Here is a 125,388-nt window from a genome sequence, read left to right on the forward strand (position 1 = left end):
TACGCACTTGGCCAGCGCGGTGGACTATGGCCTGATCCTTCTCACTCTGAGAGGAGACCCATGCCCAGCAGTGGGATAGTAATGGGTTGATGATGATGATGATGTTATAATTTGAACAGTACAATAGTGCTAAGGCACTGCTGTAACAAAGCAGAAAGACGTGAGGCGGTGGTGCCATCAACGTCGAATCACTGCGGGTACTATCGAGTTTATGATCATGTAGCCAGAGGAAGGGACTCTAATGGAAGTGGAACTTTTAAATGGCTTCTTGTGAAACCTTTGCTGATTTCAAGTCTATTATACTACACATGGTGATGAGGGTCTGATGCTGGAGCCAGAGAATCAATAAAGAGTTGTTTAGTTTTTCTAACTAAGTACAATATAATATATTTTTATGAAATTGTTATATTGGGCCGTTGCATACGTTTATTTCGAATTCTATTTTAAGATCTTCGCTCAACGATCCAGCTCCATTACGAAGGTGAGGTAGAAATATTTGTGGCATGTGGTTTGTACAGACTTGCTATTGTACGACTTGATCGTTTTTATTTTTCTATACTAATATTATAAAGAGGACAACTTTGTTTGTTTAATTGTAATGAATAGGCTCAAAAACTACTGGAATGATTTTAAAAATTCTTTCACCATTCGAAAGCTATCCACGAGTAACATAGGCTATATTCTATATGAAATATATTTGATAAATAGATTTTGAGGCGGTAAAAAGTTTGCCGGGTCAGCTAGTTTATAATATAGCAGTATGCAGCAGTCCACCTGATGGTAAGTTGTTACTCCGCCCATGGACGTCCATAATCAACCCCAGACTGGATTAGATATTCAAACTTGAAGTCGGTCACAGATGCGCCGCTATCGGACTAAGCTGAAACGCCTCGGAAATGTATGTCTCCCTTATCACACCCTTCAAACCACAGCAAGAACACAGCAGCGCTTAAAATGCAAAGTTTATAAGTTAATTGGTGTTGTCGACCGTATTAAACTTTGCTATTTTTGTGAGAGGATAATGGTGGATTTTTTGTGGCATCGCGTTATCTTAGTCACTTTCTATGACATTTATAGGAGAAGGTGGTAAAAGTCGCTATAGTTCGCCTTCGCAAGCACCAACGTCTCATCTATTTCTGCCTCATAACAGTACTGTTACGCTTTGAAGGGTGAGGTAAGGGAGACATACTTATCCTCAGCGTTCCAACCTTGGCCTGGCCATACAAAGCGCATTAGCGTTAATAGAAAATCCTGACGGCGCTGTCTTATATTGTACTGAGTTCCTAGTAAGCGGTCATACAGAGCGCGTAATTGTTCCCATACAATGACGCTTGTACGCATTTCTGTAAAAAATATATATTCCGCGCCAAATTTCTAGTCCGCTCTGAAGTCGCTGCGTATAATTAAAAGCGTATATTTTGTAGAAACGTAAGGGCATACTAACGCAGCTATGTACCGCGCGAGAGCGGGCAGCGGGCGGGTGCCAGGAGGGGTCCCGTGCTGTCTTCGTCCCACTAATATCTGCAACACAATTCCGCGTTCTTTCCACATCAGGATTTTATTTTGGCGCTAACGCCTAGCGCGGCGTTAAATACGCATTCTGTTTGGCCGGACCTTTAGGGTAGCAACGCATTTGTTACCGACCTTAGGAATACTTACCTTTTTTTTGTTTACGAGGGGGAAACCTTCAAAAGGTACCCAGTGTTGTGGGAGCGACACGGGGTTATGTGGGATTCTTACCGCACTAAAACCCCCTCGGTGGCCGTCCTCAGCGTTGCCAAGAGGACTCCGGGATCTCCTACGGAACGCAACCGGAGTCCTCTGAACGCGTTGCCCCTTCGGGCTCCTCCTAGGTGAGCTTCAGGCTTCACTACACCATCTGGTGTTTATGACGGTACGCGACCACACATACCGCTGTCCTTCCCGGAGTTGCTTGCTGGACGTTTCGATCTTCCACTCTTGCCGCCCGCAACCCCGGTAACCCCCTTTTAGTCGCCTCTTACGACAGGCCGGGGATACCGTAGCCCTATTCTAGTCCCGGGACTACAAGGAATACTTACCTACTGACCATAAAGGGGCGGCAGCTACTTATCATAATGTGCATGCTAGTGCGCTACTTCAGTATAATGAAAAATAGGATGTGATTTTAGGTTTACATAGATTGTATTATTTTAAAAATATTATTCTCTCTCTAAGCATTTAAGCTTAAACCAAAATAAGTAACATGAAACAATAAACAAGACCATAAACAATTACAGGAATAAATCGGATTTCTGTTAGCTGCAGGCGACGGGTTACCCACGACCTGTCTGTTTCACTGGCAGGCAGGTGTGTTTCGTTCTAACTTTCATTTGGAGCTTGAAGGCTGTTATTATAAGCACCAGAAGGGAATAATGTGTGTTTCGTGTCTTTGAGTATACAAATAAAACTTTCTGGATTTGTTATTTATTCAACGCAAGTTACAAAGGGAAGCTGTAGCTGTTTAGTAGTCCACAAACGTAACCAAAAAAAGATAACCAGTTTTGAGAATTGAAATAGTTGCGTAAAAAAGTTTTGCCACGTCTCCGTGCTAAAATGTCCCTAAAATATTTGAAATAATTATTTATTTATTATGTAAATTACGCAGTATTAGTTATTTATTCGCAAATTTTCTCTAAAAATGTTTATATTTGTCAAGAATTAAAAAAAAGAACTTGCAAATAATCCGTTTGTGGCTTCATTCAATTTCAAGGCGGCGAAGTATTTTTACTAATCTACGTCCACAAATAAGTAATTATTATATTGCCCCTTTGCTGACTCGGTACATAGATTTCCGAAAAGATACAATTTCAGAAATAATTAAATGAACATAGATGATAATAATTGCATAATAATAACATGATAATATTCACCTATTACCATTTTTTTGGTTCGAGGATTATACAAAAATCGATTTATGTATACAGTTTTAAAAATTGAAAAGATATAAATAATCTTTTCGATCTAAATTGAATATCATGTACCTATTTATAATGATATTTATTATGTATGCGTTTTACTAGTGTGGATCTTTCCCGTGATAGCAATGAGTTAGCAAAACTAACGGCCTCCTCGTTGTAATCATTAAAAGCTATTTGATATTTATGATGTTCTAAATATAATAATCCATAGTCTGTACTGATCATCTCCAAAACCGTCAATCATGATTCCATTGCAATATCTCATCTGCAATTCTACTCAACTCGAATAGTGTTTCAATGGTGTATTTTTAGCGACTACGTCGGAGGCGGCATCATATTTCAGAATTTCAACTATTTCGAGTGTGATAAATTGTTGGGCCACTTCTTTTGACGTTCGCTTGTTTATTGCCAGATTGCCGTTTCTATGCAATCTGTGGATGTAGAGCATTGTTTCCCGCTGTCATTCAACTGTCAAAGATTATGGCTTGATAATAAACATTAAAAATGTATTTTAAGCAATGATGAACGTTTTTCAGATTGTCAAATTGTCTGGTCAATTGGCGAGTTCAATTGTCAATTTACAACTGATGATTAATAACAACTGATTGGAGTTACCAAATTGGTAACTCCAATCTGTTAATACTAAGTATCTGTTTGAAGGTGGTAGAACCCTTTGTGGTTCGACTCCGGCGACACCACCGCCACACCTATTTCTGCCTAATAACAGCAGTGTTAGGCGCTGCTGTGATCCGGTTTGAAGGGTGTGGTAAGGGAGACAGACTTTTCCGAGGCGTTCCAGCTTCCGACCTCTGGTAGGAATATCTAATCCTATCTGGGGTCGATTACACTTACCATCAGGTGGACTGCATGCTCGTCTGCTACTCTTATATTATAAAAAAAATTGCCCTTGGTAGATTGATGTTTGTCTACAGTAATTAGTATTAATAAAATATGATTCTGATCATAATAAAAAAAATACACCTATCACACATAGATGAGATATCTCACCGCTTTGTAATTGAAGGAAGCCATTAAATGACTTAAACGGCTGACAATTCCGTCAGCCGTTTAATGGTTGTCAAAGCGTAATTTACGCAGAACAATGCCGACATGCGCAGTTAAGACACGAAATCGAAGAAAAAGTGCGGAGAAATACCGTTTCATTCGTAAATGATCTAAAAACTACATCTTTTTAATATTTTTCAGACACAAAAATAGATGACAGTGAGAATTTCAATTTTCAAAACTGGTTACATTTTATTGTTAGGAGTGAGTAATGTTTAGTAATCTATGATTCACACAATAACATTTGAAACTTTTCAAATATCAAAGCATTGCGATTAGTTCGTCAATCGATAAAATTTATTGATGATGTCAAATGCGAAAATAACTCATTAAATTGCCCGAACAGCTGCTATGTTCCGTGATGACAATAAAGTCAATAATTCCAATTGATTCATTTGATCAATGAAGATTTCAATAACTACATTTTTTTTAATTTTACCAGAGTAAGTAGTAATAAAATACAGCAGTATGACGTCATACGACTCTATTATCGTGTCATTATAAAAAGTTGTATTGTATAGGATTTATTTACAATGGATTTAAATACAAAATTATTATTGATAAATAATTAAGTTGGTCAATTATTTAAATTATATAAAATTAGTACGTTATGTAATAATATATTCAATAGATGGCAATGGCAATTTATAAAAAAAACTTAGAGCATAAATAGTTTGATTGATTTGATTGAAATTAGGAACAGGCAAGCCAACTTCGTATTATAGAAAAATAATTGTCAATAATCCAATATTGTAGAAAATAAACAAATAAATAGCAAAAATATTATTGAAACATGTTATTGATTCATAGATAAAGAATTCATAGATTTACTTCATTTTTGTTTAACATTGATCACAAACATTTAATTTCAAAAAGTTATGAACTAAATATTCATTAAAATTTTATTAAATTATTCCTCAATTAACTCATGTATTGTGATGACTCAACTATATTACTAATAAGATGCAACTAGAGAAGCAACTGCTTATAAGTTACTAGCTGACCCGGCAAACTTTGTACCGCCTCAAAATCTATTTATCAAATATATTTCATATAAAATATAGCCTATGTTACTCGTGGATGGCTCGTTAGCTTTCGAATGGAGAAATAATTTTTAAAATCGGTCCAGTAGTTTTTGAGCCTATTCATTACAATCAAAGAAACAAACAAAGTTTTCCTCTTTATAATATTAAGTAGTATAGATTAAATTTAAAATTTCCCTCTCAATACACTTAGAGAAGTAGGTAACTTTATAAAATCCAACTTAAATATATCTGACGTCATCTCTAAACGATAAACGGGCAACACGAAAACCCTCCATTAAATTTGCGCGCGCTGTCACCGCCATATTTTATTTGACATACCAAATTTAAAGTATTAAACCCAAGCCGTAAATCAATTAAAGAGCGCTTAAATGAATGTTAGATAAACGATTCGTACTTTTATTTTGTGTCGGCTACCTCGAAGTTATTTATGGGATATTTTATTTATACCCATTGACTCTTCAATGAATTGACTTGGGAATAAACTTCTTTTAGGGATCTGTACAAACTGAAAAGAAAAAATGCAGCGAGTAGTTTATGATGTTTGGATTCTGTATTATTTATTTCTTGAATTTTTAAACAGATACATATATATTTCTTTTTGGGTTTGCATTTATGTGTATTTTTGTTTGGAAAGTTCCGGAAAAATAGGACCCTATTTCTAAAACTCCGATGTATGACCAAAGCTACACTATGGATTAAAAAGAAGTAAAAATGTGTATCATCAAAGGGTTTATCTATGTCATTATAATAATTTAAACCCTTTGATGATAAACCAATGCACGCATTTCTATAGCTGCAGTGCCGAACATATTAAAAAAATGTATACCCAAGTCATAGATTAGTAAAGATACTTCACCGCCTTGAAATTGAATGAAGCCACAAACGGCTTATTAGTAAGTTCTTTTTTGAATCCTTGACAAATAAAAACATTTTTAGAGAAAATTTACGAATAAATAATTAATACTGCGCAATTTACATAATAAATAAATAATTATTTCAAAAATTTTAGGGACATTTTAGGATGGAGACGTGGCAAAACTTTTTTACGCAACTATTTCAATTCTCAAAACTGGGTACATTTTCTTGTTAGGAGTGAGTAATCTTTACTAATCTATGACCTAAGTAGTGTCTTACTTAAATATTTAATGGTCGTACGGAACCTTTTAGGTGTGATTTCGACTCATTAGCCGTTTTTTTTATTAAGAGCGATGTTTGGTTCATTCGTATAAATAAAACCGATGAGGGGTAACTGACATTCTTATAAACACGTTCGAGTTGTTGATCGTCTTGTTGACATTATGAATGGATTTTAAATTGTAACAATGATGTGTAACGTTTCTATGAAGAATGTTACATAGGAATAGTCCGCGCCAAACTGCTAGTCCGCTCTGAAGTTGCGATCAGGTGTAGTCATACAATTTGCTATGGCAACGCGATTTATTTCTATATTCAGAGCGATTTGCAGTTTTACGCGGACTAATAATACACATACTACAATATGCACGATAGTATGCTCAAAATGTTCTTAACTACAGAAACAGAACCTTCTTTTAGCATTGTAAATACCTACAAACATCAAAGATTTTTTTTGAGGTAAAAGTTCTTTACGCGTACTTGACTTGGGGTCTGGGGAGTAAGCTGGTGGTGGTGAGAACGTTACGAAAAGTGTGATCAGAGGTGAATGGAAGTTAAGAGGGAGATTTAAGTTAGTGAAGACTGAAGATAGATCGATAGTTTTACTTCACTCGTGTGGTCTTAAGCACACTCGTATTTTTTTTTATTTTATAGAAGTAACAAACTAGTACCTGATGGTAAATGATCATTTCCACCCATAGATATCAATAATTCACCTCAGAATGGATTTGAGATTTATTTCACATCGACCTCAGATGCTACCCTTGAGGACTAAGTTGGAACGCCTCATAATTATGTAATTTTCCTACCACAATTTTCAAACAAAAACATAGGAGTTCTTGTTTGTTATTTATGAAGCAAATGACGATGATTCCAGTAGAGTAAAATCAAAGAACTAACTACATGTAATACAAAGAAATTTGAAAGAAAGAAAGAAACATTTATTCGGATAATTGCAACACAAACGAAATACTATAATAGAGAGACAAACAAAAAAAATAACATAAAACAAAAGAAAAAATAAAAATATATAAAACAAAAGAAAAAAAATAAAAATAATATAAAACAAAAGAAAAAAATAAAATAAAACAACAACAAAAGGACAATAAAATGTACAATCAATTATTACAATAATATGTGTGTCCCAGGAAAAGGGACAAACTCAGCATGTGCCACGTGCAGGTAACTGTGTCATGGCTCTGATTTTCAGTTTGTCCCTCATTTGAACGTAAAAAATCAAAATCATAGAGAACTAAAAAAACCTAAACATAATTAATCATAACACTCTTTAGTTTGTTATTTTGATGTATGGAAACGAACCCAGCACTTCATAAAACCGTTACAGTGGTAAAACCTCACAATGTACCAATTAGCAATATTTAGGTGCACTGAATACAAGCGTGATCTAACCACCGAGGAATTTCAATCACTCATCTAATTTATGAAATTCATCAGACCGCCATATCAATGTTTATGCTCATACATCAATGGAGAATGTCGGTTTTTACCGCGAAGAGAGCTTTCAACACTTGCCCTTAAATTTATTTATGTGATGGAAAATTCGGTTGTGTGTTGAGGAAAACCGTAGAAAAAATGTTTTTAGTAGAATCAGCGAATTTATATATGGGTCAGAGATGTTTAACTAATCAGTACAAATGACTTTCGTCTATTAGCAACAGTATTCGTGATAAGAGACCTAATTAAAGTTGGTCGATGATGTGGTTCTAATTAAGAAAAGTTCTGATGTTGCTTTACTTATTTAAATAACATTGAACTAGGAAACAAATTCTCAGTCCATTTGATTGTATATGGTAGAGCAGTGTACCTTTTTTTGTAATATAGGAGTAGCAGACGAGCATGCAGTCCACCTGATGGTAAGTGGCTACTGCCGCCCAGGGACATCTGTAATCAACCCTAGATAGGATTAGATATTTCTACCTGAGGTCGGCCGCTACCCTTGAGGACTACGCTGGAACGCCTCGAAAAGTATGTCTCCCTTACCACACCCTTCAAAACGGAACACAGCAGCGCCTAACACTGCTGTTATTAGACAGAAATAGGTGTGGCGGTGGTGCCGCCGGAGTTGAACCACAAAGGGTTCTACCACCTTCGAGCGTTACTTATTGTTTTTTTAAACAATGAAGTAGCCAATGTATTCTCAGGCCATTTGATCGTAAGTGATAGGCCAAGTTGAGAAGAATTGGGATTGTACCCGAAGCCGAATACCAATCGCTGAATATCGCTCAATGTTGGTATCCTGAGGACTACGATGATCTGATGTGAAGTCAAGTTATTTGCCATCTGTTTCGCATCCACAAAGTTGTTGCCATGTGGTACACAAGTGAAATCCCACGTGGAGGAACGGTCACCAAACCTGTCTGACGCGCAAAGGATTCCGGGTTCGATCCCCGGCCAGACAGATCTGAACTATGAATTTAGATATCTGTTTTGGATCTGGGTGTTTGAGTATTTGCCTTTGTGTGTGTTTAGGGTACCCACGGCACAGGAAATATTAATAGACTACGAGTGTAGAAAGTGTTTAAAGTATTCGCATCTGATTTTTGTGCTAAGTTTATCTCAATATGAGTTTTAGAAAAGCAAATAGTATCGTTTAGTCTATTTTTCGCCAGCTCTGCCACAAATCACCTCGAGATATGTAAACACTTCAGGTTAGATTGAACGTACTCGAGCTGAAATCCATTATCTTCGATATTTAACATAGTCTTCATTACTATTAATGCGCATAGAAACAGCGGGATGGAGTTCTGGTTGTGAGTTTTTTGTAATATATTAGCGGACCCGGCAAACGTTGTGCCATATAAATAAAAATGTTAAGGATGAACAACCCTTATCACTTATATTATACTAGCTGACCCGGCAAACGTTGTGTTGCCATATAAATAAAAAAATGTTAAAGTGTGAACAACCCTTATCACTTAGGGATATGAAATATAGACTGTAGCCGATTCTCAGACTTACTGAATATGCATATAAATTTGGTGAAAATCGGTGAAGCCGTTTCGGAGGAGTACGGTAACTAACATTGTGACACGAAAACTTTAAAAAACTGGGTTCAAAACACAACAATCAATTCTAACCCCAACCTTTAAACAGGGTCTCAAGGACCATTACTGGTTTACGAAAGCGAATAACCTTCGGCTGCCACAACATAAGTAAACTTTATGATGCGTTTATGACCCCTCAAATTAGTTTTGAAGTCCAAAGAAAATTAAAGTGGTATAAAATTCGGAGCAAAGCAATTAATCCTCCAAGGTTTCGAAACATAAAACACCCTGCCCTGAATACCTGTACACTCATCGTGGTCCTTTTTATAAATAAACGTATATGCACGCGGATTTACTCGTGTTTTGCCGTTACATATCTTCTATACTAATATTATAAAGAGGAAAACTTTGTTTGTTTGTTTGTTTGATTGTAATGAATAGACTCAAAAACTACTGGACCGATTTTAAAAATTCTTTCACCATTCGAAAGCTATATTATCCACGAGTAACATAGGCTATATTTTATATGAAACATATTTGATAAATAGATTTTGAGGCGGTACAAAGTTTGCCGGGTCAGCTAGTTGTGTATAAAATAATATTGATAATAATAACTCTTTACAAAATGTAGTCTTTTAAAAATGTTTTGTAACCTATGTGAAGGCTAATAATTCGCATTTCGCCGTGGAATGTGGCGTATTCCTTCTCATTCTGAGAGAAGACCCGTGCCTAGCAGCACAGCAATGGGCCGAATATAATGATCTTGATGATGGCTATAAACTAGTAGACATTGTCGGAACCTGTTTCATTTTTCTATTTAAGAACCCCCTTAGCGTAAGCGAGAAAAAATCTTTTAAGGACTTTTTCACCGACTAATTTCAAACCAAAGTTGCATCACTGTTTTGGAATTAACAGAGTTTTAGCGCCCATATAACGTCCATTGTGTGATGTAGGACTCTTATCATCATCATCAACCCATTACTGTCCCACTGCTGGGCACGGGTCTCCTCTCATAATGAAAACGATTAGGCCATTGTGTGTATACCACATTGTGTGTATAAGCAGTGATAGCTTAGGGGTTAAGAAACTCAGCCTCTCGATCGAGGAGTCTGAGGTGCAAATCCCAGGCACGCACCTCTGATTTTTCAAAGTTATGTGTGTATTACAAATTAATTATCACTTGCTAAACGGTGAAGGAAAACATCGTGAGGAAACCTGCATACCTGAGAGATTTAAAAAAAAATCTTAACAGTACGAGTATGTGAAGTCTACCAATGGCCAACTTGGCCAACTATAGATGTTCAAAATTGTTTTCCAAAGCAGCTGTAATTGTCACAGTAGTTTGCGTTTGTTACCCAAAAATCTCACAATAAACAGACGTGAATAATTTTACAATATTAGATATACTCGTACATGACGCAAGTAAGGAATCGAGGTCGTGAAGATATTTTCATAATACGGACAATTCGTTCAATTGCACACTTAATTTTAATCTGTTTATTTTCAGTTGTAACGAGAATTATTGAATGACGTAAAGACTTAAAATGGAAACTGTTGACTTAAGTCAAAATATTTATCTGTTGTCCTAATGTTTGTGCAGTTCCGGCAGTGTGAATAGTTTCACAAAAGACCTTTGTGACCTTCCATCATTCCTTCCATCATCATCATTAACCCATTATTGTCCCACTACGGGGCACGAGTCTCCTCTCAGAATGAGAAGGATTAGGCCATAGTCCACCGCGCTGGTCCTATTGGTAGACTTCACATACTTCGGAGACTAAATCTTTTAGGTATGCAGGTTTCCTCACGATGTTTTCCTTCACCGTTTTCGCAAGTGATAATTAATTTCTAATACGCCTCATCAGAGGTGCCTGGGATCTGAACCTCGGACTCCTCGATCGAAAGGCTGAGTTTCTTAACCTAGTGGTTATATAAAAAAAGCGGTGACACTTTCACTAAGATATTTATTGTATCTGAAAGGTCAGCCCCTAACCTACGTTTCCCATAAGTTTGTCGTGGCTACAGGACACCCTGTATATAAATATTTGGGTGTGTGTAAGTTGACAACTGACCATTGTGAAGTTTATTGAAGTGTCAGAGTTGGTATTAACAGGGGTTCTTAAAATATTTGTCCAGGGGCTCCTAATTTATATAATTAATATATTTTATCTTATGCGGAGGGTAATATATTTCGAGTAAGTATTTATTTATTTAATTTTTTAAACTAAGGGTAACAAGGGAGGACTTAATCTGCCAGACAACCCTGGGCGATACCGACAACATGTGGTAGGCATTTACACAAAAGTAAAATAAACTGAAAAAGTTTGTACATAATATATGTTTTATTCTTTGACCTGCACCTGACTTTGCACCTTAAAGTCAAAACGGCTTGACGGATTTTAACATATAAGATGTCGTTGGATTCGTCTAAATTGTGGAATAGACTATAATTTTATGCACTTACTTATTTTTATATTAGGTAATATGTTGGTACAGTAGATGTAGTATCTAAACTTAATAATTAATCCTTATCCTTACTAATATTATAAATCCGAAAGTAACTCTGTCTGTCTGTCTGGTTGTCTCTTCTTCACGCCTAAACCATTGAATCGATTTTAATGAAATTTTGTACAAAGATAGTCTGAGACCCGAGAAAGGACATAGGATAGTTTTTATCCCGGGAAATCTCACGGGAACTAGGGATGGCGATCTAATATCGATTAATCGGAGAATCAATCTTTTGGACCAAAAAATCGATTATTTTAATCGATATTAGTAAGGATTGAATTGTAAATTATGCATTTGATCAAGTGATGTTCCTGAGCAAAGTTGTTGTCCATGAGCCCACGAAGGTTTCAGAGTTGGTACGACCAATTTTCGCCAGATGGCGCCACTGTCATTGCAATGAAGGTACGAATGTTCACTTTTATATGTTAGTATATCATATTATTTTCTTTTAAACGCGGGCGAAGCTGCGAAGGGCTTTATTGCCACGCGACTCGTTTCTATATTCGTAGCGGACTAGCTGTTTGGCGCGGACCACAACAACGTACCATTCATTCAGGTAAAACCACTGATCAATATGGAACTAGCTATATATGTCTATGGGCGGCAGTGACCACTAACCATCAGGTGGACTGCATGTTCGTTTGCTGCGTCAATCTCATAAAAAAAAGTTATTCTAAGTAAATTAAAACATTTATTAGCGGCCCGTTGCATAATAACTCCTGACAAGTAATTATTCTCATATGACCGTTGAAATTTATAGTCAGTTAACTGTCACTAAACTAATACTCGGTACTCCAGTTAAGTTTAACGTTACAGTTTAAACAAAAGGGGTAATGTAATACTGAGGTACCTACGTTATGAACGTGTTACAGATAAAAACTTTTACCGACTTTGAAAAAGACAACGACGACCCGAGTGGCGGAGCGGTCACCATACCGGTCTGATGCGCAGAGGGTCCCGGGTTCAATCCCCGGCCAGACAGAAATCTAAATGATGAATTTAGGTTTCTGTTTCTGGGTCTGGGTGCTTGTGTATTTGTCTTTGTGTGTGTCCATGGCACCCACGATACAGGGAATCCTAGTGTGGGGCTGTGAGTGTAGAAAGCGTTTACAAAGTACTATTAAGCTGTATGTTCTTATTTCCCACAGATTAGAGAACATACTCTGCCACGATGCTTAGAAGGTGGTAGAACCCTATGGTTCGACTCCACGGCACCACCGTCACCCCTATTTTTGCCTACTAACTAACCGGTTAATTTTTTTTTTGAAAGAGGTAAAAATTGAAAAGTGCCGCCCTCGACCATTTATATTTATTTTTATCAAACTATGTCTACGCGAATAATAATGTTCGTGTGTGGTGTAGGTCAAAGTTAAGTGAATTTGTCCTTTCGTTTGTAGTGTGAATTTTGCCGCCCTCTGAATTTGCCGCCTCGGGCATAGGCGGCATGAATAGATCCGGGCCTGCTAATAAAAGCAGTGTTAAGCACTGTGTTCCGGTTTAAGGTGTAAGGCAGACATACTTATCCTTTTTTTGACGAGGGGGAAACCATCAAAAGGTACCCAACGACGTGGGAGCGAATCCGGGTTATGTGGGATTTTTACCACACTAAAACCCCCCCGGTGGCCGTCCTCAGCGCTTGGTGGAATACTCCGGGATCTCCGACGGAACACAACCGGAGCCCTCCAAGCGCGATGCCCCGATCGGGCTCTACCCTGGGGGAGCAGATTTTTCTCCTCCCACACTATGTAGTGGGGTCGCTTACGGGACGGTTTGAGCTCCCACTCTTACCGCCCGCAACCCCGAAAGCCCCTTTTAGTCGCCTCTTACAACAGGCAGGGGATACCGTAGCCCTATTCTGGTCCCAGAACTACAGGGCCAGAAATACTTATCCTAGGTGCTCTTCAAGAGTTGCAGTCCGTATGCGGCTGACATCGGGCAGACTTTAATGTTATCTGAGGTTGATTACAAGTGTCCATAGGCGGTGGTAACCACTTATCATCAGATGGACTGCATGCGCGTTTCCTGCTCTGTATTATAAAAAAAATATGAAAAAATGTTGTTTGAGTCTAAACTTTTAAGTATGTTGTTATCTATTAGATGATGCATAAAAATACAGGAGCTTATTTTATCTGTATTGCTTTTCCCTTCATCTGTATTGTCTGTGGCCTCATATACGTTAACAGCTGATACATTATCACTGTTATTAGCAGATTATCGCTGTTGCGACCTTAAACTTTATCTACACTAGACGACTATTATAATATACACTTATTAAATATATTTGCAATTTTTTGAACGACTTTGTAATGGTAAATCATACAAAATTATACCAAATTGAATTGAAAAAAAACTTTTCAGCCAATTTTTTTTGCACACGTTGGCCATAATAAAAAAGAAAAAAACAAATCACACGTTGGCACATTTGACACTTCATATAAATACTAAACCACAATTTGAATTTCGAATTCGCATAATGCGATCGAAATTTATATTCGAATAAAGACGAGCTTCGAATAAATTCATTCGAATCTTGAATGCGATTCATTTAGTTTTATTCTAAAATAAGTTGTGAAACAGACCGGCCGAGGCGTGTCAGGTTATTCAGCCAAATTATATTTAAATGGCGTTGCACCAGACACGTATCACTTATTGAGGACAATGTTGACAATCATTGCTTCTGGATGGAGATTGAATTAAATTAGGAACTGATTGTGTGTCATCATAAAAGTCAAAACAATAAAACTTTTATAGCCGTATCATTATTTTCGTTTGAAGATGTCATCAGTAAATTACAGGATACTAATCTTATAGTTTTAGACCCTTACCATTACCATTTTGAAAAATGTAAGGTTTTTTTTAAATATTATATAAGAGTAGCAGTAGTATAAACGAGCATGCAGTCCGCCTGATGGTATGGTGGCTACTGCGCCCCATGGACATCTGTAGTCAACTCCAGATAGGATTAGATATTCTTACTTGAGGTCGGCCATAGATGCGCCGCTACCCCTGAGAACTAAGCTGGAACGCCTCCGCTACGTGTCCCTTACCACACCCTTCTAACCAGAACAAAGCAGCTCTTAACACTGTTGTTATTAGGTAGAAATAAGTCACTTACCATCAGGTGGACTGCATGCTCGTCTGCTACTCCTATATTATAAAAAAAAATTACCAACTCCACTATTTAAGTTTAATACGAGAGATAGCTTACATAACCATATTGGAAAACTAATTCTTCTAAGAAATTTCTACGAATAAGCGACATAAAAATATATTCTGAGAACAGATTGTTTATGAAGAACTATTTGCTTTGTTTAGGAATAGCACTGATTGACAACAATTAGAGTTCATGTCCCAATTAGGCAATTGAAGCTAGCTTCTATTAAAACTTTGGCAATCGTTAGCTGTGACAGTTGAGCATATCATGTGTGACACAGAATTTTGAAGCTCACGCCACTTTCTTCGTGGAACCACAAAATAAAATAGGACAGAAGTCAATCTAATGTATGTACCTCATTTCTGATACCTACGCTCGGTGACCGCGCTAGGGTTCACACTTTAACAGATGCACTCATACTCCAAACCCACACTAGCCCACATAGTAAAAAACTTATTCTACAATATTAAAACAAAATAATAAACATACATAGTTTTACAATACAAATAGTTTACACAACAAAAACAAGATACTCAAAGTTTACATTTTACAATGTTCACAATAGAGAATCCCTGATAACTTCTAAACTGATTACCCTAATTACACAATTACTTCTGTTTTTTTTAACTTTTTGATGTAGCTATTAAAAATTTTGGAATACAAGTTAACGGACTTTGGGTCGGTTGACATTTTTTAGGGTTTGGCATACATTAGTAAAGATACTTCGCCGCCTTGAAATTGAGTGAAGCCACAAACGTTATTTCAAATATTTTAGGGACATTTTAGCACGGAGACGTGGCAAATCTTTTTTACGCAACTATTTCAATTTTCAAATCTGGGTACATTTTCTTGTTAGGAGTGAGTAATCTTTACTAATCTATGGGGTTTGGGTAAAACGGAACCGTATTACTAAGTCTCCGCTGTCTGTCCGTTTGTTATAGGCTCTATTTATTGAACCGTAATAGATAGACACTGGAATTTTTCGCATTATATTTATAATGGTTGCCGCTATAACAATAAATATAAGAAACTAGCTAATCCGGCAAATGTTGTGTTGCCATATAAATAAAAGAATGTTATGGATGAACAACCCTTATCACTTAGGGGTATGAAAAATAGATAGTAGCCGATTCTCAGACCTACTGAATATGCATATAAAATTTGGCGAAAATCGCTAAAGCCGTTCCATAGGACTACGGTAGCTAACATTGTGACACGAGATTTTTATACATAAGATAAAAAGCTAGAAAACAAATGAAGATCGCCATTTAAGAAACCGCTATTTATCAATTTTAACTTTATGTATGGAACCGTAGTAGGTAGGCAATTCAAATTTTTACATTGCATTCTATGGCTGCTATGATAACAAACACTAAAAATAAAAATAAAACATGATTACACACATGTTTTTTTTTGATTTTTTTATATTATGTAGTGTTAATGGCTTCCATCAATTACAAGGCGGTGAGATATCTATACTTATCTTATTCATGCAAGTACGTATAAATTGCGAACGGCTAATACAATTGGTTTTCAGAGCCAAAAATTGCATCAATTTGCTTGTTTTTGAACATTAAAGAGGTCGTGTACTAAATAACAGCACGATTTAACAACGCAAATATATTCGTGACTAATTATTTACAAGACATCTTCATACGCACCACAAAACCACAATTAGTTTAGTCGAGGAAAAATACCTGTGACTTATAATTAGAGAATTCTCGTCACATCGTCATGTATCTGAAATAACTCTTTTTGTGTAATCGAGGTAAAAATATTGCATAAGTTTAGATGGAAATTCTTCTGTACATAGGTACTTAACGGAAAGACTGTGATTTTATTTTGATTTGATTTGATTTTGATTTTATTTTTATTACCACTTCCGCCACTTATTGTTAGACTTATCCTATGGTTTCTCAAAAGTCACATAGATACACTCACATTGTCCCTGTAGTCCCAGGACTAGAATAGGGCTACGGTATCACCTGCCTGTCATAAGAGGCGACTAAAAGGGAGCTTCCCGGATTGCGGGCGGCAAGAGTGGGAGCTCGAACCGTCCGGCAAGCAACCCCGGGAATGACGGCGGTGTGTGTGGCCGCATACCGTCACAAACATCAGGTGTACGCGTAAACTGCTCCCCTCAGGGCAAAGCCCGATAGGTTCAGTGCGCTCGGATGACTCCGATTGTTTTCTACCGGAGATCCCGGAGTTCTTCACCAAGGGTTGAGGTCGGCCAGCGGGGGCGTTTTAGTGCGGTAAAAATCCCACATAACCCAGCGTCGCTCCCACGTCGTCGGGTACCTTTTGAAGGTTTTCCCCTCGTCAACAAAAAAAAAGGTATTCAGACTAGTTAGATCTCAACTGTAGCTTAGGTAGCAACGCATTTGTTACCGAGGACAGACAGGTTTTCAATTACGAGTATAGTAGAGATGGCAATGGGCGGCAATGACCACTTGCCGGTCTACCTGTCTACCGGTTTACTGTTATATATTATTTCTCCCTACTTCAATTGAATAAAAATAACTTTTGTTAATTGATGCGTTGCTATCAGGTAATTAAATCAGTCTGCAATATGTGTCACATTAATTATGATATTGATATTAAATCGGTTCTCTCGTTGCGGCTAGCGTACAGAGCAGACGTGTTATAGATTAAATAAAAATTAAATTGAAAGTTACCAAGCAATACTAGACCTTTCGCAATCTGCATATAATAATTTATGCAAAATCAGCATTCAGTGAGTTAATACGAAAATAATCCAAGCAATAAGTGCAGTTGACGCGGTGACAGCTCTTCACCCCCTCGGGTAAAAAAGACGGGCTCTTTACTTATTGCAATCATCGCTCTCAAGTGCACACGCAGTACGTACGTAAGTAGCGATACCTCAATACGCGCCACGGATCTACAATGAGCTCAGTACGCTCACCAAATGGAGGCGGCATTAATACAAGACTTGGAGGTTCCCGACCAAACCTGTCCGAAAAACAACAAAGTGACACGGGGGCTAATATTACCTTTCGTAACAAACAAAAAACAACCGATGACACAGAAACCATTAAAAATGAACTGTCTGAAATACGTAAACAGATGTCCGAAATGATGGCGATTTTAACGTCGACTAGGAACGATCAAACCGATAGCATTAATAAGCTTTGTCAAGATGTTACTTCCATTAAAAACGAAGTAAGTAATATAAGTCACACAATCGAAAACATCATTATGGAAAACAATAGCCTCAAATCCAAATTGGCAAGCATGTCAACTATTACCGAAAACACAAAAAAGAAGGTTGAATTACTGGAGGCTGATTTTAATAACCTCAAATGTACATCCCCAGGGGCTTCTTCTTGGGATGCGCCCATCACTTATGAAGAACTTCTCAGTGAATTTCAGGACCGCAATATGCGAAAAAATAATATTATAGTTGTTGGACTTCCTGAATCAAAAACAAAGTCTGTCATGGAGCGCTATGAGGAGGAGAAAATAAAGATAATGAAAATTCTAAAATCCATCTATAGCGACTGTCCTCAACCTGGAAAAATTATCCGACTTGGAAAATTCGCTGCTGATCGTACACGTGCAATCAAGGTGTGCTTTGCTTCAGAAGAGATCGCTAAAGCAATACTACGCAATAAAAACTGCCTTAAAAATGATTACATCAAAATATTTTCGGACCAGACCCCGCAACAACGAAAACATATGCAAAATTTAATTAGAGAACTTGATAAGCGCACTGCAGATGGAGAACCTAATCTTATTATTAAATATGTAAAAGGGATACCCAAAATAATTACTTCATCTGAAAAAAAGGCTCCATCTGTTACAAACACAAAAAACTAATTTCATCTCAAAAAAAAGTAGTATATGAAATCGCCGCAAATTATACTGATATAGCATTTGATAAAAAATCTTTACGCTGTTTTTATGCAAATTCACGCAGCATTGTAAAGCCTGGAAAATTCGATGAGTTAAGGACTATAATTGCATCTTTTAAAACTATCATACATATTATCATACTATCAGAGACCTGGATAAAAAATGAAGATGAAGCCAAGATACTCCAAATTCCGTGTTATACACACTACTACAACTATAGACGAAATAAAAGAGGTGGTGGAGTATCAATGTTTGTCCACAATAACATGAAACACAGCCTTATTGAAGAACATTGCCTTGATGATACCCATTACCTTTGGATACATGTTCATAAATTTTCATTAGACCTTGGTGTAATATATAAACCTAATACAGCAAATATGAACAATTTCCTGGAAGTATATTCACAACAGTTACAAAGCAAAAGACGAGCTGTGGTGTTTGGCGATTTCAACCTAGACCTTCTTGATCCAGACAAAGCCACTCGAAACTATAAGGACACTCTAAAAGAGTACGATTTTAAAATTCTAAACAAAATAGATCAACAATTCTGTACTAGAGAATCTGAAACAACTAAAACTATACTTGATCATGTGTGCTCAAACCTTAAAGACAATAACTTTAATTTTGTAATGATAGAATCTGCTATGTCTGATCACAAACAGATATTTTTGGAAATAAAACGATATTGCACGCCCCTAACAAAAAAAGTGGAATATACTGCCATAGATTATAAAAAATTGTATAATAGTTTCGAAAATATGACTCAAGAAAAAGAACAACCGCTGTATGAGAGACTCGAAAAAAAGCTACAGTGTTGTTTATCTCAGAGTAAAATAATAAAAACTAAAATGTTAAACCCTCCAAGGCAAGACTGGATCAAGCGAGATATAATAAAAGACATTGACAATCGAAATATACTGTGGCAGAAATATAAATCAAACACTTCAGATATTACTTTAAAAAAGAATTATGAGATTGCAAAATTCAAAGTATTAAAAGAGATACAAGAAACGAAAAGTTCATATTACATCAACAAATTTAAAAACAATATGACAAAACCACGAAAGTTGTGGAACTTGATAAATGATCTTTCAAACAATAGAATCAAAAACAAGGTTGGACCAGATAAACTGGAAATTAATACAAGATGCATCACCGACAATAAGGATATCTGCGAATATTTCAATATCTATTTCTCTACAATTGGTTCAGCCTTAGCTAATATGATCCCAGATGAATATAAAAGAAGTCAAAACAAAATTTATTCAGAAGTAAATGATATACATAAACTGAATTTTATCGCACCAGCTACTGTGAAAGAAGTCGCAAGAATTATCGATAATCTAGATCCTAACACTGGTTCCGGCATTGATGGTATCAGTACTAAATCTATCAAATGTCTTAAAAATATTATCGTTCATGAACTCACAGCATGTATTAACGTTTGTTTCGATCAAGGTATATTCCCTGACAGCTTAAAAATTGCTAAAGTTATTCCCATTTTTAAGTCAGGAAGCAAATCGGATCCTTGTAATTACCGTCCAATTTCTGTTTTACCGGTTATATCTAAAATTTTTGAAAAAGTTTTATACAATCGTCTGGAATCGTACTTAAAATCAAAACATTTTTTATATCACAAACAATATGGTTTCCGACCGCAAGCGAATACTTTATCGGCTACAATTGACCTCATAACAAAAATAAAAAATAAAATTGATCAAAAACAAATAGCTATAGGTATATTTATAGACCTGAAAAAGGCATTTGATACGATTAGTCCTCACATATTGCTAGAGAAACTTCGACATATAGGTATTACTGGAAAAGCTCTTGAAATCTTTAAATCGTATCTACAAAACCGTAAACAAATTGTGAAAATTGACAACCATCAAAGCAGTCCAAAATCCATCACCTATGGGGTCCCACAAGGCTCAGTATTGGGGCCTCTTCTATTTTTAATTTACATCAATAATATATGTCAATTAGGGCTCAAAGGAGACATTTCACTTTATGCAGATGATACAAGCATTTTTTATTTTGGACATTCAGTTGAAGCTATGATACCTCACGTTCAAAGCGATCTTAATTTGTTAAATACCTGGTTCCAAACTAATTTGCTTACAATTAATGTCGCAAAAACTAATTTCGTAATACTCTCCGCAAAAAATAAGAGAATCACTACTAATATAGAAATAAAAATTAATAATCAATTAATTCACAGAAAAACAAAAGAAAAATATCTCGGTCTTACAATAGATAATTATCTTTGTTGGAAGCCACATATTGAGAAAATAAGGTCTAAATTAATATCACTGTCAGGTCCCTTACATAACATTTCAAGGTGTTTACCTCAAAAAGTGCGATACATAATTTACAACTCTTTAGTCAAACCACACATTGATTATTTAATCGAAGTGTGGGGTACTGCAGCCAAATCCAACCTTGATCCTTTACAAAGAGCACAAAACAGAGTAATAAAGGCACTATTTAATTATAAATTTTTAACACCAACTGATAAAATATACCATGACACAAAAATTATGAACATTAGTCAAACATATATATACTATACTTGTATATTAGTGCGTAAAATTTTAAATAAAGACATACATACAAGTCTATCATTTACGAAAAAACAACAAACACAACGAATTAAACTACGGAATGCTAACTACTTAGTAACACGTCCTCCGAGAACAAATTATGGTAAAAAGAATATCGAATTTGAGGGTGTTAATTTATACAATAAACTACCAACTAACATAAAAAATGCTAAAACTATGTATCGTTTTAAAAAGTTATTAAAGTCACATATATTAGAAACATAAATTTAATTTACGAACAACAAAAACACATAAAATAACATGAATACAAAATAAATAATTTATAGAATATTATTTACATTTTAATTTACATATATATTTTTTTTTTGTTTTTTTTCTTAGATTTTTTAAGCATTAAATTATGTTAGTGCAATAATTACTTAGTTTACTACTGACTACCATTAATGCCGCATCCAAAGATGTTTTGTTTTATAGCTCCATGTAACATAACTTAAAACCACGAATACGGAGGGTATATCAATATTACTTGATAAACGTTAACCCAGTTTTATAATAATTTCATTTATTTTGTGTCATCTAAGTAACTAGATGGTAAACTTCTAACATAACATAACTTTTTGTACCTACGCCCGATATTATAATGTTTTTAAGTTATGATTTCTCAGTAAGTGAATTATAAATTCTTTATGAGAAATAAAGTTCTTCTTAAATCGCAAAAAATAATCAATACACCAGTGTAATATTTTTTTGTTTTTTTTTTTTTTTTTTTTTTTTTAATATAGGAGTAGCAGTCGAGCATGCAGTCCACCTGATGGTAGCTGCCACCCATGGGCGTCTGTAATCAACCCCAGGTAGGACTAAATATTCTTACCTGAGGTCGGCCGCAGGTGCGCCGCTGCTCCTGAGGACTTAGCCTGGAATGCATTGGAAAAGTATGTCTCCCTTACCATACCCTTCAGACCAGAACACACCAGCTTTTGACACTGCTGTTATGAGGTAGAATTATGGCGGTGGTGCCGCCGGAGTCGAACCACAAACAGTTCTACCACCTTTAAATCTGATCTTTTTTCTAAACATTCCTTTGTTTTTTAGATTTTTATGTTCTTAGGTTATGTGTGGAGTCCATTCATAAACGTTACGACACGGTGACGACTATTTGCAAACAATTTCAAATCCACTCCGTTTTATACTCGACAACACAGATGAAAATGGGTTTATGCCGCTATGCTTTCGGTTAATAGCTACCTCATAACAAAGATTTTATAGGGGATTTCAAAAATTTTATTCTAGCCGTTTTACCCTGTAGTTCCGGGACTAGAATAGGCCTACGGTATACCCTGCCTGTCGTAAGAGACTAAAAGGGGACTTTCGGGGTTGCGGGCGGCAAGAGTGGGTGCTCGAACCGTCCAGGAAGCGACCCCGGGAAGGACGGCGGTATGTGTGGTCGCATACCGTCGTAAACACAACATGTTGTGGGAGGAACGAAATCTGCTCCCCCAGGGTAGAGCCTGATTGGGGTATCGCGCTTGGAGTGCTCCGGTTGTGTTCCGTCGCAGATCCCGGAGTTCTCCAACAAGCGTTGAGGACGGCCACCGGGGGGGTTTTAGGGCGGTAAAAATTCCACATAACCCGGCGTTGCTCCTATGTAGTCGGATACTTTTTGAAGGTTTCCGCCTCGAAAAAAAGGGAGTGACGTTAGTCATTTAAATAGGTTCATATCATACATTGCTTTAACAGCAAAGGAAGAAAGCCTATCTAAAGATTGCTCCATAATCTTTGAGAAGGTGTTTGTTATAAGATCGAAGAAGCACATAAGCATGCAGTGCATCGTAACTAACTTTATACTATAGAACAGAAGTTCTTTTCGAAGCCGATCACGGATGCCTTGCGACTCCTGAAGACCAAGCTGATCGCTTCATATTTAATACTAGCTGACCCGGCAAACTTTGTACCGCCTCAAAATCTATTTATCCAATATATTTCATATAAAAAATAGCCTATGTTACTCGTGGATAATGTAACTTTCTAATGGTAAAAGAATTTTAAAATCGACCCAGTAGTTTTTGAGCCTATTAATTACAAACAAACATACAAACAAAGATTTCCTCTTTATAATATTAGTGTAGATATGCAAGTTAGCCGGCTTTGTAAAGGAGTGTAAAATCTACCAATCTGCCCTTAGTGTTAAGTTAAATATATTTTAAATCCACCAATCTGCTCGCATTTTTAAGTTATAGCCTACACATCATCATTCCGAGAGATCACGTGGGACGGCAGTTCTGTCCTTGTAAGAAAGAACGCAGTAATCAACATTTTGGGACAATTCAGTTTTTTTTTGCAGAAATGGCATCAGAAGACTATAATAGGAAGAAAAAAACTGCTTTTTAATTTGAAGTCGGTCAAATCGTAACGATATTTGCACTAGATTAGAATTTAGATAGGAATCCTTAATAGTAGGTAATTTATCACGATATTTTTCTGTAAATGAGGAACTAGGAACAGAATAGAGCACTTAGACGATTACCATCATGAATCCACTTTGATTATATTATAATGCTTTTGTTGACTGAATTGAGTCTAGACCTCTACACCAACAATGACTTCATTATTGTAAAGCAAGTATAATATAAATTGATGTTTTGTGTCTAAAATTGCCAAGGATTGGCGTTACGGTCCATTACGTCCAGTTAAGTATCGAATCAATTATGTTTGCGCGTGGCCGACGTAACGGATGATCAGTAAGACAACCTGCGTTTTAAGTTTCTATATCTATTTTATAACTAGCTGACCCGGCAAACGTTGTGTTGCCATATAAATAAAAAAATGTTAAGGGTGAACAACCCTTATCACATACGGGTTTGAAAAATAATAAATTGAATATTTGAAACTGCGATGGTAGTGAAGTCTGCCGAATCCAATGTGAAACATTCCAAAATCAACAACTACTTACGAATTAAAAATTAATTAAAAAAACCTTTTCCCACGGACTCAATTGTGAATCTAAACCATTCTCAAGTCCCCTTGAACACACACAACAAATTTCATCAAAATCAGTCCAGTCGTTTAGGAAGAGTTCAGTGACATACACACGCACATAAGTAATATAGTATATATATAAAGATAAGCATAGTTCGTTTGTTTGTAAGCGATACACTATGAGACTATTTAACCGATTTTAATGATTGTTTCACCATTAGATAGATACATTTCCTGTAACATTGGATTAACAAATGAGCATATAGTTCAATTTATGATAAATGTTGTTAGAACAGGAGTTTTAATGAAAGTCGAGCACAGATGATCGCGTCAGTAAGTCAGTCGTAATCCACACTTCCATCGAAAGGCCAGAACTGCTTCCTCTCCTTTGAAATCTATACACCTTTCAATCGTGTACATTATTGAGTAAAGGTACAGATAGAACATTTAATTTTCAGTAATAACAAGTTTTCATGATATTGATATTTTTTTTGAGGTTAGAAACGCTATCGAGCGGTTTTTTACGAGTGCATTAATCCTTACGGAAGAAGATTTATCTTTTGATCATCAAGGATATTTTTAGGAGGACGAATTTCAGCTTTAACTTTTTTTATTATATAGGAGTAGTAGACGAGCATGCAGTCCACCTTTTTTTATAATATAGGAGTACCAGACGAGCATGCAGTCCACCTGATGGTAAGTAGCTACTGCCGCCCATGGACATCTGTAATCAACCCCAGATAGGATTAGATATTCCTACCTGAGGTCGGCCACAGATGCGCCGCTACCCCTGAGGACCAAGCTGGAACGCCTCGGAAAAAGTATGTCTCCCTTACCACACACTTAAAAACGGAACAGCGCAGCGCCTAACACTGCTATTATTAGGTAGAAATAGGTGGCGGTGGTGCCGCCGGAGTCGAACCGCAAAGGGTTCTACCACCTTCAAAATATTATTCATATTTTCTGAATAACGTACTATACGTCCAAACGTGTAGGAAAGTTAAACTTATCGTGCCATCTACGGAAAAGGACAGAGCAAAGTCTGCCGAGCGATGTGGCACATAAAATCATTAGATCATGGTTTTATTGCTTAGATTATGTTTTTGTTCGAATTATTGATATGGTTTCACGCGTAGGTTTGTTTTGTTTATATCGTTTTTTGTCAGCCTATAATAGTCAGTCAGAATCTTGTATGAAGCGTTAACTTTTTGCAATTGGACGTAGTTATGCAAAATAGATCCAACCACAAAAACTAGGTTTTAAGAAAATAGGTCTTTTAGTAAAATTTAAATTGCTTTATCACTGATATCTGTATATTTCAAAAGAAAAAATGTACCATGCAACTTGAATATTTTTTGCATATACGAAAGTTGATGTGGAGATGCCATTTGTGATATTAACTAAAAAACTATTTTTGTGGTTTGGATCCATTTTGCATAACTACGTCCAATTGTTCTTTTGGTGTTAGGCAATCAGAGAGCATAGATTAGTAAAGATTACTCACTCCTAACTAGAAAAAGTTTTGCCACGTCTCCGTGTTAAAATGTCCCTAAAATATTTGAAATAATTATTTATTTATTATGTAAATTACGCAGTATTAGTTATTTATTCGTAAATTTACTCTAAAAATGTTTTTATTTGTGAAGAATTCAAAAAAAGAACTTACTAAAATAAGCCGTTTGTGTCTTCATTCAATTTCAAGGCAGCGAAGCATCTTTACTAATCTATGTCAGAGAGAGAGAGAGTATTTTCAAGACGTTATGTTAACTTATATTAGTGGTTTATGGTCTGAAATTCTGGAGATCTAATGCACTTTCTTCGATATGTGGGTATTAGAATTCGATTAATACTAGCTTTAACTGTGACGGAAATAATGGTGAGGAAACCTACACGAATAAGTTATAAAAAAATAGGTGTGTAAAATTTACAATTTTCCACGTAAAACTTAATATATTATAAGAAATAATTAAATCATTTTATTCCACGACAATTTTAAGACAGTGAAGTTAAAATAATGCAATATTTTGCTCTACATGAGATGTAGAAATATTCACACAATCTGGGCGTGATGTGAAGATTTTGAAACATATCCACAAATAACTAGAAAAGACTAGAAATATATTTCTATAGTCATACTTCATTCATATGTTTCATCCATTCATAGACGTGTAGGCTTAAGTGCTTGTTTCACTTATGGATTGATCAATTCCACTAAAACATGGTTTGTCATGTCATATTCTAGGTGTATTGCGGGAGGCTACGTAATCCGCTCCTGAATCATGCTTTAAAAATTGAGACGTTACACACCGTTCAATAATACAAATGTTATACAAGGTTTGATATAAAACATGTGCGTATGTTTTGCCGCCATATTAAATCAGGTGTTCGTTGGCGCCAAGCGCAGTTTGATTGCGACGAGCGCGCGAAACCGACGCCGTTCGAAATACGAATTTGCCGCGCGAAGTGACAGTTCGAGATATATTTGAAATTTATATTCTTTAATTTACGAAATAAGTTTGAAGTGAATAATGGGCACATAATTTTTTTAATGCCCATAGACAATTAATTGTATAACTTGACTGAATTTAAAGTTTTTATTATAATTTGTATTTTTAATTTTGGTTTATTCAATAGACTGTGTTGTAGTGGTTAGTGACAAAAGCTGTCATGACGAATACGTAAGTAAAACTTAATTTGCATATTCTTAAGCCTTTTGTTAAAAGAAATGTAAATTTTCTGACTAAGAAACTGTTCCCTGTCGTCTCTCGACGTGTTTTGGTTTCATAATTTTCTGTAATTAAGACTGAAAGGCCAAGCTGTAAAAACGAATTTTTCTATATTACTTTTAAATAATTACGGCTTAAAATGATTGTTTTCCTTTGAAATATTAACCCTGACAACAAATTAGTACTTAATCGTATGTGCTATGTAAACGTAATTATACAACTAAAATAAATATAAATAAATTACATTTTAAATTAAAAATAATATATGTTCAGCAGTTTTATCAAGGTATTTAAAATTTAAACTGAAAATTAATTACGTTTTTTAATAAAATAAACACCTCCGCAATATTTTAACTTGACATATTATATTTAAATATCCAAACATGACATCACTATACGAAGGTCACATTTAATTTATATATTATTATAATTTTTAATCTATGAAATAAAATAAAAATCGAATTTCGAAGCTCTACGTTTTGTGGCGATTGTTTAAAAATGTTAAACAGATTAAAAATATTGCCGATTAAAACAAAAATATTCGTTGATATTAATTAAAAACCATATCACCGATAAATTAAACGATATCCTATCAGTATTGTAATACATCAAAAACTAAATCATTAACCCTTATTAGATACAATATATTACACGTGTATTCATAAATAATTGTGACACCTATAGTCATCTATACTTTGCAACAATGCTCTTGGCAAAAACTCTGATGCTGAACGCTCAACAGCTTGACATTGCGTTCCTTGACCACTTGTTGCACTAACGACGAACTATGCGATATATCGCTTGATATTAAAATAAAGGAATACAGTGATAGCCTAGTGGTTAGGAAACACGGCTTCTCGATCCAGGATCCGAGGTTCAAATCCCATGCACGCACCTCTGATTTTTCAAAGTTATGTGCGTATTAGAAATTAATTATAACTTGCTTATTGCTTAAACGGTGAAGGAAAACGTTGTGAAATAACCTGCATATCCGAGATATAAAAAAATCCTTCTCATTCCGAGAGAAGACCCATGCCCAGTAGTGGGACAATAATGGGTCGATGATGATGATAGTAAAGAAATGCAGTATAATTGCTGTGGTTACGTTAAAAAATTGCTTCAAAATAACGGAATTTACCTTTACAGACGGTGCTCTAACAGAAATACTTTTTAATAGCGACTCATATTCAAATATACCTAACTCTACGTAATCATATAATTTTATATATTTTGTAATACATATATGATGACTGCATAAGTACTAGCTTGCTGATATAAAATAATCGTAATCACTACCAGTGGTAGATACGGTATGTTCTGTTTCGCGATTTGCAGTAATTCCCCTTTCTTTTTTGCTAAGAGAAAGAAAGTTGTAAATTGTAAAATAATTTCATACTCAATTGTCTCAATTGGAACTGTCAATTACAAGCTCGACTTGGCGGAGGCACTGCCGTGCCTCCAGAAAAAATAATTGTCGCTATTGTTAGAACCACTCTCATATTTTTTAAATGTTCTTAAAAGTTTTTTAGTTAATTGTCTTGGTACAACAGTAGAAACAAATTAAATTCATTAATGCCTAATTAATTCGTCATGTATTTCCTTCAATATTTCCAAAATAAAATTTCCTTAGAGGACAAATATTTACCGTTTTTCGCTAATCGTTCACTGTGTGACAATTCGGTCAGCACGAAGTAAGCCGAAGGGGCAACAACTAACAACGAACATAATATACTATGAACTATTTCTTAAGGGTATTCATTCATGTCATTATCCCAATGTCCCTGCTAGACATAGGTTTTCAGTTACGAGAAAAGTTTTAGAAGGTGGTAGAACCCTCTGTGGCTCGACTCCGGCGTCACCACCGCCACACCTATTTCTGCCTAATAACAACAGTGTTAAGCGCTACTGTGTTTTGGTTTGGAAGGTATGGTAAGAGATATATGGTTTTCTAAGGCATTCCAGCTTAGTTTTTAGTGGCACCTCTGGGAGTTCTGGGACCGACATCTGGTAGGAATCTAAGCTTGTCTGAGGTTGATTACAGATTTTCACAAGAAATTCCACATATTCTAGTAGATAAAAAAAGGCAAAATTCACAAAGATACAGATTATAACAAAATCAATGCTTGATATCTACCGGAAATCAAATTTAGAATCTGCATAACAGGCCGCGATAACTATCATATACTCGCTAAATGAAGCGGTATGTTGTTAATATTTATTCTTTTATATTAGCATTTATAAGTCTATGATTTTTTTATAAGATTGATGTAGTAAATGAATTTCCAGTCCATTTGATAGTACGTGGTTAAGCTATTCGTGTCAGACTATAAATAGAACGGGAGTAAGATATATCTGAATTTAGTATTGCCACTCCTGAAAACTAACGTCTGTAATTAATAATTGATCTATTTATTTTTTTCCTCCCGAAAATCTAACTTTGACAATGTTCAGTATGGATCCAGTGGGCCTACTACTATCTTTTAAAATCCATCATAGTTCAGGAAAGTTTTATTTCAATATTGCATCGAAATTAATTATTTATTAATCGAATTATGGTACGAAATTTCAATGTATGATTAAATTAATATTGTTTTTAGAGATGGTAGTAACCCCACAGGGACCGCACCGAGCGCCGTCATACGAGGGGCGCCGAAAACACCCGAGCGTCACCGTTTAGTAAAAAGGCTAGGCTGTTAATTGAATAGTAGGAACCAATCTATCCAATATTTTCAAGATGGAGATTGAGATTTGGTAATTTCTTTATACTACTCATTGGTCTTTCTTATGCAAAAATTAGATTGATGATTATTAGCAACGGGCGAAAGATCGCCTCATAAGTCAGCCGCTATGTTCTATGCTTACGTAATTTTCGTATCAAAAATCTCCTAAACAAAGATTATGTATAAAAATGCCAACACGTTCTAAAATGAGTGCCAAAATCAGATTTGTCATCCAATACAAACAACATACCGACGGTTGAAGGTTATCTAGATACTTCAAATTCTCAGGTTATAGATCTTAGGATAGGAAGCACGGCGCCGTCTAGATAAGTTGATAACATTTAAATTTACAGCCTGAAGTGTCTGAAAATGGTTGATATGTTATCAGGTTATGACTTTCCTTGTAATAAAGATTTGGTAATCGGAAATATTTTCGATATTTTTAAGAGGAAGTATTTTAGAAAACATAATGCAAATCCCTAGTATATGTATAAAATATTATTATAATTTATCGAGTGAAGATAAGATATGTGTACCTACTTTGGATGAATCTGCAGACTTGGTGCGTAAGAGAAAACAGACCATTTTAAAGGGAATCTTAATAAAATGACTAATAAATGTTTGGAACCGAATTTTCTAAGACTTAGGCACAATTTCATGGGCAATCGGTGGTCCACAGCCTACGGAACATTTAAAAATAGCTCGTGTAATAATAACATAATATTTTAAAACATAAGTTTTTTTTTAAAGTTCTCAAAGGTATGTGAAGTCTACCAATACGCACTTGGCCAGCGCGGTGGACTATGGCCTAATCCTTCTCATTCTGAGAGTAGACCCGTGCCCAGCAGTGGGACATTAATGGGTTGATGATGATGATGATGATGATGAAAGATTTTTTGAATTATACAAGTAGTGATAGTAGTTGAAACTCGGCCAGTCATACAGGTTGCCTGAGGTTCGAATACCTTCTTTTTGGTTGGCAAAAATCCAACTTGATCCTCAGTATTAATATCAATTTATGTTTTAACCTAATAAATCCGTCAATATTGAGGATATCCAGCTTGTCGGTACAACGGATCTAATGAGAAGACTCAAACGGTTTAAACCCTTTGAGTTAGTGACATGACACAGTGTAGAGTTAGTGAAATAGTGATAAGTGAACATTATAGAACACAGGAACAATGTGTCTACTCCTTTACTTGATAAGACACAGAAGTGCAGTGACAGAGGACGCACCTTCATTATACGATTATTTATATACAGTTTAAGTTAGCGTAGAATTACTCATTAATCTTAAATTAGATTGTAATTAATCTAAAGTACTTTATTACTCACGTGGTACTTTATATATACAAAAAATCTGATAAATCCTACTAGATAGGTCATCATCATCAGCCCATTATTGTCCCACTGCTGGGCACAGGCCTCCTCTCAGAATGAGAAATACCTTTTGAGATATTTTTTTTTATAAATCTCTCAGGTATGAAGGTTTCCTCACGATGTTTTCCTTCACCGTTTTAGCAAGTGATAATTAATTTCTAATACGCACATAATTTCGAAAAATCAGAGGTGCGTGCCTGGGATTTGAACCTCGGATCCCTCGATCGAGAGGCCGTGTTTTTTAACCACTAGGCTATCATTGCCTTCACTAGATAGGTATATCACAAGAAGAATGTACAATTATACATATCGTTAAACAAACCATAAACATAACCAGACGCAACGGTAACAATAAAATGAAAGCGGTTTAAACGATAACAGTTATAAATGATGATGATTTATTACTGGCCGTTACTGCTGAATGGCAGTCGAATGCTTTATTACAATAAATATTAATCATATGAATATTGGTAATAGACTTAGGAATTGGGTCTTCATGTAGGTAGTAGGAAGTAGCTCTATAGTCTATGGTTATAGACTAATGATTTTAGACAAAGGTTTTATTCCCAGCATCAGATTTTGTTATAGTGTGCGCGATTACAATTTAATTAGCAGTTTTAACGATGAAGGAAATTACCGTACCTATTTTTTTGATCCCTGAGGACCTGGGGATGACGTTACACCTTTTTAAGCGGAACACAGCAACACTTAACTCAGTTGTTATTAGGTAGAAATAGGTGTGGCGATGGTACCTTTGGAGTCGAACCACAAAATGTTCTACCACCATCATGTATTTCGTTATGAGATAATTGTAAAGTAATAGAACCTGCTTAATTAATGCCTATGACAACATCGATTACAATAAAGTTGTGTATTGTATATTAAATTCTGCAATTAAATTGTAAACGACATTTTTATGAAAATAATGAGACGTCATCATAGCGTGATCTAACGATATTTTTTGCGGAGGGTATTTTTTATCGAGTGTTCGTAATATGAGTGTTGAAAAATTCCTCATGCTGTTTTGGTTTCAGGGTGTGCCAAAGAATGAGATATGGGTACATTTTTTTATAATATAGAAGTAGCAGACGAGCATGCAGTCCACCTGGTGGTAAGTACTGCTGAACATGGACATCTGTAAACCCCAGATAGGATTAGATATTCCTACCTGAGGTCGGCCACAGATGCGCCGCTACTCAGGAGTAGCGGCGCATCTGTGGCCGACCTCGACTAAGCTGGAATGCCTCGGAAAAGTATGTTTCCGAGGCACACCCGTCAAACCAGATAGCAGCGTTTAACGCTACTGAAGCAGAAATAGGTGTGGCGGTGGTGCTGCCGGAGTCGAACCACAAAGGGTTCTACCATCTTTTTTTTTTGTTGACGAGGGGGAAACCTTCGAAAGGTACCCGACGCCATGGGAGTGACGCCGGGTTATGTGGGATTTTTGAGCGGGTTCTACTACCTAAACATTACATACAAAGATTATCCTCTGCAATCAAGAAATAATTGAGGTATTTGCAAAAACCAAAAAAATAAGAGCCGTTAATACATGTATGTAGGTACGTTTGCAAACAATTTGCTAATATTAAATCACGTTTGTTTACAAAGATCGGTGGGTAGGATATTGCCTATCAGTAGCATTACCATGAGTTGGCATAGAAACGCCACTATAGAAATGGTAAATAGAAAACTATTGTCATTTTGCTAGTGAATAACATAACTACTATCGTTACGGTATTTCTTGACAACGTCTGTCAAATTAATGACTCATGGGACCGAATTTGTATGGCAATAGATCATAATGACATTCGCTAGCGATTTGATTTCGATAGGTTTTTTACGTATCGAGTTACGTCACTACGGATTTTAGTTCTACGAGTAACCACCAGAGGCGCTGTACAATTTTTCATACATTTATTTTACGCAGTCGCTAGCGAGTAATACTTTTGTAAACTCATGGTAGTCCTACAGGTGTTTGCTGACGTGATAAGCTATCAGTTATTCGTTTATAACGGATTTCTGAAGGACTGTAGGGCTTTGATGAGAAAAGTATTGGATTTTAAATATGCGAGTATTACGATAAGCTAATGCAAACAATTTATGAATCGATTTATATAACGACTCTATGAGTATGTAGGTTTGTATATGTTACTAGCTGACCCGGCAAACGTGTGGCCATATAAATAAAAAAATGTTAAGGGTGAACAACCCTTATCACTTAGGATGAAAAATAGATAGTAGCCGATTCTTAGACCTACTGAATATGGATATAAAATTTGGTGAAAATCGGTAAAGCCGTTTCGGAGGAATACGGTAACTAACATTGTGACATGAGAATTTAATATATAAGATATCACACCCTTAATCCCCGTGGTTCCGACTCCTGAGGCACCAATTCATACCTAATTCTGCCTAATAACAGCCGTGTTAAGCGTTACTGCGCTCTGTTTTTGAAATTATATAAACCTCGTTTGTACCATGAAGGATAAACTTCTAAGGATGATAAATTTATATCTATAAATTGACGAGGCGTCCCATTTTAGTTTTCAAGGGTAGCACCAAACCTGTGTCCCACCTCAGTACCCTTGAATTTTTACGTTTTGACAATTATGACTGTTTTGGTATTTGTTTACGTATTTGCCTATACAAATTCAAAGCGCCCCTAGCGGATTGTATCAGAACTATAGTGCCAGTAACGTAACATTAAATGTCTAAATTGACAAAATGGCGCTTTATGTTTTGTCTCTCTTTTTGCGAACATGTGAGGCAGACAAAAATACTTAGCACTTATTGTTACGTTTACTCAGTCTACTGAAGCAAACGGAACAGAATAATGGATTGAGTAAACGTAATGTAAAATACGTAAAATGCTGGGATGTTTTGAAAACTCATGTTAAGGGGACTTTTTCTTATCTGGGGTTGATTATAGATATCATTTTTATAGATTCATCTACTACTTCTGTATGATAAAAAATGCATAAGTAATTTAAAACTACTTCGTCAAAGTATTTATAAATCACTAATCTTCCTTCAAGTTAATTCGTATTAACATTGCTTTATATACTTATCATAATAACATTGTCATTCATTTAAGAAGGTTCCAAGGCCATATTATGGCCATGACATTATGATATTTTGTATAACGGTTGATATTTTTAGAACTCTTTTTATATAGCATTGATTTAGTTAGAGATTTAAACTAGCTTTTAATTTTTTTATATTATCTGCTTGTATAAGCTAATTTTGGATACAGGAAACGACTGGACCGATTAGAACTAAACTGTGGGTTTTACATAGAATAACCTAAATAGATATAATTCGTTCAAACTTAGTCTTACGAGGTTTATTCATGTGTGGTTAAGATGCATTTCTGCCTTATTTGGGGATAGGATACAATTGTGCAAATATTCATGTGCGTCAATGACCACTTAAGGACTTTAGGTGGACTGTATTTTTATCAATATCGAAAAAGGAAGAGGCTGTACCTATGTTTTTAAGACGCTTTGTTTATTAACTGCCTTACACTAGGATTCTCTGTGCCGTGGGTGCCAAAGACACACAAAGACGAATACCAGAAAATACATCTTAATTAATTATTCCTATATTTGCTTGGCCGGGGATCGAACCCTGAAACCGCTGACCGGTATGGTGACCGCTTCGCTGCGCGGGTTGTTGCGCCTATCTCTTGGGTTAATAACGACATTTAAATAAATACTAACGAATACTCCTACATTAGTAGTCTTTCATTAAAATTATTTGCCATGGAAACTCATAAATTTATGTTTTCGTTGTCGGGCTGAGAATCGAACCCGGAGCCCTCTGTGTGTCAGACCATTATAGTGATCTTTCTGTCGCAATAGTAGAAAATTAATACTTTAATTTTTATTTACTTTGTTTCCAAGCGGATATAAAACTTTTTCTTACAATATTTTATACCTACGTAACAAAATCGGATTATGAAGTTTTACTTCCGAAAAGAGGTCAGCGTATTAAATAAAAGAAACATTATTTTTATTGCAACACTTTCATTTAACGAGAATAATAAAGTAATTTATTGATATGCATTCAATGTTCGAGGTGGCCCAATAATTGCGTTGCACTTTTGTTTATTTTTTAAATGCACCAACTGACATGTGCCGCATTCACACTACGCGTTTTACTTGAACGAATACTTGTACTTAGTGGTTGCACTCTGTGGTTATGTTCTCGTTGCATTTTCAAATAGGCAGTTGGTTTCTTAGTTTGGATTATTTCCTTTCGGCTACCTGCTTTGAAATATTTTACATGCAAATAATAGACATATGACTCGATTTTGGTCACACTAATACTGTTACAGTTACTAATACTACCGTACCTGGTTTAAAGGATAAGGGTAAATAGTTACTTATATTATTACAACTTGTTCTTCACTTTGAACATACAGGTGTTTGGCAACACCAGTAAACATACTGATTGTATCTTGATTTGAAACTTGTTTTAGATAAAAATACAAAATTTTATATGTGAAATGCTAGTCTTAAAAAGTTTATTTCGACTGCAATTTGTAAGTAACGACTTATAAATTCTATTATGTAAATATTGTAGATCAAAAGCCCAGTGAAATTTTATTATTGTTATATCCCAAAACTCTATTTAAATCAAACATGCGAGTTGAAATCAAGTTACTTGCGCGTGTGAAAGAAGCATCAAGTCAAGCGTGCATCGGGCCCGGGAAAGTGAACCGAGAGGCACAGATACACAAAGTGTCACAGATAATATAAGATAAAGTCATTTATTCCGTGAAAGCAGAACGAACATGTAAATCTGCGCTGGAATTTCAACGCTGTTTAATTAATTCTGGCGCCGGCTTATCTACGTATAAAATTACGTATGTACGAGTAAATATAATTGATGCTTCAAATGACAGATTGTTTTAATCCGGAATTATTTTTTGTCTGGTAGGTATGTCATTTGAGTGGTCACTTTTACAGGCCATTGATACGTTTATCAAAAATAAATAAAATAGGAGTTCTAATGAAAATTGATTATATGTTGTTAATAGAAAGAAGATGGTAAAAACTGTACAACGCCTCTCCTAAATACACATATTTATTTTCTCATTTCCTTTGAAGATTAGAACAGTAGGTAGTGATATCTTACTGGTAGGTAAAAATAGTAGCCGACACTACTTTAAAAAATCGAATGATTTCAATTCCATTAATCGACTGATGGTGAAACATAACCATAATATGTAGGTATTTCACCCAAATACCTTTCGCTTTTCGGATCACAAGCTAAAATTAGATGAAATGCGCTCGCCATTACGATAATTTTAATCGAATACCGATGTATATCAAATAAATGAGTTCATAAAATGCCAATCGCTCCGCCATACCAAATATTTCAATGCGTTCCAAATTCGAATCTTTTTAACGGTCAAGAGGCGTCCCGAAATTCAGCGCCATTTTGATTCCTCACCTTGGCTCCATTTTTTAATGTTATTTCTTCGAACACAAAACTATGATTGTTTTATTATGACGTAGATTAGATTTATTGATCTGTTTTGTAGTGTAAAAATAGTTGGTTATTAAAACTAGGTTCGTAACTTTGTTTGATATGCTACATGTTAAAACTATTTATTCTGTAGTAATAATAACTATCTATTCGTTTTAAAAAAGTACGAAATTACTGCTTTTTCTTATGACAATGGTTTATTTCTTTTTATTCTCTTCTTTTTAGTATCGTAGTTATTAAACTTGAGGCCATTTCGTGAGATCTTATATTTCTTTTCACAGATTTTCCATTACTTAACTCTCCTGATCCTTTTATTTTCTTAATCTAAAACATATCAATTTGAATTTCCGCGATCTTGTACCTATCACTTTATATGCTCTTATGATTTGTAAAATGGTCATAAGACAAACCGGCACAAAGAAAAAGTATCGAAATTTAAAATCGTATTTTACAAACTCTACAATATTGAGACTTCTGCGACACAAAACGCAAAGGGACCTTGACCTGTTATAATCTATACATCTATACATATAAATAAAATTGAAGGGTCTGTTTTTAATATTGAAATAACCGCTTTTTACTACATGCATATGAATATACATATGGTACATACACCAAAATAACATTTTTTACAATTTGTGTCTGTCTGTCTGTCTGTTTGTTCTGGCTAATCTTTGAAATGGCTGGATCGATTTTGACGGGACTTTTATTGGCAGGTAGCTGAGGTAATAAGGAGTAACTTAGGCTACTTAGGTATATTTTAGAACTAGCTGTTAAAAAGAAATAACGAGGGTGAAACCGCGGGGCACAGCTAGTAAAAAATAAAACCAAAGAGCTACTCCTTAGTTCTGCGGTTGACAAACAAATAAATATGCAAAACCACGCACATACCTCGCATATGCAAACAAAACAGCACGCACAATCGCTAATCCTTGACCAGAATCATAGAATGTATCATATCATTAAAATTTTCGCCATTTATGATTCTGGTCAGACTGTCTATGGCAGTTTGACAATCAAACAAGACCACAGTTAATAGAAATAAGTATCATCTGTATCTATTCCTTTTACTTTAACGATGCAGTTATGATTTGTCGACATTGTAAAGCTTTGCAGTTATTGCAGGAGATTGCCAAGCATACCTACTTGTTAAGAGATAATATTGATTTACATAAATTAAATTGAATAATAATAGACAAATACTCGTAGTAACTTTTTATCGCCATTTTCCTGCTGGGTGAAGAGTCTCCCCCATAAAGTCTCCCCCATTTGTCGAAAATAATAAATATATAACGATATTAAGTAATCATTTAAGACATAAATTACTTACAATAGATTCGTCTCGAATAAAATTAATATAGTTTAGCAGAAGCGCAAAAAATATGTACAAATCTGGAGATCGTAAAACCGCTATAAAGTTGTCTGAGCGTAGACATTTGATTAGAATAATTTAAGTTGACAATATTCGTAATTTATTATAATTCCAATGATGTTAATATTGTTCCTCTGTTTTCGTAATATATACTGGTTCTGTACAAAATTATGTTTGTTTGTATAAAAAATATAATACTGGGATTTTCAAGTTTTTTGGATTGGTTTCAGTGTATGCACGTAAATAGTAAAAATGTAACTTACTATCTGACCCGGTAAATGTTGTGTTGCCATATAAATAAAAAATGTTAAGGGTGAACAACCCTTATCACTTAGGGGTATGAAAAATAGATAGCAGCCGATTCTCTGACCCACTGAATATGCACATAAAATTTGGTGAAAATTGGTAAAGCGTTTCGGAGGAGTATGGTAACTGACATTGTGACACGAGAATTTTATATATAACATTATTTATAAATAAATTTGATGATCAAGTTAAGTAAAATAGTTCATAGATTTATATAAGGGATAAAGGGTTTACCACTAGTAACCGAACCTCCCATGATAAAGGGTCTTCCCCATAATGAGATAAAGGTTTAAAGTCAAGTAAAATAGATATTTTTATGTTAAACGGTTTTATAAAAAAATAATAATAATGATGTAGATAATGTAGGTACTAAAAGCTAAAAAATAATTCGGAACGTCCTAGCTAGCAGTAATCACACCACTCTCCTCAGGAATCTACGGTATTGTTCTGATAAACAAAATAATAAAGTCGTTAGATTTTGCGTAACAAGATTTTACCGTTTAAAAAAGAAAAACACTATTAAACAACACCTCATATTTATGACTGGACAGTGTAACGGAACGTGTAAACCTTAAAAGGCCATAAACCTTAGCATTACTCGAGCAGATTAAAAAAAAAACAATTCGCGCGCGAACTAGCATTAATTTGTGTACCACTGAGGTCGACGCACTTAATTTCTATTCTGATGGTTTTTGTCCGCAACTTTTTTAGTCCGCTAAGTGAAGTGTTTAAGATGTATTTATGCTGACACTGGCGCCGGAAGATTATCTGATTATTGACATAATAATAAACGACCAACGAATTTTATTTGTGGAATATGGCGAAGATTTTATTTGTCTAAATGCCGTTTCGGAAAAGGGTGGAGTATTTTTCGAAAAATCTAATAAAATCCTAGTCAACCTTTGTATTCTAGAATAATAGTGAATTGTCTACACGTCTATATAGATGCATAAGTTAGTCATAGATTAGTAAAGATACTTCACCGCCTTGAAATTAAATGGAGCCACAAACGGCTTATTATTAATTTCTTTTTTTGAATTCTTGACAAATAAAAACATTTTTAGAGATAATTTACGCATAAATAACGAATACTGCGTAATTTACATAGTAATTAAATAATTATTTCAAATATTTTAGGGACATTTTAGCACGGAGACGTGGCAAGACGTTTTAGTTAGTTAATAGTCGCCTAGCAGTTTTACAGTCGCGTTAACTGCTTAATCGCTAACGACCGATATTAATAAACAATCTATCATTTTTGCCTGCCAAAGCTCGACTTTTGACAATTCCTGCTCACCAAAAATGTAAAGTTTACAATCTTTGGTGGTTTCGAATTGTATAGATTGTTTATTACTAACCGGCGTAGAGCTATGATCTATGCAAACTATAGCAGATAAGTGTCGCTCAGCCTCAGCATTGATTAGAGATGTCCATGAACGACATGAAAAGCCCCCTGATGGTAAGAGGTCACTCTTACCATCAGGGGTTTTTAAAACAATATTATTTTAATCATAATTTTACTTTTACTGCAGGATATTTAAGTTTTTAAGCAAAATGAAAATTTCAGTTGGCTTTATTCAATGGATAAGCGAAACATTATTAAGGGTTTAAGTTTGTTCAACTGTGTATGACGAAATATTTTACTGTTTTAAGGAGGAAATAAAACTTTCCTGAACTATGATGGTTTTTAAAAGATGGTGGTAGGCTCCCCGGACTGTATCCTCGTTTACTACTTCTATTTTTATTACTTTAAAAATTTAATCTAGTGTAAAATTATAATAGTGAAGGGGTGAATTGTAAAAGCTTATTATGTATAACACGCGTTATAATAAATCAGTATCAATTTATTTCCTTATCTATGTATGCAATCTACGTAGAGTAATGGCAGTGTATCAGGTCCGGACTGAGGCTTGTGATCAATTACACATATTTATTTATTTTTTATTGTAGTTTATTATGAAATTAAAGTTGCAAATTATAATGAAGATATTTTTATATGGTTGTCGTGAACGCTTAGTATTGTTTTTTTTATAAAATAAAAAAAAAAAGCGTAAAAATAAAAAAAGAAGTTCTATCAAACTTTTAATGTTGGTACATAAACAATAGAATATAATATAATACATTTATGGCAAATAGATACACATCAAAATATAATTTTCATGCGTAATATTTTAAGAAAATAGTAGTTATTTTAAAATTAAAGACAGCCACTTTAAATTCACACACATGAGACAAAATATTGATTAAACTAATTTGAAAGTTTCTTTTTAATGCGTTTTTGGCATGCCTATCAACACTGCCTATCGGACAACGGGCTTATCAGTCATAATAAAAGAGGCTACCCTATACCTCCTTAATCATGACCAACTATTGATTAACTAGCTATCTATACTATCTAATATGTCATATAAATGAAACAAAAAAAAAACAAGATCATATATCTAGTCCAGCCCTGCAGTAACGATAAATACTTGTAATTATCTGTGAGCTTTTATTAATAATCTGTTATAGAACTCGTGTTCCGTATTAATAACCTGTGACAACGCCGTGAAGCCATGAAGCATACAACTTATGACACACAGAACTTACCCTATCAATATGCTAATTCTCCCGTTAGAAATTAATAGAGTCGTATTTTAGTCTGTAATGTTCGTTTTGACCTAGCTTAAGTCTGTGACTATGTTTACAAGATCTACGATAATGTTAATAATCTTGGCATAATTATGAATATCATGAAGTAGTCAGCTTGAAGTATTGTAAGGTAGAGCCGGTATGGTCCGACCGGGGAGGTATCTTAATTTATAATTATTTTTTTGTTAGATTATGGTACAAAAGATGCTAACATTATTTACAATGTTCTCTTATTCTACTTTGACATGCAATTCGGCATGCAAATTTACAGGAAATTATATTTGCTAGAATATATTTTATCCTTAAAACAATAACACAATTTACGAATACTAAATTCATTTAAAAACTAAATTTTAGTCACTTAAAAATAACCATCTTAGTCATTTCTAGCGTGAAGCAGATTTTTCTTATGGTGGGTGTAAATATTGGCTGACTTATATATGAGGCTACCATTTTAGTCCTCAGTACCCTTACCATGAGTTTTCAAAACATCCCGCAATTTTACGTTACGTTTACTCAATCCATTATTCTATTCCGTTTGCTTAGTAGACTGAGTTAACGTAACAATAAGTAAGTGCTCAAGTCTTTTTAACTGCCTTACCATGTTCGCAAAAAAGAGACACAAAACATAAAGCGCCATTTTGTCAATTTAGATATTTAATGATACGTTACTGACACTATAGTTCTGATACAATCCGCTAGGGGCGTTGATTGGAATTTGTATGGGCAAATACGTAAATAAATACCAAAACAGACATATATATCAAAACGTAAAAACTCACATTACGGTACAGGAGTGGCGATGCATCTGTGATCCACTTCAGATAGACCTTGTGCTATATGGTTGGTCACAAGACCACGGCGAGAGGATCCTTGTAATGAAATATTGACATCAAAGAAATTAACTAATATTTATTCATTATAAAAACTCGACTGCTAAAAAATATTTAATTGCAAAAGAAAGTATTGTAGCCTATGTCACTACTGTAATTAAGACTCCCACGACACCCTCTATGTTAAAATCAGTCGAGCCGTTTGGGTTTCAGGGGTTGCCAAAGAATGAGAGAATACATACGTTCGAAAAACATTACCGCGTATCTTAGTACCCATGGCGTTATAAAATGTACCAACCTCGTATCAATTCCGCAATAATATTAGTCCAGAAGCATACACTTTAATTTGTTTCTCCTAACACGCAAAAAGAAGTCTGAACTTCAAAAGATCCATAAGATTGTTTATTTACTCTAATAGAAACACGGTTAAGATTTTTGATACTACTTTGTGGTTTTTTGTATGTTTTTCCTTCATAAGCCGTTCGTTTATATTCCTGAATGGGTTGTTTGTGACCTATATAAGATGGAACGTGAACTAAATTCGCAATTCGGTATTTGCAATTTGCATTTCGGCGAATTTTTGAAAATATAAGTTATGATTCAATTAGGTTGTGTCGATTGAGTTACTGTATTATAAAGTTCGATGCGATGAAAGATAGAGACAATGTTTCACGCAATTTTTGAGGAAGTCGTGGAAAGTACCTGAAATACAAGATTGCAAAAATAAGGCACCCTCATATACTTTAGGTACCTTTAGGGTCAAATTGAGACAGCAACTACGCGTTTAAATATTATAATTAGATATAATATAGGAGTAGCGACCGAGCATGCAATCCACCTGATGGTAAGTGGCTACTGCCGCCCATGCACATCTGTAATCAACCCCAGATAGAATTAGATATTCCTACCTGTGGTCGGCTACCGATGCGCTGCTACCCCTGAGGACTAAGATGGAACGCCTCGGAAAAGTCTGTCTCCCTTACCACACCCTTCAAAACGGAACGCAGCAGCGCTTTACACTGCTGTTATTAGGTAAAAATAGGTGTGGTGGTGGTGCCGCCGGAGTCGAAACACGAAGGATATTTATTCTTTAAATTACTTACAGCAATCGAAATGCCTTCGAATATTATTTCTTTAGTAGACTGTAGTTACTTTTTAATGAGTTCCGATTTTTCGATTCTTGTTTCACAATAAATGTTTTCAAGCTGAAAAAACAGTCTAGAATCCTCAGGCAAATTCCCATTGTCATACGACATAGCAATGGTATGTCAAGGCCATCACAATACGTAATTAACGCCTCTCGTCTTACCGCTATCAACATTATCAAGTCGGCTCTATTACGTATGGATTAACAAAGAAATGTCTTATGCCAATATTTTGTCTGCGAAATAAGGCTTAGACGGATGCTTTGTCGTTGAAAGCACAACTTTAATTTTAGTTAAGAATGTGTAGAATCGCGTATAGCTTGTATAGATAGTTAATGAAAATTAAGCAATGTTGAGGGCGGCCAGGAGTTGGATGGGTGACCGTCGGTGGCTTTAATTTTATGTGAGGACTCGGAAACTATTGGTCCCGGTCGGTTAAAGCTGTAATCTTTTCCTAATGTAATTATAGAACAACTATGTAATCATAACTATGTAATCAGTTGTCCTATAATTATGCTACTCGGCACGGGTCTCATCTCAGAATGAGAAGGATTAGGCCATAGTCCACCGCGCTGACCAAGTGCGTATTGGTAGACTCCACATACGAGTACCTTGAGAGTTTTTGTTTAACATCTCTCCTGTATGCAGTTAGATTTTTCAGTTGCTGTCGCTTAAATAAAAAATATATAAACAGTTAGCTTCATCTTCAAAAATCAAAATGGCGTCTTAAAATTTGTTTTTTTCCGTGCAACAGAATTATATCTATTTAACTATTTACAATAGAATTTTTGGTTTTCAAAATGACCCATTATGATAACACTTGATTTTGTATCTCAGTTTTTTCATAATTTTAAATAATAACGAAGACTTACAATGGTAAAAACCGGGCAGCTACAGCCGCCATTATTCCTTTTGTAAACGTAAAAACAAACTGTTCCTTCATTTTTCATTTCGAGGCCACAACTGTGTAAATTTACCATCAGACATGGTATTTAACGTCCCGTCAAAATATTCAAATAAAGACCACCTATTGTTATTAAATGTTATACACGAAAGTTTTCATGTATATATTTGTGCCGCTACGACGCTTTCCATATATCGTCGCTTAAGTTTTTTTTTTTTATAATATAGGAGTAGCAGACGAGCATGCAGTCCACCTGATGGTAAGTGGGTACTACCACCCATGGACATTTGTAATCAACCCCAGATAGGTTTAGATATTCCTACCTGAGGTCGGCCACAGATGCGCCGCTACCCCTGAGGACTAAGCTGGAACGCCTCGGAAAAGTATGTCTTCCTTACCACCCTTCAAACCGGAACACAGCAGCGCCTAACAGTACTGTTATTTTTAGAAATAGGTGTGGCGGTGGTGCCGCCGGAGTCTAACCACAAAGCGTTCTACCACCTTCACCTTAGTTCTAACACTAAGCGAAACTTAATATAAATAATTAATAATATAAAACTATTTCTTGATCCAATTTAAAACTTTTATAATTCCCGCGCAAAATAAAACTCAAACGTCTAGACCGTTCTTTTTCTTTTTTATGCTGAGTCATACAATCGTACCTGTCAGTGGTTATATAAATAATATGGATCCATCCATACATATAAGGGTTCTTTTTCATTTTGGGATAAAAAACCATATATTACCTCTAAAAACAACGTGACATTACATGTGCATAGAAGATATCTTTAAATAAAATTTTGCATACGTAAATCGCCAACCGAAAGAATGTGTGTTTCAACACACATGGTCTGTCATCTCATTGTTTGAAAGAATAATGTAGGTATGCAAATTAAGATGTTTTCTTAGTACTAGTCTACCATACACTTAGACAATTAGATCCGGGAATAGCTGACATTTTAAATTTTGTTTTGTCTGGCGCAATATCGAATCATTACTGTTCCACTGCTGGGCACGGGTCTTCTCTCAGAATGAGAAGGATTAGGCCATAGGCCATAGTCCACCGCACTGGCCATATGCGTATTGGTAGATGTCACGCACCTTTGAAAACATTTTTAAATCGCTTAAAGTATGTACGTTTTCTTAGAAAGTTTTTCTTCACCGTTAAAGTAAGTGATAATTAATTTCTAATACGTATATAACTTTGAAAACGTGTGCTTTGGATCGAACCTCTGACCTCCCTCTCGAAAGACCGATTTCCAAACCACAAGCCTATCATAACGCCGTTTGTCCACCGCCACCGTCACCAAACTGATACCGATAATTAATGACGGCGCCGAAGTAGCGTACATACATTTACTACAGCCGCTTGGCCACCGCACGTCCGTCACCCGAGCACCGTCATCCTAGCCGCCGATATTTTGAATAATCGACGTGACCGCTAGATCGCCACCGAGATTTTGACGGGCCGATGTGCCGGCAATATGAAACACGTTGGAACTTGTCCATACACTGCCGTCACACGTGTGACAGCTGGAACAAAATAAACCGTCGATATCGGTCGCGGGACAAACTATCGCCGTCACGTTATATTAAACTCGGCCCTAAATAATCTCGTTCTCGGTATCGGCTCGGTGACGGTGGCGGTGGACAAACGGCCTAACCTCTCTGTCACTTAAATTACCTAAAACGTATATTGTCTCGTGTTACTTAAATTATATAAAATACTGCATCAAAGCCAAATTAAAAATTCTTAACAAATACATTAAATTATGTAAACTATCTCGCCCATCTTATCAGATTACCGTTATCAGGGCACCTTGGCTTATCAATTGTTTGTTTTTTAATTAAAAAGTTTAATCCAATGACTAAAGTAATACATTATCGAAATCTTGCATCTTAGTTACTAAGATCCTTGTAACTGATTATTTATGTATGCACATTGCACTGGTTATCATATAACTAGTAATTTTTGGAATCATCGTGATGACCTTCGACTTATGTAATTTTTTTACAATATTAGAGTAGCAAACGTGCATGATGGTGGCTACTATTGCCCATGGATATCTGTAATCAACCCCAGATAGGATTTGATCCCTACCTGAGTTCGGCCTCAGATGCACCGCTACCCCAGAGGATTAAGCTGGAACGCCTCGGTAAAGTATGTCTTTCTTACCACACCCTTCAAATCAGAACACAGCAGTGTTTAAAACTGCTGTTATGAGGCAGAATAAGAGAATAAGAAGAGAATAAGAAGAATAAGAGAAGAAGGTGTGGCGATGGTGCCGATACGTTGGTACGATATTAGATGTAAGCAATGTCTGTCTGGGGTTGATTACAGATTTTCATAGGCGGCAAAAAATTATAAGCGCGATGTTGGATGGGTAACCGCTAGTAGCTAAATAGCGCATTCGTGTTCCATTACACCCATTCCCAACAGTGGGACCTAACTAGGTCACCTAACCAGTTATTTCTGGACAAAGCTCACCCAGTTTCTAAAACGGACAATTGATTACAAAACAATTAATATTAGGTTTAAATGTTGATGGCGCTGGTGTTGCCATACTCTGACCGGAAGTTGCTGCGATAGGCATACCGCGAAATTGGCAACACTGGTCGTAGGCGGCAGCTACTTAGCAATGCAGTTATTTACGTAGGTTTTGCACAACCTGTTTTGCAAGAGTGACCGTGTGATTGAAGAAATAGGTTAATCATAAATTGACTTTTTTATTGTAGGGGTAGCAAACGAGCATGCCCTACCTGATGGTAAGTGGTTACTGTCGCCTATATACTCCTGTCATAAGATCATCCCCAGATTAAGATATTAGCACTAACTGTGATCGGCCAAAGACGCGCCGCTACCCTTGAGGACTAAGCTTTCGCCACAACTTTCGAGCTAGAACACACCAGCTCGTCGTCAACCAATTACTGTACCACTGCTGGGCACGGGTCTTCTATCAGAATGAGAAGGATTAGACCATAGTCCACCGTGCTGGCCTAATGCGTATTGGTAGACTTCACATACTTTTGTTTTTTTTTTTATAAATCTCTCAAGTGTGCAAGTGTGCAAGTTTCCTCACGATGTTTCCCTTCACCATTAAAGCAAGTGATAATTAATTCTTATCAGGCACATAACTTTGAAAAAGCAGAGGTTGGCTGCTGCCAGCTGAGAGCCTGGAATTTGAAACCCAGTCATCTCGATCGAGAGGCCAATTTGCATCCACTATGCTATCAGCTACTTCTATATAATAAAAAAACATACTAGGCAGACATGATACATAGAAATAAATGCAATTTCTATTACTAATCAGAAAGACGCCATGAGTGCACGGTAAGTGTTGTGTAGACATATCGGATGTCTATAACCCAAATACTGACTAAGATATTTCAGTCTAGGTATTGAGTTTCGTTAATAGCTCTAAATTCTGGCGGCATTGGTCTAAGATGAAACTAATGGGTATCTAGGTCATATCACTTTGCAGAATTTTTATTATTCTCTTTAGTGTTTTTTGATTTTACAAATATTTTGGTGTTAGTTCATGGTCCACAATAATGTATTTTTTCGTTGTGTTGATAGTATAAGTCAATTTTATTCAATCATAGTAATGGGAAACTTTATCAAAGCTTATAAATAAAAAAGACTGGTTAAGCGTTGCTGTCTTCTGGTTTGAAGAGCTTGGTAAAGGAGAAACACTTTTCCGTGCTTTATAAAAATATCGTTAACTATCGAATAAATAAGACTCGCGTGGCTGGGATTCGAACTTTGAAACACCCGATTGATTTAACAAAATAGACAATTTTAACAAAATAGTCAAAAGCATACGATTCAAGCATTTATTTCGAATAATCATTTATTCCGAACAAGATAGAGGTTGACTTATTATTCATTGTGTGTTAATGTGGAACCTTGAAGACAACAGGGAAGTCAGGAATCTGATCGAATTGATAAAGAATCGAAAACAAAAGATAAAGAATCAAAAAACAAAAGATCTGCCCAATAAATCACTCAAGTTCAAATACCATGTCTCCGTCACAAATTTACGACGTCGGCACCGGATTTTTTGACTATTCAATAATGACCTTAAACTCAAGAGGTATAGATGAAAATTGTGTGATGTTTGGTGAATGAATGTCCACGTTATATTTAAGTTAGATCGGGTAGCAAAGTTTAACAAGATATACGATAGACAAAGCCCTTTGTTTTGGTTTCAAATGTCTATTTGAGATGTATTGATTTATCGACAGACACGTTTTGGATACGAGCTATAGAATGTAGGTTAGGAAGATAAAATTCGAAACTGTTTGTTTTAGGAATTATATCGCTTAGTGGTATGGATTTTATCATTTCAATCGCTGAGGGTCTGAGAATATAAACGGGAAGTAAGCGGTCCATACACCTAGCACGAAATGTTACTCAAGGAATCATTGAATCATTGCATAAAATCGAGAAAACCAATCCTTTGTCCACTTTTTTTTAGTATTTAATAGTGGGCAGAAATCTTAAGGCATTTAAGCAAAGGAAAACATCGATGGTAAATCTGCCTAATATTTTCTGCCTAATTTTGTGAAGTTTACCTATCTTCTTTCATTCTCATCTTTGACTAGCATGGTAAACTAACTTAACCTAACCTAACCTAACCCTTATATAGAGTAGGGCAATTTACATTATCAGACGTGAAAACGTGAGCATCGCATCCTTATGTATAAAGATGGGAACTGTCACATGTGCACTATTATTACGAATGTATGTCATTGAAATATTACGAATAATAGAAATAAATTATGTAGGACACATATGGCTTCAAAGGACCGCTGATTAATTTAGTTCTCACACTATGGCATTAATGGAAAATAAATCACAAGGCCGAAGCGGAACGTAGAAGAATATGTTGCCATTAAATTTACTTGAGATTCCAAGAATTTAAAAGTTAAGCTCGGTTTATATAAGATTGGAAAAATGACTCGTAATAAAAATAAATTAAGTTGTAAGCAGTAGTAAGCCTTTTTTTTAATGGGAAACCTTCAAAACGTACCCGGTGCCGTGGGAGCGACACAGGAGTGGTGTGCACGACGGTATGCGACCACACATACCGCTGTCCATCCCAGGGTCGCTGGCCGGGCGTTTCCAGCTCCGACTTTTCCGTCTGTAACCCCGGCAGCCCCCTTTTAGTCGCCTCTTACGACAGGCAGGAGACACCGTAACCTATTCTGGTCCCGGAACTACAGAGACAAAACAGTATTACGCCTAGTGGTTGAAATTTGGCCTCTCGATCGAGGTGGCGAGGTTCAAATCCCAGACACGCTCTGATTTGTTTAAGTTATTTGCGTATTACAAATTAATTACCACTTGCTTGGACATTTCCTTGTTCGACTCCGGACGCACTAGTCACCTACATCATAAGCTTTATAACAGCAATGTTGGGTGCATCTTATCGTTTGAGAGGCGCGTTAATCTTAATATACTCTTTGTAGAGACACTCTCTATGAACAAAGCGTTCTGACTTAGTCCTCAAAAGATACAACTCGACTTAGCGTTCAGGGGGGATTTCACCTACTTACGATTCATGACGTACACCTCTCTACTATGAAGACTTCATGCTTGTTTCTACTTGAATTCAATTGAAAATTTGATATTTTCTAGCCCCTTAAAAATTATCAAATGTGAACCAAGTTTTAACCAGCCTTACTGGCGGCACCACTAAAGGGAACCGTAGATATTTTATCACAACTATATATTAAATAATTCACTAATAAGCCGTGGTTATCTTATTTTTAAGCTAATTAAAAAATAAGATAAGTTTTGTTTACGTTACTTAAGAAAATGGCAAAACAACACCTAATGAATGAATGAACATTTTTTTAAATAAGTAACGGCAAGTAATGATAAGAGAAGTTTTTATGGTTCTATATGCAAATGGTATAACCGTAACCGTTACTTCTTTATTAAATGTAGGAATGAATTATGTCAATGAAGGAAAAAATATAATGATGAAATCAAATAAAGTTAGGCTGAAAGGCAAGAAGACAAGAACGTAAAAAACTACGAGTATATAAAAAAATATACGCGACGAACAGATAACCTCTCTTCCTTTGGAAGTCGGTTAAAAATGTATACAATTTACCATTGCGACGCGACTCGTATCTATATTCGGAGCGGACAAGCAGTTTGGCGCGTACATTATAAAGATTTGGAACATTTATATATTCAATGAAGGGCTATAAGTGTTGTAATTTTTAAAACAATATGTTACATTTTAGGTGACGATCTTAATTCCCACGAATAATAAAGCTTCTGTGATCGGCTTTAGGTAGAACCTATTCTATAAGGAGTTGATTATGTCCATCGGCGAATGGGCACTTACTATCTGGTGGAGTATTAGAGCTTGTACACAAAATTGCGATGCGTCGTCGCATCGTAAAAAATTGCGAACTCCCTCAACGCATCGCAAGAACTTGCGAATTGATTCGCATTGCGCATTCCTGCGATGTTTCGTCACAGTTGTTGTTGTTGTTGGTCACCCTGGGAGACGCTATGCCGCACGATATCGCATCGCAGCAATTCGTATCGCAATTATCTGCGTTGCTAATTCGCATCGCGTCGCATCGCAGTTTTGTGTACGAGCCCTTAGGTCGTTCGCTACTCCAATCTCACAGGAATGTAGAAAAAATATAGGGGTAGCACGGCTTACAATTAAGTAGCTGAGGAAAAAAGTTTCTTAACAATCTTAACGTAACTTTTTTTTTTTTTTTTTTTTTTATAATATAAGAGTAGCAGACGAGCATGCAGTCCACCTGATGGTAAGTGGCTACTGCCGCCCATGGACATCTGTAATCAACCCCAGATAGGATTAGATATTCCTACCTGAGGTCGGCCACAGATGCGCCGCTATCCCTGAGGACTAAGCTGGAACGCCTCGAAAAAGTCTGTCACCCTTACCACACCCTTCAAACCGGAACACAGCAGCGCCTAACACTGCTGTTATTAGGTAGAAATAGGTGTGGCGGTGGTGCCGCCGGAGTCGAACCACGAAGGGTTCTACCACCTTCAACTATTGACACCATGCCTTCACTCTTTCTTGAGATCGTTTTAAGGTTAAAGTAAAGCCCTCTGTGACTGGATTCTGGAGGTACCTTTGCCTAAAATAAACGTTATATAACAACAGTTTAAGGGTTGTTGTTGTTGTTCGGGGTGTGGTAAGGGAGAGATACTTAGATCTTCTATCTCAGTCCTCGGGAGTAGGACCGCTGTAGCTGACCTCATAGGATACCAATCCTATCTGGGGCAGATTAAATAATATTATGTCCATTGGCAGCTGCGACTTATCATCAAATGGACTATGTTCATTTCCTACTTCAGTTTATTTTTTTTATAATATAGGTATACCAGACGAGCATGCAGTCCACCTGATGATAAGTGGCTACTGCCGCCCATCGACATTTGTAGTCAACCCCAGATATGATTAGATATTCCTACCTGAATTCGGCCACAGGACTAAGCTGGAACGCCTCGGAAAAGTATGTCTACCTCACCACACCCTTCACACCAGAACACAACTGCGATCAACACTACTGATAATAGAAATAGGTGTGGCGGTGGTGCCACCGGAGTCAAACCACAAAGGATTCTATCACCTTCAAAATAAAAAAGTACATTAGTAATAAAAAAATAATTAATCTTATAAGTAGTATTTAGTATCACAATGTTTCATAAAACAGTAATGCTAGAAAATGCAAAAATATTAATCCATTCTCTGTTATCAGCTGACGGGTCATTGTACTCAGATAGGATGTGATAAGTGATGGAGGCGGCATTTAGAACTAAAACCATGCTAGAGTTGTCATTTACTAACGCTGGTAATTAATAATCTATCTATAAATTTTGCCTATCAAAGATCGAAATTATACTATTTACTAGAAGAAATTGACGAATATTGATCTTCGATGTGCAAAACAGTGGATAGATCGATTACTGACAACAAGTGTAAGTAGCTAAAGGTAGCGTCGTTTCGTTAGGCTTATATTCCCGTAGAATTTGATATGAAAAGTATATAAAACATTTTTATATATAAACAATAAATGCAATGTTGTGTAAAAAATTAAAGTCAATCTATGTATTTCTGTTTGAGTTTTGCGGATACAAAAATAGTAAAAATACATACTTTGAGAAAAGAATGGTACGGCCATGCCGCTTTTCTTTTGGCTTGACTTGGCGGACGCACTGCCGTGCCTCCAGAACACAATGAGTGGGTGTCTGTAGTATGGGAGATATACTTATGCGAGGCGTTCCAACTTTTTTTTAATGTTTAACCTAACGATTAGGCAGACGTGCTACCTGAAGGAAAGTAGCTGGCTTTGTATGAGATCTCTTTTTTGAAGAGCCCCATGTCATAGCGCTCCGGGAATACCTCAGGAGGAAGCTCTTTCCACACCATACACGTTCGTGACAAGAATTTCCGTGCAAATCGAACTTAGTCCTGAGGGGTAGCAACGCATCTCTGTTCGACCTCACGTAAGAATCTAATCTGGGGTTGATTACAGATGTCCTTGGGTAGCAGTAGCCACTAACCATCAGGCAGACTGTATGCTTGTTTGCAACTCCTGCATTATAAAAACTATAAACAGTTTTTTTGCACCAATACAAGTTAATATTACCATAATGAGCTCATTTAAACTTGTATCTATCGATGATCAGGTGGTGCCCTCCTTAAATACACTTTAATTAATGTAAATCGAAAAATTATTCTCATTTCACGTATAATTTTAGGAAGTTTTTAGAGTTATCTTTATGGGTCATAACAGTTTTTGACATGTTTATGTGCAAAAGCTACAAGTTAAAAAATATTTACATATTGCTTTTGAACGAAGTAGTATTTAAGATGCTATCTTGCATTTTCACCACGCTTTTATTAGCTTAGGTTGTATGTATGTATGTATGGAACGGAATCTTTGAGCTCAATTTTTACCCACTTTCAACGGTCCGATTAATTTAAATTTTGAAATATTATCAATAACCGATGACAATACACGATTAATTTTAAAAATTTTCGTAGGCGGCAAGTGGGTATTCGCGTCGCCCCACTGGCGACCCCGGGAAGGACGATGTGTGTGTATACTATCATAAACACACGAGTGTGATGAGATTAAATGCTTAGCGCTCGGACGACTTCGGTTGTGTTCCATTGGATATCCCAGAGTCCTTTGTATAGCATTCGATGGGGGTTGCTTCCACGGCCGAGTACCTACTCTTTATAAGTTTCCCTCTAGCCAGCAAAAAAGGGGTTTCGTAAACCCTTTATACCTCTATTTAAACATTGTTTGTACCAACCCGCGTTCAGCTTAAATCGATTTAAATCTTTCTCTGCTCAACTATTATTTATAGCTCTACGTTGCTTCATGCTATAACCCGTCGCGATAACGTTGTAACTAACTCGTTTGTTTTTAATTAAACACCAATCTCTCACTGTTCTACTGTTATATTGCAGTAAAACGTTTAATTGACACTTTGATATTAATAAAACGTTCTAATGTAGAAACGATAATAACGTTCAGTTTCTAAAATTCGGATAAAAACATTAATGCCATCAACCGTATTGTCGTAAGATTTATTTGATTATATAGGAGTAGCAGACGAGCATGCAGTCCAACTGATAGTAAGTAGCTACTCCCGCCCATGGGCGTAATCAACCTCAGATAGAATTAGATTCCTACCTGAGATCGGTCACAGATGCGCCACTACCTCCGAGGACTAAGCTAGAACGCTTTAGTACAGTATATATTTCTTACCTATCCCGATCTATGGACGGCAGTAGTCACATACCATCAGGTGGACTGCTTACACGTTTGCTAATTCTATATTGTAATAAAAATACTCATAAATTTTATCATTATCAAAATTTATTTCAGTTAGATATAGAAGTAGAAGTACTTCTAGTTACTTCTTATATCTGCTTAATGTCTTCTAACTTCTTCTTTTCTTTCAGAATGCGCGCGCTCATTTGCTTTGCGTTCTTGGCTGTGGTATCAGCGTACTGGCGTCCCGACCTTCCTCCAGGACCCTACTGCGGGAAGACCAGGCAATGCTGCACGGATAGACAGGATGACTGCTCACATCAGATATTAGGTACGTTAAATAGTAGGTACTCAGGTTTGGAAGAAGTAAACGACAGTGGATGCTCTTGTTTAAAACTCAAAGTAGTGTCCAATGTCTTTTTGCTCTTTTCTGTGTTTTCACGTCTCATTGCTTAGCACAAGTACGTTCTATTACAGACAAGTTATCGTAGTGTATCGAACTTAAGTAACAACCATTTCTCCCTAAAACATCTGCATGGAGTCTTAAGTTCTGTTTTGGAATGGTATAGTGTCCGTATCTCGATCAAACATGTGCGCTAAGAGACTATTATTCGTGTATTTCAACGTTATCCTTTGGTATGGAAATGTCGTCTTGATCATTTCGAACTATCTATCGGTCAACAAGAGTTCGATTATCCATTGACAAATGCAATCAGATGGACTGCATGCTTGTTTGCTAATCGAAACTACTATTATCTATTCCACACTTCGGTATAATAACACTTACACCGTCTTTTACTTGGCCTTTTGTAACCACTAGATTTACAACAAACTTGAAATAACAAAATAAATATATAGATCTATTTCAAAAAAATCTCCAAAAATTGTATCCATACCAAACTTCAATGTCTTCATTTGTAGATACCCTGTGCTACTGCGACCAGTTCTGCAACAGGACGAGGGCGCACGACGACTGCTGTCCCGACTACCCGTCAGTCTGCCTCAACATCCCCACGCCCATCATACAGAAGACCTGCACCCACAACGGCAGGGAGTACATCCCGGGCAAGAAGTACTACGACAACTGTAATGCTTGGTGAGTTTTTAGTGTTATTTGAACTAGGCCTCACTTTGAGTGAATCCAAAGTTTCTTTGTTTTTTTTTGTACCAATAAAAATGTGGTAATTGGCGGACTTGATATAGTAGCATTTTCTACTCAACTTTAAGGATGTGCAGAAAATGTATAGGTGCAAAATATACAACATTTATAGTAAGAGGTAATTAAAGTAAGAAAAAATGAAAGGATAGAAAGAGAAAAAAGAACTTATGTGCGGTATTAGAACTTATCACTTGCTTTAACGATGATCAAAACAGGAAACAAGCCACGAGCCTAAAGGTTCTTTAAAAAAGTGTGCAAAGTTTACCAGTTCTCACGTAGCCAGCGTGCTAGATTATTGTCTAAGCCCTTACTTTGAAAGGAGACCTATGCCCAGCACTGAAATAATAATCTTGACGAGATTTTTTGAAGTAATTTATACATATTTTTGCGTGGAGCCAATGCTAAAATAAGTTCGGAGGTTTTTTTTGGTTCGCACCATGCAGCGGAAATCACATCAAACGTCATATCCGCTATTAAACTACATAACACAACCTAACTGGCTGTAAAAAATGCATTCAGAGTTACTTGTTTTAAGATATATTTTCAAAACATGACAAAAAATTATGCCTTTTTATAATATTGATCAAACAAGAATGCAGTCAAGCTGGTAAGAGGCTACTGCCGCCCATGAACATCTGTAATCAACTTCAGATAAGATTAGCATTCTACCTGAGTTGTGCCACGGATGCTACTCCTGAGGTCTAAGTTGGAACGCCTCGCCTCTCCTTTACCACACCCATCAGACTGGAACACAGCAGAACTTAACACTGCTGTTATTAAGCAGAAATAAATACGGCGGTTGTGCCAATGGAACTGTAACTCGTATTAGATTCGAAAATGATTGCACATTTCTATAAAAAACCTAATTAGCCTACTTTAGCGGGTCAGAAGGATTAGTTAAACGTTATTTTAACAAGCCCTTGTTGCGTCGTTGTATAATTATAAATGGTGTCTCTGACCCAAATGCTAAATCATTAGAATCTCCGAATGTGTATCAAGGATTTCTTTCTAACTGCTGCTAATTGATGAAATCAAATTGTAGCTTCGTTTTAAACGCAGAAGAGAAACTGATTGTGATACTTTCATCATTGAGTGGCAATAAAGGTGATAGAAGTCTTTGTGGTTCGACTATGGCGGCACCACCGTCACACTTATTTCTACCTAATAATAGCATTAATGCTGCTGTGTTCAGGTTTGAAGGGTGTGGCAAGGGAGACATACTTTTCCGAGGCGTTCGAGCTTAGTACTCAGGGGTAGCAGCGAATAATCTCTCTTTCCTTTAAAATTCGTTTCTTTACCTGGAATCCTTGACAAAATTTATTCAAATCGGCAGAAAAGCTTTTGTAGACGTACCTACTTATTATTCTACGATTCAAATCCAATAAAAAAACTTTTCAAGGGTGAAAAACAAAAATTTTCCTGACACAAAGATATTCAAAATTTTAAAGAGTTACTCATTGTCAATTCCGAAAAGCATAGTCGTTAGGTATAAAAGTATGTAATAAAAAAGACGTATGTGTTACGTGCTTTGATATTGAAAAACGGATATCAGTCATCGATATATGTATATCGATATCGGTTATCGGTGTCCGATATTGATCAATGACGAAAAACATCATTTTAAATTGATTATAGGTTATGTAATGAATATTATTATCCTGATAAACCTTCGTAATACAAACAACTTTGGATACGTTAATTCGATCAGTTTGAAAAACAAAATTAAAAACAATCAACCAACGTCTATGTCAGTACAAAGTATGAAGTAATTGAAATAAATGTTGGTTTAGTACATATTTCTGAAGTCTGCGCTCATATTGGACACGCTGTTTACGCCGTTATCAAACGAAATATATCATCGAAATATATCATTAATTATATGTAAAAATAATGGCATTTAAAAAAAAATTAAAAAGAGAATAATTATTTTTAAATTAAAAAAGACAAACCCACTGAGTTTCTTACCGGATCTTCTCAGTAGAGGTCGCGTTCCGATCCGGTAGTAGTTTAAGAAAATATTGTAACTGACAATTTGTAAGTGCTGCCGTTGGCCTATACAAAATAAATATATTTCATTTCATTTCATTTCATCAAAATCGGTTCATAAACGACGAAGTTATCCCCGAACATGTACAAACATGAAGAAAAAAAAATATAAATACGGTCGAATTGAGAAACCTCCTCCTTTTTTGAATTCGGTTAAAAATGTGTTTTGGGTGGAATGTCGACCCATTTACACATGAGACGACCACTTTAATCCTCAGGATCGGTAACGCATCTATGATTGTCTTTAGGTAGACTCTGGTCTATATAGAGTTTGACACAGATGTCCACTGGTGGCAGTATCCATTTACCATCAGATTCAATATTTTTATTTATTTATTTATTTAAATTTTTTTGTAAACCTAGTGGTTACAAAGGGCGAACTTAATGCCTAGTGGCATTCTCCACCAGTTAATCCTTGTTGAACAACCCTTTTATGACAAAAATGCGTAAAGCTTTCGGTGCTTGTGTATATTTTAATTAACTGAACTATAAAGTAATAAATATAGTTCAAAAAACTAAAAAACACGCTTTTATGATAAAATCAACTAAAAAGTCGAAAATAATTTTCAATCTAGGAATCAATTAAGGAACAGTAAATTGTATAATTGTAAAAAAAGCGTGGAGTGCCCACTTATCAATTTTCGAAAAGCACCCCACACTATTTCCAGATTTTTAGATTGAAAATTATTTTCTACTTTTTAGTTGATTTTATCATAAAAGCATGTTTTTTAGTTTTTTGAACTATATTTTTTTTATTAATTTTTATTTGTTGTTATAGCGACCATCATTATGCATCGTCTGTAAAAAAATTAAGTGTCTATCTATTACGGTTTAAGAGATAAAGCCCTGTGACTCACGGACAGGCAGCGGAGGGTTTCCTTTTATCCTTTGAGTACGGAATCCTAAAAATCATTCTAAAAGATGGCATTATAGATATGTTTCAGTACATTTGAGTTATAGGGAAATAACATTATTATTTTTCATAGCTAAAAATCAATCTAGTAACTTTGCCTGTACGCTCCATAAGGCGCTTTCTCTCGCCTCGAAAATCGTTAATCCTGAGGATGTTGATAAGGACAATGGTACAAAATTATTAAAATCGTGTATTGTCATCGGTTTTTGATAATTTTTCAAAATTTTGAATTAAACTGAACGTTTAAAGTGGATAGAAATTGGGTTCAAAGATTCCGTTACTGTTACGTACATACATACATACAAACATACAACCCAAGCTAATAAAAGCGTGTTAAAAAGGGCGGTTCGGTGCTTTTAAGGCATTTATCCTTCAGACGTGGCTTGTCAGAGGAATTTGTCACTAAACTCTTTTTTGATCTATCTTTCTCTTATTCTCATTCAATGATCATTCTCATTCAGATTATCAGGATACAATTAAGTAAACGGTGTTAGATATAGAACTTTTGCCTTTAATTTTTGCTTTTAAAAATCTTACAACTATACTTATCGGATATCATCAGCACGCTACTGTTACCGGATCGGATAGTGTACAAACACGAAATCCAACAATAGGTTTTAACGTTTGCACCGTATGAATTATTTAAAAGGCATTTGTAAACATATTGGGCAATAGAAGAACTCTGGTCGCGAGGAAACAAGGATATCGGCTGTTATTCGGTTTTTGACCTTGTTTCAAACGTTTTTCATTCAAAGAACGTAATTTTGTTTATCATTTGCTGTTTTTAGATAGTTTTCGAATTTAAACAAGTAGGTTTATTTTTAAGTAGAAAGACATACTCAATGCTGGCTAAGCTTTAATAATGAGTTTTTTGGATCAAAAAATACGTTTTCTACATTATTATAGTGTAGGTAATATTTTATAATTTAGGAGTAGCAGACAAGGATGCAGTTCATCTGATGGTAAGTGGCTATTGCCACCTATGGGCTTCTGTAATCAACCTCTGACTTGATGCGCCACAGATGCGCCGCTACCTCTGAGGACTAAGTTGGAACGCCTCGGAAAAGTATGTCTCCACTACGCTATATGGCTACTGTGTATGTATGAAACATAGATAGCATAGATCTATACGAACTATAGAACAAAATAACATAGATCTATACGATAAGACTAGACTCATACCAGAGAGATTGGCAACAGAAGCGTTGTTATCCAGAAGACTAAATTGAAACGTTTCGGCTAAGTAACTTACCACACTTATGTGTGGCGGTGGTGTCGGTTGAACCTTCTGTAACACAACAAATCTTGTAATTAAATTGTATTATCTGGAGGCATGTCGAGCCAAAAATTATTTATTTTAATAAGTTTTTGTACACAAAATAAATCATACAATACAGAAGTCATAATTTACTTATAATATGTTAATATATACTATAGTTACTTATAATATCTAATATTAACATTTAATTACCGAATTTCTTCCAGCAACCCTGGGACAGGAATGTGCATGCGAAAGGCAAAATTAGTGTGCAAAAAAAGCAATAATATTAATAAAAATAATAAATATATATACATACATACATACATACATAGTATTATGAGTACTTCCACTTCAAAACTAAGTTCAAACTTGGAATATTTTTATAACCTCGATGATAATTCAATTACATGATAATCTTCCGCGTAAACAAGTTGACTGCACTCCCAGAACTCCGTGATAGCCGAAATGGTTACATTGACCTGTTTTTGTTATACTGAGCACACTTTCTCCTATCAGATGGAAGAGGCCTTAGGTCATAATTGACCATGTCCCTGTAGTTTCGGGACCATAATAGAGATACGGTACCCCCTGCCTATCGTAAGAGGCGACTAAAAGGGGGCAAGAGCTTGCCTGGGGTTGCGGGTGGCAAGAGTGAGAGCTCGTACTGCCCAGTAAGCGACCCCGGGAAGGACGGCGGTATGTATAACCGCATACCGTCGTACACACCAAACAGTGTGGTCAGATGGTTTCCCCAAGATGGTTGTCAAAAAAGACCATAATGAACCAAGTGCAGAATGATAGACTCTACAAACCATTGAAAACTTTTTTTAAAGATCTGTTAGATAGGTTTCTTTACGATGTTTTGTTTATCGTTCAAGTTATGGCTAATTAATCTGATACAGGTATTTTAAGCAAGCTTTTACCCGCGGCTCGCTTAGGCCTGCGGTTTTTATCTATCCCTCGGGAACGGTACTTTTTTCGAGATCTTTTCTGAACCCCTAGCAGGTACTCGTATTAAGCCTCGAGGTGACGCGCGCGGTGTTCCCGCGTGCACCTTGAAGATGAGCGGATGGAGTAGCTGCAGCTCCATCCCGAACCGAGACGGGCCCGGACGTGGGCAAACGCCGTCGGGATCGCGGACGAGTGCTATTAGCGTACCCGTGGTCCCGACAAAAGGCGTCCAGAGGAACACCGTGGGGATTTAGCCGGTAGGATTCCGGAATATCCTCTCCTGTTCCTACGGTCCTACGATTTTAACTCCGGACTTCTTCGTGGACCTTGCAAGAGGCCAAATTCCAAAAACATGTTCAATTGGTAACAATATACGCAGGCGAACTAACCTTCACTGTGAGAAATCAAAGTTCACTAGGATTCCCCAGACTTTACTCTGGACCTTGCAAGAGGCCAAATTCCAAACACATGTGCAATTGGTAACAATATACGCAGATGAACTAACCTTCACTGTGAGAAATCAAAGTTCACTAGGATTCTCCAGACTTTACTCTGGACCTTGCAAGAGGCCAAATTCCAAACACATGTGCAATTGGTAACAATATACGGAGATGAACGGACCTTCACTGTGAGAAATCAAAGTTCACTAGGATTCTCCAGACTTTTACTCTGGACCTTGCAAGGGGTCAAATTCCAAACACATGTGCAATTGGTAACAATTCAACCAACAATTCCATCACATGTGCAATTGGTAACAATTGATCAACATACCCAACAAACAACAAACGGTCACGGACGAAGCAATTTAAATCTCCGGCCGAAATTTAAGACAAATTGCTTCTGATCTTTAACAAATTGCTTGTCAACTTAAATGTCTCTATTAAACTGGAGCCATTACATTGCACGTGTCTCGAAAGGGTTTGGGTTTAATCTTTGATAAGTAAAATAGAAAGATACTTCACTTTGAAATTGGATAAACCCACAAAACGCTGATTTGTCAGTTACTTTTTTCTTTCTCGACAAATAAAAAACTTGTACGTATAACTAAATTTAATTTTCATCAATAACCCATCATTGTCCCACTGCTGGGCACGGGTCTCCTCTCAGAATGATAAGGATTAGGCTATAGTCCACCGCGCTGGCCATGTGTGTATTGGTAAACTTCACATACCTTTGAGATTTTTTTAATATAAATCAGGTGTGCAAGGTTTCCCCACGATGTTTCCTTCACCGTTTAAGCAAGTGATGATTAATTTGTAATACGACGAGTATGTGACGCGTAACTTTGAAAAATCAATGGCTGGGATTTGAACCTCGGATCCTTCGTTCGAGAGGCCGAGTTTCTTAACTAACTAACAAGAAAATAAAGTAACAAATATTTACGTAACAATTTAAACTCTCAAAACTGTTTACACTTTCTTGTTAGGAGTGATCTATTTATTTTACTCATCTAAGGGTTTAATAAGTAGTTTGCGAAGCTGAGACCAATTAATAATGTATGGTTTAGCTTAGCAATAGTCTACTCTCTATAGGAATCGCTGGGTAATTGAGGTTAATTGTTAAACCTTAGGCATGTATTTGTCTCCGTCGGGATCGCGGACGAGTGCTATTAGCGTATCCGTGGTCCCGACAAAAGGCGTCCAGAGGAACATCCTCTCCGCTACCCCCGCAGCCGAGAGGAAGGTTTCCCCACGAAAAAAAAAGGCATGTATTTGTCTGCCCTATAACAAGACTGTAAGGAATTGTTACGTTCTAGTTTCTAGAGTATCGCCGCATCTGTGGCCGACCTCAGGGAGCAATATCTAATCCTATTTGGGGTTGATTACAGATGTCTATGGGCGGCAGTAGCCACTTACCATCAAGTGGTCTGCATGCTCGTCTGCTACTCCTATATTATAAAAAAAATGTTTGGATGCGTATGTCTCTGACCGTGTGGTAAGCGGTACACAGAAACAATTGTCAGTGTTATTAGGCAGAAATAGCAGTGGCGGAGGCGGTGTTGCCACCGGAGTCGAACCACAAAGAGTTCTAGCACCACAACTGTGTTCTGGGTATTTCAAGCGCACACACATAAGAGGAATCTTCAAATGATTTAATATGATAGGACAAATATCATATCCTTTACCACGCAGTTCATCTAATTATCCCGTTTGACAGATTTCAATCCACTTGTTCTGTCAAAATTCGATACAAGTGACCCAAATCTTGACATTTATACAAACCACCTGTAAAACAGTACCGTTCTAGTCGTGTCGTGGTCGTGAAAGGCGCAGTCGTGAGACATCGTTATATTTAGCGTCGCCAGGTGCGTTCGGCAAATGTCATGAGTAATCGTAATGTTATTTAATTGTCTTTAAATACGGCTCAATTGATTCGTTGGTTAATTTGTTGTAAACGTAATATAAAGTTGGTGAACTGTTGTTACCTAGTAAACAGTGACTTTCGATCGAGAAGGATCGAATCCCAGGCTCGCACCGCGGAACAATGGCCTAATCCTTCTCATTCTGAGAGGAGACTCTTGCCCAGCAGTGGGACAGTGGGATTGACGACGACAGTACCATTTACTATAAAGCGAAAATATCTTTTGCCATTAAAATTCAATAAAAAAAGTGTCCAGCTGAATTTTTCCCACAGTACTATGTCAAGTTTGAACACACCTTTATATTTTCAAATATAATAGTGATGTCACATCAAATTCCATATCGATAAAATGACGCATGTCCTTCCGCCCGTATAAGGTTATTATGATTAGTCATACGCGATTATTGTGCGATTACAATAAATAAATATAATGTATAGTTTTTGTAACATGTGATGTCGTTTATGACATTTATGTGGTAATCATTTATGTTGACTATTATTTAATTTGAACGCAACCTTTTGTGCATTTTGCCGACGGACAAAATAAACTATGTAGTGTTGTACGTGTGGTATAATAGGTTTGCGACAAAAAAGTTAATCGTACCTACAACGAAAATATGCACTGTATAAATTTTACTCCTTGAAATGAGGCGGCCAAAAAAATATTTTGATGGCAAGATCAAACATGGGATTACGCTCTTTCTAGAAAAGTCTTGGGGACGGAAAATAAAAACTTAAAATCTTGCCAGAGGCGCAAAATTCAACCCGATGGATGGTAGGTAATCGGGTCAGTTACAAAGTTAACTCTATCTAATCGATCGTCTGAGACCAATCATAAATGCAATTTTGTTTCTCATAATAAATTGTAACGTCTTACATTAGTATCTATTTTATCATTTCCTTACAAGAATTTTTTTTATAATATAGAAGTAGCGGATGAGCAGGCAGTCCACCTGATAGTAAGTGGCTACTGCCGTTCATGGACATTTGTGATCAACCCCAGATAGGATTAGATATTCCTACATAAGGTCAGCCACAAATGCGCCGCTACCCCTGAGGACTAAGCTGGAACGCCTCGAAAAAGTATGTCTCCCTTACCACACCCTTCAAACTAGAACACAGCATCGCTTAACGCTGCTGTTATTAGGCAGAAATAGGTGTGGCGGTGGTGTCGATGGAGTCGAACCACAAAGGGTTCTACCATCTTCAAACTGTATCGGCTATACGCCACTATATACGACTATGTATGGTATTTGGTGTATTGTATTTTGTTTTCAAAATACTTATAGACATCCACGTGCATTGATTCATTGAATATCTGGAAATCGATTGCCTTTCAAACATCCGCTACAAAATACCATTCCGATACTCAAATACCATAACATTACAAAACAACGAACCTTGTTCAGCATCAATTACACATACTCCAAAGAATGAACAACATAAATAAATGTTTCAATTTATAATTTTAGACATTACGTGATGTTAATAAAGACTAATCGTATTCTTGTGTTTAAGTATATTGTTTTGGTGTAATCCATACCTGCTTAATTCTCGAAACTGTTGATTAATAGCATTCAAATTCGTCTTGTAAATTAGATGTTCACGTTTTTTGTATCAAGTGGTGTGCATTTATTTTTTTGCATCATCCGTTGTTTTTTATACGACTTTAAGTACTCTTTCGTTGAAACTGTTGATGCTTTTGGGATAAAAATAATATTTATTGGTGAATTATTCTAGTTTTTCGTTAAATATACTCATGATCAGTTTATCATTTGTCTTAGTAGACTGGATTTTTCAATATTAATAAACATCAAAACTTAATAACATTGTGTCATTTTAATAAAATATGTTCAATTAGGATATTTCGAAATATTTAAATATTATTATCAACGTTAATATTACGCAACTACTTTGTACTACTTTGCAATATCGTAATTAGCCTGAATTCATTTGAAAATAGTCCATCCATCCGAAAAAATAATGGATTTATGTAATTCAAAGTAAGTAATTGAATATTCTGTGCATTTAAGCGAGACAAATAAACACAGATCTGAAAAGTTTCCTTTTACACTATTGGCAGTTTTTTCAAAGAAGATCTTGAATTACATGTTTGGCGCCACGTACGAAGGTCAATTGACGGTAGTTAGCGCTCGACCACGGCCGTTACTGTTGACGTAATCCACGTAACTTGCTGTTACCGAATTTCAAAGAGTAACAAAGAGCTCATAAATTTTAATGTCAGTTTGTTGTACTGTTTTTTTATGAAATGGTGGACCTGGACCAGGTTCCAAGAAATCACACAACACGGTTATTATAGAGGACATAGGGATTATCTTATATATAAAATTCTCGTGTCACAACGTTGGTTACCGTACTCCTTCGAAACAACTTTACCGATTTTCACCAAATTTTATATGCATATTCAGTAGGTCTGAGAATCGGCTACTATCTATTTTTCATACCCCTAAGTGATAAGGGTCGTTCACCCTTAACATTTTTTTATTCATATGGCAACACAACGTTTGCCGGGTCAGCTAGTAATTTTATAATTACTAAATGTTTTCATTGGTCCAATGTACTTAGCTGCTAACTCCAGGCTTTACAATATCTAATAAAATATTTAAATTATCTACAATCCTTAAGTATATTTCATTATTTACTGTGAATTTCCATTTCTTTTCTGATGATAACATCTAAATTTACTTACAACAATATACGCGTATATTATTATTAGGATTTTTTAAACCGTCTTTCGACATTAGACGGCAGTTACAATTAGATCAACTGTTAAGTTTTTAAACGAATTGACCTAAATGAGAATAGAGTTAGCAGAAGTTTTGAAATGGGATTTAATAGAGTAATTCGAAAAAATATAAATATCAGTAAAATCGTTATTAATAAAAAAAACATAAATCGCAGTTAAATAAGATATTACGGTTCAGACATATTTAAAATTACTTTATTTACTTATTTATGATTTACTAATTTTGTATATTTCATCATATAAATATTATAATATCATACGAAACATTAACGTTCGAACATTTTTTTTTATAATATAAGAGTAGCAGACGAGCATGCAGTCCACCTGATGGTAAGTGGCTACTGCCGCCCATGGACATCTGTAATCAACCCCAGATAGGATTAGATATTCCTACCTGAGGTCGGCCACGGATGCGCCGCTACCCCTGAGGACTAAGCTGGAACGCCTCGGAAAAGTCTGTCTCCCTTACCACACCCTTCAAACCGGAACACAGCAGCGCCTAGCACTGCTGTTATTAGGTAGAAATAGGTGTGGCGGTGGTGCCGCCGGAGTCGAACCATAAAGGGTTCTACCACCAAATGTAAATTACAAAGTGTATTTTTTTATTGTCACTCTATTTTGCAATATTTACAAACTGCCAAAATGTCAAAATCGCGAGTGTTCATATCATTGACAACCCTATCAAATCGTCATTAAATGACGCCTTCGGGCAATGACACAATCTCGCGAAAATCCGACGTTAGAATGTCGACAAAATGTCACGAGCCGTGATGTCACGGGGCATCACTACGCTATAAACGATCTGTTGAAATCAATGTGATATGGTACTTTAAATTCTTAAAAGGTAGACGATATTGAATCTCACAGAAGAAATGTTTAAACTTGTCGTTAAACAAACGCTATGTAAAAACATACTATATGCTAAGTGATTATTTGACTGATAAAACGGTGTGGTCTGAAGTAGCCCCAGCTTCACGTGTACCATTAGATTAAGTGCTATTGTATAAAACATTTATTTTTTAAAAAAAGATATGTGTTATGGAGTTTCTTTCGCCGCTTCTTCTCCATAACGAAACACTTTGTGAAGTGGTGGTAGTTGTGTTGACATTCAACAAGTGGTCTGTAAAGAACGTATTTTGAATAAAAAATGTTGACTTCATTTCATTTAGTACTTTGTGAAATAATGTAATTTATTTGGAAATTGGCATTTTCGTATCTATATTATTATTCTATTAGTATTCAGCGCTAAAATGTACAACAATGAAAGTAAGTGTAGCAGAGTACTTACACCTTTAAGTGGCCCACTGATGGACAAAGGTTTCGTCCTACAACTTGGGTAGTTCTGGATTTCTTCTTCACGATTCTCTAATGCAGGTGTATTAGTAGACGAACGAAGATATTTTCAAACCGCCCAAGACCCCGACAAGATTTAACGACACCTCCTTATTAATTGTCAACTTTCGGGACCAACGAAATAACGTGGCCTCCAAAGCATGGTAGCGCACACGTGTAGCCACCAGTGGTCACCCATCCAAGTACCGACCGCGCTACATGCTTAAATTTGTAGATTCGTTACAACTATACATGACGCAGTATGCGCGAAGTGGTGTGTCGTTGAAATATGAAGGTGGTAGAACCCCGGCGGCACCACCGCCACACCTATTTCTGCTTAATAACATCAGTGTTAAGCGCAGCTGTGTTCCATTTTGAAGGGTGTGGTAAGGGAGACATACTTTTCCGAGGCGTTCCAGCTTAGTCCTCAGGGGTAGCAGCGCATCTGTGGCCGACCTCAGGTAGGTATATCTAATCCTATCTGGGGTTGATTACAGATGTCCATGGGCGGCAGTAGCTTACCATCAGGTGGACTGCATGCTCGTCTGCTACTCCTATATTATATAAAAAAAAAATATTCAATTTTAAATTGTTGTTCTATTATCGCAATATATTTCATTCATAAATATGAATCAGACCGACGCTAAATGTAAATGTTTACTTCGTTCTAAATATAATTTATTACACATAAGTATCTATTAAGATTTTATAGCAACCGTCATTTACATGTTAATAATATATTTAAGGCAGCAGTGATAGCCTAGTGGTTAAGAAACGCGGCCTCTCGATCGAGGGGTCCGAGGTTCAAATCCCAGGCACGCACCTCTGATTTTCAAATTTATGTGCGTATTAGAAATTAATTATCACTTGCTTAAACGGTGAAGGAAAACATCGTGAGGAAACCTGCATACCTGAGAGATTTATAAAAAATCTAAAAGGTATGTGAAGTCTACCAATACGCACTTGGCCAGCGCGGTGGACTATGGCCTAATCCTTCTCATTCTGAGAGGAGACCCGTGCCCAGCAGTGGGACAGTAATGGGTTGATGATGATGATGAATATATTTAAGCTAAATATTGCGCATTCGGAAATAATTAGATCGTCACAAATCATTATGTTATCTGAATATGTCATTGATGTTTTTCTTAACAAATTCCTCCACTATAAGCTTAGATGAGTAAAATACATAGATTGATCACTCCTAACAAAAAATGTAAATATTAAGAATTGAAATTGTTGCGTAAACAAAGTGTTGCCACGTCTCCGTTCTAAAATGTCCCTAAAATGTTTAAAATATTTATTTATACGTAGTATCAGTTATGTATAGGTTCGTAAATTTACTCTAAAAATGTTTTTTTATTTGTCAAGAATAAAAAAAATAAATCATAAAATCAAATTTTTGTGGCTTCATTTAATTTCAAAGTATGAAGTATCTTTCTTTTTTACTTATCAAATACTATAAGTGATAATTGAAATACAACGAAACTTAGGTGCTAATTTACATTTAGATTCGAACCCGGATCTTCCATATCGCGTTCTATTCATACCACTACGCTTACTGCTACACGTGTACCACAAACTGTTACACTGTAAAGCACGTGTTTCATATCAATATGAAAACATTTACAGGGATGGATAGTCTTTAAAAATTTCGGGACATTAATTTCAGGCCGTGGGTTGAAATTTTTTTTAATATAGCGGGCCGGATCTGAGGTCCGGCCGGGCCACCTTCGGCCCGCGGACCAACGGTTGTCTATTTATAATTTTGTCCATAGTTCACCATACTAGCTAATTGCAGATGAGTAGATTGAAGGTAGAAAGAAGATCCCTTTGGGGTTCGACTCCGAAGGCATTCTTGCCGCAGATGTTGCTGCCTGAGAATAGCAGTCCGCTACTATGTGGTAAAAAGACATACCAATTTAATCCTCAGGGGTAGCAATCCATCTCTGGTAACCTCAGGTAGGAATCTTATCTTAACTGGGGTTGACAACAGATGTATGAACGTGTGCTACTGCCGCCCAAGGGACTGGCAGAAGCAGTTTACCATCGGGTGGATTCTATTTCTATTTAAAAATAATTATATTACTTACCTTTGTAGTAAAACTTCACGCCTGACAATGTTTTCCATCACCGTTAAAGTAAAGCAAATATCTTAAATGTTTAATACACTACGCTATTCTGATGTAACATAGTAATAATGTTAAATGACATTACGCAATGGACATAAAACAGTGTCATAAAATCCGTGTGACCTAAAAATAACTGAGATAAATATATGAAGTTCATTATTCTTGGCAGTGTACAGAGCATTGCAATGACAGAGCTATTTATAAAATGGAGTTTTATATGGAATTCGAAAGAGTCTTAAGCAAGTTACAACCTAATCTAGATTTTTTTTTATAATGTAGGAATAGCAAGCAAGCGGTCTGCCTGATAGGTGGTTACTACCGTCTATGGACATCTGTGATCAACTTCAAATACTTCAAAGGGGATGATACATTGTTGCCTCAAAAAAAGTAATTTGGAAGTTTCCTTCAAATCAAATCTACAACTACTGGTTATAAAAACGATACTATAATTCTGCTTTTAGCCATTACCATTAGACATTACCATTAGAGAATTAGCATTCCAGCTTAGTCCTCAAGGGTAGCGGCGCATCTATGGCCGACTTTAGGTAGGAATGTAATCTTGTGTGGAGTTGATTACAGATATCCATGGGCGGCAAAAGCCACTTACCATCAGATGGAGTGCATGACTCATCCGCTACTAATATATTATAAAAAAATCAAGAGTCATTGAAAGTTCTGTTATCATAACTCTATAACATTTGCATGCAATTTAACGTATGCGAGTCAGGTCAGTCCAAATTTATGTTCATAAGCTTATCGTAAACATAAATATCGCAAAGAAACGTGTATGTCATTGATAATGATCTCTGAGTATAACGTTACTTCCACACGAGTTACGTCACCATCGTTTCCGAGACCCTTCTTATGATAAGCTAACGAGCTTGTGGACCCGAATATTAGTATCATTTTTAAACATGAATATATCTGCGCAATCCTAATAATTTTAATAGTTTTTACCACATGACACCCTAATAACAGCAGTGTTAGGCGCTGCTGTGTACCGTTTTGAAGGGTGTGGTAAGGGAGACAAACTTTTCCGAGGCGTTCCAGCTTAGTCCTCAAGGGTAGCGGCGCATCTGTGGACGACCTATGGGTAGGAATATCTAATCCTATCTGGGGTTGATTACAGATGTCCATGGGTGGCAGTAGCCACTTACCAACATGGAGTGCATGCTCGTCTGCTACTCCTATATTATAAAAAAAGCCTCCGCTGTTTGTCCGTGTGTCTGTCTGTCTGTCACAGGGCTCTATCTTTGGAACCGTAATAGATAGACACTTTAAATTTTTTACGGTGTATGAATAACGGTGCCTGCTATAACAACAAATACTAAATATAAAACATCTTCGCCATACAAGAAACCGCTATTTTTCTAAGTTTTCAGCCTATCTATTGAAAAGTGTCACAATGATAATGATACCAAATACGTACTTAAAAACTGTATTCATAAAAAAACCGTAATAATAAAAAAAAATCAAAAATAAAGATTAAGTAACAGTAACATAAATTCATAGTTAATTGTATGTTCTGTATAAAACTAATCTATGAGCGTACGATTCTAAAAATTGCCAAGTTAAATGCGATTCGATTTGTTTATTTGCATTCCTCGCGGTCACATAGCGGAGTTAATTTTTAATGTCAACGGTCTAGCGCTATAAGATTCGGTATTTTAAGTAGATTTCAATGTTTATGAGTAGTTTTGATGGGTGTAAATTAATTTGTTACTAAGGATTTGTTTTGAAAAGATGGTCTAGTGCGGCTGCCCTGTCTAAGTTTTGCCTAAAGTCAGACACAAATGCGTTACTAGTGTTTCTGCCAACGGAACAAAAAATGTATACTATCTACCCTTGAAGACTAAGTTGAAAAGCCTCGGATAAATCTTTATTACCCTGATGACCTGCGTGGCGAAGCGATCATAGGTCTGACGGGCAAAATGTTCCGGGTTCGATTTCCGACCAGACAGAAATCTGAATGATGATATTGGATATCTATTTTGGGTCTAGGTGTTTGTGTGTGGATGGCGCCTACGACACAGGGAATCCTGGTGTGGGGCTGTGAGTGTAGAAGTAGTCTTATTACACCCTTCAAACCGGAACACAGCATCGCTTAACACTGCTGTTATTAGGCAGAAATAGGTGTGGCGGTGGTGCCGCCGGAGACCACAAAGGTCTATCTTTAATGTAATTTCATTTTTTTTAAATATGTGTTACATCATTTCCAGTCACAGACTACAAAATATTATGTTAAAAGTAATTTCTTAATTTATATTTTTAAAAATATGTGTTACATCATTTCCAACGTCACAGACAGACAGAATATTTATTGTGACCTTAAGTTGGGAGTTATAATTATTATTACTAGAAAACGTGGCAATATATTAGCATAGATTAACATTCAGGCTCATATTTTAGTCGTGAGATCAGATTCCTAGACGGCTATGCTTTTTGAAATCGAGTTATTATGTACGTGTATCTGTAACTCTATATTATGAGTATTTTAATATTGTTTGTCTGTTTGATCGAATGTTACACACTCACTGACCATATACCTTACCCTTTGAGAGACTTTCTCTCCACAAGACGTCACTTTATAAGATGGTAGAACCTTTTGTGGCTCGACTCCGGAAGCACTACCGCCACACTGATTATTAGCAGTGTTGCGCTGCTGTATGCTGGTTTGAAGAGTATGGCACGGAGGCATACGTATTTGAGATGTTCCTGCTTAGTTCCCGACATAGCAACGCATTTATGCCGACTTCAGGTAGTAGTTCTAATTTTATCTGTACAGGTCACTCTCCATCAGATGCATGGAGTCATTTGCTATATCAATATTACATGAAACTGAAGAAGGTCTAGACGCCTATTAAGCATCTGTGGCCACTAATGGTCACCGATCCAACTTCTAACCTTACCCGATGTTAGACTTTGTAGATCAAGTACGATCAAATGCCAAAGGGTTTTGTTGCTTCGTAGTTTTCACTTCGTAGCTTTCACTAAGAAATAAATACGTGTGACGGTAATACCACAGTTAAAACAAGAAGCGCCTCTCCCCTCTAAAATATATAAACGGAAATCGTTGTCATATTGACAATAAAGCGAATAGTTCTAGGAAGATAATTATTCCGTTACATTAATTATAATTGATTGGTTGTGAAGCACAGGCCATGGACAATTTTATCAATGAATCATCTTGATTATGGATTATGACCTGATCGAATCGATGGCGTAATTCCGGATTCCTGAAGTTAGTCCCGCCATTTCATTAACTTTAATAATTCAGAATTGTATGGTGGGACAATTTTTTATAATATAGGAGTAGCAGACTAGTATCGTACTCCTGAGTTCTAAGCTGGAATGCCTCGGAAAAGTATTCTAGAACCCTTTGTGGTTCGACTCCGGGGTCACCACCGCCACACCTAATTCTACCTAATAACAGCAGTGTTAGGCGCTGCTGTGTTCCGTTTTGAAGGGTGTGGTACGGGAGACATACTTTTCCGAGGCGTTGCAGCTTAGTCCTCAGGGGTAGCGGCGCATCTGTCGCCGACCTAAGGTAGGAATATCTAATCCTATCTGGGGTTGATTACAGGTGTCCATGGGCGGCAGTAGCCACTTACCATCAGGTGGACTGCATGCTAGTCTGCTACTCCTATATTATATAAAAAAAACATCCTTCAAACCAGAACATAGCAGCGCCTAACATTGCTGTTATTAGGCAGAAATAGGTGTGGCGGTGGTGCCGACGGAATTGAACCGCAGAGGGTAATACTATCTTCTAAATGTTAGAATCTTTTGTAGTTGGACTCCGTAGGCACCTTCGCCACGCCTATGTCACATAATACCATCATTGTTTTTAGGAAGACATAGGCAATGAACTGAGATGTTCCAACTTAGTCATCAGGGGTAGCATCTGGCCGACCCATGGTATAACTTTTATCTGGAGTTGATTACCCCAGTCCATGGGCGGCAGTAGCCACTTACTTTACGTTCGTCTGCTGTTCCTAAATTATAAAAACATACATATAAGAACAAGAACAAGAAACTCCAACATCTTTTGTCACCGTATGTTAATCCGATTGTAAAAAATAACAACAAAAAATTACAACGTCTTAGTTTACATTGTTCGCGATAATTTGTTCATTCATTTACTTAGAGGTTTTGGCCACAAAAACGGGTTCAGTGACCCTGAGGTCCAAAGTCCGGACTTAGTGCACTAGGCAACGGACCTGAGCTTTTTGTAGTGTATGCTATTTTTAGCGTTCTACACTTGTAAGTGTGGTGTGGTTTTTTATAATACATTAACTGTAGTGGCTAGCAAGCATGCCGTCTTCATGTCAAGTGAAGTGAAGTGGTTACTGCTTGACATCTGTCAACCCCAGATAAGATTAAATTCATACATCTTCTATGTATCTACCTCTGTGGTTCGATGCCGGCGGCACCGCCACACCTATTTCTGCCTAATAACAGCAGTGTTAAGCGCGGCTGTGTTCTGGTTTGAATGGTGTGGTAAGGGAGACATACTCTTTTGAAGCATTCCATTATTAATAATCAATTTATCCAATGTTTGACCCCAACAATTAAGATTTAGCTTCACACAAACACTCCTTTAAAATCCAAAAATATATTGAGTCACATGCGACATTTGCACACTAAGGACGATTAATTGTAACATTTGAAATTTGAATTGACTACAACACATTTAAAGATGCATCATAAAAGGTTAGAATCTAAGCTATCTACTTTAACTTCAGGGGGGTTACTACCATCTCTTAAAACAATATTATTTTAATCATACATTGAAATTTCGTAGCAAGACCTGTTTTAAGGAGGTCGTGGTATAAAACAAAATAATGTTGATGCAATATTGAAATCAAACTTTCTGCTGACTGTTTAAAATCATGTTAATTATAGACTCTAATTGAATAATACCCACGTTTAGTTCTTGACTGTATCCATATTATTACAATTACGGAGTCTATAATTAAAATTCTCATGGGTTCTATTTCGAAGGTCTGCGAACTAGGAAGCGTGGAAGGGACACTTCGGGCAATTATAAATGGAATTTGATTAATTATAACTATATAAGGTTCTACACGTTCCTTTGTTGTAAATATGTTGTTGATGTTAGACACGTAATAGTTGAATGGTTATTTACATTTGAGTATATTAGACGTAGACCAGAGTTTCTCAAAGTTATAGTTCCACATTCCAAATTTTGAAAAAAAAACGGTAAATCTCTTTAAATTGCTTTTTAGGGTTCCGTACACAAAGAAACGGAATCTTGTGTATGACAAAGCCTCTGCTGTCTATCACAGGGCTCTATCTCATGAGCCCTAACAGATAGACACTTGAAATTGTTGCACAGTATGTACAAGGGTGGCCGCTATAACAAAAAATACTAAAAATATCAAAATTTTGAAGGTACGAAACCCTCCGAGTGTGACTTGCACTTTGCCAATTTTAATATTTATAATAAAGAAGTAGCCAAGAAGCACGCACTCCACCTGACAAGTAACGACTGTCGCCCTAGACATTTGCAATTAATCCCAGATAAGATAAAAATCCTACCTGTGTTCGGCCACAGACGCGCCGCTACCCCTGAGGACTAAGTTTGGAAACCTCGGATGATTATGTCTCCTTTACCACATCCTACAGCCACTGTTGGCTACGGACAGTTAAATATTTTATGTATTTTACAAAAAATATATAACCCAATTTAGTCATATCCTCGTGTTTGGTAATATATGATAATAAGAAATGCTTTCGATTGGAACCTCGGACGCCCCGATTTAGAACGCAGATTTTAAACCACTAGGCTATTACTACATCAAAACAATGATCAGCTTAATCCGTAGCTGAATTAATTGGTCTAGATTTAATCCTAGGTCACACCAATTTAAACGGTAATATAAATGCTCATGATCACTTGACATTGACTAAACTTAGTTTAGTTCTATCATCACCGCTATATTTGGTTTAGCAAATAGTTTTAATAGCAATAACGCGAACAATTAATATCTTTAGTTGTCCCATAGACGGCGTAAAGCGAGAAGCGATAAAAAAAATAAAAAATAAACATCACTGGTAACTATTTCCTGCCAAAAATTCGCCCTTTTGTTTTTTTTTCTAACACCTATCTAAGGACACTCAGGTCATTGAGACGAATATAATAACACCGTAATTGTCGAAATTTATCCAGCCGTTTGTAAGATCAAATAAAGAAAGACAAACATACAAGATACGAGCGAAAAACATAACCCTTTTAGATTTTTTTAGATTTTAGGCACTTAATTTTTTGAATAAATTTCATTTGGATATTTTAAGTTTGTGTTAACGATACCAAAAATATGAGAATAAAAATGGCGCGGCGCTTTCACTCTCATAACATAAAAATAAAAAAATAATATAATTAATATTAATATTAATTATTTATTTATTTTAATATTAATTATATTTCATAATAATTGTATCATATTCGAATTAAATAAAATTCCAAAAAAAAAAAAAATATGTATAAATAAAAAAATCTTTAAATAAAAACACTAAAAACAATTACTTCAGAATTACAATAAATGTTAAGCCATATCGTTTATATCTCATCGTTTGCAATGAGACCTTAATCCGGGTGGTCTAGGGCCAGGAAGGTCTAGCAGCTGCCATTCAAAATATCAGCTTGCGTTATCCTCGCATAAATCATCATTGGAGTTAATTATAAGTGACTTGTATTTACAAATTAATTAACTACAAGTATACTCGTACCATCTGTTTCTTTAATGCAAAACGCTTTGTTACGCTTTCACGGCCAAACTGCTATATCGATTATGGTGAAATTTAACATGGAGATAAAGTATCAGGAAGAACACGAGTAGAGATGAAATGAGCTTACTTTATTTTGTGACCTTTATTTCTGAACGAATATGAAAATCGAATGTTTATTCGCATACTCTTGTTTTATTTTCATTTTCAAAATTTCTTTTCATGGCTTCTTCCTTCCAGTCCTACTCTCTAAGGTGTGACTTTCCTCCCTAAGCACTCTATTCCCCTCTATCACCATATCTACTATTTTTTCCTTCCTTCCGTCCTTCCTCACTTGTCCTTCTTCCCTCTTTTCTCATTTCCATTCTGCTATCTGACCTTAATCCCGTTCCTTTCATTCACCCTCCCTCCCGTCTTCCCTTTCTCTGTTCCTCCCTTCCTCACTTCGTTCCTTCCTTCCTTTATTCCTCACGTTCTCCCTTATTTCTTTCCTTCCTACCTTTTATATAATATAGGAGTAGCAGACTGATAGTAAGTGGCTACTGCCGCCCATGGACATCTATAATTAACCCCAGATAGGATTAGATATACCTACCTGAGGTCGGCCACAGATGCGTCGCTACCTCTGAGGACTAAGCTGGAACTACTCGGAAAAGTCTGTTTCCTTTACCACACCCTTCAAAACAGAACATAGCAACGCCTAACACTGCTGTTATTAGGCAGAAATAGGTGTGGCGGTGGTGCCGCCGGAGTCGAACCACAAAGGGTTCTACCACCTTCTTTCTGTTTGTGTTTCTCCGCCTCTATATACTATTATTAAACCATAATTTCCTTCCAGCAAATGCTCGTTGGACTACAAAGGCGAGCCGACCTGGGAATGCGAGCACGACATCTGCCTGATGAGTGGCGATGTGGTCTACGGCGTCAACCAGTACGGCTCCAGCTGGAGGGCATACAACTACTCCGAGTTCTATGGGAAGAAGCTTCGTGACGCCCTCGTTTATAAATTGGGTAAGTTATAACAGATTTTGTTGTGTTACCGTTTTGTTAAAGGCTTCTTTCCACCACCATAAGTTAGTTAGCTATTTAGTGATAATTACCAGATTGCAGAAGGTAATGTTTTTCAAGCGTATGTCTTATATTTTCGCATGCCCTACAGTGTGGACGGATGTATTTTAAGAGGTGTCGTTGGGTTTGTCTTAATTTGTCCCTTAAAGAGTAGTTCTTAGGAGTCCTTAGGAGGATACTGTAGGGTATCCCCCGCCTGTAGTAAGAGGCGACTAAAAGGGGCTTCCGGGGTTGCGGGTGGCAAGAGTGGAAGCTCGAACCGCCCGGCCAGCGACCCCGGGAGGGACGGCGGCATGTGTGGGCGCATACCCCATGCCGCTTCCCACGGCATAGGGTCCCTTGTGAAGGTTTCCCCGTCGTAAACAAAAAAAGGATTCGTCTAAATTGTGGGAGTGACTTTAGGCCGTATTTTTAAGCAGTCACGTTTTCGTTTTTATAATCATTGCTAGTTAATTTTAACATTATAGAACACAAGAACAATGTGTCTACTCCTTTATGTGATAAGACAAAGAAGTGCAGTGTCAAAGGACGCCGCCTTCATTATATGATTATTTAGCAGTTTAAGTTAGCGTAAAATTACTCATTAGTCTTATAGTAGGCTAGATTGTAATTAATATAAAGTACCTTATTACTCATTCGGTACTTTATACATGCAAAAAAAAATAATAATTGCTAGTTAATTTAGTAGTGGTATCAGTAGGGTTTGATAGAGAAGGTACAACCTTCACTATTTCGAGCTAGCAGTTCTTCGGTTTGTTGAAAGCGTGTTCATATCGGCTGACTTACATATGAGGCGACCCGCATAGCGGGGCGGCCACCATACTGGTCTGACGCGCAAAGGGTCCCGGGTTCGATCCCCGGCCAGACAGATATCTGAATGATGAATTTAGATTTCTGTTCCTGGGTCTGGGTGTTTGTGTATTTGTCTATGTGTATGTCCATGGCACCCACAACACAGGGAATCCTAGTGTGGGGCTGTGAGTGTAGAAAGCGTTGAGTGTAGAAAGTTGGTACTCTATCTTAGTTCTCAGGAGTGGCAGGGCGTCTATGATCGGCTTCAGGTAGAACTTATTATATGATGAGTTACTACGGATGGAAGTTTTTTTATAATATAGCAGTAGCAGACGAGCATACAGTCCACCAGATGGTAAGTGGCTACTGCCGCCCATGGACATCTGTAATCAACCTCAGATAGGATTAGATATTCCTACCTGAGGTCGGTCACAGATGCGCCGCTACCCTGAGGACTAAGCTGGAACGCCTCGGAAAAGTCTGTCTCCCTTACCACACCCTTCAAACCGGAACACAGCAACGCCTTACACTGCTGTTATTAGGTAGAAATAGGTGTGGCGGTGGTGCCGCCGGAGTCGAATCACAAAGGGTTCTACCACCTTCAACGGAAATGTGTGCCAACTTACTAAGCATTCGGTGGATTTCAAGTATATTTACTAGATATTCTATAGAAAAACCTTCAGTACTTCTACATCATTCGGAAGTATATTTAATGGGGCTCTGTCTGTATGTAGATATTAGTTGACAAATTCTGTGATAACATATTATCATGATTATCACAAGTTTATAATTAATAGTTACAAGCTAATTAAGAGATATCATCTAATCTTAAGTGTCCTGTATTAATTGTTATTGCATTTCATGGCGCTATAGAAACTGCTCTAGAATTAAAGCCTACTTCAGATCGACCTTACGAAGTGCCACCGACTACATAAAGAAATAGACTGTCATAGAATCTAGAATTTTAATTTATTTGGTTTAATAATGACAGAATAATGGCATTAATTATTTATATTGGTTTCCACTTGCATTGGCGTAGTTCTAGCTTAGTTAGAAGAGGAAATGAGTCGGTGAAAAAAATTTCCTCCTATTTAAAAATGTCTTGCTTAGGCTAAGGGTTAGGAGCCCCTGTACCATGGGGGTTATAGCCTCATGCCAGGGCGGCTAAATTTTAAATCTCAGATATCGGCCTTACAACCTCTAAACCAGTACAGTGATATTTAACACTGCTGTTATAAGTTAGAAATGGTTGTGGCAGTGATGTTTTTATGTCCTGGATTCTATCACCGAACGGTGGAAAATATTAAGAAGTATATTTGTTTACTATTTCGATTAGAAGTGCATTTATGTCTTATCACTTTCAAAGATCGGAAGTTTCATTATTAGTCTATTTGCTTACTTTTTTGATGACAAGGGCTTATGAAATTATGACGAACACATTAAGAAGTTATTGTCATACAGCACTTAAAGATACGGTAATAAACAAAGTAACAATGACCATGCAGTTAAGTGTATTCATATACATTGTAATTAGGTATTTCGTGATTTGCAAATAATTTCAAGATCTATATTCCTATTAAGGGTTTTAGTCATAGGATACCACGATATCTAAGTGCAGTTGGACTTCACGTAAAACTTGTTAAAGAACTCTCATCATTCAACCCTTTACTGTCCCACTGCTGAGCACGGGTCTCCTCTCAGAATGAGAAGGGCTAAACCATAGTCCATCGCGCTGGCCAAGTGCGAATTGGTAGACTTGACATACCTTTGAAAACTTTTTTTTAATAATTCTCAGGTTACTCTCAGGTGTGTAGATTTCTTGACGATGTTCTCACTCATTCCTAAAAAAGTAATAATAACTAGCAACTCCTTAAAATCAGCGGCAGCAATTTAAAATCTTGGATTTCAGACTGCCTGAATTTAAGCTGACCTTAAAAGGAATATGTTATCACTTCATGTTAAGTTTCATTTTATTAAAACGTGATATTTTTTATTTTATTTTCAAATTATACGAATTAACACAGAGATTTACACCGAGAGGACAATCTGTAAAAAAATAATTTTAAATAAGTCAATTTTATTTGACTGGCATAGTCGGCATTTATATTTTAAAGGTGCAAACGATATCCAAAAAGATCACAACAACAACGTGATCATTATTGTCAATAGTCTGTTCATAAGTTTCGTTTAAGATAATCTAGATCACGGGTAGCCAACCCATCTATCGAGATGGGCCGGTCCATTGCGGCATTACGGCTAGTGGATCGTGGCAAGGAAGACAAAAATTCGGTGACTTATTACTTCTTCGACAATCACCGTTGATACCGAATTTTAGCTAAAAAGAATTTAAATTCGGTGACCTCTTTTTTCGACAATGTCTAAAAATATCAAATTTTAGTTCAAAAGTATTTTGACTTGACGGCGATTTTATTTTCAGAACGCAAATTCTTAGGGAGGCAGCGAAGTAAATGTGTACCTAATTGGTAGATCGCACATATACTGTGTGCGATCATTATTATTACGTCAATTATTATTATTAAATCTATCTATTATTCGGCTAACAAATAATAAAATTCAACATTTTCTGCCTGCACTTGTCTTTAAAATAAAGGTTGAAATTCAACAATTTCTGTTTACCACAAATCTTAAATTTTTGATCTTTCATAGCGAACAAGCCCTAAGAACTAGATTGATTAAAATTTGATCTTTGACACGCAAAACGTTGGATAGATTGATTATTAATAACGGGAGTAGTAAATAGAATTTAATTGAACTTTATTTATTGTTATTGACCTATTGTACTAAATGCTTTACACAATAAAATAAATAAATAAATAGTATTTAACGGTAACAATAAAGTTGGCCACCCCTGATCTAGATTGTGGATCACTAGAATAGCCGACTGGTGCATCAATGAAAGTACCTTTCTAGCCTTTCTCCGACCACTTTCGCCCTCAGTCAGTTGTATGCACTAGATGTGTTGTTTTTCGTTTTTATTATTAGCTTTACTGGTGTATTTGTGATTGCTGAGGATCAAATTTTTCGAGCACATGCTTGTATGTCTAATTCTGGTATGTCCTGCAAGCTGTAATGAATTTGAACACATATGTTTAATAGACCTCATAGAGGTGTAGTTTCATTCGTCTCAATTGTAGGAGTGATGTCATGGTATATATTATTAAGTAATCGGGTTTTTGTTTTTATAATAATTCTCTGGTTATAACACTGGCAGGTTGATTAATGTAAAAAAGTGATAAAGTAAATATTTGGGGTTGTATTCCTAGACTGAATTAAAAAAAAATAAAAAAAAAATTACGTATATCGACAAAGCTTAAAATTAAAAGCCCATAAATGCAAAAAAGTACAAAAAATCTTTATCAAAGTTGGTTAAGCCAACAGGAGGACATTGTCTATACTATTAAAAAAAATAAAAAATAAATTACGTATATCGACAAAGCTTAAAATTAAAAGCCCATAAATGCAAAAAAAGTACAAAAAAATCTTTATTAAAGTTTGTTAAGACAACAGGAGGACATTTTTTATGATATTGGAGTAGGAGACGAGAATGGAGTCCACCTGATGGTAAGTGGCTACTGCCTCCCAACGACATCTGTAATCAACCTTAGATAGGATTAGATTCCTACCTGTGGGTGGCCACAGATGCGCCGCTACACTTGAGGACTAAGCTGGAACGTTTCGGAAAAGTACGTCTCCCTTACCACACCCTTCAAAGCAGAACACAACAGTGCTTAACACTGCTGTTATTAGGTAGAAATACGTGTGGCGGTGGTGCCACGAAGTCGGACCATAAGACTTATTACAGCTGTAACATATTATTCATGTATAGGTAACTTTGATCAACAATACCAACTTCTTGTATTCTTTATCGAAAATGGGTATTGAAATGAGTGGTGGGTTAGGGAAAATATGAATGTACTTACTCATTTAGAATATCGTGGATTTTACAATTTCTTACAAATAAAATGTAAATAATAATCGTTAATCAGAAATAATAAGACATTTAATTGTATCAGGCGTTACTTTGCGAATAATTAGGAAAAATAAATAAGGAGAAATAGTAAGGAAGGAAATATTTTACACAAATAATAAAGTAGGTGAGTGGTAAACCTAAATTTTGAAGTTTACCAAAATGTCTTACGGCTTACAAAGTCATAATGTTTTATGATGAAGTATTAGCCTACTTCCAGCCTCTGGTCCATAGAATGTGGTATAGATTTTATCTTAGAATTTGTGTTTATAATAAGATGCCTTCAGTTCCGTTTTTTTAAATAATTATGACATAAGATTTTTTAAAGGATTAAAATAGCAACTACCTTGAAGTCCTGATGGTAAGTGGTTACTGCCGCACTTGGACATATGTAATCAACTCCATATATAACTACACTGTCGACTAAGGCTGAAGTCTGCCAATTTAATCCCCCGGCAATGCCATGTCAAAAATTAAGTAAAAGTACTGTTTCAAAAGTTTTTTTTTTATAATATAAGAGTAGCAGACGAGCATGCAGTCATCTGATGGTAAGTGGCTACTGCCGCCCATAGACATTTGTAATCAACCCCAGATAGGATTAGATATTCCTACCTGAGGTCGGCACCAGATGCGCCGCTACCCCTGAGGACTAAGCTGGAACGCCTCGGAAAAGTCTGTCTCTCTTACCACACCCTTCAAACCGGAACCCAGCAGCGCCTGACACTGATTTTATTATTTAGAAATAGGTGTGGCGGTGGTGCCGCCGAAGTCGAACCACAAAGGGTTCTACCACCTTCAAGTTATTAGTTTATTTTTGTTATTTTGTGTCTATAAATCCAATTTAAGTACGTACCTAAGTACATAGTTTAGCAGCCATATGTTCAATCACATTTAACCTAATCCATTCCACAGGCACCCTCCCCCTGAGTCCAGAGACGAAGCGCATGGGCGCGATCCGCTACGACAAGGACATCCCGTACCCCGCAAACTTCGACGCTCGGCAACGCTGGCCACGGTTCATCTCGCACGTCGTGGACCAGGGCTGGTGTGGATCCGACTGGGCGGTCGCCATCGCTGGCGTGGCGTCAGACAGGTAAGATTTTTTATTTTATTCATTGACTAGCTGACCCGGCAAACTTTGTACCGCCTCAAAATACATTTATCAAATATATTTCATATAAAATATAGCCTATGTTACTCGTGGATAATGTAGTTTTCGAATGGTGAAAGAATTTTTAAAATCGGTCCAGTAGTTTTTGAGCCCATTCATTATAATCAAACAAACAAACAAAGTTTTCCTCTTTATAATATAGTGTAGATTAACCTAACGATTAAGCAGACGTGCTACCTGATGGAAATTATCCAACGCCGCCTATGAACATTTGCAACACCAGAGGAGTCGCCAATGCATCGCCAGCTTTAGATGAGAGATTTTTTTGCACCTTTTTTGAAGAGCCCGATGTCAGATATTTTGGAAATAGTACATATTCTCTTATTTATCATATTATATATTGTATGTGTGCTTATTAGAAATTATTACCACTTGCTTTTATGGTGAAGGAAAACATAGTAAGGAAACCTGCACACCAGAGGTTAAAAAAATCCTAAAGACACGGATCTCCTCTCAGAGGGAGAAGATTAAGGCTATGGTCCACCGCGCTGGCCAATTGCGTACTGGTAGACTTCGCATACTTTAAGGAACTTTTTTGTACCTTAAGCAAATGACAATTAATTTCTAATACGCACATAAATTGGAAAAATGACAGCCTGGTATTCGAACCTGGAACCCGTGATTGAGACGCCGACTAGCTTCCAGCTCAGAAAAAAAACGAGACCTAGACCTTCTCATTCTTAAAGGAGACTCGAAGACAGTAATAGTCTGATGACTGAATGAATACATTATCTCTATAATCGAGGCTGTCTAAGTCATTCATATCAATGTTACATGCACATTTATTGGACCAAACATAATTCAGCTTTGTTCGGAGATCATTAAGACATAATTAATAGATACATCCGTGCTCTGAGCTAGGTCTGACAGGCGAAATAAGAAATAAACTGCAAATTACGTCATTAGATACTTATGCAACAAAATCTGTCTGCATAGCCTTACTTGGAAAGGAATATTTATTTTAGGATTGTTGCTAATGAGCTTCCAGATTTTTATTAGGTACATTTTAATTTTCCGAAAGCTATTCGAACTTTTACGTAACCCTACTTTTTGGTAAATAATAGCTTATACTATTCTTTTCTACGCTACACATTAAAATTATATGAATTACTAGCGGACCCGGCAAACGTTGTGTTGCTATATAAATAAAAAAAATGTTAAGGGAGAACAACCTTTATCACTTAGGGGTATGAAAAATAGATAGTAGCCGATTCTCAGACCGATGAATATGCATATAAAATTTGGTGAAAATCGGTGAAGCCGTTTCGGAGGAGTACGGTAACTAACATTGTGACACGAGAATTTATATATGTATAACGTGTAAAATTTGGAAAGTACGAGCGGCGGTCTAAATTCCAAAACTTACTACTTCCTAAATTATTACTAAGTTGATTTGCTCTCCTACAATAAAATTTTCTCGCAATTCCCAAAAAGAATTTTCTCCAGTACCTATTTAAGAAATGTTGTGTAAACCAAAGCAAAAGTTACAAAATTAACAGAACATTCTTCAAAACACAAAGGTCCTTAACTGCGTTACATCCTGACCTTTAAACGAAGGTAGAGCCCTACTGTGTTAGTTACGGCCCTACGGATAAGACACAAGGCTCTTTGTGCAAGTTAAGAGTGCTTGAGGCTAAAAATAAGTTTCTAGAGCCCTTCAGTCCGTTTGAGTGGCAGCTTCGCGTGGAGCATGATATTAGCGGGATCCGGCTACGCTTTGCGAGTCAGGCTGGTATTATTTGGAAAGATTTTTGAAGCTAAGTACAACTTCTTTAGGCATGTGGGACACTTTTGGATTAGGGCAAAAGCAACGATCTCACATGATCCTCACGCTCAGATATGTAAATTATATACACATAGAAGTAAAAACTGTATAGATGGATTATTTACAGGGGGCGATAGTCATTTGATAGATATAATTGCTTTTCTTTAAACTACGAAAGACGCTTGGAACTTTCCAATAAAAAGGAAAGAAATATACAAGTAAGTGCAAACATATTTCAATCTAAAGAAATACAAGTTTATGTAAAAATTCAAGCTACTTTTCATCGACAATTTTTAACATTTTTCGTACACAAAATATGAAATGAGTGAAATTTTACCATATAATAATATAGAAATTTGTTCCCCTAGAGGTTTCTATTCCGGTTGCATCCATTTAAGACTTATTCCTTAGGTATAAGATCAAATTCTCAATGCTTTTAGTTTTGACGATCAATTTAGCGTAGCGTAAGACCAGTATGGTCAAAGCTCCCACGTATTAAGTTGTCCGATCTTACTTACTTAAGCGTGGATAAGTGTATCTGATTGCCTTAGAAGTAGAGGCACAAAAGATATTTATAGAGTCGGATATTAGGTATAGAGATTTTTAAGCGTTCAGACTAAATGGCTGTTCGAAAATATCTTTAGTAGATAGTTGTCATAATTTCTAGGCAAAACATAATTTTGTTTTAAATATGTGATTATGGGCGCTTTTTTTATTATGTAAGTTTTTAGGTCCGCACTCGCGTCCCACCTGCTCGTGTGTTACTATATTGTTGCTATCGTTTCAATGATGCACACACGTTGTTCAGATAATGCACTGAGTAATTCATATGGGTTGGACAGTGGACACGCGTCATATACATGTATTCTGTGATTGTAATATCCTTAACAAAACCAGTGAAACCACGCCGGATTACCACCCTAGAAAATACTACAAGAACATTACTATAATATACATTTTTTTCTTTCAGATTTGCGATCCAGTCTAACGGAGCTGAAAATATGGTGCTGAGTCCTCAGATTTTGTTATCGTGCAACGAACGCGGTCAACAAGGCTGCAAGGGAGGCCACATCGACGTGGCCTGGAATTTCGCCAGAAATTATGGGTATAAACATATAAATATTGCTTTCATTGTACTAAGATATGATGTGTATTATAGGTACAACAAGAAATACAAATCTTGATATCTGGATCCATGCCTGGACGGGAATGGGGTAAGTCCTTGGGTGTCATGGGTGCACACGAAAAGCATCAAAATTCAAAATGAAAATTAGATTTTTTGGACTTACGGAGTATAACTGGCTTATTTTTAGAAAATAACATTTGAAACAGGGCGTTTATTGGATTTTAAGTTTCAAGTGGAATGGACCTGTAAATGTATTCATATTTCGGAAAATTTTGGTCATATGCGTAATTAAAGTTTCACCAAATTACTCATATTATTATTATCCATCCAACTTCAAAGTTATTTGAAACAAAAAATCGTAATTAAATTTAAATAGGAAACATCTATAACCAGGTATTTGTTTTACGGTATCGATCCCTATATCACCAATAATCTTCCCACAGCTTAGTCGACGAAGACTGCTTCCCCTACAAGGCGTCGAGGACCCGCTGTCCCTTCAGGCCTAAGGGCAACCTCATCAGCGACGGCTGCACGCCACCCATCAAGCAACGCACCTCCCGGTACAAGGTCGGACCACCCGGAAAACTGAATAAGGAAGAGGACATCATGTATGACATTATGGAGTCAGGACCTGTGCATGGTAAGCAATTAAATCTAAAGGTGATATACCCTTTGTGGTTCGATCCGGCGGCACCACCTATTTCTGTCTCATAACAGCATGTCCATGGGCGGCAGTAGCCTCTTATCATCAGGTGGACTGCATGCTCTGCATTGAAGGTTGTAGAAACTTTTGTGGTTCGATTCCGGCGGCATCACCGCCACACCTATTTCTGCCTAATAACAGCAGGGTTAAGCGCTGCTGTGTTCCGTTTTAGGGTGTGGTAAGAGAGACATACTTTTCCGAGGCGTTCCAGCTTACTCCTCAGGGGTAGCGGCGCATCTGTGGCGGACCTCAGGTAGGAATATCTAATCCTACCTGGGGTTGATTACACATGTCCATGGGCGGCAGTAGCCACTTACCATCAGGTGGACTGCATGCTCGTCTGCTACTCCTATATTATAAAAAAGAAAAAAAAATGCTCATCTGTTACTCCTATATTTAAAAAATCTATCACCTATAACAATTAATGGCGAAAGGTCTGCTTAGAGGCGTTTATAAGCATACAGTTTTTTTTTGGAAATGCCGCTACTTGCTTGTTATGACTGCTTCTATACCCATGTACATGGACGTTCTTGCCGTGAACGTGTAAGATGTGGAATGAGCTTCCTCCTGAGATATTCCCGGAGCGTTATGACATGGGGCTCTTCAAAAAAGGTCCAAAAAGAGCTCTCATACAAAGCCGGCGATGCATTGGCGACTCCTCTGGTGTTGCAAATGTCCATACACGGCGTTGACTACTTCCCATCAGGTAGCAAGTCTGCCTAATCGTTAGGTTAAACAATAAAAAAAAAACAATAAATATCAAAAAATTGTCACACCTATTAAGTTTTGTTTAGATAGGACATCACAATATTATCTACACTAATATTATAAAGAGAAAAACTTTGTTTGTTTGGTTGGTTGTAATTTGTAATGAATAGGCTCAAAAACTACTGGATCGATTAAAAAAATCTTTCACCATTCGAAATCTACATTATTTACGAGTAACATAGGCTATATTTTATATTAAATATATTTGATAAATAGTCAGCTAGTTTGCAATAAAGTAAGACTTAGGTACCTAGATGCATAGATGTATTACTTATGTCATTATCTACATGTCAAGATTCATCTATCAGACCGAAAAAAATTCTAAGTATTTGGACCATTTTGTTATCTACCTTATAATAAGGAAAGGAAAATTAATCTCGTGTTTTCCCGTCATCTTATTTATTAAAATTTTACCGAATAAAATATTACAGTAAAAACCAACCTACTTTCCTTAACAATTCGCTTATCTCTTCAAAACAGAGACTTACGAATCATAAATATGAGAATTATATCTTAATGCATTATTTGTTTTATTTTATCAAATCGGAGCGTCATGTCTGTTTGCCATTCCGTTCTTCGGATAGATAAAAAAATGGTACAGGGTCAAGATAAGCATAGCATTCTCCGATCTTAGATATTATTATCTTGTACAAGCTCATTAGTGATTCCATAGGAACGTCATTTTAGCAATGGACCGTAATGTACCTCCGCAATACCTTTTTGGCGTGAAGCAGTTCTGTGTTTCGTAGCGGCGCATCTGTGGCCGACCTCAATACCCTACCATGAGTTTTCAAAACATCCCACAATTTTACGTTACGTTTACTCAATCCATTCTTCTGTTCCGTTTGCTTAGTAGACTGAGAAAACGTAACAATAAATAAGTGCTCGAGTATTTTTGTCTACCTCACATGTTCGCAAAAAAGAGACAAACATAAAGCGCCATTTTGTCTATTTAGAGATTTTATGTTACGTTACTGACACTATATTTCTGATACAATCCGCTAGAGGCGCTGATTGGAAATTGTATGGGCAAATACGTAAACAAATACCAAAAACACAGTACAAATATATAGATCCTTATACTGTGCCAAAACAGTCATATTTGTCCAAACGTAAAAACTCATGGTAGGAGTAACAAATCCTATCGGGGGTTTATTACACATGTCCATGGGCGGCAGTAGCCACTTACCATCACTGCACTGCACTGCACTGGTGGACTGCATGCTCGTCTGCTCCACTTATATTATAAAAAAGCTGTTGTACTTGGTTTATCATGTCACTGTTAACTTGGTGATATAATTACACTGTTTTGATGATACAATACAAATGACGACATGATCGTAGGAAGTAGCCACTTATAATTGTGAAGTATTTATCAACAACGCCGGTATTCTTGGAACTCGTTTCAAGGGAATTCCTTTATTCTTAGGCTCAGGTTACATTTATCTTTATTATTTCATCTTAGGTACATACGCTGTTCTCGTTCTACATCAATTAAAAAAATGTTAAGTTATAAACTTATTAATATACATGTTTGAAAACTAATTGGGGCAGTGCGATTTTTTTTTATAATATAGGAATAGCAGACGAGCCTACAGTCCACCTGATGATAAGTGGCTACTGCCGCCCATGGACATCTGTAATCAACCCCAGATAGGATTAGATATTTGCACTCACATATGGAGAAATTCGTACCACCAAATTTTCAGTAATTTTTAATAAAAAAAACAAGTTACTATCTTTTATGGTTCAAGAGATAGAGCCCTGTCACAGACAGACAGACAGACAGCGGAGGCTCAGTAATTGGGGTCCCATTTTACTTTTATAACGGAATCCTAAAAATACAAATCTTATTTAAGATTACGTTCTAATTGTAGGCATACCATTTTCATTAACTATATTACTTCATGTAGGTGTCGATACAATCAAACCTAGACGCATACGATTAATGCTTATGACTTATATACCTACTTTATTATTATATGGTTCTCGTACTTACTGTTTAATATGTTGTAATCAACGTAATGACATTGTTTACATAACATGTATTGCATTCATTACATTATTGTTATCAACCAACATTCCTAAGGTTATTTACTAGTATTGCTTGAGCAACTAGCAGCTTTAACTTTTGCTTTAATAGTGGTTAATACTGTCAACAGTTGCTCAGCTACTATTGTAGTTCCGGGATCAAAATAGGGCTACGGTATCCCCTGCCTGTCGTAAGAGGCTCGAACCGCCCGGACAGCGACCCCGGGAAGGATGGCGGCATGTGTGGCCGCATGCCGTTGTACACACCAGCGGATGTGGCGAGCTTATGCTCATCTGGGCGAGCCCGAGGGGGCAACGCACTTAGAGGACTCTAGCGTTCCCTGGAGATCCCGGAGTCCTCAACGCAGTGCCGAGGATCGTTTTAGTGCGGGAAAAATCCCACATAATGCCGTGTCGCTCCCACGGCATAGGGTACATTTTGAAGATTTCCACCTCGTAAACAAAAAAAAGCTACTGTTTAGGTAGTAGCTTATGCTTCTATAAATTCGCGTAGATAGTAGACTGTTGACAGCCTAGTGGTTGAAACTCGGCCTTTCGATCGAGCGGTTTGAGGTTCGCATCATAGGCACGCACTTCTAATTTTACAAAAAATATTTGCGTTTAACAAATTAATTATCACTACCTAGCTCTAACGGCGACGAAAACCTGGAAGACAGAGAATTAAAAAATAACCTATAAGTGCAATATAAATAACAAAAAATCAATTTCAGTTTCGAGAAAACTGCTTTTTTTGAAATGTCGAGAATAGAGCACAATCTCAACGCTTCGCTTATGAGGCGTGCAAAAATTGGACTAAGCCAGCGCGGTGGACTATGGCCCAATCTTTGTAATTCTGAGAGGAGACCCGTGCCCAGCAATGGGATAGTATGGGTCGATTATGATGATAATGATTACCATAGCTTAGGTTTTTTTCTTTTTTTTAGCGGTGATGACAGTACACCAAGACTTCTTCCACTACCGAGATGGGATCTACCGCCGTAGCAGGCACGGAGACAACCATCTGAAGGGGCTCCACAGCGTTCGTATCATTGGTTGGGGCGAGGACCGCGGTGATAAGTTCTGGGTAAGTTTTCAATAATGAAAATGTATATATGAAGTAATTTTTCCGGAAAACGGGTAAATTAAAGAAATTTTGTTCCCAAATTTTGATCTATTTTCGTTATTATCTTTGGTAATTTTCGTTGTACAACAAAAAGTTTGAAACCAGAGTTGTAGATAATTCAATTTGAGACCATAATTGTTCTTACAAATTTTCTGTGCGACGAATAGTTTCTCAATATGGTCGCCGTGGGATAAAAGTTATGACCCCACAAACTTGCATTTAGCTGCACACTAACCTCTCTTTGACATCCGAAAAATAACTAACTACTAAATACTAAATATTTACTAAATAACATTTAGTAAATATTTAGTTTAGCCCATAGATAATATAAAATGTCATTGGTTTAGCCGTTTTCAGTTGTCGCCTAGGCGCGATCGCAGCATAAAATTTTTTAGGGATTTCTGCGCGCGGCGCGCTGCTAGGGCGCGTTTTAAATGTACATTTTAGTATGTAACAGTCCAACATATCTTCTCCGCTACCCCCGCAGTAGAGAAGAATCCATGTCCTAGTTCCCCACGACAAAAAAAACTGACCAAGTGCGAGTCGGACTCGACGGTTTGGGGGGCAGGTCATGACTCCTGCGACGCCCCTCTGGGACTATTAACTAATATTGGACTAAGAATTAATTCACAAATATATCTAATTTCACATATACTTCCAGATCGTAGCCAACAGCTGGGGAACACAGTGGGGCGAGAACGGCTACTTCCGCATCGCGCGCGGCTCCAACGAGTCCGGCATCGAGTCGTTCGTGGTGAACGTCCTGAGCCACGTGACCGAGGCCGCCCTGAAGAAATAACACCGGCCTTACCTCATCACACCGCTGTGTGTGATCAGGAAGCGCACACGCGGTGCGAACACCACGCTTGTGTAACTTGTGTGTAAATGGACTAGTGCGCGGCACTGTGATTTTTTTCATCACATTTTTTTATTGCTCGTTTTCGGAAATGTGACGTTTTTTGGTCAGTAGTGTTTTGTTTAGAAGGGGCATCGATTTAAAAAAAAAATATATTTTATGGTTGCATAGACTCCAATTAAAATATAAACTATTTTTTTTTAGGCAAGTAAAATATTCGTCAAAATTGTTTATAAATATCGATGCACCTTTTATATTGAAATATTGTAAAAAAAAAAATGTAAAGTACTTGTTTTTAGAGAAATATAAGCATTTTCTATCGATTACGATATACAGTAAGAGTAAAGTACGATATACAGTATGAAAATTTGGGAATATTAAAATAATAAAAAAATAGTGTAATGTTCGTAAGCGTTCAATTTTTTCGTCTTAAAAAATAATATCACACATGTTAATATTCACACAAAAATATATGTAATTTATATTAATGTAATTTTACAATTGGAAGGCAGATATCTTTGCACACAAGTTACAAAGAAAAAATATCATTTCTAAGGTTTTTATAGATAGTAGATTAAGCCACTTGTTGAAAAATGGCGAATCAAAAAATATTTGCGTCAAAATTTTTATACTTTTATGAATTTCAGGGGGGGGGATTTAGGAGGGGCTTAAATACAAGCGAAGTGACTTATTAGGGTGACTTAATAATAGATAAGAAAAAATAATTTTCTAATGCGTCAGTGAAAATGCTTTACCGAAAAATAAAAATTAATACACATGAAAATTTATTCAGGGATATATAAAATTTGTTATTCAAAATATGTCACACTGTATTGTGTTCATATTTAGATCAAAAATAGTTTTTATTCTTAGAATTGTATCACTGTTGTTCTTATATATGACTTAGACTTCGTAAGATAAATAAAAAACTTTTAAAAATCATTTTTAATATGATATATTGTTATATTCAATGGTTATTTTTTAAGATTTTGAATCTTTAACTGCCATTTAAAGCTTAGTAATAGAGTGTTTTACATTTAACAATAGAATCAAATAATAACAAATATTTCGTACAACTGCCTGTTATAATTATAGCTGTATTCATAAACTCTTAATAGCAATGTTTAAGTGTTGTTTGTTTTGTCTTCTTTTAACATTCTAAATATTATAATAGATAGATAGAGACAAAACATTCAGCAACTTAGACTCTGTTATTGACCTTTCAAAGACGATGAGTACCTACTGTTAAAAATGTAATTTAATGACTTATAAAAACGCGTTGCTGCCATAATAAAAAATAAAATTGTTTCTGCTCTATTCTATTATAGATTAAACATTAAATATAGCTATAAAACACTCTGAAATACTAGTCTAGTATAAATACACATAAAATAAACAATTTATTTCAAAAGATCCTTAAAAATTACTAAAAAATATATTTTCTAAGGATATTTGAATTAAATTTGTATTGTTATTAATTTAGAATAAGCAACATTATATCTCATTTTAAAAATATACTTAAATAGACAATAAAAATATATTTTAGATATACATTTTTAAAATGTTATTAATTTATGGAATGCACGATTATACATAAATATAATATAATTTTGTAGTTCACACAATTATGTTATTTGAACTTTACCACCAAGTCGTAAAGTGTAAGTTATTGCTGTTAGCGTAAGCTGTGTAACTTGTATTTATTTTTAAATAGTACTTGTAACATTGTAAGTTAATAAAGTATTACATTAAATATAATGCTGTTTTCATTTTGAAGACTTATAATATCTTTCTCGACTACGGAGTTCTACTAGTTGAAAATTTATAATACCTATATTTCGCCCAAAACCTATTTTATAATAATATTAATATGGTAACAAAAGAAAGTTTTAAAACATATTTTTGTAATGTCAAAATATTATGTTTTTAGCAACAGTAGCATTGTTGCATATATTATCTAATTCTAATACATATCTACGTAGCAGTGAAAAATAGAATCAGTTCATTACAAACTTAATTTGGAAAATAGTCGAAGTAATTAGTTTGGTATAAGTTCGACATCAGACTTCAGGTTAAATTTAAATGTAATGTCGGGTTAAGTCGGGTTAGGTTAGGTTAGGTTAGGGTACCTACTGTTTCACGGGTGCATACAAATATCGCCATATTAAAACCCTGTGTGTCTTAAATATGCACAGAATATAAGATATACATATCTCAAAACACCATTTCTAAAGGAAGGATTTCTAACGGCACTTGTTTAGAATAAATCATATATACCTAATCATATAAGACCTATTTGTCTAATGTAGTATCAGGATGTATATTATAATGATTTTATTTACTACATACACATTATTTATAAATGTCGAGACATGAAATATTATAAAAACAAAAAATATAATATAAGTACCTATAGCTAATGCTCTCAAATTTTAATTTTACTTTAGAAAATTTACAACAAAAACATTTAGAAATAATAAAAGGGTACTATTACTTAACTTATTGCACAATTATTACTTAAAACAAGTTATTTGAGTGATGATATCGTTGTGTTGCAGAAATGTGGTATAGTCTGCGTAATACTACTAGTCCGCTCTGAATATAGAAATGAATCGCGTCGCCATAGTAAATTGTATGACTACACCTGCTCGCAACAACTTCAGAGCGGACTATAACATTATAAAAATGGCCCCAAATTACAATAAAAAGCTTCAATGCAAATAAATATTACCTGCTATATTACAAAAATAGTTTGTAATGGCCCCAATATTATTGAAATATATTTTTAAACACAAGAAAAACATATTATGTATTTTAAATGCTAACTAGTAGTAGGTTTGTTTGCCGCCCGATTCTTAGCTGCTTTCTCTACATTAGCTGCCCTCGACTGAAAAGTTACAAATAATGTTTTAGTAGAAGTAGACATAATATGGTAAACCTCTGACATTATTTTTGCGAGATGGCACCACTGGCAGACACCTAATAGTAGTAATGTTAAAGGATGCTGTGTTGGTTTGAAGGGAAACATTCTAAGCCAACGTGTTCCAACATAGTCCTTAGTATTGCATCTGTGGCTGACTTCAGATAGCACTTTTAACCTTATCTGGGGTATGCATTTTATTTTATCTTATCCATGTAAAATATATGCTTATTATGGAAATAAACTAACAAATAATTAAAAATTACCTGTAAAGACTGTACTCTCTTGTGCAAGCCAATCATGGAATTTGATATTGTTACCAGTTTTTCTCTATTTGTTGCTATATCAGCCAGCTGGAAATAAAAATAAATAGACATACACTAGCTGACATAGCAAACATTGTGTTGCCATATAAATAAAAAAATGTTAAAGGTGAACAACCCTTATCACTTAGGGGTATGAAAAATAGATACTAGCCGATATTCAGATCTACTGAATATGCATATAAAATTTGGTGAAAATCGGTAAAGCCGTTTCGGACGAGTACGGTAACTCAATGTCACAATGTTGTGACTTTTTTTATTTATATGGCAACACAACATTTGCTGGGTCAACTAGTTAGGTGTAAATTTCTTAAAAATTAATTGGATTTGGCTCTACAAAGACAATAAGATCTAAAACATTAAATAGTTGTTAGGTTAAACTAACCAGTGCATCTAACATTGCATCGTTTTGCAAATCCTCTAGTTTTCTTTTCTCTGTAACAATCATGCCGTGTACTTCCTCTTGCTTTTCCCTGAAATAAACCATAAACCATGTTTTGATATGTATTTTTTTTAACCATATTATGATTATATATCGTATAATATTTAATTATCATTTACTCGTCCATGGAGGGAATATGATGATTATATATAAAAGTGTCTTAAGATAATTTAAAAGCCTCACTTTTAATGATTACATGATTTTGAGAAGTTAATTTCTTTTTATTGATATTTAAATTGCAGACATAACTTATCAATCTTATCTTATCATCAGATAAAGCGCAGATAAAGGGGAAGCCATTAATAAGGGGTGTTCCAGGTTCAGACCCTGGTCAGGCACTAATTTCATTGATGAATTTAGAATACTTGAATCTTGTCTGCGAGTTGACACACTATTAACTAATGTAAGCGCCCTCTATGAGTCTAGACAATAATAAGCAATACAATTTATAAAACTTACGTTAATTCCTTTAAATGTGTATTTATTGTCACGAGTGGAGGCTCGTACAGTTCTAAAATACCTTTTGCTAAAAGCTGGACGGTTTTGCTGTCTTCAGGGGTTTTGGTTTCACTGCTACAACAGAAAAATAGGAAAACATTTATGAGCTTCATATATGAATCAGTACACATATTAGGGATTTAGAATGTATAACTTACCTATTTACACCTTCCATTATAAACTTAAATTGGTTAAATTTTACTTTTGATATTTCTATAATATTTGTAAACAAAAGGACAGTCAGCTGACTGGCCGAATAAGTTATCTAATATCTAACACAATTTGTTTAAGCAGTGAATAAAGAGCGTTTGTAATCAGGTACAACTTATCTCTTTTAATAAAATATGTAACTATAATATTGTAGTACTGTTTTATCAAAAACAGTTATATTGTTTTCAATACATTTAACTTTTTTCTCAAATTGTCAGTCGGTCTTATCCATCTTATCTTGACGTTGACGTATGACGATTTGACAACATGTAATAACGTTGCCAGGTGTTGTATTGCCATACATAAAATACTATTAATTCCCTAATAATCATTTACTCTAATAAAGTGCATGCCGTGAATAAAATAATTTGCAATTTAATTTGTATAACTTAAAACTTAACAGTTTTTATGAAGTAATTTAAGTAGGCTAAAGGATTTTTTATGTTCATCAGTTTTCTTAAGTGACATATTGAAATAAATGAAAGATAAATATTTTATTTTTACGTGTGATTCCTATCTTTACGTCAAACGGAACGTAATATTTTATGGCCGCTAGATTTCTTGTTTTGACGTTCTTTCATTTTCCGTTGAATAGGAGGGGATTTACACGAAAATCAATCGCGTTAATCGTCGTACATTCGTGCGTTTAATAAACAGTGATATAAAACCGGCAATCTGGAAGTCCTACAAGTGACCCGCGAGGACGCCGATATGACGTCCGTGGCTAGAAGACGGGAGCAGGACGACTCCGGCGAATACTCGGACGCCTCGCAAGATATCGAGCAAAACAACTCTGGGAACGTGAGTCGGATGATCCAGCAACTTGCAATTAGACGAGTGAACTTTCGTTTTGGCGCTAAAACTATCACAGTCGCGCACTTTCTCCCGCGCACTCGCGTGTCGGAATGTCCATTTCTTTTCGCTAAATTGAGGTCACGAATTCGTCTGTACTCGCTGTAACACCGCTGACGTGCCTAGTCTTTATTTTAGGCCGTGTACATAAACAAATTTGTTTGGAAATACGTGTGGTTGTGTTGAAAATGCAATTGCTAAAGGTTGCTGATAATTTGCAGGATGGTGGCCAGCCCGAGTCTGATTACGACTCTCGGGGGAGCGACTCGGAACACTCCGACAGGGAGGAAGAGAGCCAGGTATTTATTTGTTTAAAAAAACATTAACAAGTGACAGTTGTCCTAGAAACAACAATTGAATTATTGCATTAGATGTCTGCTTACAATATTAAATTAGTGAAAGTGCCTATTGAACCAAGGAGAGCGAGTTCAGTTATGAGTGAATCCTCCAATTATTGGAAGTCATTGAAAAATAACCAACATTGGTTACATACTCGGCTGTTTGGTTCGTGTAATTGGCCGATAATTGATGCATGTGCATGCAACGCATCATGTTGAATAATTTTTCATAACTACCACTCATTTTGTTAACAGATACCTAAATATTGTAGGTAATACAGTTAAGTTTCAATCAATTAGTAAATAATTATAATATAACAATATTACTATTAATTAATTACTTTTTGCTTTAGTTACAATATATAATTATGAACAAGTAGCTATAACTTAGTATATATAAGTATATGAATCTAATAAATAAAGTGTAATATCTATCAATATTAAAAACATGTTAATATGTACGAAATTCAAAAAGTACTCATATATTATCTATTGTCTTCACAAAAGTCTTTGTCATATAGTTTTTTGTGTGTCGAATCATTTGCATTTATAATGCACGCTTGAATGAATACAGTATAATTATAGCCTAAAATATTCATGTAAATATTTATCAAAAAGAAAAAAAGATTTGTTTCAAATTCAGCTTGACCAGTTACAATACATTATATATTAATATGCTTCAGTTTGTAAAACAAGTTGTCTACTAATAGTTATAGATAAGTTAAGTTATGTAGTAATAGTTATAGACAACATAAAATTCGACTAACTTCACTGAATAGACATTTTAAAATGTGTAAATCAGATTCATATCTGGAAGTGAAAGTATAAAAATTATAACAAGAATAAAAAATATAGTCCGTTTTAGCTGTCTTAGTTGCAACCACAATTCATTTGATTTACATAATGTATATATCTAATAATATTCACTATAAAATTGACTGTAATTTTAAAAAAATACAAGTTAATGCTAACTAATCGAAGCCAAATAAGATATGAGAAAGTAAGTTTACAAACAAACATGATAAAAGTCTTATACTACTTTGTCATTACCCATTTTTAAATACATTTGTATTTAAATTAATTGTCTTATAGTATTAGTGAACAAAATTGTTAAGAACACGAAATTCACTCTGTTATTTAGCTTAGTCCTCAGGGGTAGTGGTACATCTGTGACCATCCTCAGATATGAAACTAGTCTTATCTGGGGTTGATTACGTATGTTTAATAGCAACAGTAACCACTTACCATCAGGCCAACTGCATGTTCGTCTTCTACTCCTATATTATAAAAACAATCCACATTGCGTCACATAAATTTAGCATTTTTTACAAGTGTTTAACATCAACAATGTAATGATTCATATGTGATTCTTCTTTGTACTCAAAGCAAGCGTGATTTATATTGAAAAAAAAAAATGGGTTGCTTAATTATTACCATGAGATTATAATAAGTTTTTTTAATCATTTATTAAATTTAATGTTTATAATTAGACATCAACTTTTGTGCGCTTTGTATGCACTATATCATAACTATATTTTATTTGTTTAGAAAAAGCCACAAGTCACAGAAAAAGTTGCAATAGAGGTAATTTGAGGAATTTTGAGTGATGTCACTTAGAGCTAAGAATAATAATGTTTTGCTAGAATATCAATTTGACATCATTATCGAGCAATCATTATTACATTGCTGTGTACAGGACACTTTGCCAAGTTTCTCATTCCTGTTGTACTGTTTTACATGGATCCTTCAAACTTAGGCTCAGTAGATAAGTTTATGTGGCTAGACTCCATAATATGTGTAAGAGTATTCGTTCTCCTAAAACATATAAGGTTTTTTACATATATTACTTTAACTTTAAAATTTGTATTCCATGCCAAATTCCACCATAAGTCAGCATTGGAATCACTAGTGCAATATACTTCAGTTCTTTTTAGACGTACAGAGAGCCCTAAACCCAGCAGTGGGATTTATAAAGGGTTGCCTAAAGAGAAACTAGCGTGTATTGATATAATACATTGTAACCAGTGATAGCCTAGTGGTTAATAAACTTAGCCTTTTGATCGAAGGGTCTGACGTTAAATTCCAGCCATGCACCTCTGATTTTTCAAAGTTGTGTGCATATTAGAAATGAATTATCACTTGCTTAAATGGTGAAGAGAAAAACATTGTGAGGAAACCTGCATACCTGAGAAATCTTAAAAAAGTTTTCAAAGGCACGTGAAGTCTACGTTAAGTGAACGTGTAGTGAAGTCTACATTGTTAGCGTGGTGGACTAATCCTTCTCATTCTGAGAGCAGACCCGTGCCCAGCAGGGGGCTGTAATAGGTTGATGATGATGATGTTTGGTAGCATTATTTTTAGCATAATCACTATGTTATCCATATACAAGTGTCAATAGCACATACTATAACTATAACAAATGTCCTTAAACTGAGATGTAATGTAGTCAACACTCCATATGATCTATAGTAAGGTATATCCATGCAATTGTCATTCACAAAGCGTATTCCATTGTGTGATTTCTATTGAGCTGAAAGTGTTATGCCAAGTGTGTGTGTATGTAAGTGTGTAAATGATTTGTTTTGTTTTGCTCGTGGTAGTGAAAGCTTGAATTGTAGTATATTATTTTGTTTATGAATTTAGTTTTTTTTTCTTTGTCTTTTGTTTGCAAGGTATCTTCTAGTGCTATAAAAAGGGAACTGATTTAAATTAAGTGTGTAACACTATTAATCTCTCACACATCTCAATATCTGCGTCACCATTTTCCTTAACTTATTATTGTGCCATTGCTTGGCGTATGGCTCCTTTCAGAGTGAGACTGGTTAGACCATAGTATAACATGCTGGGAAACTGCGACCATAGTATAACTTTTGAAAAATTAGATGTGTATGCTTGGGTTGTGAACCTCGTTCCCTTAATTGTGAGGCTGAGAGCAGTGCCTATTACTATGTCTACATGTCCACTCACATGTCAGTGAATCCTATGATGGAGCCAAAAATTAACCAATATGTTTATGGTGATGAACGTATAATCGTTATTTTTTTTAGGATGGGCAGACGGAGCGTCGTGTGGATGATGACGAGGATCGCAGCAACCCGCAGTACATCCCCAAGAGGGGAACGTTCTACGAGCACGACGACCGGACCGCCGCCAGGTACTCTTACGTGGTCCTTTTAGGTTTAAGGAGGAGGGGCTGGGCGACGGGGGTCCCAAGGCTCAAAGGCTCTTTTTGTCTGGCCTATGCTAAGGGGAGTCCAGAATAAATTGGTTATGTCGCGGAAAAGAAAGAAAAGGTCCTATTTAAAGTTTTTTCTTGCCTATGCTTAGGCTGTGTGTGTCAAAGGTTTAAAGTAAATTCACGAATCATTCCAACCTAGTTATACTCGTACCCCAATGACTAATCAATAAATGTCCTATCTGTACCCTTACCATGAGTTTTTACTTTTTGACAAATATGACTGTTTTGGTATTTGTTTACGTATTTGCCCATACAAATTCCAATCAGCGCCCCTAGCGGATTGTACCAGAACTATAGTGTCAGTAACGTAACATTAAATGTCTAAATTGACAAAATAGCGCTTTATGTTTTGTCTCTCTTTTTTGCGAACATGTGAAGCAGACAAAAAGACTTGAGCACTTACTTATTGTTACGTTTACTCAGTCTACTGAAGCAAACGTAACAGAATAATGGATTGAGTAAACGTAACGTAAAATTGTGGGATGTTATGAAAACTCATGGTAAGGGTACTGTACTTTTGCCCCATGTTATAATGAACACTATTATTTTTTTCTGTAGCTTTCACATTGTTGTCAATCACTGCTGTTATGAGGCAGAAATAGGTGTAGCGGTGGTGCCGCTTGGGTCTAATTACGAAGGTTTCTATACCCTGATGAAGATCCGTTTTAAAGTGCATGTTTCTATCATATCACAGTAAATATTTGTCCGGGCGTTAACCCCGAATTTGATCTACATTTTTTGGTGCAATTTGGGTCACAGACTAACTATAAAGTATTGTTTATTACTGCGATCGTTAAAATAGTTACGTGAAGCTACATATAAAGCGAAATAATCAGATGATTGAACTCCTTAAAATAAAAATAAAAACGAATATTTATGTACTTTAATTGTATAACATTTATGTCCTCATTATGTTTAGGATATAACAATTAGAACCTGTTCAGACTGTTTGCAGTTATATAAAAAACAAAAAAACAAATTTCTGTATAGTATTGTAAGTTAGCTATTTTTTTTAATCATGGAGCATGAGATAAAAGTGAAAGAAAGACTATCATTATTATTTTCCTTTATATTTTCATAAAAGTTTTATTGTCTTTCTGTTCTTTCTGATTATATAATATATAATCTGTGTTTGTATATGTAGACGATAGGACGATAATAATTGAGTCTGTTAGAACCAGAGTAGCCTAACTACAAAAAACATGATTAACAATATGGAGAAAAGGAAAAGTGTGCGATATTTTTTAGTTACGAAAATAAAGATCGGTCGCAAGCCATTAAAAGGCAGTTAGGCTACTCTGGTTCTGTCTCCATTTAAATGTAGCGTATAGTATAAATTATAAACTTTTAACAGTAGCCTCAATGCTTCCACAAAGAGCCGTCCACAAAAGAGATTAATTCGCGTACAAAATCGTATAATGCGAAACTCAAACGATGGGCGACAATCAGGTTTTTGGACGACCGTAGCGAGCCGTTGGTTCAATGAATGAACATAATGGATGTACATTATATATACATATTTACTGTATATGCTTACCTTTGTTGTAATAACGACTTGGGGAACATAACGTCTCTTTTTTTATAAGTCAGTTGAACGGATGTGATTAACATATTACTGGGAGACGGTTTGTTTTGTGTTATTGTAAGGCGCTTAAGCTGACCCGGCAAACTTTGTACCGCCTCAAACTCTATTTATCAAATATATTTCATATTAAATATAGCCTATGTTACTCGTGGATAATGTAGCTTTCGAATGGTGAAATAATTTTTAAAATCGGTCCAGTAGTTTTTGAGCCTATTCATTACAAACAAACAAAAGTTTTCCTTTTTATAATATTAGTGTAGATTGGAGTAGAAAACGAGCTTGTAGTTCACTTCACGGGTATTGGTCAATGGCGTTAGTAGATATTTGTGAACAACTCTGTAAATAACTAGAATTTAGGTACTTGAAGCCGATCACAGATGCGATGCTACTTCTGAGGTTAGTCCTCATGATGATCGTCTCATAAATAAGTATGAAGGTAGTAGAACCCTTTGTGGTTCAACTCCGGCGGCACCACCGCCACACCTAATTCTACCTAATAAAAGCAGTGTTAGGCGCTGCTGTTTTCCGTTTTGAAGGGTGTGGTAAGGGAGACAGACTTTTCGGAGGCTTTCCAGCTTAGTCCTCAGGGGTAGCGGCGCACCTGTGGCCGACCTCAGGTAGGAATATCTAATCCTATCTGGGGTTGATAACAGATGGGCGGCAGTAGCCACTTACCATCAGGTGGACAGCTTGCTCTTCTGCTATTCTTATATTATATTAAAAAAAAAGTCAGCCGATACCCGCAGACTTCCAACGAAACGCAGAATTGCTCCACGATAGAAATAGGTATGGCGGTCAAACCATAACATCTCGATAAGAAGTCCAACAGTATGGCGAAGTCAATGTCGGCGAAAAAGTAGACAAAGTCTCTGGTTTTTTACACCCTATACTAAACGGTACCTCCGGAATATAGTGTAACTTAAAAGTTCTCCTGTTGAAAGATTTTTTCTTTTTCGCCTATACTTACTAATGAAAGGGTTGGTATACCCTATATCCCCCTTTAAATACACCCATTCGTGTGGCCTTCCCTTTATTATTCCCCACTGATTAATACACGACTCGCGTGGCGGAGCGGTCACCATACCGGTGTGACGCGCAGAGGGTCTTGGGTTCGAGCCCCGGCAAGACAGGTATCTAAATTATGAAATTAGGATTCTGTTTCTGGGTGTTTGTGTACTTGTCTCGATGTGAGTCCATAGCACCCACGATACAGGGAATCCTAGCTTGGGGCTGTGTAGAACTCTTAGTACTACTTAGTACTAGGTCTGCAGGAGTCAACAGCTGTTACTAACCCACCACTTATTTCCAGCGGCGAGGAGTCGAGCAACGTGACGTCAGAGACCGCGTCAGAGAAGAAGGAGGGCAGCGAGACCCCGTCCGAGCGACGCCGCGCGCCGCGCAAGTCCGAGACCATCAACAAGTGGTCGCACGACAAGTATAATGAGAATGAACAGGTACGTGTTGACCAGGCAGAGTTCGCGCCAAACTTCTAGTCCGCTCTGAAGTTGTTGCGCGCAGGTGTAGTCAGTGAGCTAATGCGGTTGAACACAACCACAAGCTTATACTCCGTAGCAACAGTAAGGGCACACTAACTGCACTATGTCCCCGCGGGCGAGAGAGGACAGCGGAGAGTGCGAGGGGGCCCGTGCAGCGGACCAGCAGTTTGGCGCGGACTCTACTTTTTTATGATCTCGCAAAAACAATCATATAACACTTAATTTTCCTTTAAAATAAGCCTATAGTATAATAAAAATAAAATTGGACTGATGACTGATTTTTTTTTAATAATATAAGTGTAGCAGACAAACATGCAGTCCAGTGGATGGTAAGTGGTTATTGCCGCCCATGGACATCTGTAATCAGCCCCAGATATAATTGGATTCCTACTTGAGGTGCATAATATATACGGATGTTCCTTTCGCAAAACGATTTAGCGGATATAAACAGCAGAAGAACATTCAATAATATATGTTTATTTTGAATTATTGCAACTTCTTTATTTATTCGAAATTAATATATTTTTAATTATATAAGACCTCATGTGATTACAGATGCCAAAATCCCGTGACGAGCTAGTTTCAATCTACGGCTACGATATACGGAACGAGGACGCGCCGCCACACGCGCGCAGGAACAGGCGTTATGGGTATGTACCTGTGTGTCTTACTGGCCGATAACAGATGGCGCTAATGGTGCCCTGAATCGCGCTATCGAAGTTTTCTCATCATTTGTATTATATTTATATATAGATGAATCTGTATCGATACATAGATGAAAAATGAATGATGGTAAGTACTTAAGTATGCGGACCAGCTGATGTTAAGTGGTTTTTTGCCCCCAATTAATCATTATCATCAAATTCAGAATCCTATCTGAATTCGATCACTGATGCTTTAGTACTTCTGAGACGTAGTATAAAACGCCTTGAAAATATGTCTACATTACCATACACTTCAAACCTGAACACAGCAGCGTTTAACACTATTATAAGGCAAAAATAAGTGTGTCTCTCCTTACTTTTTAATATATCAGTAATGGTTTTAATATGAGATATAAAAATCCATGTATGTTCATTAATAATCTCATGTCAGTGTTGTTTCCCATACGCTATTCATAATGGAGTTTGAGACGGTATCGGTCAGTACATCAACATATGAGCTTTGCATGGCTTATTGTACCGTGCGAGCGGATTTTGCATGTGAAGGGTTTTACACATGAGCGATAGTAAGCTAATATATGAGCGAGAGCTGCCAGGGGTAGTTGTCAGTCGCCGTCGACGGTTCGCGACAATCGGTACTGTTGGCGATCGTCGTTGGCTGTTACCGCCCACCCGTGGCGACTATGTCAACTGGTGACAAGTGGCGACAGTTGGTTACCGTCGGTGGCAGTAGTTAGCATTCAATGGCGACGGGCGGTGACAATCGGCGACAGTCGGCGGCAGTCGTCAGCGTACGTTGGTGACAGACTGACAGTCAGCGACTCTCGCGGCAGTCAGTAACGTGCGTTGGCGACGGGCGACGACAATCGGGGACCGTTTGCGACAGTCGCCAGCTTTCTATGATGACTGTCGCCGACAACTTCCGACCTGCCGACTGTCAGCGGCGCTGGCTGTCACTCGTATATCAACTCCCTTATGATACCATATGGACTCATTTTGCATAATACTATATGAGTGCATTATGGTATCATTTTAGCACATTTACTATATGGGGTATTTGCGGAAGTAAATCAGTGTTTTAACTGGCATATAGTATCATGTAATCACATTTTGCATGTTTTGTGGTTAAAAGAGTGCATTTATTTCTTTTACATTACCAAACTATGGTTTATATCACTTTATTTGCATGCGTTTGTCACTGCTGTTATGTAGGTAGACATAGGAGCGATTTTCCCACCTTTGGCGTCGAACCACAAAGAGATCTATCTCCTGTTATTGAATCCCATTGTATCACACTTTCTATATTATGGTTTTAATCATTTTTAATTTTATATATTCTTATACTATTGGACAAATTTTTGATTGGTTTTGCATCTTTTGCAGTAGGTTTTGAATATCATTATCTACCATTTGCATACGTTATTCATTTATTTTTGATTTCTTAATATAACTAATATTTGGCGTACTGATAGATAACCCACAGCTTAATCACTGAGTCTTAAAGCATGAAGTTTTGCACAGGAGTTTCATACAAACTATATATGAGCACTTATAAAGGATTAATGTACTGAATTATCATAAACAAAAAACCCGACTGCCTTAAAATATGGTCTATGTCACCCATGATTTAGACAAATCTAATGACTGGTGTCCTTATAAGGGTACGAGTCTGATCACTGGCTTAGTGCGGATTGGTAGATTTTACACCTTTGAGATCCTATTTTTACACTATCAGCCATGTAGGTTGGCAGGTAGACAATGTTTTTCTAGCAAGTTTAATTCTAATATGAACATAATTTAGAAAACTCAAGTGCCTGTGGTTTAAACCTCAAAGCCCTTAATGTCGACTATCCCATACAAGCCGATTTTAAAACCACGGCGCTATGATTGTTTATGGACTTTTTGCTCCTAAAACCCACCCTGATCTATGACCCAAATCTTGTGAGTGTTATACTAAACATCGCTTTTCACTCCAGCCGTGGGCCGAACAAGTACACGCGTACATGGGAGGACGAGGAGGCGTACAAGCGGCAGACGGCCGCCGCGGCGCAACACAGGAAACCACCCAACCCGGAGGACTTCCCCGAGCTCGATGGGAAATTCACGTGAGTTTACCATAGTTTAACATATTACACAGCGTATATTTAAGGTATTTCTTAAGTAAAACGGTTTCGTTATGTTTGTTACACTATTTGTTTTATAATGTTTGTTTATTATATTGAAGTAGCATACAAGCCTGCAGTTTTTTTAATCATTCAAATAGTAAACCAGAGTGCAGTCCATATGATGCTAACTGCCCATGGTCATTAGTAATCAACTCTAGATAAGATTAGATTCCTTCCTGAGATTGGCCACAGATATGTTGCTACCCCTGAGGATTAAGTTGGAATGCCTCGGATAAGTATGTCTTCCCCTGAAATTAGAATACAGCAGTGCTTAACCCTGCTGTTATCACGTAGAAGATTGATCGACTCCTTAATCTTAAACTATAAACAGCAAAATAATTTCCATTATTTTCTAACAGTGACAAAAATGATAGGAAATGATGGCAATTATTATGTCCACTCACATTGAAAATTTGTTTATAACAGTGACAAAAACTGTTAGGAAATCGAATATGATTTTGTGGATTACCATTAAAGATTTCTTTAATAAATAATTGTCCATTACCAAACAAAAATTCGAATTATATATTATCCTTTATTAATGTTATTGTATATTCTTTCTTCTGCATGTATCCCAGTAGGCGTTCCCGGGCACGTCCCCGCTCCAAATCACAACCGGCGTCGAACGAGTCCTCCGAGAACGGTTCTCAACTACGAAGGAACGCCTCGATCAAGACGCCCAAAGGGAAGCCTGCGAAACAGAACCTGAACCGTACAATGGCGGCCAAGCCGTCACCGAAGCCAGCAGCGCCTAAGGATAAGATGCCGCCGCTAGAGAACCTCACTATTACCGCCAGTGTGTTTAATAACAGGTATGTATGTCTTTGCGACACATGTTATTAAAATATTATATATTACTAGCTGACCCGGCAAACGTTGTGTTGCCATATAAATAAATAAAAGGTTTAGGGTGATCCCTTATCACTTAGGGGTATGAAAAATAGATAGTAGCCGATTCTCAGACCTACTGAATATGCATATAAAATTTGGTGAAAATCGGTAAAGCCGTTTTAGAGGAGTACGGTAACTAAAATTGTGACACGTGAATTTTATATACAGGGTGAATTTTTCAAACGGGCCTTCAGGGCCAAATCCTAAACTATAAGGATTAGCGAAAAATGCTGAAAGGATATACGAGGCCGATTTTGATAAAAATTAAAACTGCATCATTACTTTTTTAAAATAACTTTTTCCCTAGCCGGGAATCGAACGAGTTCATTTTGAATAAAATACACCCTGTATATTAATCCACTATCTGATATTGTTGCTTATAAGGATCAAAATCTGGGAAGTAATGATAAATGACAAACCAAAGGAAAAGCCTCAATTTTAAGAAAATACATATTTATTCATATTAATTTGGCAGTTAAGTTCCCGCCATTCATCAATTTAAACATTTCGCGTATTAACAATTTTTTTTGGCTCAATATTCCAAATCATTTGAAACGGACGTTTTATTCTCCAAGAATTTATATTTTTATGTCCGACTTAGTTAAGGTTATTTTTAGGACCATTATAATAGATTTAACTTGCTATGGACGGAGTTTCGTTTAATACAGATGTAAAGTTGACAATTTGCGATAATGACTTTTTCGAATCAAATCCGAGTGATTACTAAATAAAGAGATATAAAAAATCATATTTAACGTTGAAACGAAGTTGTAAACAACAAACAATAAGAATTTACTATTTAATTAGTTATCTATTTTTATTAAAAAATAAATCCTAAAAACGGAGGTAACTTATTTGCCAAACTATTACTTTCTCATACTAAGCCGTACGTCATGGTCATAATATCAAATAATAAGTTGATTATCCAAAAAATTCTTCAATGGTATGACTTATGTATGTTTCTAAAGAATTATACATAAATTATTTGTTATGTATAATCCTTAAGGATTAGTATGCCAATGTATGGAAAAATATGTATTTTCTTCATAATTTTCCTTTTCCTTTAATTTGTCACATAACATTACTTCACAGAATTTGATCCTTATAAGCAACACTATCAGATAGAGGAATAATATAGAGGGTGTAATTTTTTTCAAAATGAACTCGTTCGATTCCCGGCTAAGGAAAAAGATATTTTAGAAAACTAATGATGCAGTTTTAGTTTTTATCAAAATCGGACTCGTAACTCCTTTCAGCATTTTTCGCTAATCCTTATAGTTTCGGATTTGGCCCTGAAGGCCCGTTTGAAAAATTCACCCTGTATATTAGATTATTTATTGAATAGCTCCTACCTGCGGCTTCGCGGTCGGAGGAGTTTATCTATCCCTCGGGAACGGTACATTTTTAGGGATAAGAGATACCCCATGTCCTTTTCTCAACCCCAGACAGTCTGTGGACAAAATTTCATGACATGTCAATTGGTTATGTATTTAAAGTGTAGAAGTGTAAGAAACAATTCGCACTTGTTCAAGATAAAGATGCTGAATTAGGTAATGAAGTTATTGATGATGTTGATGATAGATGTTTAGTTAATGATGATAATTGTGATGATTATTGTTTCATTTGAATATTGATACCATCATGATCCAAAACTGATTATTTTTAATGATGATGTTGTTTATAACTTGTGATGATATCAAAGTGGAAGATGATAAAGTTGGTTATATTACTGAAGCAGATTATAATTTTTGATGTTGAAAGTTATGACGTCATTACAATCATCTTATTAACAGTATTGATAATTATGATAATACAACTTTTTTTTTTTTATAATATAAGAGTAGCAGACGAGCATGCAGTCCACCTGATGGTAAGTGGCTACTGCCGCCCGTGGACATCTGTAATCAACCCCAGATAGGATTAGATATTCCTACCTGAGGTCGGCCACCGATGCGCCGCTACCCCTGAGGACTAAGCTGGAACGCCTCGGAAAAGTCTGTCTCCCGTACCACACCCTTCAAACCGGAACACAGCAGCGCTTAACACTGCTGTTATTAGGTAGAAATAGGCCATCATCGTTGAATAGGAACTATTCAACGATGATGATTATGGTAACGTTGATGAATTTGTTTAGCAACGGACCTCAAAGGAAGGTGAGCGCGGCGGCGGTGGCTCAGCAGCGGCCAGTGCCGACGGAGCAGGGCAAGAGGAAGCCACAGCAACCCTTGCCACAGGTCGGTCTTGTTATAGTATACATATATGGGATGAGTAGGAAATGGCCAGTCTATTTCTTATTCATCCCTATCACAAAAGAGCTCTTTTTCTTGTCTATGCTCATGTTGTTTTTGTTCTATCTTAATTTTCGTTGAAAATTTGTGGGAGAAAGAGTGCTATAAGAAATAATTAAGTTTTCTGTCTAAATCTTTCTTTATGTAATTGTAGGCGAAAGAGGCCTATTAATTTTCTATTTAATTTATTTAACCCTCTCCGTTCTCATCACGCCATAATGTCTTGTTCTCAATATGTTTAAGAACTCCTATGAAGGCATGGCTGTATGATATGCCAAAGAATGAGACGTACATACATACGTCCGAAAAATAAAACCCTCCACAGTCGGGAAAAATATGATTTTGTTTGGTTTGAGGCGTTCAATGCCTGTACATATAAATAGAGCTTAAAGCTATTTATTAAGCTCAATAAACCCATTAACAATTCTTATATATTACAATGTTACTAATAAAACTCGCCAGTATTCAGTAACTATGTAATCGTATGTATAGTCTGTTCTCTCGCCGACAGCCGGCGGCTACTGCTCCGAATAAGCAACAACAGCAACAGCAGGGCCCGCCGCAACAACAACAACATCAACAACAACAGAAGACTCAACAGAATCAACAATCACAGCAAGCTACGACTGGTGAGATTGTTTTATTAATTGTAATAATGAAGTGAGCTGTTCAACTAATGATATGACTACAGCTGCTCACTGATCTTTGTAATCAAAGGAAAATAGGATGCATTGCTAACGTTGAGGATTAAGTTAGAACGGTTATTGAAACTGTCGTAAATTTACCATATGTTCTAAGCCAGAACACAGCAGTGCTTCTGTCTTAATCTTGCGTTTATAAAGTCAACATAGGCGTGGTGGTGGTATCGAAATGAAATGAAATATCAAATAAATATTATTTGTATAGGCCTACTGCGGCACTTACAATTTGTCAGTTACAATTTTTTTCTTAAACTACTACCGGATCGAAACGCGACCTCAACTGAGAAGATCGCTAAGAAACTCTGTGAGTTTGTCTTTTTTTTCCGTAATAATTATTACCCTTTTTTTCAAATCGCCGCAGTTGAACAACGACGAGGTTTACTATTTTCAAACAGGTTAATTTTAATGTGATCGAATATGAGTCTTTAGTATACAGCAGTTTTTTTAAACAATCATTATAAGCAATTATTTATTTTCCAGGTAATGAACCGAGAGGAGGCAGTAAGAGATACAGCAGCCTCCGCCAACGGCCTCTGGCTGAAACGTATTCGCCGCAACAAACCCAACAACAGAAACAACAGGCGCCCCAACCGCAACAACATCCGCAACAACAGCCCCAGCAAACACAACAGCAACAGCAACCGCAACAACAACAACAGCATAGATATCATGGCGGTAAGTTGTTTTTTGTTTTATTATTCAAGTAGTGATGGGCATGCAGTTCACTTATGATAAGTGAATACTTTATATAGAGGACTAAGTTTGAACGTCATGGTTAAGTATGCGTCCTGAACCACACCCTTCAAACGATCATATTAAGCTTGCTAGAACCTTTGCATGCTGGAATGGTAAAATTTTGAAGGTGGTAGAACCCTTTGTGGTTCGACTCCGGCGGCACCACCGCCACACCTATTTCTGCCTAATAACAGCAGTGTTAGGCGCTGCTGTGTCCCGTATTGAAGGGTGTGGTAAGGGAGACAGACTTTTCCGTGGCGTTCCAGCTTAGTCTTCAGGGGTAGCGGCGCATATGTGGCCGACCTCAGGTAGTGATATCTAATCCTATCTGGGGTTGATCACAGATGTCCATGGGCGGCAGTAGCCACTTACCATCAGGTGGACTGCGTGCTCGTCTGCTACTCCTAGGTTATAAAAAAAAGGAGATAATCAATAATTCTTATACTTCTATGACTAATTTTCAACATAGAACTGTAGCTTATTTTGACAAATAAAGATTTTTGATTCGTTTTACAAACTGCAGCGTTATGCTACGTTATGGGTAAACAGTGTGAATGTTTCTAACGGCACTTGGCGGCCAAATCCAAAATTATAAGAAACTAGTTTTTGCCCGCGGCTTCGCCCGCGTTTAAAAGAAAATAATATAACATACTAACATACATAAAACTGACAATTCGTACCTTCAACTTTGCTAAAGATCATCACTTGATCAAATTCATAGTTTACGACTCAATCCTTACTAATATCGATGAAAATAATCGATGTTTTGGGTCCAAAAGATCGATTCTCCGATTAATCGATCTTAGATCGCCATCCCTAGTTCCCGTGGGATTTCCGGGATAAAAACTATCCTATGTCCTTTCTCGGGTCTCAGACTATCTTTGTACAAAATTTCATTAAAATCGGTTCAGTGGTTTAGGCGTAAAGATAAGACAACCAGACAGACAGACAGAGTTACTTTCGGATTTATAATATTAGTAAGGATAAGGATTCCCAAAAATGCCAAAAGGAGTTACGAGGCTGATTTTGACGTAAATTAAAACTGTATCATTAATATTTTTTTAAATCTATTTCTCTAGCCGGGAATCGAACGTGTTCACTAAAAAAAAAAACAAATGAACTTCCATTCGACCATCACCATGTCCAATGCAATACTTTACTCTAAAAACTAACCTTCATACTAAACATTTAAATATTTAAAATGTTTCTATACTTAATAATATATAAAATGTTATTTATGTGTGTCTGTTCGCAGATTACGTGCCCGGTGCTCAGCCGGGCGCGGCGCACCAGGGCAGCCCGGTGCCGCAGATACATCCGCAGCAAATGATGCATCAGGTATGTTATTATTATATACGTCACTAAACAGTGTCGTATAGTCTGCGCACAAACTTCTAGTCCGCTCTGAAGTTGTTGCGCGCAGGTTTAGTTAACATATAGTCCGTAATGTAAGATCACTCTAAGGCACCTATCTACATACGGGCGAGAGAGGGTGGCGGAGGGAGCCATGGGCGGGGCGCTGCCTTCGTTCCGCTGATATCTACAATTTGCTGTTGCGACGCGAGTTGTTTCTATATTCAGAGCGGACGAGCAGTTTTGCGCCGACCTACTTTGTTTGGGTTGGCGTGTATAGGGAATTGACAAACAGCTCAACACTGAGATCCCCTTATAGTAAAGGATAAAGCAATTGTTGTATTTCAGAAATAAATTTGAAGTAGATCAAGAGGGAATGAGAAACAACAGGTAGTATAAAAGATGGAGAAGTTGGGGAAAGAGAACCGAAATTTTGAACAAGAATTGGTTATGATTTCATAAAACGAAAATTTAATTAAGATAAATACTTGATTAATTGCGATTTAATGTATATTGTAATTTATTTATTACTTGGTTTATACAATATTTGAATGTTAATATAACTATCTAACTTGAAATAAAAATAATAAATAATTAATCTTTAACTTGATTGTCTTTCTTATACACAAATTTGTAAAAACTATGATAATCTATCTATCTTACTTATATATTTTGTGTACACTAAGTTTGCCTATCACATAAACTTTCCGACCATAGGGGCTGCTGCATATTTCTTTTTAATGCCTTTTTTATTATGTCTCTGTGTACACAAATTTGTAAAATAAATAAAAATGTGTAACACATCGATTACGTACATATTTGTTCTGCAGGTGCACAGAAACCAGCCGGTGTCCCAGGCGCCCCACGGTCCGTCGCCGCCGCACCAGCTGCCGCTGCCGCAGCCAGTGCCCATCCCGCCCGCGGTGCTCGATCACACACAACAGGTAACTATACAATAATAAAAAAAATATCTATAGTCTGATTCATAATTAGGTGTCCAAAATGTAAACAAACAAATGTCACTGTCAAAATTAACAAGAAACAAAAACTTTAACAAACTCAACAAAAAACTAAAAATTTACAATTATTTACAATTAACAAACGCGCTATGAAAATTATAATACATTCGAGTTCGATTACAATCACGAAAATGAATAACATCAGCTACGAAACTTAAAACTGACGGCACAAGAAATGTTTTGGGTTCCGATTGTGTTACCATTATCACATTTTAATTTTCTACCATAAAGCTTGTTTTTTATTATTATTACTGTTTGGAACGAATTTGAGGTAATATAAATATAAGAAAATGCGAATTGATCTTAATTTATTTAGATTATTATTTTATTATTGTTGTATTAATTTATTATTGTCAAAAATAAGAAACTACCATTTGAAACGTATTTTCTTGATAGGTCAACACCTTTGTTTACATTTTGGACACCTAATTATGAATCAGACTATACATTGATAGCCCCATACTAGAATGCCTTGTATCGTGGGTACTACGCACACACACAGACAAATACACAAACATCCAGACCCAGAAACAGAAACCTAAATACATCATTTAGATATTTGTCTGGTCGGCGATCGAACCCGATCTGTCTACACATCTGTCTATGTCGTAGTAGTAGTCAAGATTCGACTACAATGGTGGTGGTAGAACTCTTCGAGAACTCAAGTGAATTCCAGATTCAAGCGTCACCAGATTCCTGATTTTTCTAGTTTTAAGGGTTTTGCTAAGATTATACTAGTAGATTCCGTGCCAAACTTCTAGTCCGCTCTGAATATAGAAGCGAGTCGCGTCGCAACAGCAATATCTACATGTTAGTGGGACGAAGACAGCGCCGGGGATCTCCGCTGCCCGCTCTCACCCGCGGGTACATAGCGCAGTAGTGTGCCCTTACTGTTGCTACGGAGTATATGCTTTTAATTGTGTCCGACCTCATTGGCTCTCTGACTAATCTATCGCGCAATAGTTTTAGAGTGGACTAGAAATTTGGCGGACTCTAATAGGTAATACTTATCCGATGTTTTCCAACTTAATACTCGCTACTCGGAGTATCATGCCACGGTTTCCTCATGGTGCATTTCTTCATCATTGTTTACACATATCTTTCATGAAATCTAATTTTAAAAATGTCTATTTTATTCTTCTAGCAGGTGAGACTAGGCATCCTGGAACAACAGCAAATGGTATCGCATCCACATCACACCATGCACCAACCACATTCAATAGGTAAGATTGTGTTATCAAATTTTCTAATTCTATCCTGTTAAAAATGTTACTGATAATGTTGAAAAAAAAACAATTTTCTACGCTTATATAAACCCATATATTAGCATCCATCCATCCATCGATCAGCCTTTAATAGTCCACTGCTGGACGTAGGCCTCCCCTAATCTACGCCACTCCGACCGGTCTTGAGCAATCTGGATCCAGCGGTTGCCCGCCGTCCGCTTCAGGTCCACCTGGTCAGGGGGCGTCCTGTACTCCTTTTATGCATGCATATATAGTTTGTGTCGTGGGTGCCAAGGACACACAAAGTCCCCTATATAAAAACCCAAACCCTGATATGTGTCATTTAGATGTCGAGGGCGGTAGAACCCTTTATGAAGCGACTCCGGCGACACCACCTCCACACTTATTTCTGCCTCATAACAGCAATGTTAAGCACTGCTGTATTCTGGTATGGTTTGTGGTGAGGAAGACATAATTATCGAAGGCGTTCGAGCTTTAGTGCGGCGAATGTCATGAGCGCACGAAGACTTCGCTGTGGTGATCGAAACCCGAATCCTCTGCATGGCAGGCCAGTGGAAGGGAACTATTAATATAATAATTTAAAATGTAGATGCTCCCACTAAAATGAATCGAAAGTCGTTTGTAGAAGATAGACCTCTGGGGTTCGACTCTGGCAACGCCACCGCCACATTTATTTCTGCCTCATAACAGCAGTGTTTAGCGCTGCTGTGTTCTGGTTTGAAGGGTATGATAATGAAGACAAATTTTTCCGAGGCATTCCAGCTGTCCTCAGGGGTAAATCTGGCCCAAAAAAACACTATATGTCAAATGAAGTACTAAGGCATTTGTTATTGCATTTCAGGACAGTTACAACCAGCGCAGGGATACGCGCCGCCAGCCATCATGCCCGCACAGTATATGCAGGTTAGTTGATGTAACATTTTAGTCACATTTTACACACTCCCACACACGCCCATACACACACAAACACACACACAAACACACACATACACACACATACACACACATACACACACATACACACACACGCACACACACACGCACACGCACATACACACTTGGATTTCAAAACCCAGGAGAGGTCTCAACGGCTGGCGATACTCTTATCCCACCAATACCACAGGGATAATAGGAGCGGCTGAAAAATAGCGCTACTCGAATCTCTGATTCTGAGTCAGAAAATTCCTTTTGCCATGTTATTTGTATTGTAAAATATACATTTACTTTTTGATTAACCTGTATTATTATAATAACGTTTATAAGTTATTATTATTATTAAATTTTAAGTTTTAAATTGAAATTGGTTAAATAAAGTTTGGCATGGCCGGAGAGCGGCCGCGCTCCAAGAGTCTCGGGGAAAAATTAGTGTGTAGAGTCCGCGCCAAATTTCTAGTCCGCTCTGAATATAGAAGCGAATCGCGTCGCAACAGCAAATTGTAGATATAAGCGGGACCCCCTTAACACTGTCCACTGCACGCTCTCGCCCGAGGGGACGTAGCGCAGTTAGTATGCCCTTACTGTTGCTACAGAGTGTATGCTTGTGGTTGTGTTCGACCGCATTGGCTCTCTAACTACACTTGCGCACAACAACTTCAGAGCGGACTGGAATCTTGACGCGGATTCTACACGATGTTGTGAAAACGCCGAAAGCGTGATTCAGAATCGAGTACCGCCATCTCCTGACGTTTTAAAGAAATTTTTGTATGAAAATTAGTTGATAAAAAACGAATGTGAATATGAAATATTTTTTTAATTATCCACAGCAACAGAGTAACAGCGGCACTGTGTACGGCGGCGCGATGTACCAACCGCCCGCTGCCTACCCTCACCAGATGTATCCACACCATAATTATGTAAGTATTACTGTTTTATGACATGACTATATTCGATTAAGCTTTTTTTTTTATAATATAGGAGTAGCAGATGAGCTTGCAGCCCACCTGATGGTAAGTGCTTACTGCCGCCCATGAATATCTGTAATTAACCCCAGATAGGATTAGATTCCTACTAAAGATCGGCCAAAGATGCGCTGCTACCTCTGAGGATTAAGCTGGGACGCTTCGAAAAGTATGTCTCCCTTACCACACCCTAAACTAGAGCACAACAGCGCTTAACACTGCTGTTATTAGGCACAAATAGGTGTGGCAGTGGTACTGCCGGAGTCGAACTACACAGGGTTCTTTCACCTACATCATCTTCATCATCATCATCAACCCATTCTTCTTCTTTTATAAATCTCTCAAAGGTATGCAGGTTTCCTCACAATGTTTTCCTTCACCGTTTAGCAAGTGATAATTAATTTTTAATTCGCACATAACTATGAAAAATTAGAGGTGCGTGCCTAGGATTTGAACCTTGGACCCTTCGAAGGTGATAGTAGCCCTCTGGGGTAGCAGCGCATTTGTTGGCGACCTTAGGTAGGATCCGATCTTATTTGGGGTGGAATTACAGATGTCCATGGGCGGCAGTGGCCACTTATCATTGCATTTTCGTTTGCGTACTACGACGTTAATGTTCCGTTTGTTACACAGCAGCAGGCGACCCAGGCGGGCGGCGTGACGTACTACAGCTGCGCGGAGCAGGAGCAGCAGCCGCGCGCGCAGCGCCGCCCCACCGCCGCCATCCCCATCGTGCGCCCCGCCGCGCCCGCCGCGCCCGCCGCCGCAGACAGGTGCGCAGCGACAGGAGGTGTCCCTGTGGTTCCGGGACTAGAATAGGGCTACGGTATCCCCTGTCTGTCGTAGGAGGCGACTAAGAGGAGGCTTCCGGGGGTACCGGCGGCAAGAGTGGGAGCTCGAACCGTCCGGAGAGCAACCCCGGGAAGAGCGGCGGCATGTGTGGTCGCATGCCGTCGTGAGCACTAGGTGTGCGGGAGGAGCGTAAAGTGCTCCCCCCAGGGCAGAGCCCGACCGGAGCATCGCGCTCGGAGGACTCCGGTTGTGTTCCATTGGAGATCCCGGAGTTCTCCACCAAGCGCTGAGCACGGCCACCGGTTTTAGTGCGATAAAAATCCAACATAACCCGGCGTCGCTCCTACGTCGTCGGATACCTTTTGAAGGTTTCCCCCTCGAAAACAAAAAAAGAAAAGGTGCGACAGGAGCAGCAGCAAGGGCAGCAGGGGTGTGTGGCGTGCTGCGGCAGGAGCTACGGCCGCAGCGGCAGGGGCGCGCCACTGCAGCAGGAGCAGCGCGCGGAGGAGCATGTTAGTGCGGACTAACAGTACCTAGTTGTACTGGGTTTCATGAGCTTATGCACGCCAGCAGTAGATACAAGATACACAGTAGCAGTAGTCGCAACAGCAACGGTAAGAGTAGTATAGACCGCGCCAAACTGCTAGTCCGCTCTGAAGTTGTTGCGCACAACTACAAGCATATATTCCGTAGCAACGCAAGGGCATACTAACGCTATACTAACAATGTATCCGTGGGCGAGAGTGGGCAGTGGAGGGTGCCAGGGGAGCCCCGCGCTGTCCTCATCCCGCTAATCTACAATTTGATATTCGACGCGACTCCTTTCTATATTCAGAGCGGACTAGCAGTTTGGCGCACTATACCTAGCTATACTGGGTTTCATAGGCTCATGCACGCCAGCAGTTGATACACAGCAGCAGCAGTCGTAAGCGGTAAGAGGCATACTAAGTACAAGAGGCAACAAGAGAAGCTACAACAACAGCAATAACAGCACGCAAACATTAGACGGTAGTAACAACAATAGCGCAGCAACAACAATCTACCCGTGCTAGGCGCAGTGGACTTCAACGCTACTGTGATAACAGCGGCGTTTCTGTTGTGTGAAGTTGTGAATCAATGATCTGAGAATCAAATTAGCTGATGTTTGATAAAACGGATAAGTACGTACTAACTTATGAACGATAATTCAAATTCTGACATACAAAAGTAACACAATATAAATTATTTGACAGGCCTGCAAACTCGACAGAGAAGGATAACATCGACAGGATCGTTGAGAACATGTTCGTGAGGAAACCCTGGCCGGCCACACACGGCGCCGGTATGTATATCTATATGTTATTATATAATATATTTAAATATGTTTTAAATTTTAATCTAATACTATGAAGGGTTAGTAGCAATCGTGCAATCAAGATAAAATTATAAGGTGCGTGCGTAGAAACGCTAAATATTGGCCCCAATGTTGGCCCCAATACTTTTTGGCATAACATTAGCCAAACACTAATTGTGCCAAAATCTGGAGGTGTCTTTTTAGATAATTCGATTTTTTGTTTCAATAACATTAAAAGATATATGAGCAGATTATCATGAAACATTAAGAAAAACTCAATCGAACACCTTTACAATCATTTGGCATTATCTCCAATGTTTTGATACCAAGCTTTTATAAACCAATATTTGAACCAATGGTTTAACCACTTTTGACGGCAAATTTCCTTGCATTCTATTTATTAAATTCAAATTTCTTTGCATTAAATTCTATATTGTATTTTTAAAAATGTTTCTTTAGAAGATTTGTTCTGGGCAAGACTATGTTTGCACGCTTGGCTCAATTCGCGTCTATAGCAGAAGAATTGAGAAGTTAACAGAAGATTGCTATATTACTTCTAGAAGGATAACCGAATTAGTGAAAAAGTATCGAGGAAGGTTCATTTTCAGTTACGTTTTTAGTTTAATGTTAGTATATTTTAAAATTAATTATTATGACGCATATAGTTATCGTCGTTAAGATAGAAAATTATTCAATTCTTTTTTATTTGTTTATATGTAATATAGATTTCAAATAAATATATTATAGCTTATATGTAGATAGAAGTAGTATTTTTTATTGTATTCTTTCATAGTTTAGTAAGTATAGGGTAGTTGTTATAGGGTATAACGAAATTGAATATTAGATGACTGTTCGATTTTAGCAAATGCTACATCCAAAATAGGTAGCAGTGTATAAACATACTCTTCTCGAAGGTATAACCAGGTACTTTGAAGGTACAACGCGTCGGTGTTCGGTTTTCAAAGGCATTACCATCCTACCCTCACAGGAAGGATGGTAATGCCTATCACTTTTATTATTAGCAGTAATAGGCTCCACTGTGTTTCGGGTATAAGCTCAAGTTATGATAAAGATATAGCTATAGAAAGGCATGACCTTTCAAATTTTCCTTCGGGGGTAGTAACATATTTGTTTCCATCCTCATAGGCCTCAATCCTATTTGACATTGACCTACTCCATTTACTAGCAAGACAAAAACTTTAATCTAATAAAATAAAATAAAATCTTTATCGATTATTAAAAAAAGTCCTCCCTAACAAGCCGCACTTCATTTCGACGTACAAACTTCAACCCCCAAAAACAATTGCAGACTCAAAAGACAAACCATCAGACCAGCGGAGTTCCCAAGAGCCACCGAGCAAGGACTCTTCCCAGCCGAACAGTTTGACCTCCAGCTCGATATCCACCGACTCGAAGCCCTCAGAGCCCAAGGTATTAATCTTATGTATAAAATTCTCGTGTCACAATGTTAGTTACCGTACTCCTCCGAAACGGCTTTACCGATTTTCACCAAATTTTATATGCATATTCAGTAAGTCTGAGAATCAGCTACTATCAGTTTTTCATACCCCTAAGTGATAAGGGTTCACCCTTAACATTTTTTTATTTATATGGCAACACCACGTTTGCCGGGTCAGCTAGTTAATTAATAAATTTAAAGCCATTATGGCTTTAAATTTATTAATCCAAATCCAAATCAAAGTTAGTCGTAAAGCTTATTATAAATTTTCTGATTATATATTAATGATAAAACAGTTTGGGACTGTTCAATAACAAAATTATTAGCTAATGCTTTATTAATTATATGTAAAAATGATAGCATTAAAAAAAGGGGAAAAGAGAATAAATTTATAAAAAAAAGACAAACCCACTGAGTTTCTTACCGGATCTTCTCAGTAGAGGTCGCGTTTCGAGCCGGTATTAGTTTAAGAAAATTTGTAAGTGCCACAGTAGGCCTATACAAATTAATATTTTTCATTTCATTTCATTTCAAGGATGAGGACAAGGGATTAGAGGCCCTTACGAGCCCTGCGGAAGAACAGGACGCCTGACTGAGGCTCCGCGGCTACGCTTACTACGGCCGGAGGTAACTTTAAATCTCTTACGGGCGTGCGGATTCTTCAGAGCTTGGTTAGTTGTTCGATAGTTAAATATGATAGCATCGGCAGTTGGTAAAAGGTTGTCACAAATATATTAAATGTCTAGATGGAGCGTAGATTTGGAAAACGCTTTTGACAGTTTGACAATCGATAACAGGATGGCTATGTCATACAGATGCGCAATATGTGCAAAAATCGTGTTTAAATGACTCCATTTTTTTTCAATATTACATACTCTTTACTATACACGTCGTGTGTCATACACAAAGATAATTAATTTAAATCTTTCCGGTTAGAGAACGAACTCCATATCTCATGCACTGCAAATCATTATGCTTTTATTGGTTCTCAAACTTTGCTCCACGACAATTGTGAAGTTTAGCTATAGGTAATAGTATTAATAATAGCTAAATGTTTTCGTACTTCAGCATTCTAAATAAATTAAGGTTGAGAATCTATGGTAAAATGCATAAAATTAGTACATACAAAGTTTAAACATAGAGAAATTAGTTTTGCATAAATTTTACTAGTCACCCATTTATCGTGTGTCAATATATCTAGCCATTTTATCTTTGTGGTTATTGCTTTAAAACACTACGTACTATAATCACACAATTCACAATAATGAATGAGAGCTATAAATTTAAACTCATTCGATCGTCTACTGTGTGATGTATTGCTGTTTCATTCATTCGTTTTAAGAGTGAGTGAGATGTAACTATCGAACAACCTGTCTCGGAGATCTGCGCGTTCGTTCCGGCGGTCACATCGTTTTATTTATTGTGTCCTTTCTAAAATACAATTATATACAACAATATATTTAAAAAAATATTGCTTTTTCTTGTTATATTTTTGTTTTCTTTTTTGTTCTTTTTAATTTTGTTTGTGTTTTGTTTTGGGATTTTAAGATAAAATGATTGACGTCGTAATATCATTAGCGAGTGGCAAAGATCATATCAAAAGCGTAAATTAATTGCATTTGTATGATTTACGTATGACAGAGTTACATTGATTGATCGAATAGATACTGGATATCGGTCGCCTATTATATTTGATTGGTCGAATAGAAAGTTGGCCTCGTATAGAATTTTCCTGGCGCCACGGGAAATTTCATTCGATCATACGTCATAATTACGTTCTACTATAGTTCGATTTTAATATCTACATCTCTACCACTATTTCATATAGTAAAAGGATGCACTCAAAAACCGTACGGGTTATAGCGTTAAATTGGATAGAAAGCTGTCATTAATAGAAAGATCGTGACAAGTAGACGTCTTATTTAAACGACACGTCAATACATTCAAAATGCATATTTACAACATTACCCTTACGCACACCTTTTCAATTTTAGCCTGACAAAAGTTTAAATTTCTAAACTTTTCCAAGCGATCATTTTTAAATTTGAAACATTGTAAAATTTGTCAAAAAATGGTAAAATTTTAATTAATCCTGGCGGGCGTTAAAGAAGTATGAAAGAATGAATGAATTTGTTTCATACTCATTCATATTACTTTTTAATATTTTTTGTTATTATATTATGTTTCTTTTCGAATGAAACTTGTATTTTATACATGGATATAAAACGTGTGACCGTCCGATTTATCAAATTGTATAGGTTTTCAAATTACTTGGCTGTGTCCAGCTCTGCGTGGGTTGAATAGTGATGGAAATTATCTCTTTAGAAATCATAGACTTATTATTAAGGATTGTGGCATCTTTGTCTTTTTTATTCACGAATACAATTTTGTATGAAATTAATATGTAGAAAGATGTCCGTTGAAATGTATTTTAAGTAGTGTATTGGGTAAAGAAGTGGCAAATTTTGTAGATATATTGAATTTGAATAATTTCTACGTGTTGATCCAACAAATCTACTTATTTACGTCCGGTGTTAATAATCTATCCATCCTTTTACCTAAAAAAACGACATTTGACTAATTGTTCATACTAGACATTGTCAAATTTCGATCTTTGATAGTTAAAGAGATTGATTGAGTATTAACAACGGGCGTTAGGTGATGGGCATGACGATAGATGTCGCCCTAATGCCTTGAAATAATCAGAACATTTTCTATCTTATTATAGAAAAATAATCATTAGATTTTTAGAAATGTCACAATCCAACTTCGTCTAATCATAGATAATAAATTTGTTTTTAAACTCGTTAGGCAGCCGTCAAACCGAAACACCAGGCCTTTGGCCAAAATAGTTTTATTGTGTAAGACATCTATAAGGGCGTTCACACGACGCTATTGAAGGAAAACATACTGCTAATTCGTCGTCAATACATTACTCTTTAAGTTTGGTGAACTGCTACTGCCAATTGCTGATATTTATTGCATTATTACATCCATATGATATTACGTGAAACAGATGACATATGTTATATCATACACGTTACAATAAAACATTGCTTAGTTATATTAATAAAAAAAATCGAATAATACATATTTTGTTAGTTGTCAAAATAAAAAATTCCTAACGCAATCAATAATCGTCATATTCAGAATTTTAAAATTCATTTTTTTTTACATTGTAAGAGCCAAAATATACAATCTATTTTTTATGAAATTACCGGTAAAGTACACGCAATGTAGGACTATTAAAAATGTCTAGTAACTTTTCTCTTCAATAGCGTCGTGTGAAAAAAACCTTAAACGATAGTTCAGATGCGTCTTATGATCACGTGTGTCTATGTATGTACCTATTAAATAATAAGAATGAATATAAAACGTCGTGTGAGAATTAAATAAATCGTTGTTTCTCTAATAATTAGATTTAAATAGAGGACCGATCGATTTTTATACACTTAATTAAATCTTATGTTTAGTTACTCTATTTATTTCGTCACTCAATGTAGATTTATTTTGTGAGGTTGAAAATTATGGTTTGATGATTTGTTTCACACATTTTCCACCAGGTGTCACTAGCTATATGGTCTCAGTGTTTTAATATAATGTATGAATGTGGTAACTGTTCTTATGGAGTGACGTTAAATATTATCTACTTAATAATATCTTTAGAATTACAATTACGTAAGTGCAAATAGGATGTACTCGAGAACTATGCATTTAAATCGGGGTCTTCTATTATTTCAATAGAAAATGAAAATTACTTCATCTAGTTACATGAGAGTCAATGTACATCGGATAGTTTGTAACTTTTTAAAGTGCTTTTCTGTGAAAATTTTGACGAATTTATTGTACTTATGTCGTTGTAATTCTAAAGACTTATTATGTATATTAACAGCTATTGTTTGTAAAATATTACTTGAATTTATCTGAAGAGTTGAAGAGTAAATTCTTTACTTGTTTTATTTATGTTCAATGCTGCAAATAATATGTTCCTTCAAGAGGGTATCTTGGTATGAATAATCTAGATTATAATATGCCTTCAGGGAAATCAAAAGAAAAGATTCATTTTAACGAAGAGTTTTATCAGACTTATCAACTTCGTTGGGTAACCCTTTACTATCCTCTATTAGGTAAGATTTATTCACCATATGAAGTGAATAAGTGCTCAAAGGAAATTTGTAACACCAATGGGAAAATAAACCTAGATAATTGTTTAGGTAAGTAGATTCTTTATTAACTACAATGTGTGGATGGAGACGCCGTGATATAGTTCCAACGTAAACAACGCCATCTACCGCTCATCCATTTTAAACAAAACTTCTTTCAAGGCTCCATAATATAATAATTATTATTATGTTGGTTTCATTCCGTTTAGTGCAACTCTAAAGTTATAATTTTGAAAGGTGTCAGAATTATTTAAAAAAACGTTCTCGTTCAATTAGTATTTTTAAAATCTATAAAAATGTAACTACAATGACTAAATTGTAATCGTACTAAATATTCTAGATGTTAACAATTAGTACTTGTGTTCAAAGGAGTACCTCAAATTTTGCGAGTTAAAGTAATTGGTAAGGTCGAAATGTTTTTTATAAAATATTGATATTGTAATATAAGGTACTTAAAGTGTACTATAGCATTTCTAGTGATGTTGACGTTCTAGTAGCTAGCTAGATTTAATAAAAATATATCAGTTTTGTGGTTCAAAGTGTGGAATTAATTTTAAAAAATCTTCGGTGGTGACGCTTTGGCTTTTTCAAATTTAGCTATGCTTTATTTTCAGTTTTGAAATCCATAAAGTCCAATATTGATTCATTTTTTATTTTTATTTGAGTATTGTGTTTGTAAAACATTCGAAGTTTGCAAATAATATATTTTTAAAGAACGTACAGTTTATATAGAATTTAGAAAAAACAATAATATTATGTGGACATATAAACTCTCGGGGAAAATGTATAATTATTGTTTTCAACCACTCCTCACATATGTGTGTGACCTGCTCTTGTGACGTCACACATTTGTGAGGTTTTAAATAACAGAAAATTACGGCATAATTTTATAAATTTTCCTGGCTCTTAATCTTAATTCAAAATTTTTGTGACGTCACGAAGATATACTTATAAATAGAAGGGATCGGTGTGTGCCCCTTAAGTGACATAATTATCATAAAAACACTTGTTAAATATAAATATGAAGTTACACTTTATTTCCACCAGGTGTCACTACTATGAGCGTCAATGTAGGCTGTGTGGTGTTACTTTGACTAGCAATAATAATGTTGTATATTAAAACGTCGATTTTAAAACATTTTTATAATTGGCTGTTACTAAGTAGTAATTATAATTACATAGGTTTACTATGTAAAATTTAATGAAATTCATTTTCATCTTGTGTTTTTGGTCATTGTATGAAACGTCCTGTCAATTATTCATCATTTACGCTTGTCTTTACAAGCTATTATTTTAGGGATAGATATTTCTCAGTTCTGAAGGCAATACATACATATTATTTTATATAAAGGGCAAGACGTACTCAGTATTCCACTTAACGATCGTAACGACCACGTCTATTGCGCTATTCTTCTTACATTATTATAATGAGAGTGTTATGATCGCGGTCGTTAAATGGATAATCTTTACTCTCCTTGCTTGGCTAACAAATCCAAAACATTGCCAGAACTATATTCTCATCTATAATGAAACAGTTTATAATCTGGCAATGTTCATTGTTTTCATTGTACCTACTCTCATTTAAGTGAAATATATTTTTATATGTTATGCTGCTATATTCTTATGTTGAATGGTCCTTCGTGTTATGATGTCATCATTGTTGTAATTTTCAGTTGGATGGTATATTTATTTTCAGTGTTGCAACACTGTATAAGATAGGCAAAGCTTAGTTTAATTAGCTTTTCTCTCACGTTGGGATTTTGTATTTTGGCAAGTACATTGTGTCAATTTATGTAGCGGAACGACAGTGGTGTGTGCTCGAATCGAGGGCGAGTAATGTTGCCATGTGAAAAGTTTATTTTGCCAATATTGAAGCGAATACATAGATTTTATGTGACATTATTTTCCAAGATTGTTACCTAATTATACCAATCGTACTAAGAAATTTCCAATATAGGAATAATATGGAATTTAAATAATTATAATTTATAGAAAAAGGATAATTTCTAACAATGTTGTATGACTAGTCTTTATTTAAGGGTCGCTGATAACGAGATCACATTATTTTTTAATAAAATAAAAAAATAAATCATAATTAAAAGTATGTACACACATTTTTACAACTGGCAATAAATAGTTATGTTATCTCAC

At 36.3% G+C, this 125,388-nt stretch overlaps 3 protein-coding genes across 5 annotated transcripts; 2 read left to right on the forward strand and 1 right to left on the reverse strand.

Annotated features, from left to right (window-relative positions):
• Window positions 1–26,657: 26,657 nt before the first annotated feature.
• Window positions 26,658–90,740, forward strand: Swim (Secreted Wg-interacting molecule). The gene is made up of 9 exons (XM_073092029.1): window positions 26,658–26,948; window positions 53,761–53,900; window positions 54,491–54,665; window positions 76,077–76,249; window positions 81,999–82,179; window positions 84,993–85,127; window positions 85,592–85,788; window positions 89,595–89,734; window positions 90,435–90,740. Exons 1-9 carry the CDS (start codon window positions 26,938–26,940, stop codon window positions 90,570–90,572), a joined length of 1,290 nt encoding a protein of 429 aa, XP_072948130.1. The 5' UTR covers window positions 26,658–26,937; the 3' UTR covers window positions 90,573–90,740.
• Window positions 90,741–91,568: 828 nt separating this feature from the next.
• Window positions 91,569–95,245, reverse strand: LOC140756599 (biogenesis of lysosome-related organelles complex 1 subunit 6). The gene is made up of 5 exons (XM_073092129.1): window positions 94,971–95,245; window positions 94,774–94,887; window positions 94,258–94,345; window positions 93,816–93,902; window positions 91,569–93,516 (listed from the first exon to the last, which is right to left on the reverse strand). Exons 1-5 carry the CDS (start codon window positions 94,985–94,987, stop codon window positions 93,451–93,453), a joined length of 372 nt encoding a protein of 123 aa, XP_072948230.1. The 5' UTR covers window positions 94,988–95,245; the 3' UTR covers window positions 91,569–93,450.
• A 288-nt stretch (window positions 95,246–95,533) lies between these two features.
• Window positions 95,534–120,043, forward strand: btz (CASC3 exon junction complex subunit). 3 transcript variants are annotated; one of them, XM_073092126.1, is made up of 19 exons: window positions 95,534–95,823; window positions 96,096–96,173; window positions 99,260–99,366; window positions 102,345–102,489; window positions 103,087–103,181; window positions 105,170–105,298; window positions 105,937–106,170; window positions 108,384–108,483; window positions 109,049–109,166; window positions 109,719–109,913; window positions 111,229–111,311; window positions 112,157–112,270; window positions 113,490–113,568; window positions 114,434–114,495; window positions 115,356–115,445; window positions 116,124–116,263; window positions 117,515–117,603; window positions 118,925–119,046; window positions 119,610–120,043. In XM_073092126.1, exons 1-19 carry the CDS (start codon window positions 95,734–95,736, stop codon window positions 119,664–119,666), a joined length of 2,127 nt encoding a protein of 708 aa, XP_072948227.1. In that variant the 5' UTR covers window positions 95,534–95,733; the 3' UTR covers window positions 119,667–120,043. The 3 variants fall into 3 exon arrangements, with proteins under 3 accessions (XP_072948227.1, XP_072948229.1, XP_072948228.1); XM_073092128.1 differs by having other exon boundaries at window positions 116,127–116,263; XM_073092127.1 differs by having other exon boundaries at window positions 105,940–106,170.
• Window positions 120,044–125,388: the final 5,345 nt, after the last annotated feature.

The sequence above is a fragment of the Epargyreus clarus genome, unplaced genomic scaffold (assembly GCF_041222505.1).
Source record: "Epargyreus clarus isolate Ecla_fem2 unplaced genomic scaffold, WU_Ecla_fem_2.2 ptg000035l, whole genome shotgun sequence".
Lineage (NCBI taxonomy): Eukaryota > Metazoa > Arthropoda > Insecta > Lepidoptera > Hesperiidae > Epargyreus > Epargyreus clarus.

Bases quoted from the DNA above. Each gene is read 5' to 3' on its own strand.
- LOC140756599 (XM_073092129.1), bottom strand. The intron at 94,346-94,773 runs GTAAGTTTTATA...GGTTTATTTCAG, and splicing joins ACACATTTAAAGGAATTAAC to GGAAAAGCAAGAGGAAGTAC. The intron at 93,903-94,257 runs GTTAGTTTAACC...TTTTATTTCCAG, and splicing joins ATGCAATGTTAGATGCACTG to CTGGCTGATATAGCAACAAA.
- btz (XM_073092126.1), top strand. From the start codon at position 95,734: ATGACGTCCGTGGCTAGAAGACGGGAGCAGGACGACTCCGGCGAATAC. The intron at 105,299-105,936 runs GTGAGTTTACCA...CATGTATCCCAG, and splicing joins GAGCTCGATGGGAAATTCAC to TAGGCGTTCCCGGGCACGTC. The intron at 111,312-112,156 runs GTATGTTATTAT...TTTGTTCTGCAG, and splicing joins CGCAGCAAATGATGCATCAG to GTGCACAGAAACCAGCCGGT.
- Swim (XM_073092029.1), top strand. The intron at 53,901-54,490 runs GTACGTTAAATA...CTTCATTTGTAG, and splicing joins CTGCTCACATCAGATATTAG to ATACCCTGTGCTACTGCGAC. The intron at 89,735-90,434 runs GTAAGTTTTCAA...ATATACTTCCAG, and splicing joins ACCGCGGTGATAAGTTCTGG to ATCGTAGCCAACAGCTGGGG.